Below are 144,179 nucleotides of genomic sequence, written 5' to 3'. Positions count from 1 at the left end.
ATCATCATCTACCATCTGTGCAGCCAAGTGTGATGGCACATATCCAACCTTCGAATAAATATTCAGATCAACGAGCTCAACAAAAAAATTAGCCCATTTGCTTGTCCAATCATTTTGCTGATCGATTTATTCAACAATCCGTTCACCATCTTCTATTCTGACACACTCTCCTTTCCAATCATCGAACCGCAATAGTGATACTTCTTGATCTGGATCCAAAACAATATCCTCCCAAATTTCTCCATCCATTCCTTTACCGCCTTCTCTCCCATTTTATGTATAACTTGTGGATCAATCTTTGTAAACTCAACCTCCCATTTCACAACTGTGTCTTTCTCATTGTTATGTATGCTACCTTCAATTAATTTTGCCTTCGATGGAAAGAAATTGATCGTCAGTTCAAAGGTTCGAGTGGCAGCATCCCCTCTGTCAGTGGCGGTCAGTGTGAGAAAGAGCAGACGAGGCCCTAATTACATTCAAAATTGGATCGGAGAGAGGAACATTACCTATTCAAAGTTGGATCTGGCGGCTCCATCTCAATTATGCCCACGAGCTCCTCTCACAATCTATCAATTCAACCAGTGACAATAGAGTAAACGAGCTGAGATCTACGGGTCCGAGAGGGAAACAGGACTAGGGTTCGAATTCACACACCATTTATGCCGCCACCACCGAAAACGCAAGATCCGCCACCGCTGAGAATGAGGGCTCCGCCGCGGCCGCCACCGAGAACGCATGATCCGCCGCCGCCGGAGAAGAGTGGGAGTGGGGACATGGTCGGGCGGCCGGGCACGGTCACTTGTTTTGACCCGATGCAGTGTTAATTAAGTTGGACCCACATGTCCTAACATAAATGGGCTTGGTTGACGACCAATTTAACACCATTTAACACCCACGTGGCCCTGGGCTTTTTACATGCTCAAATCTATCGCACTGCAGCTATTCGGTCAAACAACGTCGCACTCCTTTCAATTCACACGAAATACGTCGCACATGATCTATAAGCCTAATGAACAGAGGAGTCTAAAAATAATCCGGAGTTGAAATAATTGCATTCTCAAATTAAGATTTTTTGTCCCAGCATACAGCATCATCAATATCTGAAGATTTAGTTGGCCTGCCTTACGGTGTGATGAACTGATGATTGCCTCTTTTCTTTCTTTCTTTTTTGGATCCAAAAATGCTAAACGTATAAAGAGTTATACAAAGTTACACGCTAACTAGGGTTTTTTCTTTCTAACTAACCTTCCCCCTGATTTTTAAGTGGTGAGACCCTCATCCCTTTAATCTCCAATAAAAAATGTATGTATAGCACGTTGGCCACGACCGGCACCGACCTTAGAAGCCCCGGCTTCAGGGAACAACGAAATTCCACGCGACCGTGGAAGCGTGAATCCAGTCCGTTAGATGGTGCCGATATGCGATCATACACCGTCGGATGCTACCGCTACTTCTTTTTAAGTACGGGTCCAGGCCCGATCCAACCTCCGTCTTCAACCCCCCGCCCCTCCCCTCGCCTTGCTCCTCCTCCCCTGTTTCCCAAAACCCAAGATCAAAGAAGAGAGAGAGAGAGAGAGAGAGAGCTTGAACCGTCCCAACCAAGATCGAAGGTAGAGAGAGATCGCCCAACCCGCCCGTCGTCAAGCTATGGCTGAGCAGCCGGTTGCTCCCCCCGGCCCCCCGCCCTACCTCCGCCGACTGGTCCTGATCCAGTTCGGTCATCCATGCCGCGCGCAGTATTACTGCGTGCACTGCCCCCGAGCGGTGTGCACGCACTGCTGCCGCGATCACACACGCAGCCACCACCCCCAGCTGACGGAGATGGAGTCCGGCTTCCCCCACGTGCGTCCTGCAATCTTCTTTTGTCTCTTTTCTTGCAAGAACCGTCTCTGTTGGCCTGTTCTTGCTTCTTGGCGTGTCTTGACCGTACTTGCTTCACCCGCCTTCTGCAGGTCAGGAACATGGCGGGAGGTTACGGTTATTGCGTCGAGTACGAGGAGGTGAATGGCCGGGGGTATGTGATCACTGGGATCAGGCATCTCCCGTGGGGCGTCACCAGCAAGTACCTTCCCCTCCGCAGACGCGACCCGGCCTTCGTCGGCCCTCCCATCGGGGATCATCAGTGCGAAAATCTGGCATGCCGTGACGCACTCACCCCAAGCCGTTTCCGCTACTGCGCGTACGCCTGCAGGGTGGGCAATCTCAACCTCTGCGCTTTGGAGTGGGGTGGTAACTAGCTATTGATCTGCGGTTTAGGGAAACTGGGGAAGACCTTATTGGCGTTTTCTTTCTCGCAGCTGGCCGCAGTGCCGCTCGGCAACAACGCGAGGCCGAGGGCCGTGCGTGCGCGACTGGCGGCGCAGGCCATGGTTTTGTACGACTTCGATCAAGCACACGAGCAGGATTGCTTTTGCACTTTCTGCTTCTCATTCTTCAGCTCGCACTACTGCGAGAGTCACGTGGAAAGCCATCACGGTGGCAACGCCCTCGCGCGCATCATCAGCGTACACTCCACTGCCGGCCGGATGCTCGTCCCGGCGCAGCAGCTCCCCCCGGAGATCATCGCAGGACTGGAGGTTTGCTTCTTAGCCTTTGAGCTCTACCCGAATCCGTGCAATGCCGTTCCCTCGTTGATCTTTAATTAATTGTGTCCTGTTTGTCAGCGCTTCAACATTATCGATGATGCTGAGGGAGTTGTCGAAGGCATCCAGGTTCGAGCACACGCGTTGGAGCATGCGCATGCCGGAGCAGGGGCAGGGGTGTGCGCGTACGCGCACTGCTTGGAGCACATCGGCGAGGAGGCCGTGTGGTGCTCTCTGTCTTGCAAGGTACACTGACAATGCTCATCTCTTCTCTTCTTTTTCGCACGCACGCACGCACGCATGCATGAGCTTTAATCTTTTTTTCTCGTGTTTGTGTTGTTTTGCAGGCTCGCGCATTGAACTGGTGGGTCGGGTTCAGAATTTTTGATTGCGCTCAAAGAAAAGACAAGAGGAAAGGAGGTCAGGAAGTCACAGGCTGAGTCAAAGTCAATGATGCTGACGGATGGAATCGTCCAATCCAGTGTTGAAATTCTTTTTTGTATTTAGGAATTAGTAACTTCGTGTAAGGGGAATTTTACCATCAGCACCTTACGGAAGTTATAGTTTGCAAAAGGTTATATTTGGGGTTCTTTTTTGGTAATTTCTGCGTCGTCTGGAATCTCGATCCCCTGCCGATGGGTTCAAATTCGCCGGCGTCGGTTTAGTGTGCAGGCCAGCGGATCCACAAGCCACGATAGGGTGGATCCGGCTGCGGCGGTGGCGGCGGATCAATGTCCGGGCCACCGGATGGGGTCGTGGTCGGCGGCGGCGGCGGCGTTTAGGGTAGCAACCCTGCCGATGCTCGTGGCCGGATTTGGTTCCTGCGGGAGGGCGGGGCATCGCGTTCCTGCTGTGACTCCGCCCCTCCCATGGGGTTCTCAGGTAAGAACGCGTTCTTCATCCACTAATTGCCTTCCGCAGCCTCTGGGTGCTGCACCGCCGTTTAGATCCGCCGCCTCCCCATGTTTCGAAGGTCGAATTTACAGGGCAAGACGTCTCACTGCTGTTGTTGTTGTTGACAGAATTAGGGATTTCATGTTTCTGTATTATACAGGATGATGATAGATGATGATGAGGTTGTCATGTTTCACGTTGACGTCTGCTTCAAATTCGGGACTGGTAGATGCTAGTTTGGTTGAGTCTCTACATCTCAAGTGTCTCGGTATCTGCACTGTCGGCACAGATGCAACTGACTGCCGATCTGCCGCCACTGATTTGAGACAGCAAGATTTCTGTCATGTGCTTACTGCTCTTGTGTAGAGATTTCATGTTTCTCTCCTATATAGGATGACAATAAAGTTGTGATGATGTTCCTTATCACTGTGTGATTCATGTTCAGGACTAGATGCTAGATTGATTTAGGTCTCTACGCTTTGGATGTCTAATCTGCACTGTGGCGTACAAGTGCCATTGCTATGTTGTTTTAGAGGAAATGGTACACACGCAACGGATTGCCATTACCAATTTCCGTTTTGCAATATAAATAACATTTCAGTCATGTGATGCGTATTTGCACAATCTTAATGTCAGCCTAAACGATCTCAAGGCCACATTTTAGATGCAAAGTATGATATGCAATTTATTTTGTGTGAACGCTGTCTTTTCTGAATCCGAGATTTTTGATCCTTGATAATGGCCATCAACCACTGGCCACCTCAGAATTCTCTTTAGTCACAAACTCTGCTTGCAGTTGCCTGAATTCTCCCATATCCCTGAACAACTTTGCATGATGTATTGACGGCGTGCACAGGTGCTACATTAGACACACTGGGATCTGCAATACTGGGAGCAATAGGCCCAGTGCCTAAGAATAGGGCGTCGAGATGCCAGGTTTGCAAAAGTGAGTCTTTCCCCCCTCTCATACTGGGAGCAATAGGCCCAGTGCAGAAAGTCAAACTTCATATGATAGGATACATAGGAATTTCTACCCAGTAGCAAAGACTACAGTGCAGCAAGTCCATCTTCATCTGGTAGGGTACCTAAGAATTTCTGCCCAGGAAGCAAAGATTACTAGTGCAGGAAGAATTACAAGAAAGAAGGTTCTACTACTGATTAAACTTTAGCTTTATTTCTCCTCGAGTTAATCACATTGTATTGTTCTATGTTCTTGCTGCAGGGACCATGGTTTGCACAAGTTGGTTTTCATGAGTGGTATTGTACCAGAGGGCACAGATGTCGGCTATTATGCTTTGCCATGTAGTTACATGGCGATTTATGGTGTCAGAAGGCCTGTCTATACTTTCCATATATCCCTTTGAGTGAACCCCTTTCACTAAGCTATAGTTTCTGGATTCTCACTACTGCTTGTCTTTGATTATTTATTTCAGAATGCGTTATCTTGTCTTCTGTACCAAAAGGAACTTAGTGTTGCCAGTATTGTTGAAGTAGGCAACAGAGAGAAGGTTGTTTGGCATACAACAACAATGCAATAGCTGCTGGAAGAATTGATGGAGTTGATTTGATGTACCAAATGTTTAGACGGTCGATACGTATTGCTACAGCTCCCCAGGGTGCATTTGGTGGATGTGCATTGTGCAAGTAAGTGCCCATCCATCGGCCTTGTATGTTCAATGGCTGACACATGTGCTCTTGTTCATTATCTTTCCAGTACAACATATGTAGAACTAATCCACATGTGCTCATGTAAAACTATCCTCGACAAACAAAGGAAATTAGGAAAAATTGATATCAAATTTTCTGTTATGGACTGCTGGAGTTATGGAGTGCTAATATATCTGGACATCAACTCTTGAGTTCCTTCATTAATTTGCTGTTTCCTACCAGCAAGGCAGTTACATAGTGTTTTCATTAGAGTCTAAGTCCCACTACATCTGATCTAGGATTTAGAATACTCAATTGTTATTTAACTATGCTGTACATTTGGTCCAAAGATGCTCCAACAAGTCTTTCCGTCTTTGGCTTTTGCAGGCTCCATGAATTTGGCAAAAAGGAATTTAGTCAACAAACTGTGCTGCTTTATGACCAAGTAAGTTCATCAATCACATAGACTCTAGTTTATCATTTTTGTAGTGCTGATATTCACATGCTTTCATGATATGCCTGTATTGAGTTGTCATGCTGTTTTTTAGCTGCTGCAATCTTATTTTGTGATAAACTGTCACATGTATGTTGCTATTTGTTCAGTGTGGGAGGGAATATCACGTTGAATGCCTGAAAGAACACAACATGGCTGATTTAACAGTGATCTTCCTAGCCCGAGATAATTTAACAGTGATCTTCCTAGCCCGAGATATGCTGAAAACTTTAATCATAAATGAAGAAGTATATTAATGGTTGACTGGTGCATGCATTGCCTGAGGGGGCATGGTATTATTCCACCGAATGTGTGAAGATTTGCGAGGCACTGAAAGCCCTAGTCAGTTGTGGAGCAGAACCTGTTCCTACCGTGGATGTTGTTGATCTCATAAAGAATAAGCGTGCGGAGAAAGGTTTGAAATGATGATGGTGACCTTGAAGTTAGATGGAGAGTTTTGAGGGACAAAAGTTCAGAAGGTAGTAAGTTGGTGCTCTCCAAGGTAGGTGCTATTTTCCATGTAAGTTCCCTTGGCTTCTTCATTCTTGATGTTAAGTAATGACAGAAACAGTTGTCTGAGGGTTGGCCCGTTGATTGTGTAACCAGATTCATCCAAGTTATGAGTGGTATTGGCTCTGAAGGTTGGCATTTATGCAGGAATCATTTGATCTATTATCCAAGCTACGACCGGGCGAGTCCTTATTCCAGCCATGGTCTATGGGTATGATTGATGGATTAATGTCGATCTTTTTTACATGTATCATACTTGAACCGAAGCTCTGCGCATGAGACAGCTAAGTCATATGTTTACCTTTCCAGGACAAGCGTAAGGAATCAAGATTAATAAGGGCTGTACTGAAGAATATGGTAATAAAATTTCCATTACTTTGATGGACTGTCCCTGTTGGACTCTGATGATAGATGTAGTAGTGTGTTATATCTGTAGCTAGTTTTGATAGATGTTGTAGTGTTTTCTCTTCAGACTGGATGGACAGTGCAAGTCTAGAAGTCATCTCTGGGTTGAAGCGTAGAGTAATTAAATTCCCATTGCTTTGATATGATGGACTCTGATAATGATTGAACATTTGCATCTGCAGATCATCTCAGGGCTCCAGAATTTCGACCGGAGTAATATTGCATCTGTTGTCACGGCTGCAGATAAGGTATGGATACCTTGTGTGGTGCATTTATTTTCCATGCTCTGTTTTTTACAGTTTAGCTCTTGCAGAGGGATGAAATGGTGTATAAGTTATAATCTCTTCTGAGATTTTGATGGATAAAGAACTGTTAGCCTATGAACTTTGTTTGGGGTAAACCGTAAACTTGATAGCCTTGCAGACCTCTTTTTTGATGTCTGAAACCCACTGAGCAACATAATGATGTTGAGTTTTCTGGTGGTGTACTCTGGAGTAATAAGGCCACCTTAGGTCACTGCTGATCTTGTCAATCGAAAAGCCTGCAAGCAGACAGCAGGGTTAGATTAGTACCTAAGCTTCGTTGTTTATCCGATCAGAAGAATCAGAACCACTACAGAGGTGTTTGTTTCAGAGATTTTCGCCCGTCAACTGTTTACGCCGTAAAGGGGAAACGTTACTAGCGTTTGTTAACTCGACATCGTAAACACATCCCTCTGTAAACAGGTCCGGCCCAGTTATCGCTTGATACCGCCCAAGCCCCACCGGTAAGGTCGCGGTACCAAGCCCAAGCCATCCTCCTGCCCCACGAGCCCTCTCCTCCCGCACAGCCCCCTTTGCCTCGTCCGTCGCCGCCTCCAAAATCCCCTTCGAGTCCGACGTCAATGCCTCCCAAATCCCCTTCGAGCTCCCCTCCGCCTCCCTTGCAACAACTACCTTCGCCGACATCCATGGCTCCCTGACGAACTGAACGAGTTCCCTGTGGAGATCAAGAGAGCCGGCAGCGCTTATGATCAGGAAGGCTGCGGCGCTTGAGATCGGTGGCGGCCGGCAGCGCACATGGTCGAGATGGCCGGTGTGGCACAAGATCCGAGCGGTCGGGGGCTGGATTTGGGGACGACCCGAAGGTTAACATGGCTCAGAGAATTCAATGCGATACATGCATTGAATTCTCTGAGCCATGTTAACCTTCGGGTAAACTTTTTCTCCATAAGATGCTCCGTTCAGCAAAAGAAAATTGCATTTTGAACCAACTGCCGGGTTGTTTTGATGCAGCAAGACCGTGGTTTTTGCTGGTCTCTTCTGTCTCATAGGGAGCGAAGCTGCCAAGTTACCCTTGGTCGCAATGAGCAGGGATAACCATGGCTTGGTGAGTCTGATTTCTGTTGCCATATAGTCAACCTAGTGCTACCTTTATACTACTGTTCATAGAGAAAGAAGGGGGAAAACCCTAGAGTAGTGAATCAACTAAGCTGTGATCCAATTGTGCAGGGGTACTTCGATGGGCTGTTTGCGTGCATCGAGCGGCTGTTGTCGTCGCTGAAGGTGAAGCACTTTGTGCTGCCGGAGACGGACGAGGCGGCATTGATCTGTATGCAGTGGTTCGGGTTCCGCAAGGTAACATACGACAAGGTTGGTGCCGCTAAATTTTGACCCGTGAATGCAATGAAGAGAGTGACACCGGTTGCTAATGTGAAGAATGAAACGTTGTGGTGTTGTTGCAGCTGCTGGAGCACCTCAAGGGCGGGTGCACGACGGTGTTGCATGGAACGTCAACCCAGCACAAGCTGGTCCCGGTGGTAGAGGCTGGGGCGCGGGGTCTGAGGAGGAGGAAGCGCCGGCGCCAGCACCCTCGGACTGAGGAGCTAGTGTTTTCCTTTTGGAGAGGATGGATTGATGGTGTAATGTAGAGACAGGGGTGTGTTCTGTCTCTGGGGGTTGTGTGTTTGTTAGGCAGGCATATGAAGAAGCAGGAGAGATTCATGTGAGGCCGGAATGAGATGGTGATTCAGAACGCCGCTTCTGCTGGTGATGTATGTGTATCATCTTTCTTTCGTTCAGAGTTCTCTGGGGGGTAGATGTGATGATGGTGTGCTGTTGTTGTGCTATTAACCAGCTTCTTACTTCCATGTTTTTTTTTGAGGGCAATGCCTCTCGTTGCTTTTATTTTAATGTCAACAGAGATACATCATTGATTACAAAAGGCAATAAGAAAGCAGGTGAATTGCTATCCCATCAAACTTAAGATTGAGAATTACAATTAAGTGAAGCTCAATATGCAACCAGTTGCGTATTGATGAAACTCCACGTTTAATTATTTAGTTTACTTCTGTTTATTAACACGCAATATTAAAATATTGTTAACATGGCAAGGGATGCAACACAAATTAAACTACCTATCTAGGCATTTTTAATGAGGTCGGAAACGACATATAACATCTCCGATCTGACTCCATACGTTAAATTCCAATTCTGTCCAGATTTGTCTTAATAACATTTTATGTTTGTTACACGGCAAAACAAAGTGGTTCACGTGGTTCTACTCGTCGTTCTGGTCCATTAATATATATGGCTCATCTCCAACGGAGCTACAGTTAAATAACTACGACCTAAACCGTTTTTAACACGTCGATATGCAAACCGATGTAAAACAGCACAGCTAACAGACTTAAACATGCATGAGAGTTGGAAAATGTTATTCTAAGCGAAATTCTAGCCAAGTTACATATCTAACTTGTCGCAATCCGACGCACGGATTAAAAATCTACGGGCGTTTGAAAATAAGCACTTTTTCTAAAATTAAATAAACCCGAAAAACCTAAAAAAATCTAACCGGTCGAATTTGCGTACGGGCTAAAACAGGAGCATGGGCGCAATATAGTTAAACACCGCACGAGCACTAGATAGCAGGGGGGCTGGAGCTCACCTTGGGCCCATATGAGCTGGGCCGACTCGGTGGAGAGGCCACCAGCCGACTTGGGCGAGTGGGCTTGGCTCGGGGCGTTGGGCGCGGCTGGGCCAAGCGGGAGGCCAACCTGGCGTAGCCGCTGGGCCAAGGCGCTCGCTCGGTCGAGGCCCACGGGTGTAGGAGGCGAGGGAGCGGGCGCTGCGTTGTCGTCACTGTCATGCCTCTGCACGAGGCAGAGTGCCGGCGGCGCTGGAGGTCGGGCTGGCGGCTGGAGGCGATGCCGGCGGGGCTCTAGGGCGGTGGAGGCCGACGGGATCCAGCCGGCGGGACTACGGCCAGTGGCCGGCGCGAAGGGAGGCGATTTTGGGTGAGGAGAGGCTGGACCGCGGCTCCGGCGAGGGGAACCAGCGGGACCGGGGCTCCGGCGAGGATCTGGCCTCGAGGCTGCCGGATCTGGCCTCGGGACGGCAGTAGGCGGCGGGGACGCTGTGCGGGGTGGCGCTGCTCCAACAGCGGCCAACTCCGGCGGCGGCGGGGTATGGCAGCGGGGCTGGAGCGCGAGGCAGCAGCTCGGGCAGGAGCTGTGGGGGTTCAGCGGCTTGAACTACGGGAGCCGGCGGCGGCTCGATCCGGGCCCTAGAGGGTCGGATCTGGGCCCTGGCGGGCTACACGCTGGTGGGAGGAGAGAGAGAGGGGCAGTGGGTTTGGGGGCGGCGCGGATTTCAAGGCAGGGAGGGAGAGACTAAAATGGCAGGGGAGAGATGTCTATTTATAGAGAACAGGCTAGGGTTAGCTATTTGCTCCGTTTTCGGGTCGTTAGACCGCGATCCGACGGCTCCGATCTAAGAGTGTTGGCTCGGTGGGCTGGTTGGTCCGTGTAGAGTGGGTGTTGGGCTAAGACGAGAGGGAAATGGTGTGACCCAGCGACAGAGATTTAAAACACCAAAAACGTCCGACAATAAACGATGACGGTGTCGCTACGGTCCACCGTTTGGGTTTCAAACACACTCCGATTGCAATAAAATTTGGCAGGCGGCCTACCTACATTAAAATAAGACCGCACGCCAATTATCGACCCAATCTGAGAATATTTTATACACACATTTAAAACCAATATTTTATCGATGCCGCGGGTGCGTGCGTGTGTGGTTGGGCTCAAAATGGTCAACGACAAAAACGGAGAGAACCGACAGCTAATAACGGATGCAAGTTTTGAAAATTAGCGGCAACGGAGTGTCAATGCAATGCAGATGAAGCGAATGATGCGATGATGAATGCGACAGACAATCCAATCGCACGACAGCAACGGAATAAAAGGGGAATCTTCTGAAGCGTCGGTCTCGGGCTGTCACCACTCTCCTACACTACAAGAGGATCTCGACCCGAGATCCAAGAATGAAAGGGGAAGAGGAAGAGGAAGAGAAAGAGGCAGAGGTAAAACTTAGTCGCTTCTTTGACAAACGAGTGAAAACAACGAATCTTGATGGTTGCAAAGAGATGAAGAATGACATGCGAAACAAGCAAGAATTCAATCGAAATTTCGGCAGCAGTTCGCTAGGAAAAGAGACAAAATTCGATACAATGGAAAGATCTTGAGAAGATTCACAACAAACTAACTAAATTGAATAAGCAAGGAGAGAACATCATCTTGATATATCAGGATGAAAGATTGAAGAGAGCAACATCATCACAACTGTGGAACAAAAGAATAGAAACTAGATCAATGAAGAGAATAGAACGGAGAAGAAAAATGACAACTACTATAGCAATTGAATTTGGCAAGCATCCTTGCAAGAAGAGTTAAACGTAGTTGTTGGCAAACCAACAACGGAACAAACAAGCTTGTAGTGGACTTATGAAAATCATGTCAACAATTATGAGGTGACAACCAGCCACTAACAGAACAAGGATTGATTGGATGCCACAAGAAAGGCAAAACTTCTTACACCAAGTAGATATATTGAGAACTTGGATCAACAATAATCACCATAATAGCTGCAATCCTTAGGAAAAGCTTTAGGTGAAATCTAAACCAAGGTAGCTCAATGAAGAAACCATGGGTTTGAAAATATCTCATGATCATAGAATTGGTGGGCTTACATATTAATTCTTGCAACACATTCTCTTCGAGACTCCTCCACTAACAAGAATGCTATAATACCACCTCAAAGGATAAAGGAGGGAGAATTGCACTTGGAATGCAAAACACAGGATATTTGAGCCTCTCCAACAAGAATGTTGAAGAACACTTCGAGAAAGAATTGAAACCTTGATGAATCACCATGAAGAACCACTTGGAGAACACCGAGACGAAAGGATAAAATAAATATTAAAGGCCTTGCAAAGATTTAGATGAAGCATCACGAAGAGATACTTGAGAAAAACTTGAACTCCGGAAAAGAAAAGATGAAGAACTTGAGAAAAATAATTGATATCATGAGCCACTCCGGAAGACGAATTGAAATCACTATGAAACAAGAATAAGAATTATGTTATGCTTATCCTTCATCAAGTTAAATTGATGACAAGCAAAGGATTTAGCATACCACTTATTCTTCTTGAAAGGATTGAGGAGAGATATGAGCACAAACTTGAAGAAGTCTTGAAGGAGACACCGGTAAGAATTGGAAGTGAATGCGAATACATGAGAATGAAGAGATCATGAGCTACCTGAGAGACAAACTTGAATAAGGCACGAGAATAATTGCGATACGAACGAAGAGACAAAATTGAGAAGAATTTGAGAACGAAAGATGAAAGCTAAGAACGAAGAAATCTTCTGAAATGATGGCCTTCGAAGGATGGAGAAATGGACACAACACTGAAAGCATCGGATAGATATAGAGAATTTCTCACGATTGACAACAATTGAGAAGATAACACGAAGCTAGATGACACTCTTTAAAAGAATGGAGGAAGATTTAAGAGAATCACTTCTTCAGTCTTCCAAGCTGAGAATGATGAGAAGGGACAACACCAAAATAACTAAGACACTCCGGAATAATTGAAGAATGAAAGGTTGAGCCAGAGATGAGAATTAATTTTGAAGAAATCTTGGAGAAGGAATATGACTGATGAAATTCATACTTACGCCGTAATTGAAAAGAATTAGAGATCTTCGCGAACAGATCAGAAGAGCCAGATAAGATCCTGGGAGAAACCTGTGGGTTATGGGCCCACTCAAAAGAAACCACCATTGAAAATATTGCTTAGAAAGAGAGATATTGCACCGGTATAAAGAAAACTTGATGATGTGAGACCATCGAAATAATTGAAAGGATTGAAAACAAGAAACTTCTGAGATATCTTGAGTACTCCAGGTAGAAAAGAGAGAGATGAATAATAAGAGGGGCTTGAATGCGAATTTTCAACATGGTAAGGAACTTAAAGGATGAAAAGGATATGATGAACATGGATAGCTTGAATTGAATTCACCGGAGAAGAAAACAAGAATGAAGAAATGATGAACTTGAACTCCTGAGAATCTTTACAATGAATCACCGGTTACGAAACAGAAGAAGAAAATAGCGGAAGCAACAATGAATTGAAATGCACTTGGATGATAATCTAATCACCGAAGAAAAAGGGCGGAAGGGCAGGGAAAACTAAGACAACTTGGGACAGATGAGATGAACTCCTTAAGGAATGAGAGATTGACTAGCAAATATTGGGGAAGATTGAATTCACTAGAAGAGAAGCACACCGGTTGAAAAAAATTTGATATGATGACTCCAGTTGAAAAGAATTGACAAGACAATTTGATTGAGAAAAAGAGTTTGCACTCTCATATAAAGTATGAGAACACCTCTTGGAATAATCAATTCACCACCTGACGTCGAAGCAACTCGAATTACCATACTCTAACAAAACAAAGTATGAGGCTTACGAAACAAGCCGGAACAAATTCATGACAAAGATTTCGTCCGATATTTTCGTGGATAGATTCGCACGGGCTCTATCCTACAGTAGCCATTATGTACAAGGCAGTGCAGATGACATACGAAGCGTCCTCGAGTCGTAGCAAGCCACAAGGACTCTTTAAGACACAACAAGAATCGCTGTAAGATGACCGTGAACAAACGAATCCACTAGATGTTGAACCCCCAACCTCACATCATGCATCTGTTGGAAGATTGTCCTATAAGTAACTACTTGAATTCCCACCTAAGAACTTCCGAAATTTTCTGGTCATGCAATCTGGTCCATGGATACAAGGAGTAAAATCCATCAATCAACTCCTAGCAATAACAGTATCCGTCCAGTGTATCACATCCGTCAACACATAACCAGAGATCTCGGAAACTCATTGTGACAGCCCGAGACCGACGCTCCAGAAGATTCCCCCTTTATTTCATTGTCGCCGTGTTGTAAGTTTGTCTGTCGCATTCATCATCGCATCACGCGCATCATTCGCATTGCATCGGCACTCCGTTGCCGCTAGTTTTCAAAACCTTCATCCGTTATTAGTTGACGGTTCTCTCCGTTCTCGTCGTTGCCCGTTTTGAGCCCGACTACACTCGCACGCGCCCGCGGCATCGTCAAAACCTTGTTTTTCAAAGTGCGTTGAAAATATTCTCGGATTGGGTTGAAACTTGGCGTGCGGTCTTATTTAGTTGTAGGTAGGCCGCTTGCCAATTTTCGTCGCAATCGGAGTCCGTTTGGTACCCAACTATCGACTGTAGCGGCATCTTATTTGGTTATCGTCGAACGTTTTTCGGTGTTTAAAAATACGTTGCCGAGTGCCCGTTTTCCCTCTCATCTCCGGCTAGCCACTCTACATAGCCCCACCTAGCCATTCCCGCGTCCGTGGTCGTCCGATCGCGATCCCGTGGTAAAAAACGGAGCCGGATTCGGATAACCCTAGCCCCTTTGTCTATAAATAGGCAGCTAACCCTAATCTCTCCTCGTTTCCCGTGCCCAAACCCTAGCAGCCGCCAACCTCAGCCGACAGCCTCCTCCCACCTCTAGCCAAGCCCGCCCGGGCCCGAGAGAGGCTCGCCCGAGCCCATCTGGACCCGGGTCAGCCGCCGCCAGCCTTTGCCCGAGCTCCCATGGTGTGCCGTCTCGCCTCCTGTGCTCCTCCCGCGCGCAGCCGCACCCAACAGTCCCCGCTGGCCGCCGGATCCCGCCCCCCAGAGCAGCCTCCGGCCAGATCCCGCCGCCGCGCTGGACGCACGCTTGCCAGGCTCCCTCGAGCTGCAACCGTGCCAGGAACCGCCGCCTCTACCTCAACCCCGCCACCGAGGCCCGTCTCCGCCTCGGGAACGGGCAGATCCCGGAGATCGTGGGCCAGATCCGTCGTGCCATTGCCCCTCGCCCCTCGTCGTCGTCCATGGCGAGCGCCATCGCCGATGGCACGTGCCTCCACCTCTGTAGCGAGCGAGACGAGGAGGATGCAACCCCGAGCCCCGTTGACCAGCAGCGAGGCTGGCCCGTCTGTAGCGCCCAACCGGCCTCCTCCCGTGGGCCGCACGCCTCTCGGCCCAACAGCCCGACCCGGCCTTAGCCCAGCCTCGCCCAACCGTCGAGGCCCAACAACAGCGCCCCCCAGCCGGTCTCTCTCTCCTCTCCAGACCCTCCTGGACCGAAGCCCACGAAGGTGAGGCCCCAGCCCCTCTATATTTCGTCTTGGAGTCTGATAGTTATCTTGCGCCACCATATTCGGCCTGGTAGTTATTTTTTTATTTAGGATTTCGGATATATTAATTTCAGGAAATTAGGATATTTTCAAACGCCCATAGATAATTAACCGTGCATCGAATCGCGATGTATTATATATGTAACTCGTGTAGAATTTCGCGTAGATTATGATTTTAGAACTTGCATGTATGTTTGAAATAGTTTGACCCGCCGTTTGCCTAGATTTGCGTGTTGTCCTAATATGTTTGATTTTTTTGCTTGTGTCCGGATTGTTCAAACCCCATAGATAAAATGTTCATGTTGTTCGGGACCCTTTGTCATGTATTTTAGAGTAGTTGCTTGCATTTTTGCATGTAGGTTCCGTCGCTTGTTTGCTATGTTGTGTTTAGGACATATTCTCGCATATATGTGTGTCATTAGTTTTATTTTGCAACCCCACATATTATATATGTTTTGGGGGTAGAAAAATCCATAGGATTTAACTGTGCATTTAGTTTTGTCTTTTGAGTAAGTTAGTGTGCATGATATTTTGCATGTTGCCCTCTTGCTTATTTTGTGGGATTTATTCCGTGCGTGATATGAATTAGCTTTGAACTATAGATATGCTCTTGGATGTGTAGGCTAGCCCCTGATATTTTTGGTTGCCTTAAAATCCATGTTTAGGTGTTGTTTGCTTGTTGTCAACTTACTAGAAAATTAGTGCTGATTTGGAGATGCTGAAATATTTCTAAGTCTGAATTCTGTATTATTTTGTTGCTGTCTTTCCATGAGTTTTGCTAGTGATACAGTTCCTTTGGGGTTTGTGCCATGGAGTTAGTTGTAGTCCTTCAGATTCTCTAGCATGCTGTAAATTTTCATGCCATTCGGTGCCCTGTAGCATATAGTTTTGTTGCTGTCAATATGCCTTCAGATCGAAAACTGCACTGTCAACAGTGTTATTTTCACTAATTCTGAAACTGTGTGTGAGATGCCATTTTGTGAGTTCTTTTCCTAGTGATCCATGCTGCCATGCTAGATGTTATTAGTAGTATGTTGTATTGCATCTTGTCCCCTACTGCCTCATGTCTTGTTTGAGCTTTTTAGAATTATGTAGCTTGTTGTTTTAGGATGTAGAAAATGTCATGTTGTTGTTTTGGGCAGATTGTAGCTATTTCTTGTTTAGCTTATAGTTGTTGAACCGTTGCTCCGTTTTGATCGTGTCCTATATGAAAATTGCTTAGAATCTCGTGTAGGTTCATATTACCTTGCCGTCTGTATGTTTTGGAATGCTTGTGACTGTCATTGCACACATATTGCATTCATGCCATCATATCTGTGTTGATGCTTGTTTCCGGTTTTCTTCGTCTCGATAGAGTTCCGCAAGCGTGTCGGATTGTGAGGACTCGTTCGACTACGTCGTTTTGTCTGCTTCACGGAGTCATTCTTCTTCCAAGCGGGATCCCAGGCAAGATGACCATTTCCCCAGATATCATTACTATCATTGCCATGCTAGTTTTATCGTTTCTATCGTTATGTCTCACTGCCTACCACATGTTAAATATCAGCCTCCCAACATTGCCATGAAAACCTTCAACCTGTTCACAACCTAGGAAACCACTGATTGGCTATGTTACCGCTTGCTTAACTATGTGTTAGCGTTGCTAGTTGGAGGTGCAGTTGCTTCCATGTGATAAGATGGGTTCCTTGTTATATCACCCTATTAATTGCTATTTAATTTAATGCACCTATATACTTGGTAAAAGGTGGAAGGCTCGGCCTTTCTAGCCTGGTGTTTTGTTCCACCTTTCCCGCCTTAGTTTTCGGCTACCGGTGTTATGTTCAATAAATGAGCGCTCCTAACATGCTTGGGGTTGTTATGGGGACCCACTAGGTTCTCGTTTTAGGATAAAGCTCGTTTGGAAAGGCCCAACATTGGTACTATATTTTCCCAACATAATAATTCTGTTAATACTGAAAAACATAGGGAGTTAGCGCTACCCGAGGAGTAATTCAACATAATACAGGGAGGGCCAGTGCTGGTCCAAAACAGAGTCATGTGCGGGGCTAACCCGGGGCAACTCGGGTGATTTCTATCAGGCCACTATACGCTGTGCTCATCCGATTGTGCCCTGAGAACGAGATACGCGGCTTCTATCGGGATTGTCGGCACGTCGGGCGGCCTTTATGGACTTGTTTTACCTTTCTCGAGCGTCTTGTGCGAGGGATTCCGAGGATGCTTTGAGCTAACTCGAGGTTGAGGTTTTCCAATAGGAACCCGAGGATATCACGGGTTTCCCTGATCGAGGTCATTCAGTCGCAGCGTGTGGTAGTTTGTGATGGACTAGTTGGAGCACCCCTGCAGGGTTAAATCTTTCGGAAAGCCGTGCCCGCGGTTATGTGGCCACGTGGAAATTTTGTTTAACATCCGGTTCTAGATAACTTGAAGTTGATTTAATTAAAACTTGCCAACTGAGTGCGTACTAATGATTGTCTCTTTCGTGAGCTCCTTCTCCGATCGAGGACACGGTGGGGTTATGTCTGACGTAAGTAGGTGTCCAGGATCATTCATTTGATCATCAATAGTTCATGTCCGTTATGCGTAGATCATCCCCCTCTTTATTCTTGTACTCGTAAGTTAGCCACCAAATAAATGATTAGTCGCTTGCTGCAACCTCACCACTTAACCATACGTCACCCAGTAAGCTTGGCTACTCTTGATACCTTTGGAAATGAGATTGCTGAGTCCCGTGTGGCTCAGAGATTACTACAACACCAGTTGCATGTACAGGTAAAGGATATTAAGACGTGAGCGCGATGATTGTTCATTTGGAGTTTCTTCTTCTTCCTCTTCGTCGATCTAGGATGGGTTCCAGGCCGACATCCTGGGATAGCAAGGATGGACGTTGTTCTTTTCTCATTTGTTTTCGTCCGTAGTAGGAACCTGTTCTTCTTCGTGATATTTATGTATTGTACTGACGTGACTCTGTTGTAGCTTGTGGCGAGTGTAAGCCAATGACATATACTCTTCTCTTCAGTACATGTACTTGTAACGATATCCATTCTTGCGAAACGACGAGATGCGCTTCTATCCCCGTCGAGGCCCTCGAGCCAAAATAAGGATACGATCGCATCTTGGGCGTTACACTCATCTATCTCAGATCCTCGTAATCACAATGATATGAAGTATGACAATACCCCGAACTCTCTGCACCAGTACTGGGGATGCCGGGGTTATCTCGCCACTACCAGCATTGAAACAATTTCGAAGATCCTTCGTCCTGAGATACTGATACGTCTCCAACGTATCTATAATTTTTGATGGTTTCATGCTATTATCTTGTCAAACTTCGGATGTTTTGCATGCCTTTTATTTATTTTTTGGGACTAACTTATTAACTCAGTGCCAAGTGCCACTTCCTGTTTTTTCCCATGTTTTTGACCCCTTCCAGAGGAGATTTTGAAACGGAGTCCAAACGGAAGAAAATCCCCGAAAAGATTTTTTCTGGAACGGAAGAAGATCGGGGAGCTTGGGAGCCAAGGCAGGGGAGCCCCAGGGGCCCCACAAGCCCCCACCCCGTGACCAGGGGGGAGGCCGTGCCATCCAGGCTTGTGGGCCCCCTGAGCGTCCCCTGACCTATGGGTTGCGCCTATATATTCCCTAAAAATCCGAAAAAAATTGGGTGATCATCGAAAGTACTTTTCCGCCGCTGCAAGCTTCTATCTCCGCAAGATCCCATCTGGGGCACGTTCTGGTGCCCTGTCGGAGGGGGGATTCGGACACGGAGGGCTTCTCCATCAACACCATGACCTCTCCGATGATGCGTGAGTAGTTCACCATAGACCTACGGGTCCATAGCTAGTAACTAGATGGCTTCTTCTCTCTCTTGGATCTTCAATACAAAGTTCTCCATGATCTTCATGGAGATCTATACGATGTAATCTTCTTTTGCGGTGTGTTTGTCGAGATCCGATGAATTGTGGATTTATGATCAGATTATCTATGAATCTTATTTGAGTTTCTTCTGATCTCTCTTTTGCATGATTTCATATCCTTGTAATTCTCTTCGAGTTGTGGGTTTTGTCTTGCCAACTAGATCTATGATTCTTGCAATGGGATAAGTGCTTGGTTTTGGGTTCATACCGTGCGGTGACCTCACCCAGTGACAGAAGGGGTAGCGAGGCACGCATCGTGTTGTTGCCATCAAGGGTAAAAAGATGGGGTTTTCATCATTGGTTTGAGATTACCCCTCTACATCATGTCATCTTGCTTAAAGCGTTACCCTGTTTGTCATGAACTCAATACACTAGATGCATGCTGGATAGCGGTCGATGTGTGGAGTAATAGTAGTAGATGCAGAAAGTATCGGTCTAGTTGTCTCGGACGTGATGCCTATATGTATGATCATTGCCTTAGATATCGTCATGACTTTGTGCGGTTCTATCAATTGCTCGACAGTAATTTGTTTACCCACCGTAATACTTGCTATTTTGAGAGAAGCCTCTAGTGAACACGATGGTCCCCAGGGTCTACTCCACACCATATTTTCAGCCTAACACTTTTTACTTCGTTGCTCTTTCCGCCTTCAGATCTCACTTTGCAAACAATCTTGAAGGGATTGACAACCCCTTTGAAGCGTTGGGTGCAAGCTTGTTTGTGTTTGCGTAGGTACATTGGACTTGACGAGGCCCTCCTTCTGGATCGATACCTTGGTTCTCAAACAGAGGGAAATACTTACTGCTCCTGTGCTGCATCACCCTTTCCTCTTCAAGGGAAAAACCGACGCAAACCAGAGAAGTAACAAGAAGAATTCCTACGCGCGAGGGAAGGACTTTTGTTGCCGCAGCAGAAGAATTTCTGGCGCCGTTGCTGGGGAGGAAGATCAAGTCAAGAACTCATCCAAGTAGGTGTCGCAAAATCATCTCTTGCATTTACTTTGTTTGCGAGTTGCCTCTCGTTTTCCTCTCCCCCACTTCACCAATTTGCCTTTTTCGTTCGCCTTTTCATTCGCCCTTTTTGTTCGCCCCTTTTTCTCGCCTGCTTTTTGTTTGCTTGTGTGCTTGCTTGCTTGCTGAAGTCACCATGAACGAAAACACCAAACTTTGTGACTTCTCGAATACTAATAATAATGATTTTATTAGTACTCCGATTGCACCCGCCACTAGTGCGGAGTCATAGGAAATCAATGCCGCTTTGCTGAATCTTGTTATGAAAGAGCAATTCTCTGGCCTTCCTAGTGAATATGCCGAATCCCATATCAATACCTTCATTGAGCTTTGCGATATGCAAAAGAAAAAATATGTGGATAATGACGTGATTAAATTAAAGCTTTTTATTTTCTTATTGCGAGATCGCGCAAAAACTTGGTTTTCTTCTTTGCCCAAAAATAGTATCGATTCTTGGGATAAGTGCAAAGATGCTTATATATCCAACTATTTTCCGCCGGCTATGATCATCTCTCTCCGTAATGATATCATGAATTTGAAGCAACTTGATCATGAACATGTTGCACAAGCTTGGGAGAGACTGAAATTAATGACTAGAAATTGTCCCGCTCATGGCTTGAGTCTTTGGATGATTATTCAAATCTCTTACACTGGCTTGAATTTCGCTTCTAGAAATATCTTGGACTCCGCATCAGGTGGAACGTTCATGGAAATCACGTTAGGAGAAGCCACAAGGCTCTTAGAGAACATCATGATGAACTACTCTCAGTGGCACACTAAAAGGTCACCTACTAGTAAGAAGGTACACGCTATAGAAGAAATTAACTCGTTGAGTGCTAAGATGGATGAGTTAATGAATTTGGTTGCTAGTAGAAGTGCTCCTTTGGATCCTAATTATATGCCTTTGTCTTCTTTGATTGAGAGCAGCAACGCTAGCTTGGACGTTAATTTTGTTGGTAGGAATAACTTTGGCAACAACAACGCTTTTAGAGGAAACTATGTTCCTAGGTCTTTTCCTAGTAACTCCTCTAATAACTTTGGCAACTCCTACAACAATACCCATGGAAATTAAAATAGATTACCCTATGATCTAGAGAGTAATATCAAAGAGTTCATCAACTCTCAAAAGATTTTCAATGCGTCCATAGAGGAAAAACTACTCAAAATTGACGATTTGGCTAAGAGCGTTGATAGGATTTCTTGTGATGTTGATGCTTTGAAAGTTAGATGTGCTCCTCCCAAAATCAACATGGATGAAACTTTGAAAGCTATGCGTGTTTCCATGATTGAGAGCCAAGAAAGAATCGCCCAAATTCGTGCTAGACATGAATGGCTTAAAAAGGCATGTTCCCGTGATGAGAATCACGAGGATCTTAAAGTGCTTGGTGTGACTCCCATTGAATCTTTGTTTTCTTGTGTCAAACCTAATGATTATGGGGCTGGATATGAATCCACTTTGGTTGAAAAGTGCCCCAAGGATTCGGAGTCCATCTATCTTGATGCTAAAAGCATTAAAAGTGGAGTAGAAGACGTTAAAACTTTGAATAGTAATCGTGGATTTCAAGGAATTAATCATGATAGTTTCTCCTTGATTGAATGCATTTCTTTGATGCAATGCATGTTGAACTCTCCACACGCTTATAGCCAAAACAAAGCCTTTACCGATCATATCGTCAAAGCTATGATAAAATCTCTTGAAGAGAAACTTGAATTGGAAGTCTCTATCCCTAGAAAGCTTCATGATGAGTGGGAACCTACCATCAAAATCAAAATAAAAAATTATGAGTGCAATGCTTTGTGTGATTTGGGTGCTAGTGTTTCTGCGATTCCAAAGTCTTTATGTGATATTCTGGGTTTTAATGAGATTGAAGAGTGTTCTCTTAATTTGCATCTTGCTGATTCTACTATCAAGAAACCCATGGGAAGGATAAATGATGTTCTTATTATTGCAAATAGGAACTATGTACCCGTGGATTTCATTGTGCTTGACATTGATTGCAATCCTACATGCCCTATTATTCTTGGTAGACCTTTCCTAAGGACTATTGGTGCTATTATCGATATGAAGGAAGGGAATATTAGATTTCAATTTCCTTTAAGGAAGTGCATGGAACACTTTCCTAGAAAGAAAATAAGATTGCCTTATGAATCCATGATGAGGGCTACTTATGGTTTGAGCAGCAAAGACGACGATACGTCATTCTATCGCTCCTATGCCTAGCTAAGGGCGTTAAACAATAGCGCTTGTTGGGAGGCAACCTAATGAATTTATCTTTTTCTTTCTTTTTTGTTGCGTCCACACTTTCATAATTCTGTTGTGATTGTGTTTTTTGTGTTTCTTTTTGTGTTTGAGCCAAGCAAAACCTTTATGACTAGTCTTGGTAATGGTTGTTTGATCCTGCTGGAAAAAGACAGAACCTTTTTGCTCACGAGATGATTTTTCATTTTTATTCAGAAAGAGATTTTGAGTTAATTATTTTTGATGCTGATTGATATGCTTTTTCCCCAGACCTCGTAATTGTTCAGATTTTTGGAGGTACCATAAGTATACGAAGTATACAGATTGCTACAGACTGGTCTGTTTTTGACAGATTCTGTTTTTGTTGAGTTGGTTGCTTGTTTTGATGAAACTATGGTTAGTATCGGGGGGTACTAGCCATGGAAAAGTGAGAATACAGTAGCCCATCATCAATATTGATGGAATTCAAGTTTGCTACAGTACCAAAAGAAGTGGTAGTTTGTTTTCTTGTACTAATGTTATCACAAGTTTCTGTTTAAGTTTTGTGTTGTGAAGTTTTCAAGTTTTGGGTGACGTTCTCATGGACAAAGAGATAAGGAGCGGAAAGAGCTCAAGCTTGGGGATGCCCAAGGCATCCCAAGCCAAATTCAAGGACACCAAAAAGCCTAAGCTTGGGGATGCCCCGGGAAGGCATCCCCTCTTTCGTCTTCAATCCATCGGTAACATTACTTGGAGCTATATTTTTATTCACCACATGATATGTGTTTTGCTTGGAGCGTCTTGTATCTTAGGAGTCTTTTCTTTCTGTTGTGTCACAATCATCCTTGTTGCACACCTTTTTGAGAGAGAGAGACATGCACTCATCGTGATTTTGCTAGAATGCTCATAGTGCTTCACTTATATCTTTTGAGCTAGATACTTTTGCTCTAGTGCTTCACCTATATCTTTTGAGCTAGATACTTTTGCTCTGGTGCTTCACTTATATACTTTGAGCTAGATAGCTTTTGCTCTTGTGCTTCACTTATATCTTTAGAGCATGGCGGTGCATGATTTGGTAGTTGGCTTATGCTATGAAAGTAGTCCTAAATGTGCTAGGTACCCAAAGAGGATGCAAAAACCTCCATCTTCATGTGCATTGAATAGAAAGAGAAGTTTTGATTCCTCTCAATTAGTTTTGAGACGTGGATTTGGTAATATTGAGAGTTATGTTAGTAGGGTGTTGTGAATCTAGAGATACTTGTGTTGGAGTTAGTGATTCCCGTAGCATGCACGTATGGTGAACCGCTATGTTAGGAAGTCGGAGCATAATTGATCTATTGATTGTCATCCTTTGTGTTGAGGTCGGGATCGCGCGATGGTTTACACCTACCAACCCTTCCCCCTCGGAGTATGTGTTTAGCACTTTGTTTCGATTACTAATAAAAACTTTAGCAATAAGGATATGACTTCTTCATGACTAATGTGAGCCCATGATATAGATGGACTTTCACCTTCCACCATTGCTAGCCTCTCTAGTGCCGCGCAATTCTCGCCGGTGCACAAATCCACCAAATTCCTTCCTCAAACAGCCACCATACCTACCTACTATGGCATTTTCATAGCCATTCCGAGATATATTGCCATGCAACTCCCACCGTTCCGTCTCATGACTTGTGTCGTCACTCTCATATTGCGATTGCATGATCATACTAGATCGTTGCACATCCCGGTACACTGCCGGAGGCATTTCCTATGGAGTCATCATCATTGTGATCTTTGAGCTTTGAGTAACTAAAAGTGTGATGATCATCATTATTAGAGCATTGTCCCATGTGAGGAAAAAAGAGAGGCCAAAGAGCCCAAAAAAAAGAGAAAAGAAAAAAGAGGCCTAAGAGCCAAAAAAAAAGAAATGAGATAAAAAGAGAGAAGGGACAATGCTACTATCTTTTTCCACACTTGTGCTTCATGTTAGCACCATGTCCTGCATGATTGAGAGCTTCTTGCTTTGTCACTACCATATGCTAGTGGGAATCTTCGTTTTATAACTTGGCTTGTATATTCCAATGATGGGCTTCCTCAAAATTGCCCTAGGTCTTCGTGAGCAAGTGCTACTACAACAAAAGACCTTCCAATGGCGCCAGAAATAGGCACGTCGACGGGAGAATACTTGGCTTGATCCTTCTGCTGCGGCTACGCCTTAAGGGACTTCCTAGGCAAGTATGCAAAGGATTTCCCCCGTGGCCTTGGAGCCTTGCGTTGGTGTTCCCTCGAAGCGGAAAGGGTGATGTAGCGTAGCGGTGGTAAGTACTTCCCTCAGTTTGAGAACCAAGGTATCAATCCAGTGGAGGAGTATCTCAAGATCTTGCACAAACACAAAAACTTGCTCCCAACGCTATGAAGGGGTTGTCAATCCCTTATAGATTGTTTGCCAAGTGAGAACTGAAAGCAACAAAGTAACAAAGCAAAGTAAAAGCGGAGGTGTAAACGATGGATGTGAATAGACCCGGGGGCTGTAGTGTTTACTAGTGGCTTCTCTCATGAAAGCAAGTAGATGGTGGGTGAACAAATTACTGTCGAGCAATTGATAGAACCGCGCAAAGTCGTGACGATATCTATGCAATGATTATTTCTATATGCATCACGTCCGAAACAAGTAGACCGATACTTTCTGCATCTACTACTATTACTCCACACGTCGACCGCTATCTGATACGTCTCCAACGTATCTACTTTTCCAAACTCTTTTGCCCTTGTTTTGGACTATAATTTGCATCATTTGAATGGAACTAACCTAGACTGACGCTGTTTTCAGCAGAATTGCCTTGGTGTTATTTTTGTGCAGAAATCAAAGTTCTCCAAACGTCCTGAAAATTTACGGGAAGCAGTTTTGGAAAACATCAAAAATATCTGCGCCAAGTTCCACCTCAGGGGATGGGCCAGTGGGCCACAAGCCCCTGCTCCGCCACCACCCCCCTGGTGGCGGTGGGCAGGCTTGTGGGGCCCACAGGCACCTGCCGCACCCAACTCCAGCTCTATAAGTTGTCTTTTGTCCCAGAAAAAATAAAAAGAGAAGTTTTCATCGCGTTTTCGATATGGAGGCGCCGCCACCACCTGTTCTTCATCTGGAGGGCAGATCTGGAGTCCGTCTTGGGCTCCGGAGAGGGGAAATCATCGCCATCATCATCATCAACCTTCTTCCCTCTCCAATTCCATGAAGCTCTTCGTCGTTCGTGAGTAATCTATTCGTAGGCTCGCTGGGCAGTGATGAGTAGGATGAGATCTATCATGTAATCGAGTTAGTTTTGATGGGGATTGATCCCTAGTATCCACTGTGTTATGAGATTTGATGTTGCTACTACTTTGCCATGCTTAATGCTTGTCACTAGGGCCCGAGTGCCATGATTTCAGATCTGAAATTATTATGTTGCCACCAATATATGTGTGTTTTAGATCCGATCTTGCAAGTTGTAGTTACCTACTATGTGTTATGATTCGGCAACCCCGGAGTGACAATAACCGGAACCACTCCCGGTGATGATCATAGTTTGAGGAGTTCATGTGTTCACCAAGTGCTAATGCGTTGGTCCGGTTCTTTATTAAAAGGACAACCTTAATATCCCGTAGTTTCCTTTTGGACCCCGCTGCCACGGGAGGGATGGACAATAGATGTCATGCAAGTTCTTTTCCCTAAGCACGTATGACGACACACAGAATGCATGCCTGCATCACATTGACGAACGGGAGCTAGCCACATATCTCTCCGTGTTATAGCTATTGCATGATGAATATCATCCAAACAAATCACCGACCCATTGCCTACGAGTTTGTCCTACTGCTGCTGTTACTTCTCTTGCTCTGCTGCTGCTACTACCGTTGCTACTTCTGTTACTTGTCTTGCTCTGCTGCTACTACTACTGTTGCTACTGCTGTTACTTGTCTTGCTCTGCTGCTGCTACTACTGTCACTTGCTACTGTTGCTACTTGTTACTGCTGTCACTACTGCTGTTCCTTGCCACTGCTATTGCTCGTTACACTGCCGTTACTCGCTACTTTGCTGTTACTACTATGCTTGCAGATACTAATCTTTCAGGTGTGGTTGAATCTGACAAATTCAGCTACTAATACTTGAGAGTATACTCTCACCTCCCGACTGGTAAACCAACAAATTGGGTCGAATACTCTACCCTCGAAAACGGCTGCGAACCCACGCGCTGGTGGGCCATCAACAACATTCTTCCAGTCTCATTGCCGGGGAGTGCTATCAGCATTCTTCTGGTGCCGTTGTAGGAAAAGGTTTGTTGTTATAAGCATTCGTCTAGCTAACGCCAGTGATTGAAGGATCAGCCCTTTTCTGGAGCCATTGCCAGGGAAGCACAGCTGACGTTAGCATTTTTCTAGCGCCGTTGCCGGGGAGGTATTGTTATATTCTCTAATTTACTTGGGATTTATATCTGCTGATCACTATGAAGAATCTGAATGATCCGAAGACCAAAGTCTTGCCCTCAACTACGAGGGGAGGTAAGGAATTGCCATCTAGCTCTGCACTTGATTCACCTTCAGTTATGAGTAAGTTTGCGACTTCACCTCCTGCTAGAAATTTTGATTCGTCGCCTGTGCTTGATGATGCTTGTGATACTACTGCTAGAGATGCCATGCTTGATACTATGCCTGATGATGCTATGCTTGATACTATGCTTGATACTGCTAGAGATGCTATGCTTGATACTGCTTTGCCTGATGATGCTAGAGATGCTATTTTGCCTGATGATGCTATGCTTGATACTGCTAGAGATGCTCCTTTGCCTATTCCACTAGGAGTGTTCCTTGATGCTCATATTGCTAGAGTAACTGCAAATGCTCGTGATGCTTCTGAAACTACCGATGCTATTGAGATAGAACCTGCTTTTGCTCCTGCTAGATCTAGCTCTCCTAGATATGAATTGCATGATATACCTGAGGGTTACGTTATGGAGGCAGAGATAGCTGAGGATTTTCTTGCGTGTAAGGATGCCTATGACGCTGAGAAATTAATTCTCAAGTGGAAGGAAACATCTCGAGAAGTTAGGATGAAAAATGATTCGAAGTTTGCCACTTCGCCTATCTTTGTCACCGATAAGAATTATGAATTCTCTGTCGACCCTGAGATAATCTCTCTAGTCGAATCTGATCCTTTTCACGGTTATGAGTCTGAGACGGTCATAGCCCATCTTGCCAAACTACCCGAAATAGCCAACCTTTTCACTAATGTGGAGAAGATCCGCCACTACTATATCCTTAAGCTATTTCCTTTCTCTCTAAAGGATGATGCTAAAGCCTGGTTCACCTCTCTTGCTCCTGGATGTGTGCGTAGTCTCCAGGAGATGGTCTATTACTTCTATGAGAAATATTTCCCTGCCCATAAGAAGCAAGCTGCCTTGCAGGAAATATACAACTTTGCTCAACTCCAAGAAGAGAGTCTTCCACAAGCTTGGGGGAGGCTCATCCAGCTACATAATGCTTTGCCTGATCACCCTCTTAAGAAGAACGAGATACTTGATATCCTCTATAACGGACTTACCGATGCCTCTAGAGACCACCTAGATAGTTGTGCCGGTTGTGTTTTTAGGGAACGAACTGTAGAACAAGCTGAGACCCTACTGAATAACCTCTTGATCAACGATAATGCTTGGACTATTCCCGAACCACCTCCTAAGACAACTCTGAAGAAAAGAGGTATTCTATTCCTCAGTCCTGAAGATATGCAAGAAGCCAAGAAATCTATGCAAGAGAAAGGCATTAGAGCTGAAGATGTCAAAAATCTACCACCTATCGAAGAGATCCACGGTCTCGATAACCCGATACAGGTAGTAGAAGTGAATTCTCTGCATAGGTTTGATGAGAGTGATATTCCTTTTGATAAACCTGCTAGCCTATGCTTTGATGAATTTGACAACTTTGTTGCCAAACAACAGAGTTTCAATGATTATGTTAGCAGACATTTGGAACAAAGTACTCGTATGCTTAGCCATTTAAGTGCTTGTGTAGACAGAAATGTCAATGCTCTGAAGCTTCTGAGTAAACATGCCTCTATGATTACTACTCAGGTAGAACAAGTACTTAAAGCTCAGAATGACCTGCTCAATGAATTAAATGACAACTCTGTCAGAGTCATTACTAGAGGAGGCAAAATGACTCAGGAACCTTTGTATCCCGAAGGTTATCCTAAGAGAATTGATCAAGATTCTCAAGGAATCAATGCTGATACACCTAGTCATCCTAAGGAGAAGAAGAAGGATGATAGAAACTTGCACGCCAGTTCACCAAATACTATCACACCTGAAGAACCTAATGATATTTCTGCGTGTGATGCAGAAACACAATCAGGTGATGAACATGAACCTGGTGACAATGTGGACAGTGATGTTCATAATAATGGTCAACCTAGCCATGATGAGAATGTGGAGATTGAACCTACGGTTAATCCTGATAATCCACAACCTAAGAGATACGACAAGAATGACTTTACTGCTAGGAAGCATGGTAAAGAAAGAGAGCCATGGGTTCAGAGACCTATGCCCTTTCCTCCTAAGCCATCCAAGAAAAAGGATGATGAGGATTTTGAGCGCTTCGTTGAGATGATAAGACCCGTCTTTCTACAGATGCGGTTAACTGATATGCTCAAGATGTCTCCGTATGCCAAGTACATGAACGATATCGTGACTAATAAACGGAAGATACCAGATCTTGAGATCTCCACCATGCTTGCCAATTACACTTTCAAAGGTGGAACTCCTAAGAAACTTGGTGATCCCAGAGTGCCCACTATACATTGCTCCATTAAAGGAAACTACGTAAGAACTGCCTTATGTGACCTTGGAGCCGGTGTTAGTGTTATGCCGCTCTCTCTTTATCGTAGACTTGAGTTGGATAAGTTGACACCCACTGAAATTTCTCTGCAAATGGCCGACAAATCAACTGCTTTCCCTATCGGCATTTGCGAGGATGTGCCTGTTGTGGTTGCTAACACCACTATTTTAACAGACTTTGTTATCTTGGATATTCCTGAGGACGATGCGACGGCTATCATCCTTGGAAGACCCTTTTTAAACACTGCATGGGCTGTTATAGATTGCAACAAAGGCAATGTCACTTTCCACGTCAACGGTAATGAGCACACATTGCACTTTTCGAAGAAACGATATCCAGTACATTGCATCAATGCTATTGAAAAGACTTCATCGATTCTTATTGGGAGCTTTGAATGCCCTATTCCTCGTGTCAAGATGAAGTATGATTTGCTTGTCGGGGAGATCCATATCCCCATTGAGGTGACTTAGTGGCTATTCGAAAATTCTCCGTTCTCTCTTGCAATTCGAGAAGGTTTTGTCATAAGGACTTGATCGATCCCATTGACGGATTTCTTTCGATGACCATGAGACGGATGAATCAAAGAGTCACATACCTCTGTTTTGAGCTTTCCTTTTCTGTTGCTTAGAAGAAAAATGATAGAATTAGTTTAGCTTTTCCTGTTTTCTGTTCTAGCGTCCCGGAGAAAAATACCTCGAAAATAAAATTTCTCCGATGGTCCTGAAAATTTAGTATGATTTTTTCTGGAATTTTTGAATTTTTTTGGGCCTGAGAGCTGGTCACAGGGCCTGACCAGTGGGCCACAAGCCCCTCCACCGCCACATACCCCCTTGTGACAGCCCGATGCCGATGTTCCAGAAGATTCCCCTCTCTTTCCGCTTTCGTGGTGTGGTTATTTTTATTTGTCGCATCATCATCGCATCATGCGCATCATCTGCATTGCATCGGCATCTCTGTTGCCGCCAGTTTTCAAACTTGCATCCGCTGTTAGTTACCGGTTCTTGTCGTTGTCCGTTCTGAGCCCGACCGCTCACGCACGCGCTCGCCGCACCGTCGTAACCCTATTTTCAAAGTGTGCGTAAAACTTTCTCTGATCGAGGTGAAACTTGGCACACGGTCGTGATTAGATATAGCTAGGCCGCGTGTCGAATTTCGTCGCGATCGGAGTCCGTCTGGTACCCGAACGGTCGACCGTAGCGGCACCGTATTCGGTCTATCGTCAGACGTTTTTATTGGTGTTTTAAATTACGTTGTCGGGTGCCCATTTCCCTCTCGTCTTAGCCCATCTACACATCCCATTAGTGCCACCTAGCCACATCCTCCGTTCGTGGTCGTCGGTTCGCGATCGGACGGACGAGGTCCACCCACCATAGCCCAACCCTATATAAGCACCACCCCATGGACAGTCCTCTCTCACTCCACTAGGGTTCCCCCTAGTCATTTTTGCAGCCACCCCCCTAGAAAAATCCCACCTGCTAGCTCCACCTCCTCTCTCCCCGAAATCCAATCTCAGGTCAGATCTGGACCATTGGATATCCATCCAAAGGCCCTGATTTGCCCAAAAACCCCACCTACCGGACACGTCCGTGGCCAACTCGGACATGTCCGGGTGACCGCAGTGCAGCGAGCCATCCAAGCCGGCTCCCTCCTCCTCCCGAGCTCCTCCCATGGCAGCCCCGTGCTCCACCTCCTCGCCTTCCCGGGGGCAGCCGGCCGAAGCTCTCATCGGCGCCGGCCAGAGCTCGCCGGATTGAGCAGCTCGGTCGCAGGAGCCCCGGATCCCCACGTGCGCCGCGGCTCCCACCGGTGCTCGCCATGTGCTGCCGCCCGTCCGCGTGCCACCGGCGACCGCCGCCGCGGCCCGCCCGATGCGGCCCCGTCCGGCCACGGCCCCGTGCCAGCTTCACCGTCCCGGGCCTCGTCGCCGGCGTGCTAGTGCTCCTCGTAGCCGCTCGTCTGGATCGAGACGAGGATCTGCCGCCCCGTTGACCACGGTCGGGGCACAACCGTTCGTCGAGGCTGCCTCGCCCTGGCCAGCGCCTCGCCCAGGGCCGAGGAGCACCCCAGGCCCAGTGCGCCAGCGAGGCCCATCGCCCCCAAGCCGGCCTGGCCAGCCTCTCCACCATCCGACCCAAGTGGCTTCCCCCCAAGGTGAGCTATTCCTCGCCCTAGGCGAGAGTCGCTAAATTGCGCCCATGGTTTCGGCCCGTTAACTATATAGGAATTTTTTTGGAATTTAATAAATTTCAGAAATATGACGATATTAAAACGCCCATAACTTTTTAACCGTAATTCGGATCGCGATGAATTAGATATGGATTTCACGTAGTTTTGCGCGTAGAATACATTGGTGCAACTTGCACATTTGTTTGACACCGTTTAGCGTGCCGAATGCAGAGTTTTACGTGCTGTTACAATAGGTTGCGTCCCGTGTTATTTTTTTCGCGCGTGTCCGGGTTGCCCGAATGTCGTAATAGAAATGTCCATGTTTTAGGGACCATTTTTCCATGAATTTTAGAGCGGTCATTGGTATTTTAGCGTGTAGGGTTTGCCGGTAGTTTATTTTCCCGTATATAGGTGATTATCTCGCATTTACGTGTGGCAATAATTTTGTTGCGCAACCCCACATATTTTATATGTTTTCGGGGTAGAAAAATCCCATGGATTTTTCTGTGCAATTAGTTTTAGCTTTTGAGTAAGTTAGTTCGCACGATATTTTGCCCTGATGCCCTTTTGTTTAATTCGTAGGATTTATTCCGTGCTTCGTTTGACGGAGTTGTCAACTAGAGAGTTGTTCTTCGGTGTTTAAACTAGCCCATGGTATTTTTGGTTGCAATAGAAATGCATGTTTAGGTGTGGTTTGATTGCTCTCAAGTTGCTAGAAATAGTGCTGATTTGGGGGTGCTGAAATATTTCCAAGTCTGGAATCTGTTATATTGTGTTGCTGTCTTGTCTTGCTTGTATCTTTTGATCTGTAGCTCTTTTGAGGTTTGTCCAATGGAGTTAGTTGTAGCCATTGTGTTTCTCTAGGATGCTGTAAATTTTCATGCCATTTGGAGTCCTTTAGCTATAGGTTTTGCTGCTGTCAATATTGCTTCGGATCGAAAACTGCACTTTCATGAGGTGTACTTTTCACTAAGTCTGAAATAGTGAGTGGGATGCCTTTTTGTGACTTCTTTCCCTAGTGATCCATGATGCCATGCTAGTTGTTGTTAGTTGTTTGTAGTAGTGCTTCTTGCCCTCTTCCATGCCATGCCTTGCTTGAGCATATCGGAGTTGTGTAGCCGTAGTTGTGGGGCGTAGAAAATGCTATGTGGCTGATTTTGGCAGATTGTAGTGATTTCTTGTTTTGCTCGTAGTTGTTGAACCGTAGCTCCGATTTGATCGTGTCCTACATGAAACTTGCTTAGAATCTCGTGTAGTTCATTCTCTCTTGCTGGTTGTGTGTTTTGAAGTGCTCGTGACCATCGTTGCACACATATTGCATTCATGCCATCATATCTTGCGGTGCTTGTATCTTTTGAACCGTAGCTCCGTTGGAGATGATCTCTATGTGTAAATTGCTTGTCTCGACGCGTAGAATCACGTGAACCTATTTGTTTTGCTGTTTAACAACTAATTAAATGTGTTAATTCAGTTCTGGACAGAATTGTAAATTAACATGTGAGGTCGTCTCGGAGACGCTATATGTCATTTCCGACCTCATTTAAAATGTCTAGATAGGTAGTTTAATTTCTGCTTCACCTCTTGCATGTTTGACAACATTAATGTTGCCGTGTAAATAACCGGGAGTGAACTAAATAATTCATATGTGGAGTTTCGTCAATATGCAACTCGTTGCATATTGAACTTCACTTAATGTGTAGTGTTTGATTGTGTGAATTGTCATGTTGTGACTTGCATGTAATCAGCTGCTCATGCATCATATGTGTTGTGCATCGTGTGGTGAATTCCGTGTGTTGATTTGTGTTTCCGGTTTGCTTCGTCTCGATAGAGTTCCGCAGCCTGCCGGATTGCGAGGACCCGTTCGACTACGTCGGTTCGTCTGCTTCACGGAGGCATTCTTCTTCCAAGCGGGATCTGAGGCAAGATGATCATTTCCCCAGATACCATTACTATCATTGCCATGCTAGTTTTATCGCTTCTATCGATTATGTCTCGTTGCCTACCACATGTTAAATATCAGCCTCTCAACAATGCCATGAAACCTTCAACCTGTTCAACCTAGCAAACCACTGATTGGCTATGTTACTGCTTGCTTAACCCTGTTGATAGCGTTGCTAGTTCCAGGTGCAGTTGCTTCCATGTGATAACATGGGTTCCTTGTCATATCACCATATTAATGCTATTTAATTTAATGCACCTATATACTTGGTAAAAGGTGGAAGGCTCGGCCTTTCTAGCCTGGTGTTTTGTTCCACCTTTTCCCCCCTTAGTTTCCGGCTACCGGTGTTATGTTCCATAATTGAGCGCTCCTAACACGATCGGGGTTGTTATTGGGACCCCCTTGATAATTCGTTTTAGATTAAAGCTGGTCTGGCAAGGCCCAACATTGGTACTACATTTGCCCAACATAATAATTCTGTTAAATTGAAATGCATAGGGAGTTAGCGCTACCCGAGGAGTAATTATACATAATACAGGGGGGGCCAGTGCTATTGGTGCTGGTCCAAAACTAGAGCCGTTTGCGGGGCCAACCTAGGGCAACTCGGGAGATTTCTATCAGGCCACCGTACGCTGTGCTTATCCGTCGTTTCCTGAGAACGAGATACGCGGCTCCTATCGGGATCGTCGACACGCCGGGCGGCCTTGCTGGATTAGTTTTACCTTTGATGAGATATCTTGTGCATCGGGATTCCGGTGATGCTTTGGGAAATCTCAGAGTTGAGGTTTTCCACTAGGGAATCCGACGAGATCGCGAGCTTCGTGATTGAGGATTTCTATGCGGCTTGTGGTAATTTGTGATGGACTAGTTGGAGCACCCCTGCAGGTTTAAATCTTTTTGGAAAGCCGTGCCCGCGGTTATGTGGCAACGTGGAAACTTTGTTTAACACTGGTTCTAGATAACTTGAAGTTAACTTAATTAAAATATGCCAACTGTGTGCGTAACCGTGACTGTGTCTTTCGTGAGTTCTTTCTCCGATCGAGGACACGGTGGGGTTATGTCTGACGTAGGTAGGTGTTCAGGATCATTCTTTTGATCATCAGTAGTTCACGTCCGCTATGCGTAGATCTTCCCCCTCTTATTTCTTGTACTCGTAAGTTTAGCCACCAAATATATGCTTAGCCGCTGCTGCAACCTCACCACTTAACCATACCTCACCCATTAAGCTTTGCTAGTCTTACTACAACACCAGTTGCAGGTACAGGTAAAGGTTACTCGACGCGAGCGCGTTGATTGTTCATTTGGAGTTGCTTCTTCTTCTTCTTCTTCATCATCATCGATCTAGGATGGGTTCCAGGCCGGCAGCCTGGGATAGCAAGGATGGACGTCGTTCTTATTTTTCTCGTTTGTTTTCGTCCGTAGTCGGACCCTGCTCTTACTCTTGATGAATATGTAATGTACTGATGTGACTCTGATGTAGCTTGTGGCGAGTGTAAGCCAACTCTGTATATATATCTCTTCTTTTCAATACATGTACTTGTAACAATATCCATTCTTGCGACACGACGAGATGCCCCTGGTGGCGGGGTGCAAGCTTGTGGGGCCCACAGGAACCCCCTCCACTTATTCCAGCTCTCAGCCTCTTCTTCCACCTCCAGAAAAAATTGTTTCGCAGCTCACACCCGTGTTCTTGCTCATTTGGCTGTGATTTTCGATCTCCTTGCTCAAAGCACCATTCTCCGAACTGTTTTACGGAAATTACTCCTTGGTAAGTGACTCCTCCATTGGTCCAACTGGTTTTTGCTCTAGTGCTTTATCCTTCGCGAATTCTTGCTACCTTGGTAACCCTGTTCTTGAGCTAGGAAAGTTGATTTTAGCTGGTCCCAAGTAGTTTTAGCGCGTGATACGGTCTCTAGGCACTAGTAGGAAGAGTTGCTACAAGGTATAGTTGGTCCTCATTCACTTTTCTCTTGAACTTCAAAAATTTCAGCATAAGGAAATTATGTTCAGGAGGAAGTTTCATGGTGGTTCCTCAAGTAAGAAGTGTCCTCGTCTCTCCTTTCGGGAGCCCGAACCTCTTCAACTAAGGGATGCACCGGTGCAACGATGTGAATGGCCTTCCGATGAGTTCATGATCGAAGCAGGCTTCAAGGATGAGTTTGATGCACTTGTACGCAATGCCGGGTTAGAAGAATTCCTCTCAGATAAATGTGAACAATATGCTATGCTCACTACCTCTTTCGTGCGTAGATTTAAATTTTTAGTTGGGCATGAATCATCCATACTGTTTGATTTTTGCGATAAATCCTATGCCATGGGTGTGGAGGATTTCAATAGGATTTGCAAGATACCCGATGGAGGTAGTGTTATTGATCCTCCTAAGTCTTCAGTCAGAGACTTTGTCTCCAGTATAACTATTGGAGAAACCAGTATTATCACGCAAGCCACCATAGGAAGCATCCATTTCCCTGCCTTGCACTACCTTGCCCTCTTCAGAGGTAGGTGCATTAACGGCAAGGGTGCACATTGTCACCTATGCCCTTCTGACCTCAGTATCCTTAAGAGTGCACATTGTAACAGGTGACATGAGCTTCAATATGGGAGCTATTATAGCAAGGAGGCTGAATAAAAATGCCAGTGAGGGGGATTTCTTTGGTGGAGTTTATGCTACATGCTTAGCAAATTTTCTTAGGGTATCCATCCGTCCAGAAGACCCTCCTCTCCGTACAGCCTACCTTGATCGTGTCGCTCTAACACACTACCAGTTCCTTGAGAGAGATCATGGATCTCTCCTATACCACTTGATATTTAACCGGCAACGTGTTTTCCATATTACCCTTCCTGCTCCTGCTTTCTTTGACTTTCAGGTTAAACGAAGATACTACATAACCATAGGAGAGGTAGAGGAGTATGAGAGGGAGGCGACTGCTTCTCGACTTCGTCAGGCAGCTATTCAGGCAGTGGCTGCAGCACTCCCGTATAACACCCATTATGAGTTTGGGTTTCGCCAGGATCATCCATGGGAGTAGACCAAGCTAGGCCAAAAGCCTAAGCTTGGGGGAGTACATGTTCTCACCGACTTTACATTCATGCTTATGCTTTCACTTTGTTAGCCGGTGTTTACACTTTGCCACTGTATTATCCATGCTAGTTTCTTTTTGTTTTCTTGTTTTCTTGTTTTGTGTCAAGGTAGAAGATATTGGTTACAATGCTTAGTGGTTCTTACATGCTTACCTATTTAGCTTTCAAAGAGCCATATTACTTTGTCTTCTCCTTTGTGTTTGCCTGCAGATTCAGCTTAGTCCAATGCGCTTATTATCGTTTTCATCCTTTGTGTTGGTATGAACTCTATCTATTTTTTTTTTGTAAATATGACTATCTTGTCGACCCAGATTTAGCTTTGTTGTGAGAGAACCATGTTTGCAATGACAACTTAGAGATCATAGTTTCTGATGCCATGCTTATTTAGCTGAGAGCTTATAATGGTTTGTCTTGATTGCCAACATAGATTTTGAGATGACTATGGTGTAGTATGATAGGATGGTATTCTCCTTTGAATGTTTCAAGTGGCTTGACTTGGCGCATGTTCATGCATGTAGTTGAAATAAAATCAACATAGCCTCTATGATGTTCGTGTTCATGGTGATTTATATCCTGTTCATGCTTGCATTTAATGTTAGTCAAACTCATTGCATCTTGATGACTGTTGTCGCTCTCTAGTTGGTCGCTTCCCAGTCTTTTGCTAGCCTTCACTTGTAGTAAGCGGGAATACTGCTTGTGCATCCACTTCCATAAACCCAAAAGTTTTTCCATGAGAGTCCACCATACCTACCTATTTGCGGTATCTACCCGCCGTTGCAAGTAAATTTGCATGTGCCACTCTCTAAACCTTCAAGAAATAAATCTGTTTTGCATGCCCGAACCGCTCATGTGGTGACATAGGGCTATTGGTATCTTCCATTCTAGGAGTGTTATCCTCAACATGTGTTTATTCAAAGTCCTTCACGAGAAAGGGGCCGGTATTTGGGATGCCCAGCTCCATGCTTAAATCGAAAACATAACTGTAAAACAAGACTCCCCCGGATTGATGTTAGTATGGACGGTACCCGAGGATTCGGCTAGCCGTTGAGTGTGATTGATTGGTGGTGGGGGAGTTAAAACTTTACTTTTCTGTTTGGGAACGGCCTATAGCATGAGTAGCATGGAAGATATTGAGAACTCTTGGTCATTGCGTTGACAATGAAAGCATGCCACCCAAAATTATTATATCTGTTTTCAAAGCTTGAGCTCTGGCACCTCTGCAAATCAATGCTTCCCTCTGCGAAGGGCCTGTCTATTAATTTTCCTGTTGAGTCATCCTCCTCTTATATAAGCACCAATTAGAGAGCACCTCTGTCATTTCTATGCTTTGCTTTTGATTGATATTTAGTATGACTATGACTGGATCTTCGTTGCTATGAATTACAATGTTTAGTCATCCCTTGATCTTTGAAAGTGCTCTGCATTTATGTTTTGCGGTCTCAGAAGGAGCTAGCGAGATACCACCTATTCATATTGCTTCATGCTTGTTTTGATTGAATTGTTGGTATTTGAAACTCATTATTATTTGCTCGTTAGCTGATTATGCCATTGATATTAGTTTACCGTGAGACCTTTGTGTCATTTGCTTCTGTGGTTAACTTGTGATCTTGCTGAAATTCTGGTTATGAGTTAGACATAGTTGCAACAACAAGATCAAACGGAGTTTGTCAAAGTTTTTCTTTCTCTCTCAGTTTGTCAACTGAGTTGCTTGAGGACAAGCAAGGTTTTAAGCTTGGGGGATTTGATACGTCTCGAACGTATCTACTTTTCCAAACTCTTTTGCCCTTGTTTTGGACTATAATTTGCATGATTTGAATGGAACTAACCTAGACTGACGCTGTTTTCAGCAGAATTGCCTTGGTGTTATTTTTGTGCAGAAATCAAAGTTCTCCAAACGTCCTGAATATTTACGGGGAGCAGTTTTGGAAAATATCAAAAATATCTGCGCCAAGTTCCACCTCAGGGGGTGGGCCAGTGGGCCACAAGCCCCTGCTCCGCCACCACCCCCTGGTGGCGGTGGGCAGGCTTGTGGGGCCCACAGGCACCTGCCGCCCCCAACTCCAGCTCTATCTGTTGTCTTCCGTCCCAGAAAAAATAAAAAGAGAAGTTTTCGTCGCTTTTTCGATACGGAGGCGCCGCCACCTCCTGTTCTTCATCTGGAGGGCAGATCTGGAGTCCGTCTTGGGCTCCAGAGAGGGGAAATCGTCGCCATCGTCATCATCAACCTTCTTCCCTCTCCAATTCCATGAAGCTCTTCGTTGTTCGTGAGTAATCTATTCGTAGGCTCGCTGGGCAGTGATGAGTAGGATGAGATCTATCATGTAATCGAGTTAGTTTTGATGGGGATTGATCCCTAGTATCCACTATGTTCTGAGGTTTGATATTGCTACTACTTTGCCATGCTTAATGCTTGTCACTAGGGCACGAGTGCCATGATTTCAGATCTGAAATTATTATGTTGCCACCAATATATGTGTGTTTTAGATCCGATCTTGCAAGTTGTAGTTACCTACTATGTGTTATCATCCGGCAACCCCGGAGTGACAATAACAGGAACCACTCCCGGTGATGATCATAGTTTGAGGAGGTCATGTGTTCACCAAGTGCTAATGCGTTGGTCCGGTTCTTTCTTAAAAGGAGAACCTTAATATCCGTTTCCTTTTGGACCCCGTTGCCACGGGAGGGATGGACAATAGATGTCATGCAAGTTCTTTTGCCTAAGCACGTATGACGACACACATAATGCATGCCTACATCACATTGACGAACGGGAGCTAGCCACATATCTCTCCGTGTTATAGCTGTTGCATGATGAATATCATCCAAACAAATCACCGACCCATTGCCTACGAGTTTGTCCTACTGCTGCTGTTACTTCTCTTGCTCTGCTGCTGCTACTATTGTTGCTACTGCTGTTACTTGTCTTGCTCTGCTGCTGCTTCTACTGTTGCTACTTCTGTTACTTGTCTTGCTCTGCTGCTGCTACTACTGTCACTTGCTACTGTTGCTACTTGCTACTGCTGTCACTACTGTTGTTCCTTGCCACTGCTATTGCTCGTTACACTGCCGTTACTCGCTACTTTGCTGTTACTACTATGCTTGCAGATACTAATCTTTCAGGTGTGGTTGAATCTGACAAATTCAGCTACTAATACTTGAGAGTATACTCTCACCTCCCGACTGGTAAACCAACAAATTGGGTCGAATACTCTACCCTCGAAAACGGTTGCGAACCCACGCGCTGGTGGGCCATCAACAACATTCTTCCAGTCTCATTGCCGGGGAGTGCTATCAGCATTCTTCTGGTGCCGTTGCAGGAAAAGGTTTGTTGTTATAAGCATTCGTCTAGCTAACGCCACAGATTGCAGGATCAGCCCTTTTCTGGAGCCATTTCCAGGGAAGCACAGCTGACGTCAGCATTTTTCTAGAGCCGTTTCGGGGAGGTATTGCTATATTCTCTAATTTACTTGGGATTTATATCTGCTGATCACTATGAAGAATCTGAATGATCCGAAGACCAAAGTCTTGCCCTCAACTACGAGGGGAGGTAAGGAATTGCCATCTAGCTCTGCACTTGATTCACCTTCAGTTATGAGTAAGTTTGCGACTTCACCTCCTGCTAGAAATTTTGATTCGTCGCCTGTGCTTGATGATGCTTGTGATACTACTGCTAGAGATGCCATGCTTGATACTATGCCTGATGATGCTATGCTTGATACTATGCTTGATACAGCTAGAGATGCTATGCTTGATACTGCTTTGCCTGATGATGCTAGAGATGCTATTTTGCCTGATGATGCTATGCTTGATACTGCTAGAGATGCTCCTTTGCCTGTTCCACTAGGAGTGTTCCTTGATGCTCATATTGCTAGAGTAACTGCAAATGCTCGTGATGCTTCTGAAACTACCGATGCTATTGAGATAGAACCTGCTTTTGCTCCTGCTAGATCTAGCTCTCCTAGATATGAATTGCATGATATACCTGAGGGTTACGTTATGGAGGCAGAGATAGCTGAGGATTTTCTTGCGTGTAAGGATGCCTATGACGCTGAGAAATTAATTCTCAAGTGGAAGGAAAAATCTCGGGAAGTTAGGATGAAATATGATCCGAAGTTTGCCACTTCGCCTATCTTTGTCACCGATAAGGATTATGAATTCTCTGTCGACCCTGAGATAATCTCCCTAGTCGAATCTGATCCTTTTCACGGTTATGAGTCTGAGACGGTCATAGCCCATCTTGCCAAACTATCCGAAATAGCCAACCTTTTCACTAATGAGGAGAAGATCCGCCACTACTATATCCTTAAGTTGTTTCCTTTCTCTCTAAAGGATGATGCTAAAGCCTGGTTCACCTCTCTTGCTCCTGGATGTTAGGATGATGCTAAAGCCTGGTTCACTTGTCTTGCTCTGCTGCTGCTACTACTGTTGCTACTGCTGTTACTTGTCTTGCTCTGCTGCTGCTACTACTGTTGCTTGCTACTGTTGCTACTTGCTACTGCTGTCACTACTGCTGTTCCTTGTGTTGGGTAACGTAGCATAAATTCAAAATTTTCCTACGCAAATTCAGATCTTCCTATGGAGAGACCAGAAACGAGAGAGGGGTAAGAGCATCTTCATACCTTTGAAGATCACTAAGCGGAAGCGTTGCTAGAACGCGGCTGATGGAGTCGTACTCGCAGCGATTCCGATCTAGTGCCGAACTACGGCACCTCCGCGCTCAACACACATGCAGCCCAGTGACGTCTCCCGCACCTTGATCCAGCAAGGAGGTGGGAGAGGTTGGGGAAGAACTCCAGCAGCATGACGGCGTGGTGTCGATGGAGAGACGAGGTCTCCCGGCAGGGCTTCGCCAAGCACCGGCAGAGAGGAGGAGGAAGAAGGGCAGGGCTGCGCCGAGGGAGAGGGAGAAGTCTGTCTCCCAAGGGCCAAAACCCCTCTCTATTTATAGGAGGAGGCGGAGGGGCTGCGCCACCCCTAGGGTTCCCTCCCTAGGTGGTGCGGCAGCCACCACATGGGAAAGGAGGCGGCGGCTAGGGTGGGGAGGGGTGGCGCACCACCTGGTGGGCCTTAGGCCCACCTGGCTTAGGGTTTGCCCCCCCTTTTCTCTCCCCCACGCATTGGGCTGAGTGGGGAGGCGCACCAGCCCACCTAGGGGCTGGTTCCCTTCCCCACTTGGCCCACCTTACCTCCCGGGGTCGTTTCCCCCTTTCGGTGGACCCCCGGGGCCACCTCCGGTGGTCCCGGTACGTTACCGGTGATGCCCGAAACACTTCCGGTATCCGAAACCATCCGTCCTATATATCAATATTTACCTCCGAACCATTCGGGAGCTCCTCGTGACGTCCGGGATCTCATCCGGGACTCCTAAGAACTTTCGGTAACCTCGTATAACAATTCCCTATAACCCTAGCGTCATCGAACCTTAAGTGTGTAGACCCTACGGGTTCGGGAGAAAAGCAGACATGACTGCGACGCCTCTCCGGACAATAACCATCAGCGGGGTCTGGATACCCATGGTGGCTCCCGCTTGCTCCACGATGATCTCATCGGATGAACCACGATGTCAAGGATTCAATCAATCCCGTATACGATTCCCTTTGTCTGTCGGTATAGAACTTGCCCGAGATTCGATCGTCGGTATACCAATACCTTGTTCAATCTCGTTACCGGTAAGTCTCTTTACTCGTTCTATAGCACATCATCGTGTGACTAACTCCTTAGTCACATTGAGCTCATGATGATGTTCTACCGAGTGGGCCCAGAGATACCTCTCCGTCACACGGAGTGACAAATCCCGATCTCAATTCGTACCAACCCAACAGACACTTTCGGAGGTACCCGTAGTGCACCTTTATAGTCACCCAGTTACGTTGTGACGTTTGATACACCCAAAGCACTCCTACGGTATTCGGGAGTTGCACAATCTCACAGTCGAAGGAAAAGATACTTGACATTAGAAAAGCTTTAGCATACGAACAATACGATCTAGTGCTATGCTTAGGATTGGGTCTTGTCCATCACATCATTCTCCTAATGATGTGATCCCATTATCAATTACATCTAATGCCCAGGATCAGGAAACCATGATCATCTATTGACTAACGAGCTAGCCAACTAGAGGCTTGCTAGGGACACTTTGTGATCTATTTATTCACACATGTATTACTGTTTCCTGTTAATACAATTATAGCATGAACAATAGACGATTATCATGAACAAGGAAATATGCTAATAACCATTTTATTATTGCCTCTAGGGCATATTTCCAACAGTCTCCCACCTGCACTAGAGTCAATAATCTAGTTACATTGTGATGTATCGAACACCCATAGCATTATGGTGTTGATCATGTTTTGCTCGTGGAAGAGGTTTAGTCAACGGGTCTGCAATATTCAGATCCGTGTGTACTTTACAAATATCTTTCACTCCACTCTGGACATGGTCCTGGATGGAGTTGTAGCGGCGTTTGATGTGCTTCGTCTTCCGGTGAAACCTAGGCTCCTTGGCTATGGCAATGGCCCGAGTGTTATCACAGAAGAGTGTCATTGGACCCGTCGCGCTTGGAACCACTCCAAGGTCGGTGATGAGCTCCTTCATCCAAATTCCTTCATGAGCTGCTTCTGAAGCAGCTATGTACTCCGCTTCACATGTAGATGCTGCCACGACTTCTTGCTTGCAGCTGCACCAGCTCACTGCCCCACCATTCAACACATATACGTATCCGGTCTGTGACTTAGAGTCATCCGGATCTGTGTCGAAGCTAGCGTCCACGTAATCCTTTACGACGAGCTCTTCGTCACCTTCATAAACGAGAAACATTTCCTTACTCCTTTTCAGGTACTTAAGGATATTCTTGACCGCTGTCCAGTGTTCCATACCGGGATCACTTTGGTACCTCCCTACCAAGCTTATGGCAAGGTTTATATCAGGTCTGGTACACAACATGGCACACATTAGAGAGCCTACGACTGAAGCGTAGGGGACAATACTCATCTTCTCTCTATCTGCTGCCGTGGTCGGCGACTGAGTCTTACTCAATTTCATACCTTGCAAAACTGGCAAGAACCCTTTCTTTGAGTTTTCCATATTGAACTTCTTCAATATCTTGTCAAGGTATGTGCTTTGCGAAAGACCTATGAGGCGTCTTGATCTATCTCTATAGATCTTGATGCCTAATATGTATGCAGCTTCTCCAAGGTCCTTCATTGAAAAACTTTTGTTCAAATAGGCCTTTATGCTCTCCAACATCTCTATATTATTCCCCATCAATAATATGTCATCCACATACAGTATGAGGAAAGCTACAGAGCTCCCACTCACTTTCTTGTACAGACAGGCTTCTCCGTAAACCTGCATGAACCCAAACGCTTTAATCACCTCATTAAAGCAAATGTTCCAACTCCGATATGCTTGCACCAGCCCATAGATGGAGCGCTGGAGCTTGCACACTTTGTTAGCACTCTTAGGGTCGACAAAACCTTCTGGTTGCATCATATACAGCTCTTCCTTAAGCTTCCCGTTAAGGAACGCTGTTTTGACGTCCATTTGCCAAATTTCATAATCATAAAAGGCGGCAATTGCTAACATGATTCGGACTGATTTCAGCTTCGCTACGGGAGAGAAAGTCTCTTCGTAGTCAACTCCTTGAATTTGTCGAAAACCCTTTGCGACAAGTCGAGCTTTGTAAACGGTTACATTACCGTTTGCATCAGTCTTCTTCTTGAAGATCCATTTATTTTCTATGGCTCGCCGGTCATCGGGCAAGTCCACCAAAGTCCATACTTTGTTCTCATACATGGATCCTATCTCGGATTTCATAGCCTCAAGCCATTTGTTGGAATCCGGGACCGCCATCGCTTCTTCATAGTTCGAAGGTTCACCGTTGTCTAACAACATGATTTCCATCACAGGGTTGCCGTACCACTCTGGTGCGGAGCGTACTGTAGCGACCCGACTCAAGACGAGTCAAGCCTCTGTGTTTCTGTGCCATCCCTGGATCAGTATGCTGGCACACACAGTACATCAATCTATATATCAAAGTGCAATCACATGTAAAATAGCGTAAAACTGATATATACCTTAAATATCTCAGCGGAAGCGGTCAAGGGAGTGGAGTCCCAATAAACACCAACGGCAAGTTGAGTGTAGACCGTAACCCTGAATCGTACTCTTACTCGTCGAAGAAAAATATCTGCAACATAAGACGTTGCAGCCGTGTAGGTCAGCATATTGAATATGCTGGCAAGTCACATAAGAGAGGGGTAAAATGTCATCTATACTATATGCATATATGGCAGGTGGGGTTGTAAGTTTTAGCGTAAAGCAAAATTTTCTCCTACAACAAGAGAGGGCTAAAAGCAAAATGTTACTACATTGTTGGTTGTTAACGAGATGGTTCCGCCAACCAGTTCTCGTACCCGAGTTGTCAATAATTACCCTCATCAAATATATTTAATGGTGTTGAGAAATCCAGATAACTTCAGTTCCTTTGGCTCAAGTTGTCCATGACCGTGGAGACGGCTAATCGATTAGGTTTGAGTACTCTGCAGAGTTTTGCACACGTTCCCCACAAGATTTGATCGCCTCCGAGTATGTCCTCGCACTTCAGGGTGTTTGAAGACCGGATGATCAAAACATGGTCTTTCAACGGGTCCCTCTGAATCCCTGTCGGTGCCCATCCATTCCTACCGTTCTTCTACATCTGCTAGCACCGCCTGTCCAGAGTCACCGCGTTGTCCAACCAAGCCAGAGCCCATAATGACTTGTGGCTGTGCAGGTAAGCCTTGGGTCTTGAAAATATCCATCCGTCTCTTTGAGCCTGGGTGAAGCTTTCCGCAGGATGTCATGGCCATCCCCACCATCCCGGGTCATACACTGGGTTCTCCAGGGAGCCGATCAACCGTCCTTCACCCAGAGTTGCATTGCGTCCGAGGTCTTGAAAATCTTGTCTTCACCGGTCTTGAATATTTAATCAACCTCGCATCTCTCGTGTTATGCACTCAACCGAATTCCCGTCTACTCAAGCATAGCAATATGAAATTTGTCGTCCCGGGCCAAGTATCGGGGTTATTGTGTGCCTACCACATGACACTACAATATATACTAAAATTTCCAAGTACCTAAGCAGCATGCAATTGGGCATAGGATGGTAGAACTACGATGCATAAAACATAGGTGATAGTATGATCAAAGTGACTTGCCTGGTGATGTTGACGAAGAAGAATTTCTCTAGAAAATAACTTGATAGACTACTCGTCACTCTCCGATGAAATCTATATAACAAACATATCATTCACATAAGCACTCATACTAGCAATCATTCTAGCAATCAAAACAAAGAAGAGAGTGAATAAGAATCCGAAAGAAACTTCACTAAAGTTAGGAGTCTTCTACTACATCAAACACTAAATGGTTTTTGTCCAACAGAAAATAATAACAAGGAACTAAGATATAAATCTAACTAAGATAAAATAGAGTATTTTTCACAGAACTATTTGAAAGTATTTCCAAACGGGATTTGAAACAGTGCAGAAACCAATTGCAAGTTACTAAGGAACTAGAATTGATTTCATGAAAACAAATAAAAATAAAATCAACACTTGTTGCAAAACTACGGTTAACTAACATAAACAAAACAATAATCTTTCTGAAATAATAAAGAAAAATATTTTAAAACAAAAATAGAAAAGGAATTGGCCGAAATCCTAAAGGAGGTGAAACAGAAATTGAAACAGTGAGCTAAAATACTCGAACAAATCTGAAATTTTTAACACTGATAAATAAGATCACTAGTGATTAGTACCAAAGGGAATCAAATTAAAAGCTATTCTTAAATGCTGGAATAGGCAAAACAAGGTTTAAACTAAATCTGATCTAACTCAAATTTGAAAATTTCAAACATAGACAAATTGTATGTTTTTAAAAACTACAGGAAATTTGTGAGCTACTGGAAGAAGAATCAACATCATTGGACTTATGGATCAAAAGTTATGGGCTAAACAAGATTGGAACTTTTCTGTTTTTGAACTAAATCTGAAAAATAGAACAAACAGGGAATCCATGTGGCGGCTTCTGATTGGCTGATGGGTGTGCGTGGCATAGGCTAAACAGCGGATGGCCGCTAAATAAGAAAACCCTTTCGGTTTAAAATTACTAACAGGGAACCGGTATGGTTTTATAACTAAAAACGAAGGGGTAAGTTACTCTAATCTACACCATTGAAAATAGATCTAAGGGTAAAACAAAAAAACAAAACAAGTAAAAAAAGAAAGGAAAGAGGGGGCCTTACCGTGGCTGAACGCAGCAGTGGTGGAGCCTTCTCCGGCGAGGTGGGGTGGCGAAGGAGGGGGGCCGAAGGGGTGGGGGATCCGGCGGAGGAGGGGTGGGGTGGGGCTCCTGGGGGGGAGGCGAGAGGGAGATGGAGAGGGTGCACGAGGGGGGGGGGGGGGTGAGGCGACGGGGGAAGCTGCTGGCGGTATGGGCTCCTGGCAGGAGTTTCGTGGGGATGGGGAGGGGGCCGACGGGAGGGGTGGTGGAGGAGGGCCGAAGTGGTGGAGGTGGTGCAACGAGGTAGGGGAGGGCTGCAGGGGCGAGGGGGAGATGCAGGGGCGATGGGGAGGTGGCCGACGAGTTCTCTGGTGGTCAACTCCGGCGAGGTGGCGCGCGAGCTAGAGGCGAGGAGAGGCGGTGGTTTCAACGGGAATGGAACGAGGAGGCCTTGGGGGTTCTTATAGAGGCGACGGGAGGTGCTGGGAAGGAAAGAGCTTCGCGAATCCCGGAGGTGGGGATTCCTCTGTCCATGGGAGGGAAGTTTCTGTGACGTGAGGGAGAGGGAGAGGAGGAAGAAGATCTCCTGTTGGGCCAAAATAGGAAAGTTATTAATGGGCCAGCAGGAGTTTCCTAATAAAAGGGATTCCTTCCTATTTTTAAAACTAGGAAACTAAAACGATAAAAGTGAATTCAAATCAATTCGGAATAAAGAGTTTCTTTATACTAAAATTATCAGAAAAGTAAAATATAAATGATGGGCATTTTTCCACGGCAAAAATAAAAACTTCAGAAAAAATTATTTTCACAAAATTGCCTAAAAGATTTATTTTCTTTTGCAAATAATTTTCAAATGACCCTCTAAGTTTTAGGGTTCAAATAACTTTCAAAATGCCCGTGGGTTTGAGGGTCATGTTCCTCCTCTCTAGAATGTATTTCCCGGCATTTCTTGCACGAAGAAAACGAATGGAAATGCAAAAGAATTCAAATGCAAATATCTCCGTTCAAATTATTTATAGTTGAAGAAGTCATGTCATCTTCTCTCTTTGCTTTTAAAATATTGAATTTGAATTCACCGGAGAAGGGGAAAGTCATTTTATTCCCTCTCATTCAAAAGTTTTTGAAAAGTTTCAAATTTCACACAAGTTTCAATCACTCAAGCAAACAAACAAACAGTCAATCTAATAATTATATTAACATTCCAAAATTTATAATTTTGGGATGTTACAAACTACCACACTTAAAATGAATCTCGTCCTCGAGATTCGAAGAGGCTAGAAAGAAAGGTTAGGGTTTGGGGGTCTTCTAACAAATCCAATCTCCGGCAAGGTGGGATGCTACCACACTTGAAATGAGAGATACTGGTCCCTCAAAATGCTTTAACGATTCCTCTGGGGTTTTTGGCAACTGACATCGCACAGTCTTCATATTAAATCCTTTGGTGATGCTCTCCCATTGATATAAGCTTCTTCCGTCACTGGGTCTTCTTAAGTGACAGTCTCGTGATCTATTCTAACTAACCTATCGATGATTCTCATGGTGGTCTACCATTTGTGGCTATCCTGCAGAGAGAGGGGTCTTGGTTTCATTCTCACCGTAAAATTTCCTACGCGTGACAACAGGTGCCATGTACATGGGCTTTTCTTATACCACTCTAAGGCTTAAACAAAAGCTTCAAAGAACGTCGTCTCTCTATATGGGTAAGTCTCTCAGGGTTACCATTCCGAATAGCAAGATAAATGATAAGAGTAAGTTGTCATGGTGATCAATCCATTCCACACCCAAATCATTTCTCTGTATAAGGTTTGGAAAATCTCGCATTCTAACACTTGGGCATCCTCACAAGCGTTGCAGAATTTCTCTTGTCCACGAACGAAGTTCGAATAATCCATTGGTTCTGCAAGCTGAACAAAACATCTATCGTATCTTCACAACTCTCAGGTTTTCATATGCTCCTAAGAAAACGTTTGCTGATCCATCATAGCTTCTTCCATAAAATCATATTCATTTCACAATCAATCCTTTATTACATCCTTAATTTATCCTCAAAAACTCCAATTCAAAAGTACTCTATTACAAATGCTGCCATCCACATTGTTCGGTATGGTCGAGCATTTCTGCCAACTTTATTCATCTGCCTCTCTTGGAGGTACTTTAGTTCCACTGGAACTTTCCGATGTGCTCCTTGAAATCATCCATCTTTTGCTTCATCATGGTGGTCATGAGCTTCATCTCCATCATTTCCGCACGTACCTCACTCAGGTATTCCTGGGTATGACAAAGTCTTGCTTCAAGTATTTCTCCGATCTGATGTATGGCTTCCATGGCAGCTTCACGAACAGCATCAAAGAAGGTTGCTCGTGGTACATGTGAAATGAAAAAGTATTGCCCCATAGCCTTTGCACAAACTCCTTTCACATGGTGGAGGTGTACTTCCACGTACCAAAGTTCCACTCCATTTTCCATGAATGGGTAGCCTTTGTAGACTGCATCTCCTTCAATATGAATGTGCTTCATCATGTCCTTCAGGATTTTCGGGTAATCATGATCACTGGTCAGGGTCATGATCGTTTCTGGGCCCTTGAGGAATGACTCGTAGAGAGTTGCCATCTGCAGGTGTCAGTAAATAGGTACTCAGAGGAATGTATATGTCTCATTGGTTATGGTACATTCCTACTCAGTGGATCCTGTGGGTTTACCGATTACTACCACACTTAAATGAACTATACTCATGCCTGCATAGACCATATTTTCTCATATCCTCATAATTGTTCACAGATCTTTGTTCGAAGAGAAACAACGCATACAGTTTCAACATAGACAATCATGAGACAATAAATTCCATTTATTCATGATGTTATTACAATCTCAGGGACTTCTGTTACAAAAATTTCACTCCATGATCTTACGAAAAACAAGAGTGCTTCGGATTACACTTATTGCCATGGTCAAAACTTAACTACTCCATTCTAGCTTTCTTCCTTTGTGGACAATCGCTGGCAAAATGTCCTGCTTCCTTGCAACAAAAGCAAATGATTTCTGACAAGTCTCGAGGCGTCTTAGTGTTTGCTTTTGCTCCTTGGGTTCCCGACTTCCTTCCTGAGCACATGTATTTGTGGTGGTCGAATTTCATACACTTGTAACATCTCACATGACTCAGGTCTATGTCTGCAGAGATTTGGTTCTTCCGAGGGTACTTGTTCTTCTTTCCGGACTCCTTTATTTTGGGCAGTTCTTATATTTCAAGTGGATCAAACTCCACTTCTTCCGTCGGGAAGTTTCCCAGATACTCTTGGCTTCTCTTCGTGCAGTCCTGTGAATAATGTCCTTCTCCACATGAGTAGCATGCATTGGAGAAAAGTCTGGTCAGACCTTGTCCATCAGGGTCTTCAATATTTTCGTTCGTCACCGGTTCTTCTAGAATCTTCTCCTTGAGGGTTTCCTTCACTGCATCTTTCTGCTATTTGACAACTTGTTGCACCTTGGGGTAAATGTGACACTGAGCTGGGTAGTGGGTGGTTCCCTCACAAAGGAAACAAGTCACCTGACTACTTGGGCACTCCTCAGCTGGGTGATTTTCATCACAATGAGTGCATCCATCCTTGTGTTCTTCCTGGGTGTGTCCTATTTCTCCACAGATCTTGCATGCACAAGTCTTCTCCTTCGGATTATCATAGCCCTTCTGAATGAGACGGGATCTTAACAGAGTCTTCTTGAATTCTTCCCAACTTTCTGCTCCACTAAATCCTTGTATGGCATGGTGCATTTTCCACCAGATAGCAGCACTTTGGGTAAAGTACTGGAGAGCGTGTTCCACTTCATACTTCCTTGAGATCAAGTTGCTCCCGAAGTGGTTCTCCATGTTCTGAATCCATATCTCAGCTTCCAGCTGGGTCATTGGTCCAGAGACTACAAGTCCAGCTTCATACTCCATCTGGTAGGGTTGAGGTTTTGGGGATGAGACGGGTAAGAGAGGGAGGGAGATACACACAATACAAACAATATTTTTGAGAATAGGTTTTTATTTGTGGCCGTCGGAAACACACACCAATGACGGCTCACAATTCATCGTATCTAACGTGGGTACATAAAAGGGGTTTGGACTTCTAATGGTCATATAATTATTCAGACACTTCAGGGTCTTTGAGTTCTTCGGGTCTTGGGAGTCTTCAATGGGTGTAGCTTCAATTCTTCAATTGCATGGTGATATCCTCTTTACTTTGACGTGGGAGTCGATTGATCCTTCATGTGGTCAAAAGGGAAAGGGCATTGTCTAACTATTTGAGCTGAGAGAGAACGTTTTATGAAAATCAGAAAAGATGAGAAGTGAAAGGTGTTCTCGAAAATAAGATTTTTTTTGAGAGATCCTATCCTAAGAAATTTCCAGTTTCTAGGGGTCACGTCCTACAGTCAACATGTGCTCTGAATACCATTTCTGTAGCGACCCGACTTAAGACGAGTCAAGCCTCTGTGTTTCTGTGCCATCCCTGGATCAGTATGCTGGCACACACAGTACATCAATGTATATATCAAAGTGCAATCACATGTAAAATAGCGTAAAACTGATATATATGCCTTAAATATCTCAGCGGAAGCGGTCAAGGGAGTGGCGTCCCAATAAACACCAACGGCAAGTTGAGTGTAGACCGTAACCCTGAATCGTACTCTTACTCGTCGAAGAAAAATATCTGCAACATAAGACGTTGCAGCCGTGTAGGTCAGCATATTGAATATGCCGGCAAGTCACATAAGAGAGGGGTAAAATGTCATCTATACTATATGCATATATGGCAGGTGGGGTTGTAAGTTTTAGCGTAAAGCAAAATTTTCTCCTACAACAAGAGAGGGCTAAAAGAAAAATGTTACTACATTGTTGGTTGTTAACGAGATGGTTCCGCCAACCAGTTCTCGTACCCGAGTTGTCAACAATTACCCTCATCAAATATATTTAATGGTGTTGAGAAATCCAGATAACTTCAGTTCCTTTGACTCAAGTTGTCCATGACCGTGGACACGACTAATCGATTAGGTTTGAGTACTCTGGAGAGTTTTGCACACGTTCCCCACAAGATTTGATCGCCTTCGAGTATGTCCTCGCACTTCAGTGTGTTTGAAGACCGGATGATCAAAACATGGTCTTTCAACGGGTCCCTCTGAATCCCTGTCGGTTGCCATCCATTCCTACCGTTCTTCTACATCTGCTAGCACCGCCTGTCCAGAGTCGCCGCGTTGTCCAACCAAGCCAGAGCCCATAATGACTTGTGGCTGTGCAGGTAAGCCTTGGGTCTTGAAAATATCCGTCCGTCTCTTTGAGCCTGGGTGAAGCTTTCCGCAGGATGTCATGGCCGTCCCTAGCATCCCGGGTCATCCACTGGGTTCTCCAGGGAGCCGATCAACCGTCCTTCACCCAGAGTTGCATTGCGTTCGAGGTCTTGAAAATCTTGTCTTAACCGGTCTTGAATATTTAATCAACCTCGCATCACTCGTGTTATGCACTCAACCGAATTCCCGTCTACTCAAGGATAGCAATATGAAATTTGTCATCCCGGGCCAAGTATCGGGGTTATTGTGTGCCTACCACATGACACTACAATCTATACTAAAATTTCCAAGTACCTAAGCAGCATGCAATTAGGCATAGGATGGTAGAACTACGATGCATAAAACATAGGTGATAGTATGATCAAAGTGACTTGCCTGGTGATGTTGACGAAGAAGAATTTCTCGAGAAAATAACTTGATAGACTACTCGTCACTCTCCTATGAAATCTATATAACAAACATATCATTCACATAAGCACTCATACTAGCAATCATTCTAGCAATCAAAACAAAGAAGAGAGTGAATAAGAATCCGAAAGAAACTTCACTAAAGTTAGGAGTCTTCTACTACATCAAACACTAAATGGTTTTTGTCCAACAGAAAATAATAACAAGGAACTAAGATATAAATCTAACTAAGATAAAATAGAGTATTTTTCACAGAACTATTTGAAAGTATTTCCAAACGGGATTTGAAACAGTGCGGAAACCAATTGCAAGTTACTAAGGAACTAGAATTGATTTCATGAAAACAAATAAAAATAAAATCAACACTTGTTGCAAAACTACTGTTAACTAACATAAACAAAACAATAATCTTTCTGAAATAATAAAGAAAAATATTTTAAAACAAAAATAGAAAAGGAATTAGCCGAAATCCTAAAGGAGGTGAAACGGAAATTGTTTCACAAGAAACAGTGAGCTAAGATACTCAAACAAATGTGAAATTTTTACCACTGATAAATAACATCACTAGTGATCAGTATCAAAAGGAATCAAATTAAAAGATATTTTTAAACTGCTGGAATAGGCAAAACAAGGTTTAAACTAAATCTGATCTAACTCAAATTTGAAAATTTCAAACATAGACAAATTATATGTTTTTAAATACTACAGGAAATTTGTGAGCTACTGGAAAAAGAATCAACATCATTGGACTTATGGATCAAAAGTTATGGGCTAAACAAGATTGGAACTTTTCTGTTTTTGAACTAAATATGAAAAATAGAACAAACAGGGAATCCATGTGGCGGCTTCTGATTGGCTGATGGGTGTGTGTGGCATAGGCTAAACAGCGGATGGCCGCTAAATAAGAAAACCCTTTTGGTTTAAAATTACTAACAGGGAACCGGTATGGTTTTATAACTAAAAACGAAGGGGTAAGTTACTCTAATCTACACCGTTGAAAATAGATCTAAGGGTAAAACAAAAAAACAAGTAAAAAAAAAGAAAGGAAAGAGGGGGCCTTACCGTGGCTGAACGCAGCAGTGGTGGAGCCTTCTCCTGGCGAGGTGGGGTGGCGAAGGAGGGGGGGCGAAGGGGTGGGGGATCCGGCGGAGGAGGGGTGGGGTGGGGCTCCTGGGGGGAGGCGAGGGGGTGCAGGGGTGGGGCGATGGGGGAAGCTGCTGGCGGTATGGGCTCCTGGCAGGAGTTTCGTGGGGATGCGGAGGGGGCCGACGGGAGGGGTGGTGGAGGAGGGCCGAAGTGGTGGAGGTGGCGCAGCGAGGTAGGGGAGGGCTGCAGGGGCGAGGGGGAGATGCAGGGGCGATGGGGAGGTGGCCGGCGAGTTCTCTGGTGGTCAACTCCGGCGAGGTGGCGCGCGAGCTAGAGGCGAGGCGAGGCGGCGGTTTCAACGGGAATGGAACGAGGAGGCCTTGGGGGTTCTTATAGAGGCGACGGGAGGTGCTGGGAAGGAAAGAGCTTCGCGAATCCCGGAGGTGGGGATTCCTCTGTCCGTGGGAGGGATGTTTCTGTGACGTGAGGGAGAGGCAGAGGAGGAAGAAGATCTCCTGTTGGGCCAAAATAGGGAAGTTCTTAATGGGCCAGCATGAGTTTCCTAATAAAAGGGATTCCTTTCCTATTTTTAAAACTAGGAAACTAAAACGATAAAAGGGAATTCAAATCAATTCGGAATAAAGAGTTTCTATATACTAAAATTATCAGAAAAATCAAATATAAATGATGGGCATTTTTCCACGGCAAAAATAAAAACTTCATAAAAAATTATTTTCACAAAATTGAATAAAAGATTTATTTTCTTTTGCAAATTATTTTCAAATGACCCTCTAAGTTTTAGGGTTCAAATAACTTTCAAAATGCCCGTGGGTTTGAGGGTCATGTTCCTCCTCTCTAGAATGTATTTCCCGGCATTTCTTCCACGAAGGAAACGAATGGAAATGCAAAAGAATTCAAATGCAAATATCTCCGTTCAAATTATTTATAGTTGAAGAAGTCATGTCATCTTCTCTCTTTGCTTTTAAAAGATTGAATTTGAATTCACCGGAGAAGGGGAAAGTCATTTTATTCCCTCTCATTCAAAACTTTTTGAAAAGTTTCAAATTTCACACAAGTTTCAATCACTCAAGCAAACAAACATACAATCAATCTAATAATTATATTAACATTCCAAAATTTATAATTTTGGGATGTTACACGTACCCTTGTGGACCTTCGCGGTTCAGCAGTAACTTGATCCGAAGCTTCATGATCATCATCATTAACTTCCTCTTCAGTCGAGGTAGGCGCCACAGGAACAACTTCGCGCGCTGCGCTACTATCCTGTTCGAGAGGGGGTGTAATTACCTCATCAAGTTCTACCTTCCTCCCACTTACTTATTTGGAGGGAAACTCTTTCTCTAGAAAGGATCCCTTCTTGGCAATAAAGGTTTTACCTTCGGATCTAAGATAGAAGGTATACCCAATAGTTTCCTTAGGGTATCCTATGAATACGCATTTCTCCGCTTTGGGTTCGAGCTTTTCTGGTTGAAGTTTCTTCATATAAGCATCGCAGCCTCAAACTTTAAGAAACGACAACTTAGGTTTCTTGCCAAACGATAGTTCATACGGTGTCGTCTCAACAGATTTAGACGGTGCCCTATTTAAAGTGAATGTTGCACTTTCTAATGCGTATCCCCAAAATGATCGCGGTAAGTCGGTAAGAGACATCATAGATCGTACCATATCTAATAAAGTGCGATTACGATGTTCAGACACTCCGTTGCGTTGCGGTGTGCCAGGCGGCGTCAGTTGTGAAACGATTCCACACTTCCTTAGGTGTGTGCCAAACTCGTGACTCAAATATTCTCCTACACGATCAGATCGTAGACACTTAATTTTTCTGTCACGTTGATTCTCGACCTCACTCTGAAATTCCTTGAACTTTTCAAATGTCTCAGATTTGTGCTTCATCAAGTAGATATACCCATACCTACTCAAATCATCGGTGAGAGTGAGAACATAACGATAGCCACCGTGAGCTTCAATGTTCATTGGACCACACACATCAGTATGTATTATTTCCAATAAGTCGGTTGCTCTCTCCATTATTCCTGAGAATGGAGTCTTAGTCATCTTGCCCATGAGGCATGGTTCGCATGTGTCAAATGATTCAAAGTCAAGAGACTCTAATAGTCCATCAGTATGGAGCTTCTTCATGCGCTTAACGCCGATATGACCAAGGCGGCAGTGTCACAAGAATGCGGGACTATCATTACCAACTTTACATCTTTTGGTACTCACACTAGGAATATGTGTAACATCATGATCGAGATTCATCAAGAATAAACCATTCACCAGCGGAGCATGACCATAAAACATATCACTCATATAAATTGAACAACCATTATTCTCTGACTTAAATGAGTAGCCGTCTCGCATTAAGCAAGACCCTGATACAATGTTCATGCTTAAAGCTGGTACTAAATAACAATTATTAAGGTTTAAAACTAATCCTGACGGTAGATGTAGAGGTAGCGTGCCGACGGCGATCACATCGACGTTTGAACCATTCCCGACGCGCATCGTCACCTCGTCCTTGGCCAGTCTCCTCTTATTCCGCAGTTCCTGCTTTGAGTTGCAAATGTGAGCAACAACACCGGTATCAAATACCCAGGAGCTACTACAAGCGCTGGTAAGGTACACATCAATAACATGTATATCATATATACCTTTAACGTTGCCGGCCTTCTTGTCCGCTAAGTATTTGGGGCAGTTTCGCTTCCAGTGGCCCTTTCCCTTGCAATAGAATCACTCGGTCTCAGGCTTTGGTCCATTCTTTTTCTTCTTCCCGGCATCTGGCTTACCGGGCACAGCAACAACTTTGTCGTCTTTCTTGAAGTTCTTCTTACCCTTGCCCTTGTTGAAACTAGTGGTCTTGTTGACCATCAACACTTGATGCTCTTTCTTGATTTCTACTTCTGCAGACTTGAGCATCGAGTACAACTCGGGAATGGTCTTCTCCATCTCATGCATGTTGTAGTTAAGCACAAAGCCTTTGTAGCTTGGTGGGAGAGACTGGAGGATTCTGTCAATTATAGCATCATCCGGAAGTTCGACTCCAAGTGAAGTCAGACGACCGTGTAACCCAGACATTTTGAGTATGTGCTCACTGACAGAACTGTTCTCCTCCATCTTATAGCTAAAGAACTTGTCGGAGACTTCATATCTCTCGACACGGGCATGAGCTTGAAAAACTAGCTTCAGCTCTTGGAACATCTCATATGCTCCGTGTTGCTCAAAACGCCTTTGGAGCCCCGTTTCTAAACTGTATAACATGCCACACCTAACCAGAGAGTAGTCATCACTCCGCGTTTGCCAGACGTTCAGAATGTCCTGGGCTGCTGCGGGAGCGGGAGGGTCACCTAGCGGCGCATCAAGGACATAAGCCTTTTTAGCTGCTTCAAGGATGAGCTTCAAGTTGCGAACCCAGTCCGCATAGTTGCTACCATCATCTTTCAGCTTGTTTTTCTCTAGGAATGCGTTGAAATTGAGGTTGACGTTGGCCATCTACAATATTTATAAAGACAAACCTTTTAGACTAAGTTCATGACAATTAAGTTCATTTAATCAAATTAAGTATGAACTCCCACTTAAATCGACATCTCTCTAGTCATCTAAGTGATACATGATCCATGTTGACTAACCCGGGTCCGATCATCACGTGAGACGGACTAGTCACCATGGTGAGCAACTTCATGCTGATCGTATTCAACCATACGACTCATGTTCGACCTTTCGGTCTCTTGTATTCGAGGTCATGTTTGTACATGCTAAGCTCGTCGAGTCAACCTAGGTGTTTCGCATGTGTAAATCTGGCTTACACCCGTTGTATGCGAACGTTAGAATCTATCACACCCGATCATCACGTGGTGCTTCGAGACAATGAACCTTCGCAACGGTACACACTTAGGGGAATACGTTCTCGAAATTTTAAGAGGGATCATCTTATGATGCTACCGTCGTTCTAAGCAATAAGATGTAAAACATGATAGACATCACAATGCAATCATATAGTGACATGATATGGCCATTATCATCTTCGTCCTTTCGATCTCCATCTTCAGGCATCGCATGATCATCATCGTCACCGGCGTGACACCATGATCTCCATCATCGTGTCTCTGTGAAGTCGTCACACCAACTACTACTATCACTACTATTATAGCTAACCGTTAGCAATGAAGTAAAAGTAGTAAGCACATGGCGTTGCATCTCATACAATAAATTAAGACAACTCCTATGGCTCCTGCCGGTTTTCATACTCATCGACATGCAAGTCGTGAAACCTATTACAATAACATGATCATCTCATACATCATACATGCAACATCACAACTTTGGCCATATCACATCACATGTCAAACCCTGCAAAAACAAGTTAGACGTCCTCTAATTGTTGTTGCAAGTTTTACGTGGCTGATTTGGGTTTCTAGCAAGAACGCCTTCTTACCTACATGACAGCCACAACGATGATATGCCAAAGCTATTTACCCTTCATAAGGACCCTTTTCATCAAATCCAATCCGACTAGAGTAGGAGAGACACACACCTGCTAGCCACCTTTATGCACGGTGTGCATGTCTGTTGGTGGAACCAGTCTCACGTAAGTGTACATGTAAAGTCGGTCCGGGCCACTTCATCCCACAATACCGCCGGAAAAGAATAAGACTAGTAGCGGCAAGCAAATTGACAAATCATCGCCCACAACTTTTGTGTTCTACTCGTGCATAGAATCTACGCATAGAAAACCTGGCTCGGATGCCACTGTTGGGTAACGTAGCATAAATTCAAAATTTTCCTACGCATATTCTGATCTTCCTATGGAGAGACCAGCAACGAGAGAGGGTTAATAGCATCTTCATACCTTTGAAGATTGCTAAGCGGAAGCGTTGCTAGAACGCGGCTGATGGAGTCGTACTCGCAGCGATTCCGATCTAGTGCCGAACTACGGCACCTCCACGTTCAACACACGTGCAGCCCGGTGACATCTCCCGCACCTTGATCCAGCAAGGAGGAGGGAGAGGTTGGGGAATAACTCCAGCAGCACGACGGCGTGGTGTCGACGAAAGACGAGGTCTCCCGGCAGGGCTTCGCCAAGCACCGACAGAGAGGAGGAGGAAGAAGGGCAGGGCTGCGCCGAGGGAGAGGGAGAAGTCTGTCTCCCAACGGCCAAAACCCCTCTCTATTTATAGGAGGAGGGGGAGGGGCTGCGCCACCCCTAGGGTTCCCTCCCTAGGTGGTGCGGCAGCCACCAGATGGGAAAGGAGGCGGCGGCTAGGGTGGGGAGGGGGTGGCGCACCACCTGGTGGGCCTTAGGCCCACCTGGCTTAGGGTTTGCCCCCCCCTTTTCTCTCCCCCACGCATTGGGCTGAGTGGGGAGGCGCACCAGCCCACCTAGGGGCTGGTTCCCTCCCCCACTTGGCCCACCTTACCTCCCGGGGTCGTTGCCCCCTTTCGGTGGACCCCCGGGGCCACCTCCGGTGGTCCCGGTACGTTACCGGTGATGCCTGAAACACTTCCGGTATCCGAAACCATCCGTCCTATATATCAATCTTTACCTCCGGACCATTCTGGAGCTCATCGTGACGTCCGGGATCTCATCCGGGACTCCGAACAACTTTCGGTAACCTCGTATAACAATTCCCTATAACCCTAGCGTCATCGAACCTTAAGTGTGTAGACCCTACGGGTTCGGGAGACAGGCAGACATGACCGAGACGCCTCTCGGGCCAATAACTATCAGCGGGGTCTGGATACCCATGGTGGCTCCCACTTGCTCCATGATGATCTCATCAGATGAACCACGATGTCAAGGATTCAATCAATCCCGTATACGATTCCCTTTGTCTGTCGGTATAGAACTTGCCCGAGATTCGATCGTCGGTATACCAATACCTTGTTCAATCTTGTTACCGGTAAGTCTCTTTACTCGTTCCGTAGCACGTCATCGTGTGACTAACTCCTTAGTCACATTGAGCTCATGATGATGTTCTACCGAGTGGGCCCAGAGATACCTCTCCGTCACACGGAGTGACAAATCCCGATCTCGATTCGTACCAACCCAACAGACACTTTCGGAGGTACCCGTAGTGCACCTTTATAGTCACCCAGTTACGTTGTGACGTTTGATACACCCAAAGCACTCCTACGGTATCCGGGAGTTGCACAATCTCACGGTCGAAGGAAAAGATACTTGACATTAGAAAAGCTTTAGCATACGAACAATACGATCTAGTGCTATGCTTAGGATTGGGTCTTGTCCATCACATCATTCTCCTAATGATGTGATCCCGTTATCAATGACATCTAATGCCCATGATCAGGAAACCATGATCATCTATTGACTAACGAGCTAGCCAACTAGAGGCTTGCTAGGGACACTTTGTGATATATTTATTCACACATGTATTACTGTTTCCTGTTAATACAGTTATAGCATGAACAATAGACGATTATCATGAACAAGGAAATATGAGAATAACCATTTTATTATTGCCTCTAGGGCATATTTCCAACACCTTGCCACTGCTATTGCTCGTTACACTGTCGTTACTTGCTACTTTGCTGTTACTACTGTGCTTGCACATACTAATCTTTCAGGTGTGGTTGAATCTGACAAATTCAGCTGCTAATACTTGAGAGTATACTCTCACCTCCCGACTGGTAAACCAACAAATTGGGGCGAATACTCTACCCTTGAAAACTGCTGCGAACCCACGCGCTGGTGGGCCATCAACAACATTCTTCCAGTCTCATTGCCGGGGAGTGCTATCAGCATTCTTCTGGTGCCATTGCAGGAAAAGGTTTGTTGTTATAAGCATTCGTCTAGCTAACGCCAGAGATTGCAGGATCAACCCTTTTCTAGAGCCATTGCCAGGGAAGCATAGCTGACGTCACTATCCAGCATGCATCTAGTGTATTAAGTCCATAAGAACAGAGTAACACCTTAAGCAAGATGACATGATGTAGAGGGATAATCTCAAACCAATGATAAAAACCCCATATTTTTACCCTTGATGGCAACTACTTGATGTGTTCCTTGCTGCCCCTACTGTCACTGGGAAAGGTCACCACATGGTAGAGCCCAAAACCAAGCACTTCTCCCATTGCAAGAATCATAGATCTAGTTGGCCAAACAAAACCCAAGACTTGGAGAGACTTACAAGGATATCAAATCATGCATATAAGAAATCAGCAAAGACTCAAATATATATCATAGATAATCTGATCACAAATCCACAATTCATCGGATCTCGACAAACACACCGCCAAAGAAGATTACATCGGATAGATCTCCATGAAGATCATGGAGAACTTTGTATTGAAGATCCAAGAGAGAGAAGAAACCATCTAGCTACTAACTACGGACCCGTAGGTCTAAAGTGAACTACTCACGAGTCATTGGAGGGGCGATGATGATGATGAAGAAGTCCTCCAACTCCAAAGTCCCCTCCGGCAGGGTGCCGGGAAGGGTCTCCAGATGAGATCTCGCCGAAACAGAAGCTTGCGGCGGCGGAAAAGTATTTTCGAGGCTCCCCTGATTTTTTGCGGAATATTTGGGAATTTATAGGCAAAAGACCTAGGTCAGGGGCGGCCAGGGAGGCCACAAGCCTGCCCACCGCCGCCTCCCCCTGGGGGCGGAGTGGGGGCTTGTGGGCTCCCTGGAGCTCACCTGGCTTGGCCCAAAAGTCCCCTGGTCTTCTTCCATTCGGGAAAAAATCATTTCGGGGTTTTTCTTCCATTTGGACTCCGTTCCAAAATCAGATCTGAAAAGAGTCAAAAACACGGAAAAAACAGGAACTGGCACTTGGCACTGAATTAATAAGTTAGTCCCAAAAAAGATATAAAAGGTACATAAAACAACCAAAGAAGACAAGATAACAGCGTGAAACCATCAAAAATTATAGATACGTTTGAGACGTATCAGCAAGCAAGTTGGATGCACACCCACTAGTTTTCCTCTTGAGCTTTCACATACTTATAGCTCTAGTGCATCTCTTGTATGTCAATCCCTACTCATTCACATTGATATCTATTAATGGGCATCTTCATAGCCTTTTGATACGCCGAGTCAATGTGACCATCTCCTCCTTTTTTGTCTCACAACCACCACCACACTCTATTCCACCTATAGTGCTATATCCATGGCTCACGCTCATGTATTGCGTGATAGTTATAAAAAGTTTGAGAAAGTAAGAGTGCGAAAACAATTACTTGGCCAATACCGGGGTTGTGCATGATTTACATTACTTGTGCGAGGATGATGGAGCATAGCCAGACTATATGATTTTGTAGGGATAACTTTCCTTGGCCTTGTTATTTTGAAAGTTCATGATTACTTTGCCAGTTTGCTTGAAGTATTATTGTTTTCATGTCAATAGCAAACTATTGTTTTAAATCTTACGGATCTGAACGTTCATGCCACGTGAAAGAAGTTGCAAAGGACAACTATGCTAGGTAGCATTCCACATCAAAAATTCATTCTTTTTCACTTCCCTACTCGAGGACGGGCCGGAGTTAAGCTTGGGGGGGTGCTTGATACGTCTCCAACGTATCTATAATTTTTTATGGTTTCATGCTATTATCTTGTCAAACTTTGGATGTTTTGCATGCCTTTTATTTATTTATTTGGACTAACTTATTAACTCGGTGCCAAGTGCCAGTTCCTGTTTTTTCCATGTTTTGACCCCTTTCAGAGGAGATTTTGAAACGGAGTCCAAACGGAAGAAAATCCCCGAAAAGATTTTTTCTGGAATGGAAGAAGATCGGAGGACTTGGGAGCCAAGACAGAAGAGCCCCAGGGGCCCCACAAGCCCCCACCCCGCATCTAGGAGGGTCGCACCATCCAGGCTTGTGGGCCCCCTGGAGGTCTCCTGACCTAGATCTTGCGCCTATATATTCCCAAATATTCCCAAAAAATCAAGAGACGATCGCAATTACTTTTCTGCCGCCGCAAGCTTCTGCCTCCGCAAGATCCCATCTGGTGCACGTCCTGGTGCTCTACCGGAGGGGGGATTTGGATACGGAGGGCTTCTTCATCAACACCATGACGTCTCCGATGATGCGTGAGTAGTTCACCATACACCTACGGGTCCATAGCTAGTAACTAGATGGCTTCTTCTCTCTCTTGGATCTTCAATACAAAGTTCTCCATGATCTTCATGGAGATCTATCCGATGTAATCTTCTTTTGTAGTGTGTTTGTTGAGATCCGATGAATTATGGATTTATAATCAGATTATCTATGAATCTTATTTGAGTTTCTTCTGATCTCTCTTATGCATGATTTCATATCCTTGTAATTCTCTTCGAGTTGTGGGTTTTGTTTGGCCAACTAGATCTACGATTCTTGCAATGGGAGAAGTGCTTAGTTTTGGGTTCATACCGTGCGGTGACCTCACGCAGTGACAGAAGGGGTAGCGAGGCACGTATCATGTTGTTGCCACCAAGGGTAAAAAGATGGGGTTTTCATCATTGGTTTAAGATTATCCCTTTACATCATGTCATCTTGCTTAAAGCGTTACTCTGTTTGTCATGAACTCAATACACTAGATGCACGCTGGATAGCGGTCGATGTGTGGAGTAATAGAAGTAGATGCTGAAAGTATCGGTCTACTTGTCTCGGACGTGATGCCTATATGCTAGATCATTGCCTTAGATATCGTCATGACTTTGCGCGGTTCTATCAGTTGCTCGACAGTAATTTGTTCACCCACCGTAACACTTGCTATTTTGAGAGAAGCCTCTTGTGAACACTATGGCCCCCAGGGTCTACTCCACACCATATTTTTAGCCTTACACTTTTTGCTTCGTTGCACTTTCCGCCTCCACATCTCACTTTGCAAACAATCTTGAAGGGATTGACAACCCCTTTGAAGCGTTGGGTGCAAGCTTGTTTGTGTTTGCGCATGTACTTTGGACTTGACTAGGCCCTCCTTCTGGATCGATACCTTGGTTCTCAAACTGAGGGAAATACTTACTGCTCATGTGCTGCATCAACCTTTCCTCTTCAAGGGAAAAACCGACGCAAACCAGAGAAGTAACAAGAAGAATTCCTACGCGCCAGGGAAGGACTATTATTGCCGCAGCAGATACTAAGAAATTTGAATGATAACGATGTGGTGAAGAATCCCCTGGAGCTCAACTCCCCGGAATAAAATCAACACAACAGGAGGCACCAAGTCAGAACTCCGTCACATCGACATCATATAGATTCCAAAATATCCGCGTGATGCTAATTTTTTTGAGTGAGAAGAGGAGCAGAATTAAAATTATTACGTCAAGATTCCTACCAGAGCATAGAAGAGGAGAAAAAGAATCCTACTCTCTGATATATAACTAGACTCAAAGTAGTTTTTCACTAGACTCGACTCGGCCATGTTCGATCAATCAAGGGGGCTCCTAGGTCGGAACCTGGCTCTAATACCAACTTGTAACACCCAAGATGCGTTCCTATCCTTATTTTGACGCGAGGGCCTCGACAGGGATAGAAACACATCTCGTCGTTTCGCAAGAATGGATATCGTTACAAGTACATGTACTGAAAAGAAGAGTATAAAGAGTTGTCTTACACTCGCCACAAGCTACATCAGAGTCACATCGGTACAATACATACATTCATCATGAAGAAGAGCAGGATCCGTCTACGGACGAAAACAAACGTTTAAAAGAACGACGTGCAACCTCGCTATCCCAGGCTGTCGACCTGGAACCCATCCTAGATCGATGATGAAGAAGAAGAAACTCCAAATGAACAATCAACGTGCTCGCGTCAAGTAACCCTTTACCTATACCTGCAACTGGTGTTATAGTAACCTGTGAGCCACAGGAGACTCGGCAATCTCATTTCCAAAGGTATCAAGACTGGCAAAGCTTAATGGGTGAGGTAAGGTTAAGTGGTGAGGCTGCATAAAGCGGCTAAGCCTTTACTGAGGTGGCTAGCTTACGAGTACAAGAATAAAAGAGGGGGAAGATCTACGCTTAGCGGACGTTGTTAGCGATATTATCCGCTCTATGACCCGCCCTGTTGGGCCGGGTCAGGTTCATGGCGACTCAACGTTCGTGATTCAAGATGGGCTTAGACCTAGGACACAAAAGGCGTGAGGTGATCTTCATCAAAGAGTCGGCTCAGCCCATGAGCACAGATGGCGACTCAAGGCCCAAGAAGAGGAAGACTCGCCGGGAAATTTCGTTGCTTGAGAGACACGACAGTTTAGAGATATATCGGGTCACGGTTTATGATGTGGCTTGGACTCTTGTAAACCTAGGGGCTCGACCTGTATATAAAGGCGAGTCTCTAGGGTTGATAGACTTAAGTTACAATCCATCGAGAGCTAGGTCAGGCAAGTTATGCACCCTTGTAATCGATTCCACCATCAATATACACGAAGCATGACGTAGGCTTTTACCTCCATCGGAGGGGCCGAACCTGGGTAAAGCCGAGTCTCGCTTTCACTCAACCCCTTTGAGTCGCCACCAAGGTGCGATGGCTCCATCTCTAAGTCCTTTCATGAGGACATCTGCCGTGAAAAAACCACAACAGCTGGCGCCCACCGTGGGGCTAGCGCACAGTGGAGTTGAGTTCTCAAAGGGATCCCTTCTGGGGTTTGGAAGCTACACGGTCGGCCTCAGGACTAAGAGCCGCCACGGAAAGTACTACGTCGACAACTCTCAGTGGGGGCCTGACACCAATTCAATCGAGTCTGGGTACAGGGTCCCCTTCGGCAAGATCCACGTCTTCATTGGCAAGTTTGGGGTTCCCGTACCTAAGCCGGACACCTTCACCAACATCCACGTCTTCTTCGAGCCGACCCGGTTTGCCCAACCCGTCAAACTTCAGGTCAGGACACACCACGCTTTCATTGGTTTTACACAGGGGATAGACCTGCCGGATGAGCCGGTGATCCAGGAGAACACCCGTGTCAACTCGGACGATGAGTCATCCATTGGTGACACGAATTCAATCTACCCTCTCCACGAAAAGTGACTTGGGGGGTTGCCCGAGGCGTCGATTTCCGAGGATTTCCAAGAACCCCATCGCCAGGTTGCCATCTACATGGCAGGAGCGGCGGCGGCTCAGCCGACCGCAGCGGGCAACAATGGAGCCAGCGGATCACGGAAGACTCCGGCTCAATCCATGGCGGATCTAGTAGGAGAGATGTCTAAACTCACGGCGGTTGCCGTGACCGCAAAAAACCAGGAAGAGGTCAACGTCGAATTGGCAAAGCTGAGGGAAGAGATGGCCAAGATCCAGCGCGAGATTGAAGTCGAGGCCACCAGGATGGCGGGCCAACAAGCCCAGATCGCCGCGGAGACAGAAGGACTAAGTGTTCAGGGATGGCAGATTGAACGACAACAACACACTTCTGATGCGGTCCACCAGAGGAGGCATCACAATCGTCTATCGGCCGATCTAAACCCTACTCGGCTCTTCAACAGCCCACATACCCCTGGGATGGAACCTAACCAGCCATGGCGAGTCACGCATCAGGTCGACCCAGCTCAGCCACCGCCCAATCTACAATCGCCTCAGCCGACGCCGGCCCAGCCACCACGCTTCCAAACGCCGCATGGTCACTTTTCTAACCCCGTTGACAATGTGTTGGCTGCGACCCGCAACCTAGAGTCACTTCCCATCCATGGAAACTCTCTAGATGAGGTGGAGGCAAGGAATGCCATCGAGATGTTGAAAACGACGGTGGTCCAACAGGCGCAGTACTCTTATAGTCGCGATCAGCTGCACTCTACGCCTCACACAAGTCATACCAAGAGTCGCCATGACGACCCGCCCGTAGTATCCAGCAGCGAACGGCGTCGACACTCGCATACCAATCTTCCTGGGCTGCCAGACACGCGTGCCTAGGACCTCGTGGATGCAGCACGAGCCTCCCGTCTGACGGAGGTAGCAGCCGCGGCGGGTCAAGGCTATCCCGCTTATGTGCCGCCTTCCCTCGTGCACGACGAGTCAGGAGGCAGGAACATAGGGATACACTGTTGTCACCCGCCCTCCACAATGAGCGTCTTCCAAAGGACTTTAAGGGTCCGCGGAAGGTTCCCAACTACATGCTCGACCTTGAGCCAGGAGCATGGGTTGAGAGTTACGAGCTTGCGATGGACATGCTCGATGTTAACGATGCGGTGTGTGCCAAGTACTTTACAGTGATGCTCGAAGGGACGACACACACTTGGCTAAAAATCTGCCGCCCAACACCATCAACACCTGGGCCGAGTTGAAGGAGCGTTTTTTCAAGAACTTCAGAGGAACCTGCAAGCGCCCAATGACTATTGTCGACTTGCAACACTGTGTCCAACGTCCAGACGAGTCGGCCCATCATTGGACACGGCGGGTTGCAGAGGTAATCCATTCATCGGATGGTATCACGGCGGCTCAGGCCGTGCTGATCTTGGAGAAAAACTATCACTACCAACCCTTGGTGTTGAAGCTTAGGCGACTAAAGCGGAAGGTGAAGGATATGGGCGAGTTGATGGACACACTAACCAGATACGCCGAGTCAGACGATACCAAAGATCCCGCGGAGGACGATGATAAAATCAGCAGTGCCAGGAGAGAAGAATCATCCAAAGGCCAATCTCAGGCCCAGGGACGAAATAACTACAACTCTGCGGGCCAAGGAAAGAAAAGACAACAGGAAGGTGCCACTGATTTCGTCGCCAATACTAACATCGGGACCGGGAATCAGCGTCAGAAGAAAAGGGGATTCAACGGGAAAAAGCCACGCAACTATCAGGAGATGCTCAAGGGCCCTGCCCACAACATACCACAACGGAAGGTCCAGCCACTCATTCTTGCGAAGAATGCTATGTGATGCAGGAGTTTTGTGCCGAGGCACTCAAGAACAACCAAGGAGGGGGTAGTGGTGGACACCTGGACCAATTTGGACCGGGCGGCTCACACAGGAGTCCGTTTGGCGGTTTTCCCAACCTTGGTCCTCAGGGTAGGTCACACTCCAACGCGGCGCAGTATCCGGTCCAGAATATTCAGCAATATAGTGCGCATGGCGGTTTTCAACAGCAGCTTCACCACGGCGGCTCTCAGCAGCAGAATGACAACAACGGTTTCCAGAACAACCCCAAGCAGTTGAATAGTGGGCAGTATCACGTGTTTATTACCAATACTTGCAAAAGGGATAAGAAGGTTAAGCATAGAACCCACAGCATAATTGAGCCGACGCTTCCCAGGTATCTCAACTAGTCTTAGCAGCTTGTTATCTGGAGTAGAGAGGACCACCCTGTTGACATAGATTTTGACCAAGATAAAATAGAGTGCATATACCATATGAAAATTTAGACAAATGCAATATGCAAAAGTCCATTTAATCATGGTACAAATCAAGGAGCATGTTATATTACCTCAAGTCTGTTCTTGATTCGACCATCGCGGTACAAACCAAGGAGCATGTTATATTACCTCAAATTTGTCCTTGATTCGGCCATCGCGGTACAAATCAAGGAGCATGTTGCATCCATCCCAAATTATTGTCTTTGGTTCGGCCATCGCGGTACGAGCCAAGGAACATGCATGGTTATTTTACATGTCGCATACTCTTGGTCTTAATGATCTTCTTCTTGGTTCGGCCCCTTTAGCGATACAAGCCAAGATGAACATAAATCTCGTTCCTTGATTTGGTCCCTATACGTGGATACTAGTCAAGAGAACGTCATAAGGACGAAAACTTCATCAAAATTTCCATAGTTTGGTCATCATAAAACATGTTATGATCAGGTTAGAGTGAAATTATAAATACCCTAAACAGAAGACATAATAAAATTCTTGTTCGGTTACGCTACAGACATTATGTGTTACGCTAGTTATAATACGTGTAAGAATATACGAAAACAACCCTTCACTTGGTTACGCTACGCGCAAGTATTATCCTAATGCTACGTGGTGTTAGTAGTAATACAAGCAAGGCAAAAGTTAACTAAAAAATATATTTATGCTACACACGCAAAGGTCAAAATCATGCACGATGTATTATAAAATATGATACATCATAAAAACCAGTCTTACTTGGTTACGCTGCACGCAGACACGATATTAATGTTACGCGGCGTAGTAGTAATACAAGCAAGATAAAACTAAATGAAATATTCATGTCATACATTTGAACCAAAGTCATATAAATTGGTCCAATACTATAAGAGCCTAAACTATTAGCGTCACCAAAATCACATGTCATAAACCAATCTCACTTGGTTACGCTACACACGGACACGATATGAGTGTTAGGTGATGTTAGTTGTAATACAAATGAGATAAACCTAAGCAAAATATTTGGGAAAAATTCTGGTCAAATTTATATAAAACATATTTATAAAATGCTCCAATGCTATACGAGCCTAAACTGTTAGAATCATCACAAATGTGTATCCCAAACTCGCTTTACTTGGGTTATACTACACATGGGCGCCAATCAAATGACACTACATGGAGTTACATGTGTATCCCAAACTCGCTTTAATACCATGTAAGGTACAAATAGAAAAAATATAAATGTTATATGAGCCATGCTATATTAAAACTTCTCCATACACCTTCACTTGGTTATGCTACACGCGGTCATTGTCTTAGTGCTACGTGGTGTTAGTAATAATACCAGTAAGGCTGAACTCAAATAAAATATGTTCACGCCACATACACATAGGTACGTAAAATTCGTGCAAAACATATCATCAAGCATATTTCATGTAGCCTATGTAGGATTTAAACAAACAAAAATATCATGCGCGGACTCAACTTGGGTGAGGCTACTCATAGGTGTCATATTATTGCACCATGTGGTTAGTTTTGATACCGTGTGAAGTCAAAAGAAACAAATAGGACACATATCACATGCACCATAAAAAGCATCAAGATTGTGTCAGAAAGCCATAATCCGTTACGCTACATTCGGACACCACATCAGTGTTACACAATGATAGTAGCAACGTGATGATGCAAAACTTATTAAAATTGGCACGTCACATACATTCATGCTACCAAAACCAAATATATCACATATGATCCCCACAGACAATATATGCACATCCTATTTGCTGAATGTAGGATAAAATCATGCCTAGCAAAAATAAATTTCATGCTGCATATAAATGAGGTTGAGCACAACTAAATTTGTTGTATGCTTGGAAAACATATTCCAAAACATGACACATGAAATCATGAAAGAGTATTCACATAAGAGCAAACTTCAAAGTTCGCCAAGCAGGAGTTCATCGACGACCGTGAGGACGATTTTCTTGTAGCATATTGTAATAGGAATGTGTTGCAATCATATGTAATAGATATGTGTTGCAATCATATGTAATATACATGTTGGAATTCTTAATCAGGGGTTTTCTCTCCGGAGATGTAATTAACAGAATTTTTATATAAATATAAGAGTTCTAGAAATATACCTGCAATGTTTGATCTTCATTTTATTTTATGCATTGTATGCACTATATTTATTCACTCTGTATCAATGACGTGGACGCGTACGTGTTCTAAACGCCCGCCATTTTCCCGTCATCTGATTCTCGCACGCCCGATGGGACATATTTCTCCCCTCATCTTTGAATTCCAACATAGGATTGCAACATGTCAATTTCTAATCTACATGAAATGTATAAATATCATGTACACAAAATATACTCGAAGGAAACTAATATATAGTTTTCTTTATTCGATGGTATGGAGGGTCAGGTGCCGCATTCAGTGAAACTCCATGTCGGAGACATTTGTCTTGATGTGCCAGATGGTCCATGTGCGACTTCAACAAATCAGCATCTGGGTACTATGACTGCATCACCAACTGAGCATGACCCATGCGTAGAAGTCTCTACACTCAAGTTTGAGGGAGGTATGCGAGTAGAGAAAAAGGGAAAACAGAAGATAATAGACCAACTCCACTATGAGCAATCTATGAATGGGGGCAATGCCATGTTTATATTGCTCTCCTCATCGTTTGTGGATAGGAGGACATCAGAGGTTCAGAATAAAGTTCAAGTTGATGTTCCAGAGCCTATTCTTACGGTGGCGGATAAATCCAGTGATGAATACTCTGAGACGGTTCTCAAGTTTCCCTTTGAATGCAAGGAAGTTTACCCCAATTCCCATGGTTATGAAACACGTCATGTGAACCCAGAATTAGAATTATCATACCCCGTGTCGTCATCATCCATTGTATGTGATTCCTCTAAAGCTTTGTTTGAGTCGGTATGTCATCAACATCGGCAAAGAAATGTTCACCATGTCAAGCTTCGCAATATTAGGGTGGGCAAAGTCCGCGTCCAGTTTCCCAGGAGTGTGGACAAAAATCATCCAGACCGCCTTTTTCATATCAGCAAGGGTGGTATAAGAATCCATACTACGGTGACTAGCAACCCTTCAACAGTTGTTGCCTCCATACGGTTCATCTGGAAAAAGTATCATAATCATGCCAAGTGGCGTGTTGTCGGCCTTGACTGTGAATACACTAGATATGTCAATAGAAAAGAGCGTAAGAAGCTTCCAATTGAGCAACAAGTTGCACTCTCAAATCAAGAGCCACAACGGGCCACTGTCTTACAACTTTGTCTAGGCAAACATTGCCTAATTTACCAGCTATACCAAGCCCATGGTCGGAGTTTTATTCCTCCACTTCTCCGCAGCTTCCTTGAAAATGACAGAATCGAATTTGCGGGTGCCGCCATTGGCAACGACATAAAAAAACTCAAGTTCTATAACTTGGGTATTAGAAAACCTATTGATGTGCAGGGGCTGGGTATCAAGGTTCCTAATCAAAAGGAAGGTGACTTGGTTTCATTGGAAAAGCTAGCAAAGAAGGTGACAAAAATAAGTCTTAACAAGGAAAAAATCATCACTCTCGGTCAGTGGGAGAAGTCAAACCTGGACCATGACCAGATCAAGTATGCATGCCTAGATGCCTATGCGAGCTTCGAGGTTTATAGGCGTCATTCCGACCTAACTGGTTATCTTAGAACACATTGAAATGTTTTTTCTTGAGTGGAATATGTAGTTGGTTATCTTAGAGCACGTTGAAATGTCCGTTCCTAAATGAAATATGTAAGAGAAGGCTGTTGAGTCTGTATCAAAGAAAAATGTGTACTCGACCATGCTTCTTTATGTTATGGTTATGCCTACTTCATTAGGTGTATTTTTAAAATCTGAATAAAAATGACATATATTTTGCATTAATGCCTGCAATATAAATGTTGCTACATTATGTGCACTTCAAAATAAATATGATAAAAAAAGAATATCACCCAAACATAGTTGTGCAAGGCCTTGCCGTGCGAGATGATGCCGCACCGGTGAAACAAGACCAAAGAAAGTACCGGCCTGAAATACTTCCACAAATAGAAGCCGAGGTCGACAAACTCATAGCCACATGGTTCATTAGAGAAGTGACATGTCCCACATGGGTCTCTAGTATTGTACCCGTTAAAAAAGAAAACTGGTCAAAAACGCATATATGTGTAGATTTCAGAGATATGAATAAAGCATGTCCCAAAGATGATTTTCCAATACCTATATCGGAAATACTAGTCGATGCCACTATGGGGCATGAAATATTTTCTTTTATGGATGGTTATTCTGGCTATAATCAAATTAAAATGGCGCCCGAAGGTAAAGAGTTAACAACATTCCGCACACCTAAAGGCATATACTGTTATAAGGTAATGCCTTTCGGATTAAAAAATGTCGGGGCGCCATATCAGCGAGCGATGAACATCGTCTTAGACGGTTTGTTATAGGTGATTGTAGAATGTTATATAGACGACATAGTTGTGAAATCAAAGCATGAACGAGACCACTTGAAACACCTTGAAATGGTTTTTGAGGGTCTCAGACAACACAATCTGAAAATGAACCCCATGAAATGCGCCTTCGGAGTTTCCTCTGGAAAATTTCTCGGCTTTGTGGTTACAAAGTACGGTATTAGATCGACCCAAGTAAAATAAAGGCGATTGTCAATATGCCACCACCCGAAAACTTACACAAACTAAAAAGTTTCCAAGGCCACCTAGCATATATTAGGAGGTTTATTTCAAATTTGTCAGGGAGGTGCAAACCTTTCTCACAACTCATGAAAAAAGGAGTCCCTTTTGAATGGGATAAAGCATGCCAAAATGCATTCTTAGAAATTAAGAAATATTTGATAAATCCTCCTGTCCTAGGCATACCCGTTAAAGATCATCCACTAGTTCTCTATACGGTCCCTATGCCGGCTTCACTAGGGGCACTCCTAGCACAAAATAATGACGTGGGAAAGGAAAGGTCCCTGTATTATCTTAGTCACACCTTTGTAGGGGTTGAGTGCAACTATCCAGGCATGGAGAAGATATGTCTCGCATTGGTGTTCGCCGCACAAAAATTGCGATACTACATGTTAGAACACATTATACATTTATTTTCAAGAGCAGACCCACTCAGATATATATTGAGTAAAATGGTACTATCAGGGAGATTAGCTAAATAGGCAATGTTTTTGTCACAGTTTCACATCACGTACATACCATAAAGGGCCATAAAAGGCCAAGCTTTAGCTAACTTTCTAGCAGCGCATCCAATACCAGATGATTTTCCCGTAGACGATAACTTGCCAGATGAGGACGTCTTCAGCACGACGGTTACCAAATCAACATGGATAATGTACTTCGATGGCGCTTGCCAACAATCTGGGGCACGTGCCGGAGTTGTTTTCGTTACGCCTAACGAAGGGGTGATCCCATATTCATTTACCCCGACGTTGGCATTATCAAATAATTCAGCTGAATATGAAGCTCTCATCGTCGGGCTTGAGATAGCCTTAAACATGGGATTCAATATGGTCACCATTTATGGGAACTCACAACTAGTGGTTAATCAATTGAAGGGGACCTATATGGTAAAGAAACACGAATTGCTGCCATATTTCGAAAGGGCAAAAGAGCTCATAGATATGTTTGCAGATCTAAATATTCAACACATAGTTAGAAATCAAAATGAAAAGGCTGACGCCTTAGCTGGTTTAGCTCCTAGTATGTCACTAAACTCACATGAAATGATGAACGTACGTATGGAGGAGTGAAGAGTACTGCTAATATTTATGGAAGAAGAAGAATTGATAATATCTTCTCCGATGACAACCGACATTTGTGAAATTGAGATAGGGGATTGGCGAGCTTCATTTCAGGAATATCTACTTTACGGATACCTACCCCTCGATGCTAGCGAAAGATCTAGAATCCCTAAAAGATCAATCCATTACACATGCATCAACGACGTACTTTATAGGCGTTCCAATAATGGCATATTATTGTGTTGTCTTGCAGGAAATGAAATTATGGAGGCCTTCAATGAGGTGCATGTCGAAATATGTGGCTCACACCAATCAGCTCCTAAATTGCACTATCAATTAAGGCGTCTAAGTTACTATTGGCCCACAATGTTGGAAGACGCCACAAAATTTGCAAAGAGATGTCATGAATGCCAAGTGCAAGCTGACTTTATACATCTACCGCACAAATCACTCCATGCGACAAATATGTCTTGGCCTTTTTAAATGTGGGGGGTGGATATAGTTGGGCCCATTCATCCGCCATCGTCCAAAGGGCACAAATTCATTTTAGCAGCGACAGACTATTTCTCCAAGTGGGCTAAACTTACACCACTAAAGGAAGGCAAAGTGGAGAATATGGAACATTTTATAAGAACACAACTCATATATCGCTTTGGCGTTCCTTCTCGGATTATGTCTGATAACGGAACTCCTTTTAAAAACAAACAAGTAGAGAAATTATGCTCAAAGTTTAAGATAGACAATCATTATTCCACGACATATAATCCAGCCGCCAATGGACAAGCAGACGCTTTCAACAAAACTCTCTGCAAGCTACTAAAGAAGGTTGTGTAAAAAAAATGTGAATGGCACTAGAAACTCCTCGAAGCCTTGTGGGCTTATAGAATCAAAACACGCACGCCGACAGGAATGACACCTTATTCCCTAGTATTTGGAGGTGAAACAGTGCTACCTTTGGAGGTACAGATCACGTCATTGAGAGTCGCTACACATGAAAATTTGTCTGAAGAAAAATCAGTATAATTACGTCTCGACGAACTGGAGAGACTAGAAGGAAGATGACTACAAGCTTTGCAAAATCTTGAGGCATACCAAGCTAGGATGTCGCGAGCATTCGACAAACGTGTCAACCAAAAGTCGTTCAAGCAAGGAGATCTAGTGCTTGCGGTCATCCATCCTATGGATATCACGAGACGGATGAAAGGAAAATTTGAACTCAAATGGGAAGGTCCCTTGGTTTGTAAAAGTGGTTTATTCTAACGACGCATATAGAATTATATCACCAGATGGCGAATACTCGCCGGCGCCGGTAAACAGGAAATTCCTTAAGCGTTACTATACACACATAAAAGAAAACCACTCCAACAACTTATGAGTATAAACTGTGATACAAAAAATAAGATAAAACACATTTACTCCATACCCTCATGAGTATAAACTGGGGCACCCAAACTGCTACTCCAATAAACTTACGAGTATAAACTGTGATGCACCCAAAAGAAAATACTCCATATCCTCACGAGTATACCGAGGCACATAAAATGTTACTCCAATAAACTTACAAGTATAAACTGTGATGCACCCAAAAGAAAATACTCCAAACCTTCACGAGTCTAAACTGAGGTACAAATAAAATTATACTCCATACCCTCATGAGTACAAACTGGGGTACCCAAACTGTTACTCCAATAAATTTACGAGTCTAAACTGCGGCATAGGAAAATTTACTCCAACGACTTACGAGTATAAACTGTGATGAAAAAAATACTTCAAAATCTTGCGAGTATAAACTGTGATGCAAAAGGAAAAATTACTCCAATCAACTTACGAGTCTAAATTGTGATAAAAAATTACTCCATACCCTCATGAGTATAAACGGGGGCACATAAATGTTACTCCAACAAACTTACGAGTCTAAACTGTGATAGGAAAAAAACTCCACACCCATACGAGTATAAACTGGGGCACTCGAAGAAAATATACTCCATATCCTCATGAGTATAAACTGGGATACCAAAATAATATACTCCATGTTCCCACGAGTATAAGCGTGGGCACATAAAATATTAGTTCAATAAACTTACGAGTATAAAATGTCATATAACAAAAACAAATACTCCATACCCTCATGAGTTTAAACTGGGGTACCAAAAAAATATACTCCATGTTTCCACGAGTATAAACGGGGGCACATAAAATGTTACTCCAATACAGTTATGACTATAGACTGTGATGTAAACAAATGATACTCCAATACACTTATGACTATAAACTGTGATGTAAACAAATGATACTCCAATAACTTACGAGTTTAAACTGTGATGCAAAAAAGAAAAACAAATGTACTCCATACACCACGAGTCTAAACTAGGGCACTCAAGAAAAATATACTTCAATAACTTACGAGTCTAAACTGTGATGCGAAAAGAAAAACAAATGTACTCCAGATCCCATGAGTCTAAACTGGGGCACTCAAAAAAATATACTCCAAAATCTTACGAGCATAAACTGTGATGCAAAAAAGGAAATACTTCAACAACTTACGAGTATAAACTGTGATGCACAAAACAACAAATATCACTCTAGTAAACTTACGAGTCTAAACTGTGATAGAAAAACATACTCCATACCCTCACAAGTCTAAACTGAGTCACTCAAAGAAAATATACTCCAACGACTTATGAGTATAAACTGTGATGCAAAAGAAAATATTACTCCAACGAGTTACGAGTATAAATTGTGATGCAAAAAAAATATTATGAACATGCTAGGCTCGTCAAGTTTAACCCAAGTGTTCCATGTGTGCAACTGTTTTGCACCCGTTGTATGTGAACGTTGAGTCTATCACACCCGATCATCATGTGGTGTCTCGAAATGACGAACTGTCGCAACGGTGCACAGTCAGGAAGAACACAATTTTATCTTGAAATTTTAGCGAGGGATCACCTTATAATGCTACCGTCGCTCTAAGCAAGATAAGGTGCATAAAAGGATTAACATCACTTGCAATTCATAAGTGACATGATATGGCCATGATCTTGTGCTTCTTGATCTCCATCACCAAAGCACCGGCATGATCTTCTTGTCACCGGCGCCACACCATGATCTCCATCATTCGTCCGCCATCGAGGTTGTCGTGCTATCTATGCTATTACTACTAAAGATACAACCTAGCAATATAGTAAACGCATCTGCAAACACAAATGTTAGTTTAAAGACAACCCTATGGCTCCTCCCGGTTGCCGTAGGATCGACGTGCAAGTCGATATTGACTATTACAACATGATCATCTCATACATCCAATATATCACATCATGTCTTTGGCCATATCACATCACAAGCATACCCTGCAAAAACAAGTTAGACATCCTCTAATTTGTTGTTGCATGTTTTACGTGGCTGCTATGGGTATCTAGTATGATCACATCTTACTTACACGAAAACCACAACGGAGATGTGCAAATTGCTATTTAACCTCTTTCCAAGGACCGCCTCGGTCAAATCCAATTCAACTAAAGTTGAAGAAACTAACACCCGTCAGTCATCTTTATGCAACGAGTTGCATGTTGGTCGATGAAACCAGTCTCTCGTAAGCGTACGAGTAATGTCGGTCCGGGCCGCTTCAATCCAACAATACCGCCGAATCGAGAAAAGACTAAGGAGGGCAGCAAATTGAACATCAACGCTCACAAAAACATTTTCGTTCTACTCGAGATAACATCTACGCATGAACCTAGCTCATGATACCACTGTTGGGGAACGTTGCATGGCAAACAAAAAAATTCCTACGCACACGAAGACTTATCATGGTGATGTTCATCTACGAGAGGGAGATCGGATCCACATACCCTTGTAGATCGCTAAGCGGGAAGCGTTAAGAAACGCGGTTGATGTAGTGGTACAGCTTCGTGATTCAAATCACCGTTGTCCCACGGTCCATCCCGATCTAGCACCGAACGGACGGCACCTCCGCGTTCAACACACATACAGCTCGATGACGATCTCCACTTTCTTGATCTAGCAAGAGAGACGGGGAAGTAGATGAGTTCTCCGGCAGTGTGACGGCGCGCCGGTGATGGTGATGATCTATTCCCGCAGGGCTACGCCCGAACTCCGCAGAAATCTAATCTAGAGAAAGAACTACGTGGTATAGGTTTGAGTTGCACGTGGCAAAGTTGTGTCTCAAAAGCCCTAAAACCACCAATATATATAGGAGGACGGGAGGGGCTAGCCTTGTGGCTCAAGGGATCCCCAAGGGCGTCAGCCGACAGGAGGAGGTGGACTCCCACCCCAATTCGGTTTGGGGAAGGAGTCCACTCCTTCCTTCCCACCTCCCTCTTTCCTTTTTTTTTTCTTTCCTTTGGTTTTTTCTTCTTGTGGCGCCATATCCCACTTGGTCTGGCCTCACCATCCCACTAAGGGCTGGTGCGCCACCCTAGTGCTATTGGGCTAACTCCTGGGTGGGTGGGCCCGTCCCGGTGAATACCCGAAACCCATTCGTCACTCCCGGTACAGTGCCGGTAATGCCCGAAATCTTTCCAATGACCAAATGAAACCACCCTATATATGAATCTTCATTTCCAGACCATTCTGAAAACCCTCGTGACGTCCTTGATCTCATCCGGGACTCCGAACAACTTTCGGTCACCAACACAAATAACTCAACTATACTAAAACGTCACCGAACCTTATGTGTGCAGACCCTGTGGGTTCGAGAACTATGCAGACATGGTCCGAGACACTCCTCGGTCAATAGCCAATAGCGGTACCTGGATGTCCATATTGGATCCTACATATTCTACGAAGATCTTATCGGTTGAACCTCTGTGCCAAGGATTCATATAATCCCGTATAGCATTCCCTTTGTCCTTCGGTATGTTACTTGCCCGAGATTTGATCGTCGGTATCTCTATACCTTATTTCAATCTCGTTACTGATAAGTCTCTTTACTCGTTCCGTAATACAAGATGCCGTGACTAACACTTGAGTCACATTGCTTGCAAGGCTTGTATGTGATGTTGTATTACCGAGTGGGCCCCGAGATACCTCTCCGTCACACGGAGTGACAAATCCCAGTCTTGATCCATGCTAACTCAATGGACACTTTCGGAGATACCTGTAGAGCACCTTTATAGTCACCCAGTAACGTTATGACGTTTGATACACACAAGGTATTCCTCCGGTGTCAGTGATTTACATGGTCTAATGGTCATAGGAATGAATAATTGACACGCAGAAAACAATAGCAACAAAATAACACGATCACATGCTACGTTTATAATTTGGGGTCTTGTCCATCACATATTTCTCCTAATGATGTGATCCAGTTATCAAGTAACAACACTTGCATATGGTCAGAAAACCTTAACCATCCTTGATCAACTGGCTAGCCAACTAGAGGCTTACGAGGGACATTGTTTTGTCTATATATCCACACATGTATCATTGCTTTCATTCAATACAATTATAGCATGGATAATAAACAATTATCTTGAAACAGGAAATATAATAATAACTATTTTATCATTGCCTCTAGGGCATATTTCCAACATGGTCATGTTCCAAACGGGGTGATCATTATTCTGTTGAAGGAGTTTTGGCCGGGTCTATACAACTCAAGGCTAGGCAAGGACTCGGAACTGCGGGTTTTGGCGATGAGCTGGGAGCACTACAAATATGCCACGATCGAGTAGTATGGGACGATCGGTAAGGACGTGATCACCAAATTCTTGGTAAGTTCTCTTCAGAAGCATGGGTCTGAAGTTTCATTCATAGTTTATCATCCAATCACTTAACTCATGGCTTGTTCCACTCTAGTTGTATGCATGACTGTGGCAATACTATAGAGTTCTTGTGGAGGACAAGGACACTGTCGACGTGGTCTAGGTGCACTAGTAGAAAACAGGGATTTCGTCCTAGCCTCGATCTAGAAGTAGTCCTGGGCGACTTAAGAACCGGGACTAATTCTTGCATCAGTCCCGGTTCGAGCGGCGAGGACTCCAGTCGGGCCTCGGTGGGCACCGGTACCAGCCATGAACTAGGACTAAAGAGCCTGGCTCCTGGCGCAACCCCTTTAGTCCCGGCTCGTGTGTGGAACCTGGACTAAAGGCCAGTCTTCAGTCCCGATTTTAGACACCAACCGGGATTAAAAGAATCCATATATATATGTCATGCCCACTCACTCCTCTGTTTTTTGGCCGGCCAGCATGTGGGAGGTGTGTCTTAGTGTGTTCTCAATTCCTAGGCACATGAGGTGTTCGATGAAATGTCCGAACCACACTTAAGCTTTCTCTCCTCTCCAAGCTCGACCACCAAGATCCATTTCCCGCAAGATTTGTCTAGGTTTGGCGGTGCACCAACTATCCAAGTATTCTAGGAAGGTTAGCAACTTCATCCTCATCTCTCACTACTAGTTTATTTCATTTAAAATGCTTTAGAAGTAGTGTGGCATGCGGGTTTTAGTGGAGGAGTGTATGTGTGAGGTTATTTGATTTAGATGCACAATTTGAGCTCAAATTAACTTTGTAGTTGGCACATGTGTAGGGTGCCATCCCATCTCCGTGCCCGTCGTCCTCACCCCCGTCAATCGACCGTACCGATCTCATTGCCGGCCCACCGTGGTGAGCCTCTTGTTCTTAATTATATTTTTTAGGAAAAATATCTGATTAGTTTTAATTAGATGTTGTAGAGAGATGTATGTTGTTCTATGAGAACTATATGTATGAACTTTATGTATTTATTTTTTCAGTAATAACATTTGATCAATAATGTACGTTGGTTTTAAGATGATGAGCTTGTATTAATTTAGTCACATCTCTATTGATGATGTTGTGTAATGGTTTTTATATACTTAATTATATAATGCACGCAAACGAACCGACAATGGATGTACGGTGACCGACGCACATCCGACTACACTGATGGCCTACATAATTGTAAAGCCCCAGATGTAACCCTTGCCATATTTGGAAACCTTTCTTATTTGGATCATGATTTCAATGCTATAAGACTTATCATTTCAAGTGGTAATTTCATGTCATCACCTTTGCATCATGCCATTCATTGCATTCATGTCATTTCCTTTGTGTTGTTATTGTTGTTTGATCCATGATGAGTGCAAGTGTGTTGTGATGATGTGGTGAATCCCAAGCTATGAATCAAACTATGATTGTTTTCAAACTAGGTTTCAAATAACCCCTTCTCCATTATTCATTTGAGCTCATGTTTAACTTGCTCAAAACCTGTTTTAAAAATGTTGATATTTTAGTGTGTTACCTTGTGATTGAGGGGCATTGACTTGGGGTTTAAAACTTTAGTTAAAGGGGGTTTTATTTACAAAACAGCATATTAAATTCTGTTTGAATTTAATTTAGTTGCTCCAAAAATCTGTTTTATATTTTATTTAAATAGGGCATAATTTCCCTATGCCCTAGGTATTTTTATTTTGTTTTCTTCAAACCCCTGTATGCATGTGTGAATTTGGTTTGAGGTTTGTATTTCAAAAAAAATGAAACCCTTTTATTTAGACAGAGAGGCCAGGTGGGCTGGCTCCCTCCTTCCCCTCGCCCATCTCCTTTTTTTCCAAGCGCGCAGCCCATCCCCCGTCCGTCTCCTTCCTCGCGCAACGTCACTGTGTACGACCGAAGACCAGCCACTGATCTTCCTCCCCCATGATCTTGCGGCTCCAAGCACGCCTCCCGAGACCATTTCAGCAGCCAGGCCCCCTCCCCGGAACCCTAGGTCTCCGTTTTCCTCCTCCTCTCCTCTCTGGCGCCGTCGGGGGCGTTCCCGAGCACAGCCACCGCCATGGCCGGCTCCCATTGATCTTGTCACCGGCAGATCGGCGCCCCGTCTTCTACCCCAACCGTATCAAGAGCACGCGGTGGACGCGGGGGTTCCATTCCCGACAAGATCAAGCGACGGGAGCGGCTACATCAAAGGCCTCGATGACCTCCTCTACTTCCTCTACGGCGGCCCCTTCTACAGCATCTCGTCGTGGGCACCTCTTCCTCCACGACGAGCTCCTCTCCTCTCAACGCTAGGTGAGCTAAGCCCCTGCTCTCCTCCTCTTCCCCTCCCCGTTAGACGCGTCCGAGCCGTGAGCTCAAGGCCTGCCGGAGTTGCACCGGCAGGTTGTGCAACTGCTATTGTTGCTCGTTGTTGCTAGTTGCATGGGCGTACTCCCTTGCATGGGCGATATCATTGCCTTAGATATCATCATGACTTTGCGCGGTTCTATCAATTGCTCGACAGTAATTTGTTCACCCACCATAATACTTGCTATTTTGAGAGAAGCCTCTAGTGGACACTATGGCCCCCAGGGTCTACTCCACACCATATTTTCAGCCTTGCACTTTTTACTTCGTTGCACTTTCCGCCTCCAGATCTCACTTTGCAAACAATCTTGAAGGGATTGACAACCCCTTTGAAGCGTTGGGTGCAAGCTTGTTTGTGTTTGAGCAGGTACTTTGGACTTGACTAGGCCCTCCTTCTGGATCGATACCTTGGTTCTCAAACTGAGGGAAATATTTACTGCTCCTGTGCTGCATCAACCTTTCCTCTTCAAGGGAAAAATCGACGCAAACCAGAGAAGTAACAAGAAGAATTCCTACGCGCCAGGGAAGGACTTTTGTTGCCGCAGCAGATACTAAGAAATTTGAATGATAACGATGTGGTGAAGAATCCCCTGGAGCTCAACTCCCCAGAATAAAATCAACACAACAGGAGGCACCAAGTCAGAACTCCGTCACATCGACATCATATAGATTCCAAAATATCCGCGTGATGCTAATTTTTTTGAGTGAGAAGAGGAGTAGAATTAAAATTATTACGTCAAGATTCCTACCAGAGCATAGAAGAGGATAAAAAGAATCCTACTCTCCGATATATAACTAGACTCAAAGTAGTTTTTCACTAGCCTCGACTCGGCCATGTTCGATCAATCAAGGGGGCTCCTAGGTCGGAACCTGGCTCTGATACCAACTTGTAACGCCCAAGATGTGTTCCTATCCTTATTTTGACGTGAGGGCTTCGACAGGGATAGAAACACATCTTGTCGTTTCGCAAGAATGGATATCGTTGCAAGTACATGTACTAAAAAGATGAGTATAAAGAGTTGGCTTACACTCGCCACAAGCTACATCAGAGTCACATCGGTACAATACATACATTCATAATGAAGAAGAGCAGGATCCGTCTACGGACGAAAACAAACATTAAAAAGAATGACGTGCATCCTCGCTATCCCAGGCTGCCGACCTGGAACCCATCCTAGATCGATGATGAAGAAGAAGAAACTCTAAATGAACAATCAACGTGCTCGCGTCAAGTAACCCTTTACCTATACCTACAACTGGTGTTGTAGTAATCTGTGAGCCACATGAGAATCAGCAATCTCATTTCCAAAGGTATCAAGACTGGCAAAGCTTAATGGGTGAGGTAAGGTTAAGTGGTGAGGCTGCATCAAGCGGCTAAGCCTTTATTGAGGTGGCTAACTTACGAGTACAAGAAAAAAAGAGGGGGAAGATCTACGCTTAGCGGACGTTGTTGGGGATATTACCCGCTCTATGACCCGCCCTGTTGGGCCGGGTCAGGTTCATGGCGACTTAGCGTTCGTGATTCAAGATGGGCCTAGACCCAGGACACAAAAGGCGTGAGGTGATCTTCATCAAAGAGTCAGCTCAGCCCATGAGCACATATGGCGACTCAAGCCCATGAAGAGGAAGACTCGCCGGGAAATTTCGTTGCTTGAGAGACACGACAGTTTAGAGATATATCAGGTCACGGTTTATGATGTGGCCTGGACTCTTGTAAACCTAGGGGCTCGACCTGTATATAAAGGCGAGTCTCTAGGGTTGATAGTCTAAAGTTACAATCCATCGAGATCTAGGTCAGGCGAGTTATGCACCCTTGTAATCGATTCCACCATCAATATACACGAAGCAGGACGTAGGCTTTTACCTCCATCGGAGGGGCTGAACCTGGGTAAGCCCGAGTCTCGCTTTCGCTCAACCCCTTTGAGTCGCCACCAAGGTGCGATGGCTCCATCTCTAAGTCCTTTCATGAGGACATCTGTCGTGAAAAAACCACAACATCTGGCGCCCACCGTGGGGCTAGCGCACGGTGGAGTTGAGTTCTCAAAGGGATCCCTTCTGGGGTTTGGAAGCTACACGGTCGGCCTCATGACTAGGAGCCGCCACGGAAAGTACTACGTCTACAACTCTCAGTGAGGGCCTGACACCAATTCAATCGAGTCTGGGTATAGGGTCCCCTTCGGCAAGATCCACGTATTCATTGGCAAGTTTGGGGTTCCCGTACCTGAGCCGGACACCTTCACCGACATCGTCGAGCCGGCCCGGTTTGCCCAACCCGTCAAACGTCACGTCAGGACACACCACGCTTTCATTGGTTTTACGCAGGGGATCGACCTGCCGGATGAGTCGGTGATCCAGGAGAACACCCCTGTCAACTCAGACGATGAGTCGTCCATTGGTGACACGAATTCAATCTACCCTCTCCACGAAGGGCGGCTTGGGGGGTTGCCCGAGGCGGCGATTTCCGAGGATTTCCAAGAACCCCATCGCCAGGTTGCCATCTACATGGCAGGAGCGGCGGCGGCTCAACCGACCGCATCGGGCAACAATGGAGCCAGCGGATCAGGGAAGACTCCGGTTCAATCCATGGCGGTTCTAGTAGGAGAGATGTCTAAACTCACGGTGGTTGTCGTGACCGCGGAAAACCAGGAAGAGGTCAACGCCGAATTGGCAAAGTTGAGGGAAGAGATGGCCAAGATCCAGCGTGAGATTGAAGTCGAGGCCACCAAGATGGCGGGCCAACAAGCCCAGATCGCCGCAGAGACAGAACGACTAAGTGTTCATGGATGGCGGATTGAGCGACAACAACACACTTCTGATGCGGTCCACCAGAGGAGGCATCACAATCGTCTACCGGCCGATCTAAACCCTACTTGACTCTTCGACAGCCCACATACCCCTGGGATGGAACCTAACCAGCCATGGCGAGTCACGCATCAGGTCGACCCAGCTCAGCCACCGCCCAATCTACAATCGCCTCAGCCGACACCGGCCCTGCCACCACGCTTCTAGACGCCGCATGGTCACTTTTCTAACCCCGTTGACAATGTGTTGGCTGCGACCCGCAACCTAGAGTCTCTTCCCATCCATGGAAACTCTCTAGATGAGGTGGAGGCAAGGAATGCCATCGAGATGTTGAAAACGGTGGTGGTCCAACAGGCGCGGTACTCTTATAGTCGTGACCAGCTGCACTCTACGCCTCACGCAAGTCATACCAGGAGTCGCCATGACGACCCGCCTGTAGTATCTAGCAGCGAACGGCGTCGACACTCGCATACCAACCTGCCTGGGCTGCCAGACATGCGTGCCTAGGACCTCGTGGATGCAACACGAGCCTCCTGTCTCACGGAGGTAGCAGCCGCGACAGGTCAAGGCTATCCGGCTTATGTGCCGCCTTCCCCCGTGCACGGCGAGTCAGGAGGCAGGAACATAGGGATACCCTGTTGTCACCCGCCCTCCGCAATGAGTGTATGCCCAAGGACTTTAAGGGTCTGCGGAAGGTTCCCAACTACACGCTGGACCTTGAGCCAGGAGCATGGGTTGAGAGTTACGAGCTTGCGATGGACATGCTCGATGTTAATGATGCGGTGTGTGCCAAGTACTTTACAGTGATGCTCGAAGGGACGACACACACTTGGCTGAAGAATCTGCCGCCCAACTCCATCAACACCTGGGCCGAGTTGAAGGAGCGTTTTGTCAAGAACATCAGAGGAACCTGCAAGCGCCCAATGACTATTGTCGACTTGCAACACTGTGTCCAACGTCCAGACGAGTCGGCCCATCATTGGACACGGCGGGTTGCAGAGGTAATCCATTCATCGGATGGTATCACGGCGGCTCAGGCCGTGTTGATCTTGTAGAAAAACTATCACTACCAACCCTTGGTGTTGAAGCTTAGGCAACTCAAGCGGAAGGTGAAGGAGATGTGCGAGTTGATGGACACACTAACCAGATACGCCGAGTTAGACGATACCAAAGATCCCGGGGAGGACGATGATAAAATCAGGCCAGGAGAGAAGAATCATCCAAAGGCCAATCTCAGGCCCAGGGATGAAATAACTACAACTCCGCGGGCCAAGGAAAGAAAAGACAATAGGAAGGTGCCACTGATTTCGTCGCCAATACTAACATCGGGACCGGGAATCAGCGTCAGAAGAAAAGGGGATTCAACGGGAAAAAGCCACGCAACTATCAGGAGATGCTCAAGGGCCCCTGCCCACAACATACCACAGCGGAAGGTCCAGCCACTCATTCTTGCGAAGAATGCTATGTGATGCAGGAGTTTTGTGCCGAGGCACTCAAGAACAACCAAGGTGGGGTAGTGGTGGACACCTGGACCAATTTGGACCGGGCGGCTCACACAGGAGTCCATTTGGCGGTTTTCCCAACCTTGGTCCTCAGGGCGGGTCACACTCCAACGCGGGGCAGTATCCGGTCCAGAATAGCCAGCAATATAATGTGCATGGCGGTTTTCAACAGCAGCTTCACCAGGGAGACTCTGAGCAGCAGAATGACAACAACGGTTTCCACAACAACCCCAAGCAGTTGAATAGCGGGCAGTATCACGTGTTTATTACCAATACATGCAAAAGGGATAAGAAGGTTAAGCATAGAACCCTCAGCATAATTGAGCCGACGCTTCCCAGGTATCTCAACTAGTCTAAGCAGCTTGTTATCTGGAGTAGAGAGGACCACCCTGTTGACATAGATTTTGACCAAGATAAAATAGAGTGCATATACCATATGAAAATTTAGATAAATGCAATAGGCAAAAGTCCATTTAATCACGGTACAAATCAAGGAGCATGTTATATTACCTCAAGTCTGTTCTTGATTCGGCCATCGCGGTACAAACCAAGGAGCATGTTATATTACCTCAAATTTGTCCTTGATTCGACCATCGCGGTACAAATCAAGGAGCATGTTGCATCCATCCCAAATTATTGTCTTTGGTTCGGCCATCGTGGTACGAGCCAAGGAACATGCATGGTTATTTTACATGTCGCATACTCTTGGTCTTAATGATCTTCTTCTTGGTTCGGTCCCTTTAGCGATACAAGCCAAGATGAACATAAATCTCGTTCCTTGATTTGGTCCCTATACGTAGATACTAGTCAAGAGAACGTCATAAGGACGAAAACTTCATCAAAATTTCCATAGTTTGGTCATCATAAAAAATGTTATGATCAGGTTAGAATGAAATTATAAATATGGTAAACAGAAGACATAATAAAATTCTTGTTCGGTTACGCTACGGACATTATGTGTCACGCTAGTTGTAATATGGGTAAGAATATATGAAAACAAACCTTCACTTGGTTACGCTACGCGCAAGTATTATCCTAATGCTACGCGGTGTTAGTAGTAATACAAGCAAGGCAAAAGTTAACTAAAAAATATATTGACGCTACACACGCAAAGATCAAAATCATGCAGGATGTATTATAAAACATGATACATCATAAAAACCAGTCTTACTTGGTTACGCTGCACGCAGACACGATATTAATGTTACGCGGCGTAGTAGTAATACAAGCAAGATAAAACTAAATGAAATATTCATGTCATACATTTGAACCAAAGTCATATAAATTGGTCCAATACTATAAGAGCCCAAACTATTAGCATCACCAAAATCACATGTCATAAACCAATCTCACTTGGTTACGCTACACACGGACACGATATGAGTGTTACGTGATGTTAGTTGTAATACAAGTGAGATAAACCTAAGCAAAATATTTGGGAAAAAATTCTGGTCAAATTTATATAAAAGATATTTATAAAATGCTCCAATGCTATACGAGCCTAAACTGTTAGAATCATCACAAATGCGTATCTCAAACTCGCTTTAGTTGGGTTATACTACACATGGGCGCCAATCAAATGACGCTACATGGAGTTAGTTTTAATACCATGTAAGGTACAAATAGAAAAAAAAGATAAATGTTATATGACCCATGCCATATTAAAATTTCTCCATACATCTTCATTTGGTTATGCTACACGCGGACATTGTCTTAGTGCTACGTGGTGTTAGTAATAATACAAGTAAGGCTGAACTTAAATAAAATATGTTCACGCCACATACACATAGGTACGCAAAATTCGTGCAAAACATATCATCAAGCATATTTCATGTAGCCTATGTAGGCTTTAAACAAACAAAAATATCATACGCGGACTCCACTTGGGTCAGGCTACTCATAGGTGTCATATTATTGCACCATGTGGTTAGTTTTGATACTGTGTGAAGTCAAAAGAAAAAATAGGACACATATCACATGCACAATAAAAAGCATCAAGATTGTGTCAGAAAGGCATAATCCGTTACGCTACATTCGGACACCACATCCGTGTTACACAATGATAGTAGTAACGTGATCATGCAAAACTTATTAAAATTGGCACGTCACATACATTCATGCTACCAAAACAAAATATATCACATATGATCCCCACAGACAATATATGCACATCCTATGTGTTGAATGTAGGATAAAATCATGCCTAGCAAAAATCAATTTTATGCTGCATATAAATGAGGTTGAGCACAACTAAATTTGTTGTATGCTTGGAAAACATATTTCAAAACATGACACATGAAATCATGAAAGAGTATTCACATAAGAGCAAACTTCAAAGTTCGCCAAGCAGGAGTTCATCGACGACCGTGAGGATGATTTTCTTGTAGCATATTGTAATAGGAATGTGTTGCAATCATATGTAATAGATATGTGTTGCAATCATATGTAATATACATGTTGGAATTCTTAATCAGGGGTTTTCTCTCCGAAGATGTAATTAACGGAATTTTTATATAAATATAAGAGTTCTAGAAATATACCTGCAATGTTTGATCTTCATTTTATTTTATGCATTGTATGCACTATATTTATTCACCGTGTATCAATGACGTGGACGCGTGTTTTAAACGCCCGCCATTTTCCTGTCATCTGATTCTGGCACGCCCGGTGGGACATATTTCTCCCCTCATCTTTGAATTCCAACATAGGATTGCAACATGTCAATTTCTAATGTACATGAAATGTATAAATATCGTGTATGCAAAATATAGTCGAAGGAAACTAATATATAGTTTTTCTTTATTCGAAGGTATGGAGGGTCAGGTGCCGCATTCAGTGAAACTCCGTATCGGAGACATTTGGCTTGATGTGCCAGATGGTCCATGTGCGACTTCAACAAATCACCATCTGGGTACTATGACTGCATCACCAACTGAGCATGACCCATGCGTAGAAGTCTCTACACTCAAGTTTGAGGGAGGTATGCGAGTAGAGAAAAAGGGAAAACATAAGATAATAGACCAACTCCACTATGAGCAACCTATGAATGGGGCAATGCCATGGTTATATTGCCCTCCTCATCGTTTGTGGATAGGAGGACATCAGAGGTTCAGAATAAAGTTCAAGTTGATGTTCCAGAGCCTATTCTTACGGTGGCGGATAAATCCAGGGATGAATACTCTGAGACGGTTCTCAAGTTTCCCTTTGAATGCAAGGAAGTTTACCCCAATTCCCATGGTTATGAAACACGTCATGTGAACCCAGAATTAGAATTATCATACCCCGTGTCGTCATCACCCATTGTATGTCAATCCTCTAAAGCTTTGTGTGAGTCGGTATGTCATCAACATCGGCAAAGAAATGTTCACCATGTCAAGCTTCGCAATATTAGGGTCGGCAAAGTCCGTGTCCAGTTTCCCAGGAGTGTGGACAACAATCATCCAGACCGCCTTTTTCATATCAGCAAGGGTGGTATAAGAATCCATACTACGGTGACTAGCAACCCTTCAACAGTTGTTGCCTCCATACGGTTCATTTGGAAAAAGTATCATAATCATGCCAAGTGGCGTGTTGTCGTCCTTGACTTGAATACACTAGATATGTCAATAGCAAAGAGCGTAAAAAGCTTCCAATTGAGCAACAAGTTGCACTCTCAAATCAAGAGCCACAATGGGCCACTGTCTTACAACTTTGTCTAAGCAAACATTGCCTAATTTACCAGCTATACCACGCCCATGGTCGGAGTTTTATTCCTCAACTTCTCCACAGCTTCCTTGAAAATGACATAATCGAATTTGCGGGTGCCGCCATTGGCAACAACATAAAAAAAACTCAAGTTCTATAACTTGGGTATTAGAAAACCTATTGATGTGCAGGGGCTGGGTATCAAGGTTCCTAATCAAAAAGAAGGTGACTTGGTTTCATTGGAAAAGCTAGCAAAGAAGGTGACAAAAATAAGTCTTATCAAGGACAAAATCATCACTCTCGGTTAGTGGGAGAAGTCAAACCTGGACCATGACCAGATCAAGTATGCATGCCTAGATGCCTATGCGAGCTTCGAGGTTTATAGGCGACATTCCTACATAATTGGTTATCTTAGAACACATTGAAATGTTTTTTCTTGAGTGGAATATGTAGTTGGTTATATTAGAGCTAATTGAAATGTCCGTTCCTAAATGAAGTATGTAAGAGAAGGCTGTTGAGTCTGTATCAAAGAAAAAATGTGTACTCGACCATTGCTTCTTTATGTTATGGTTATGCCTATTTCACTAGGTGTATTTTTAAAATCTGAACAAAAATGACATATATTTTGCATTAATGCCTTCAATATAAATGTTGCTACATTATGTGCACTTCAAAATAAATATGATAAACAAAAGAATATCACCCAAACATAGTTGTGCATGGCCTTGGCGTGCGAGATGATGCCGCACCGGTGAAACAAGACCAAAGAAAGTACCGGCTTTAAATACTTCCACAAATAGAAGCCGAGGTCGACAAACTCATAGCCACATGGTTCATTAGAGAAGTGACATGTCCCACATGGGTCTCTAGTATTGTACCCGTTAAAAAGAAAACTGGGCAAACACACATATATGTGTAGATTTCAAAGATATGAATAAAGCATGTCCCAAAGATGATTTTCCAATACCTATATCGGAAATACTAGTCGATGCCACTATGAGGCATGAAATGTTTTCTTTTATGGATGGTTATTCTGGCTATAATCAAATTAAAATGGCGCCCGAAGATGAAGAGTTAACAGCATTCCGCACACCTAAAGGCATATACTGTTATAAGGTAATGCCTTTCGGATTAAAAAATGTCGGGGCGACATATCAGCGAGCGATGAAGATCGTCTTAGACGGTTTGTTATAGGTGATTGTAGAATGTTATATAAACAACATAGTTGTGAAATCAAAGCATGAACGAGGCCACTTGAAACACCTTGAAATGGTTTTCGAGGGTCTCAGACAACACAAACTGAAAATGAACCCCATGAAATGCGCCTTCGGAGTTTTCTCTGGAAAATTTCTCGGCTTTGTGGTTACAAAGAACGGTATTAGATCGACCCAAGTAAAATAAAGGCGATTGTCAATATGCCACCACCCAAAAACTTACACGAACTAAAAAGTTTCCAAGGCCACCTAGCATATATTAGGAGGTTTATTTCAAATTTGTGAGGGAGGTGCAAACCTTTCTCACGACTCATGAAAAAAGGAGTCCCTTTTAAATGGGATCAAGCATGCCAAAATGCATTCTTAGAAATTAAGAAATATTTGATAAATCCTCCTGTCCTAGGCATACCCGTTAAAGCTCATCCACTAGTTCTCTATACGGTTCCTATGCCGGCTTCACTAGGGGCACTCCTAGCACAAAATAATGACGCGGGAAAGGAAAGGTCCTTGTATGATCTTAGTCGCACTTTTGTAGGGGTTGAGTGCAACTATCCAGACATGGAGAAGATATGTCTCGCATTGGTGTTCGCCGCACAAAAATTGCGATACTACATGTTAGAACACATTATACATTTATTCTCAAGAGTAGACCCAGTCAGATATATATTGAGTAAAATGGTACTACCAGGGAGATTAGCTAAATAGGCAATGTTTTTGTCACAGTTTGACATCACGTACATACCATAAAGGGCCATAAAAGGCCAAGCTTTAGCTAACTTTCTAGCAGCGCATCCTTTTCCCGTAGACGATGACTTGCCAGATGAGGACGTCTTCAGCACGACGGTTACCAAATCAACATGGATAATGTACTTTGATGGCGCTTGCCAACAATCTGGGGCAGGTACCGGAGTTGTTTTCGTTACGCCTAACGAAAGGGTGATCCCATATTCATTTACCCTGACGTCGGCATTATCAAATAATTCAGCTGAATATGAAGCTCTCATCGTCGGGCTTGAGATAGCCTTAAACATGGGATTCAATATGCTCACCATTTATGGGGACTCACAACTAGTGGTTAATCAATTGAAGGGGACCTATATGGTAAAGAAACACAAATTGCTGTCATATTTCGAAAGGGCAAAAGAGCTCATAGCTATGTTCGCAGACTTAAATATTCAGCACATAGTTAGAAATCAAAATGAAAAGGCTGACGCCTTAGCTGGTTTAGCTCCTAGTATGTCACTAAACTCACATGAAATGATGAACGTACGTATGGAGGAGTGAAGAGTACTGCTAATATTTATGAAAGAAGAAGAATTGATAATATCTTCTGCAATGGCAACCGACATTTGCGAAATTGAGATAGGGGATTGGCGAGCTTCATTTCAGGAATATCTACTTTACAGATACCTACCCCTCGATGCTAGCGAAAGATCTAGAATCCGCAAAAGATCAATCCATTACACATGCATCAACGACGTACTTTATAGGCATTCCCATAATGGCATACTATTGTGTTGTCTTGCAGGAAATGAAATTTTGGAGGCCTTAAATGAGGTGGATGTCGAAATATGTGGATCAAAATTGCACTATCAATTAAGGCGTGTAAGTTACTATTGGCCCACAATGTTTGAAGACGCCATAAAATTTGCAAAGAGATGGCATGAATGCCAAGTGCATGCTGACTTTATACATCTACCGTGCAAATCACTCCATGCGACAAATATGTCTTGGCCTTTTTAAATGTGGGGGTGGATATAGTTGGGCCGATTCATCTGCCATCATCCAAAGGGCACAAGCAGCGACAGACTATTTCTCCATGTGGGTTGAACTTACACCACTAAAGGAAGGCAAAGCGGAGAATATGGAACATTTTATAAGAACACAATTCATATATCGCTTTGGCGTTCATTCTCGGATTATGTCTGATAACGGAACTCCTTTTAAAAACAAACAAGTAGAGAAATTATGCTCAAAGTTTAAGATAGACCATCATTATTCCACGACATATAATCCAGCCGCCAATGGACAAGGAGAAGCTTTCAACAAAACTCTCCGCAAGCTACTAAAGAAGGTTGTGTAAAAAAAAGTGTGAATGGCACTAGAAACTCCTCGAAGCCTAGTGGGCTGATACAACCAAAACACGCACGTCGACAGGAATGACACCTTATTCCCTAGTATTTGGAGGTGAAACAGTGCTACCTTTGGAGGTACAGATCACGTCATTGAGAGTCGCTACACATGAAAATTTGTATGAAGAAAAATCAGTATAATTACATCTCGACAAACTGGAGAGACTAAAAGGAAGATGACTACAAGCTTTGCAAAATCTCGAGGCATACCAAGCTAGGATGTCGCGAGCATTCGACAAACGTGTCAAACAAAAGTCGTTCAAGCAAGGAGATCTAGTGCTTGCGTTCATCCGTCCTATGGATATCACGAGACGGATGAAAGGAAAATTTGAACTAAAATGGGAAGGTCCCTTCGTCGTAAAAGTGGTTTATTCTAGCGACGCATATAGAATTATATCACCAGATGGCGAATACTCGTCGGCGCCGGTAAACATGAAATTCCTTAAGCGTTACTATACACACATAAAAGAAAACCACTCCAACAACTTATGAGTATAAACTGTGATATAAAAAATAAGATAAAACACATTTACTCCATACCCTCATGAGTATAAACTGGGGCACCCAAACTGCTACTCCAATAAACTTACGAGTATAAACTGTGATGCACCCAAAAGAAAATACTCCATACCCTTACGAGTATACCGAGGCACATAAAATGTTACTCCAATAAACTTACAAGTATAAATTGTGATGCACCCAAAAGAAAATACTACAAACCTTCACGAGTCTAAACTGAGGCACACATAAAATTATACTCCATACCCTCATGAGTACAAACTGGGGCACCCAAACTGTCACTCCAATAAACATACGAGTCCAAACTGCGGCATAGGAAAAATTACTCCAACGACTTACGAGTATAAACTGTGATGAAAAAAAATACTCCAAAATCTTGCGAGTATAAACCGTGATGCAAAAGGAAAAATTACTCCAATCAACTTACGAGTCTAAATTGTGATAAAAAATTACTCCATACCCTCATGACTATAAACGGGGGAACATAAATGTTACTTCAACAAACTTACGAGTCTAAACTGTGATAGGAAAAAAAACTCCACACCCATACGAGTATAAACTGGGGCACCCGAAGAAAATATACTCCATATCCTCATGAGTATAAACTAGGACACCGAAAAAATATACTCCATGTCCCCACGAGTATAAGCGTGGGCACATAAAATATTATTTCAATAAACTTACGAGTATAAACTGTGATATAACAAAAACAAATACTCCATACCCTCATGAGTTTAAACTGGGGTCCCAAAAAAATATACTCCATGTTCCCACGAGTATAAACGGGGGCACATAAAATGTTACTCCAATACACTTATGAGTATAAACTGTGATGTAAACAAATGATACTCCAATACACTTATGACTATAAACTGTGATGTAAACAAATGATACTCCAATAACTTACGAGTTTAAACTGTGATGCAAAAAGAAAAACAAATGTACTCCATACCCCACGAGTCTAAACTGGGGTACTCAAGGAAAATATACTTCAATAACTTACGAGTCTAAACTATGATGCAAAAAGAAAAACAAATGTACTCCATACCCCATGAGTCTAAACTGGGACACTCAAAAAAATATACTCCAAAATCTTACGAGCATAAACTGTGATGCAAAAAAGGAAATACTCCAACAACTTACGAGTATAAACTATGATGCACAAAACAACAAATATCACTCTAGTAAACTTACGAGTCTAAACTGTGATAGAAAAAAAATACTCCATACCCTCACAAGTCTAAACTCAGTCACTCAAAGAAAATATACTCCAACGACTTACGAGTATAAACTATGATGCAAAAGAAAATATTACTCCAACGACTTACGAGTATAAACTATGATGCAAAAGAAAATATTACTCCAACGATTTACGAGTATAAACTGTGATGCAAAAGAAAATATTACTCCAACGACTTACGTGTATAAACTATGATGACAAAAAAATTACTACATACCCTCACAAGTATAAACTGGGGCACCCAAAGAAAAAAAATACTTCATACTCTCACGAGTCTAAACTGGGGCACCTCAAAATAAAAATACTCCACGCCCTCACGAGCGTAAACTGGGGCACCTCAAAATAAAAATACTCCACGCCCTCACGAGCGTAAACTGGGGCATAAAAAAAAAACAATCCACACCCTCACGAGTATAAACTGGGGCATTACTCCAACGTCCTACGAGTATAAACTGTGGCATCAAAAACAATAATGGCTCCAAATTCTCATGAGCTAAAATTGTGGTAAAAAAAGAGTGTACATACATATGTAAAATGTAAAAACGGAATAAAATAAATAAGGGTTCATACCATACACAACGATAGTGTAAATAAATAAGATGCTTTAACGACAAATCTGTTGAAGCTTGATATCCAGAGGTCACGAATAAGCAAATAAAGTACCCCTATGAAACGACACAAAGAAGAGAAGGAGAAGGATATGTGCCTTTGTTAGACTGTAAATTATGGCGGAAAGCCAATGACTTGTAACCGATTTTTAACGTCGAGTCCTTATCCAACGAAGGGACTAACAAACATAAAAAAGGCAACCATGGTTAGAAAATATCAGGCTGAATGTGTGAGCAAAACAGGTGTGTCGGCCGCACTAATATGAATATCTGGGACATACATGTGTGATGGAATATGTTGACGTATATTTTCCAGTTCTAAAATCGAATCTAAAAAATATTCGCTTCCAGACCTCGAGGGGCATCTGTTGACATAGATTTTGACCAAGATAAAATAGAGTGCATATACCATATGAAAATTTAGATAAATGCAAAAGGCAAAAATCCACTTAATCACGGTACAAATCAAGGAGCATGTTATATTACCTCAAGTCTATTCTTGATTCGGCCATCGCGGTACAAATCAAGGAGCATGTTATATTACCTCAACTCTGTCCTTGATTCGGCCATGGCGGCACGAATCAAGGATCATGTTGCATCCATCCCAAAATATTGTCTTTGGTTCGGCCACTGCGGTACGAGCCAAGGAAAATGCATGGTTATTTTACATGTCGCAGACTCTTGGTCTTAATGATCTTCTTCTTGGTTCGGTCCCTTTAGCGATACAAGCCAAGATGAACATAAATCTCGTTCCTTGATTTGGTCCCTATACGTGAATACAAGTCAAGAGAATATCATAAGGACGAAAACTTCATAAAAATTGCCATAGTTTGGTCACTATAAATAATGTTATGATCAGGTTAGAATGAAATTATGAATATGCTAAACTAAAGACATAATAAAATTCTTGTTCGCTTATGCTACGGACATTATGTGTCACGCTAGTTGTAATACGGGTAAGAATATACGAAAACAAACCTTCACTTGGTTACGCTACGCGCAAGTATTATCCTAATGCTACGCGGTGTTAGTAGTAATGCAAGCAAGGCAAAAGTTAACTAAAAAACATATTGACGCTACACACGCAAAGATCAAAATCATGCCGGATGTATTATAAAACATGATACATCATAAAAAATAGTCTTACTTGGTTACGCTGCACGCAGACACGATATTAATGTTACACGGCGTAGTAGTAATACAAGCAAGATAAAACTAAATGAAATATTCATGTCATACATTTGAACCAAAGTCATATAAATTGGTCCAATACTATAAGAGCCTAAACTATTAGCATCACCAAAATCACATGTCATAAACCAATCTCACTTGGTTACGCTACACATGGACACGGTATGAGTGTTACATGATGTTAGTTGTAATACAAGTGAGATAAACCTAATAAAAATATTTGGGCCACAAATTCTGGTCCAATTTATATAAAATATATTTATAAATGCTCCAATGTTATACGAGCCTAAACTGTTAGCATCATCACAAATGCGTATCAGAAACTCGCTTTACTTGGGTTATACTACACACGGACGCCAATCAAATGACGCTACGTGGAGTTAGTTTTAATAACATGTAAGGTTCAAATAGAAAAAATAGATAAATGTTATATGACCCATGCCATATTAAAATTTCTCCATACACCTTCACTTGGTTATGTTACACGCGGGCATTGTCTTAGTGCTACGTGGTGTTAGTAATAATACAAGTAAGGCTGAACTCAAATAAAATATGTTCATGCCACATACACAAAGGTAAGTAAAATTCATGCAAAACATATGATCAAGCATATTTCATGTAGCCTATGTAGGATTTAAACAAACAAAAATATCATAGGCGGACTCCACTTGGGTTAGGCTACACATATGTGTCATATTATTGCACCATGTGGTTAGTATTGATATCATGTGAAGTCCTAAGAAACAAATAGGACACATATCACATGCACCATAAAAAGTATCAAGACTGTGTCAGAAAGCTATAATCTGTTACGCTACATTCGGACACCACACCAGTGTTACCCAATGATAGTAGTAACGTGATGATGCAAATCTTATTAAAATTGGCATGTCACATACATTCATGCTACCAAAACCAAATATATCACATATGATCCCCACAAACAATATATGCACATCATATATGTTGAATGTAGGATAAAATCATGCCTAGCAAAAATCAAATTCATGCTCCATATAAATGAGGTTGAGCACAACTAAATTTGTTGTATGCTAGGAAAACATATTTCAAAACATGACACACGAAATCATGAAAGAGTATTCACATAAGAGCAAACTTCAAAGTTCGCCAAGCAGGAGTTCATCGACGACCGCGAGGACGATTTTCTTGTAGCATATTGTAATAGGAATGTGTTGCACTAATATGTAATAGACATGTTGGAATTCTTAATCAGGGGTTTTCTCCCCGGAGATGTAATTAACAGAATTTTTATATAAATATAAGAGTTCTGGAAATATGTACACCTTCAATGTTTGATCTTCATTTTATTTTATGCAATCTATGCGCTATATTTATTCACTCTGTATCAATGACATGGGCGCGTGTTCTAAACGTCCACCCTTTTCCCGTCATCTCTGCCCCGGGTTGATACTCCTGGCTTCTCAGCATTGGTTGTGGCACCACAGGTGTGGGGCTATACCCTCTCCAAAGTCCTCATGGACGGTGGCAGCAGTATCAACATCCTATACTATGACACTTTTCGAAGAATGAATTTCTCTAAAGGCGACTTGATGCCTTCCCCCACGATTTTCCACGGCATCGTTCTGAGTAAGTCGGCATATCATGTTGGGCGGATTCAACTCAATGTGGCTTTTGGCACCGAGTCTAACTACAAGAGCGAGTCTCTCACGTTCGAGGTGGTCAAGATCAAGAGCCCTTATCATGCGCTTTTTGGTCGGCCGGCTTACGCCCGCTTCATGGCCCGGTCGTGTTATGTCTACCTCAAGCTGAAAATGCCAGGCCCTAGAGGAACCATCATGATAAGTGGAGATCAGAAGATAGCTCAGGAGTGTGAAGAAGGAGATGCTGCCTATGCTGAGTCGGCTTGTGTTGCCGAGGAACTCAAGTTTCATTAGGCCAATGTTGACCCGGCGGACATGACACCGCTCAATAAGCCCATGATAGATTCAGAGTCGCCCCTTAAGTTTAAACCTACCGATGACACTAGCTGGTTCATTTCACGCTTGGCAACTCTTCCAAGCAATTCACTATTGGGACGGGTCTGGATCCCAAATAGGAAAGCGCGCTCATCGAATTCATCCATGAGAACCAGGACATCTTTGCATGGAAACCTTCTTACATGCCAGGTGTACCGAGAGAATTCGCTGAGCACCACCTTAATATAGATCCCAAGATGAAGCCAGTTCGGCAGTACCTCCGTCGTTTCAACGAGGAGAGGCGCAATGCAATTGGGGAAGAGGTAGCCCGACTCTTGGCTGCTGGGTTCATTATGGAGGTTTTTCACCCGGAGTGGTTGGCCAACCTGGTCTTGGTCCTCAATAAGAATGGCACCTTCCGCATGTGCATTTACTACACTGACCTTAACAAGGCATGCCGAAAAGACCCTTTCGCTCTCCCTCGTATCGATCAAGTCATTGATTCTATGGCGGGTTGCGAGCGGCTGTGTTTTTGGATGCATACTCAGGTTATCACCAGATCAAGATGGCTCTGGTGGATCAAGAGAAGACGGCTTTCATAAAGACCCTTTCACTCTACCTCTGGATGCGAAAGAAGGATTCTGCCCATTTTTGGATTTGATCATTGTTTCTGGTTTTCATACGAAGCTGTTGGTGATCCCTTCTGAACTTCATCTTGAGATGGATAAGGTAGAATCCATCTTTCCTTCTTGATTTCGCTTGATGCATGCAACAGAAGGTAGTTTTTTTGTGAGAAACCTAGCCTTCTCTTCAATTTTTTCCTGATCTCGAGGTGGCCACCCTTCAGGCTGAAGCTATAGAGAGCATCATCCAGAATATCCATTATTTGAGTGTAGTCCTTCTTCTCGTCGTTTTTGGATGCGTTGAAATACACCGCATGGGAGACTCCGGCAAAAGAACGATAAGGACGGCGCGCCCATTGTTGCGGGAAAAAGAAAACACCTCTAATTATTGTCTATATGAGCGAAAAGAAATGATTGAAATGTACAAAATGGTTGTACAGAAGTTCCTAGTAGTTTTATGCTCAAAGTTGCCGAGACTCAAGAAGGACTCGTGCATGTAGTATGGATCCGCCACATAGATTTGTGGGATTTGTTATCTCCTTATTACAAAGCTCATATGTAGCGCAAAAAGGCGGACAATTGTAAAATCGAGCCGCCCCGTGAGAAAGATCTCAAAGATATAATCAAACCGCACGAAGAACACCTCCGCGGGCAGTGTGTCAACGTAGCACTTCCCTTGAGGCACACGAACCGGGTATTGCGGATATCCTGGATCCTGCGAGGCAAGAAGTCTTATCTCAATCGAGAGCACATGGTCGTGCAGTCTCCTGAGTTTCCCTTATATGCCCTCCAACGGACCCGGCGATAGGATTGTCCCAAGACTTAATGCATATTCATCTGACAAGATTAGTTCTAACAAAGGCACCTTCCAAAATTCTTGTTCTTGATCATAGACAATGTGATCCTCTCCAACAGCTGGCAAGCTAGCAAAACATAATTGGCATAAAAGCAAGTTAAGAAAACTGAAAATTGTGTATTTAAGTCGTAAATTGCATGCATGACAACAGTGAAAAAATATATTTAAACCTCCAAATGGACCTTGTAATGGTGTATTTAAGCCTTAAATTGTATGCGGATCACTACCAAAACAAAAAGGACCTTGTCATCGATAGAGTTATGATAACCAATTACTATGAAAAAAAAGGAGGTAGGATAACCAATTGCCACTAGTAAACATTTCAGAAGCTCCTTGATAGGCTTAGCATTTCGCTTGATTAGTACTCAATGAATTTGGGGGACAAAATGAAGATCTCAATAAACTAGCTTATAATTGTTCTCTGCTACTATTTATTTTGCTATTTTGACTAAAATCTTCAATGCTAGACACTAACCTCTGACGGTGACTTTTTGCAGGCATGGCCTAGTGAGGCGTGTATGCTGAACTTTTGCTCCTTTTCCTTCTTTGTATCCTCATTACGTTTTTTTTCTATCAATGAAGCACCTACCTTCTCCACATCATTCAATCCATAATGGTGTGACCATTGGTATGCCTATGGTATCAAAAAGGTGTGATAGCACCCGGGTGCCCCCTTTACCCGATGCTATTGCTTCTAGCATGTTCCTTGTACGAGGGAACTTTTCAGCAATGAGTGAGTAGCCTCTGAAATAGTTATTACCACTGGCGATCCAAAGATAAAGGTATACTAGTCGTCCCTCAATTCTTGACAAAGTCTAGATTTGATCCCTCAACTCAAAAACCGGACGAGTTGCAGCCTTAACTCTTCAAACCAGACAAGTTTCGTCCCTTGATCTCAAAGAAGCGTATGCCGATGATGAAGTCTTGAGAACAACGGATGAAAATTGACCGATTTGAAGAGTTAAGGGTGTACCTTGTCCGGTTTCAAAGTTGAGGGACCAAATCGAGACTCTGTCAAGCGCTGAGGGATGAAATGTATGCTCAGTCACACCATGCTGTCTTCAATTACCTGTCAATGTCCAAAAAGGTTGAGGGACCAAACTATCTTTTTTGACTTTGATAGTCCATACTTTGGCCGAATAGAACACGGACGGTGGACATATTTCTCTTTTTCCGCCTGCTTTATTGCAGAACTGCAGATATTTCACCCCTAAAAAGACTAGCAAGCTCTCTAGAAGCTGGTGATTTCAGAAGGCCTCTTTATATTGGCTTATTTGATGTATGTGTCTTAGATTGGGGCTTTGTGTTACTTAGCTCTCTCAGTGGTACTCTGTTCGTCAAACAAGACTCATGGTTGGCACCATGTTTTTTTTCAAGCTGATTGAAATCCGAAGTTCCTTTTTGAAATCCATTGACCTTGCTGCGAGTTGTGGTTGATGCTTTAAAATTAGATAAAGATGACTTGTGGGTCATTTTCATGCCTTTTATGGTATCAGCATCAAATATGCTTGTTGTTTTTGCTGTTGGTAATTCTGTTAATTGATATTTTTATTGTTGGTAACTGTGTTATTATTTTGCTGTTGGAGCTGTCTCTGACGGGGCGGCAACAAGCAGCGGGAAGGCACTGCACGGAATGGAATAGGCGGCGGCAGGGGCGCCTGCTGGGTATGGGTGTTGGAAACAATTATGTCCAGAGAGGGAAAGGCGACCAGTAGCACGGTCGAATGGGTTGCTATGTGTGTGTGCTCAGTGTGCGTGTGCATGCGCGCCCTCCTCTACGCCACCATCAGGAGCAGCTATTCTTCTCTAATCCCTCACAAACATACTTCATTCTTTCTGGTCCAATGCACATACTTCACTCCTCGCCCAAGATGAAATTTGACATGTTAAGAAATTGAATGACGAGTCATTTAAAAATGTCCACAGTTGGTTGTCTCATAGATAGTTCAACTAAAATCGTGGACAACAAAGTATAAAAAATATACACGTGTAATGTGTGCAATTGGCCACTTCACCATCCAACCATGAATTGAAGCTGTTGGACATCACCATCCAAACGGAGCGTTGATGTTTAGAAGCACCAGCCCACTCAACAACCTTCAGATGAAAGGCGGAGAATTTAGAACATAACCCTTTAGCGTCGGAAAGAACGTATGTGGAACAAGAGTTTGTTTGAGCCGAAAGTGAGTAAGCTCGACTTCTTTGTGATGGAAAGTGTCGACCAACTTGCCATCCATGCCTACCTCAAGTAGCCAATCGTGAGATTTGACCAACACAACCAACTGGCCATCCCCGGGTACGACCAACACATCCAACCACAACTGCACGTCATATGGCACACTGATCTCTGCAGCATGCAATTCAATCCGGCGATTTAGGGCCCACACCTCCCTTTCATAGTCTTGCAACACCCATATATCAATAGTATTAACATAATCAAAGGCGGACATGCCGAGCATGTCATCTATCTCAAATAGGTCGGCGCAGTAAGTAACAACAGGAGCACGCATCTCTCGGAACGACTCAGATGTTGTGTTGAACACCACTATCATTGTGTTTTTGCCATCATTGTCCAATGGATACCAATGCAGGTTACCATGGAATAGCACATGAGGGTTTAATCCCATCAACGTAATGGTAATAGCATCTGGCCACACGATGCGCCTCGGCGGCTTCCCGGAGCCTAATTCCAAGACATGGCATGCAAATTTACTATTGGGTGCCGGCTCATCATCGTCCAGGTTACCTCTGTACGAGTAAAGAAGTAGTCTGTACTCACCAGTCAGGGGGTGAGGGTACATTCCTAGGACCGTCCATCGATGATCCATAGGCAGCAGGAGGCGAGCATATTGGCGACTTGCTGGATTGCATATGAAGAAATCGGTGTCCTCGACAGAGAAGATAAGGAGGCCATCGCAGGAGGCAACCGGTTGAAAGAAGGAGATGCAATCGCCAATGTTATCGTCACCGATGGTGGCATCCAGATAAAAGGAGATTTGTGCAATAAGTCGGGCGATGGGCTGGAGCTGGTCGGTGGCGGCCACCCCTGGCCGATGGTCGAAGCAACCGATGTCTAGGGACTTGCTGATGCCTTCTGTATATTTGTAGACGTTGTCGACGAGGGGGAGTGCGGGCTGGCGGAAATGGTGTGCGAGGAGAAAATCGGGGGTGGAGGTGACACTTCGCCAGGCGCGGCAGACGGCACGGCAACGGAGGAGGGCTTTGGGGGGGAGGCGGACGAGGATATCCCATATCAGGATCTCCTCCAGGAGGCCGCCGAGGGCTCCTGCCCTTTCGGCCTTGCCCATGGTGGCCGGCTGAGAGCTCTCGATCCGTCCACACGAGCGAAGCAGGAGTTGTGACGGCGGGGGAGGTAGCTAGCGTCTTCCTCTTTCGCAGCAGGAGTTGTGCGGTTATCAGACACGATCCAGCAAACCCGTTGGCTGCTGTATATATATATACCCCGTTTTCCTCTCCGACTCAAAGCTGGATAGGATCCGGACGCGACCGCCAAACTCCTTGCGAGGGGCCCGGTCACGTATGTGTTTCCAAACCGAATCAAACTTACCTTCTTTTGCTAGACACGAATCAAACTTGCCTGTGTCGTCGTGGTCCAAGGGATCGATGGATTAATCAACACTTGCAACGACCACGATATATGCGATCTACTCCGTCAAGGTACCTCCATCTATGTCAACGGCGGCTGTAGGCATGCATATATACGTCGTCGACGTAGAGGTGACCTTGGAGACCTGACCTCTCTTGCCAGTTAACATCGTTAGAGTTATGCCGCCTGCCCTGATGGGGCCGTTGGCACTAATTTGAAGTCATTTCCTTTAAAAAGAAAAAAGTCGATTAACTAAATGTGTCTTATCTAAACTTAAACATATACTCCCTCCGTTCTAAAATATAAGACCTTTTAGAGATTTCACTAGGAGACTACATACAGAGCAAAATAAGTGAATGTACACTCTAAAATATATCTATATACATCCGTATGTAGTTTATAGTGCAATCTTTAAAATGTCTTATATTTAGGAACGGAGGGAGTACAAATTATATAAAGATTTGGGACATAACTTTTCATAGATTATGATATCCAGTTTTTTTTAATGTTTTTTTTTAATAAATTTCAAAAAATAAATTGAAAAATATTTGTTTTTTAATATACTACTGAAATTGCTGAAATATTTTGACCGAAACGTAATATTTTAGTGTCTGCTGAAATTAATGAAATTCAGTGAATTTCAATGAAATCTCCCTGAAAATATTACTTCTAAAGCTACAACCTAGCAATATAGTATACGCATCTGCAAACACAAACGTTAGTATAAAGACAACCCTATGTCTCCTGTCGGTTGTCGTAGCATCGACGTGCAAGTCGATATTAACTATTACAACATGATCATCTCATACATCCAATATATCACATCATGTCTTTGGCCATATCACATCACAAGCATACCCTACAAAAACAAGTTAGACGTCCTCTAATTTGTTGTTGCATGTTTTACGTGGCTGCTATGGGTATCTAGTATGATCGCATCTTACTTACGCAAAAACCACAACGGAGATGTGCAAATTGCTATTTAACCTTTCTCTAAGGACCGCCTCGGTCAAATCCAATTCAACTAAAGTTGAAGAAACCGACACCCGTCAGTCATCTTTATGCAACGAGTTGCATGTTGGTCGATGAAACCAGTCTCTCGTAAGCGTACGAGTAATGTCGGTCCGGGCCGCTTCAATCCAACAATACCGCCGAATCGAAAAAAGACTAAGAAGGGCAGCAAATCAAACATCAACGCTCACAAAAACTTCGTCTTCTTCGTCTTCGTCATCGCGACATCGCCAACCACTTCGGGCTCTCGCCACCCATAGCCATGGCCGACGGTTCTTCCTCGAAGAAGTCCTCGGCGCAGAAGGCGTCCTCGTAGGGAGCCTGGTTGGGCAACGATGTCGACGAGGGGCACATTGAGGCGCTTCGTCACAATCGACTGCTGCCCCCGGCTTCCCAAGTGTTGGTGCGCCTCCCTGGCGCCGTGACCGCTCCCGCACCCGCCGCGGGAGAGGTCGTGGTCTTCGTCGAGCACTTCTACCGGGGCTTCGGGCTCCCGGCTAGCTCTTTTTTCGCCGAATGGCTCCATTTCTTAGGCGTGCAGCCGCATCATCTAGCGCCGAACGCCATACTACAGTTGGCTGCCTTCGTGGTCCTGTGCGAGGGCTTCGTGGGGATCGAGCCTCGCATCGATCTGTGGCGCATCATGTTCTTCTTCAAAAGCAATCCATCGCCATGGAGAAATCTGAGGTGGAGAAGCTCACAGGGCCACGCCCAATGACGCCGTGCGGGGCTGCTTTGGTGCATCACCGCTCGAAGTCCGGCTTCCCCGAGATGCCTCTGCAAGAATCCATAAAGCATTGGCAGAAGGGTTTCTTCTACGTGAAGAGCGCTGACCCGGCCCAGGACGCCCTCAACATGCCCCCGTTCGCCATCGCCCCGCCGACGCGGCGGAACTGGGATGCGAAGGCTCCCAAGCCAATTCCTGAGGTGGCGCTTATCTGTGGCCACCTCGACATTTTGGAGAAGAGCGGCCACCTTGGCCAGTGGTCTGCCAGATGGACGGCCGGCATGATCCATGCCGGCTATCCACCAAGAGGTTCACCCCCGGCGCTATAGCACGAAGGGTGAACCTGATCTCCATCGCCCGCATGGATGAGAGAGGGGAATGGATGTGGGAGATGTCCCCGTTCAACAGGGCTCATCCGCCTCCGATGGTAGGTGGCCTCTTTCTTCTCTGTTTTTGGTCTTGAAGCCGGTTGCGTTGCTGAGCCTTTGGTTGAATTCTTTTCCGTAGCTGTTCGAGACCCTGCAGGCGTCCCTCCGTCCGCCCGCTCCCGATGTGGAGGTGTCCGACGCCTCGGAGATTGAGGACGAAGGCGTGATGGAATCCCGCTCAGACTCCACCGCCGGCTCGGAGGATCCCCTGGAGTCGGAAGGGATAGAGCCGTCTGGTGAGTACGCACGGCCCGCCGTTGTAGACTGGATGAACGACGACGAGATAGCCTCATGCTGTTCTGGTGCAGCCTTCGAGGAGGACTATGATGAGGTGGAGGAGGTCACCAGCCCGCCACTGACGTGCGGCCGGCGTCAAAGGGGCGAAGCGACCGCTGCTGACGAGGCAGCCGGGAAGAAGGGCAAGGGTGCCACAACTTCGCGGTCGACTTCTAAGCGGCTGGCGCCGGGTCCTCCAGCCGGACACCGAGCAGGCGGCGTCAAGAGACGCCGCGGTGCTGGCCGGAGGCAGGTCCCTATGGTAGCGGCGTAAGATTTCCTCCTCTTTTCCTTTGTCCATCTTGTGACGAGCTTTGTTCCTTAGGATTTTTGCTTGACAGGGAAGCGGAGGATGCGAATGAAGACACCGCCTCCACAGCCGAGCGGGCTGGCTGGGCAGCAGCTGATGCTGCCTAGAGGGAGCTTGAGACGTAGTCCAAGCGCCAGTGGGACACGGCTGCGGGGAAGGCCGCCGTGGGCCAGCCTCGCCCCAGCCGGGTCAAGAGGCCGGTGGAGAAGCGTGCGAAGGCTAGACATGACCCCTCCGCACATGCTCGTGCGGAGGAGCCAACTAGCGAGGCCGCCTGCAGGCCAGCCCCAAGGGCTGAGGGGGCCCAGCCATCAGAACCGGAAGCCTCGGCGCCGGTGGACCTAGAGACGGTCCCTGACTCTCCCAGGGCCGAGGCGGAGCCCGACGCGCCGGAGCTAGACTTGGCTACGCCGGACACGACCCCTGATGCCCCGGGGGCGACCATGGATGCGCCGGACGCGGCCCATACGCCTCCCGCGGAGGAGGTAGCGCTGGTCGGGATGGCGCCCGAGCCGGCTGCCGAGCCGGCACCAGGAGCCGGTGCCATCGTCGTTCCCCAGCACGGCCCTGTTGCGCCAGGAGTCGAGGGCCGGCCTGGGAGACGGCCCATGAGGACATGGCGAGCGGCGAACCTGGCCCGCGTGCGACTGCCCGCCGGCACCATGCTTTGCGGCGTACCAGAGCTGGTGACGATGTTTTCCAGCAGCCGGTCCAAGGTGGAGCAGTCGGCCCACGTGGTATGCAACGACATGGAGCGCCTGGAGGCCCGCACCCAGGTAGGTGTTGCCTTTTTAGCTTTTTGTACTTTTTTCTCTTCCTTTGGCGTTAGTGGGGGCGCGACAACACACCCACTGGGTGTAGCCCCCGAGAATCACTGTTGGAAATATGCCCTAGAGGCAATAATAAATTAGTTATTATTATATTTCTTTGTTCATGATAATCGTTTATTATCCATGCTATAATTGTATTGATTGGAAACACAGTGCATGTGTGGATACATAGACAAAACACTGTCCCTAGTAAGCCTCTAGTTGACTAGCTCGTTGATCAAAGATGGTCAAGGTTTCCTGACCATAGGCAAGTGTTGTCACTTGATAATGGGATCACATCATTAGGAGAATCATGTGATGGACTAGACCCAAACTAATAGACGTAGCATGTTGATCGTGTCATTTTGTTGCTACTGTTTTCTGCGTGTCAAGTATTTGTTCCTATGACCATGAGATCATATAACTCACTAACACCGGAGGAATGCTTTGTGTGTATCAAACGTCGCAACGTAACTGGGTGACTATAAAGATGCTCTATAGGTATCTCCGAAGGTGTTCGTTGAGTTAGTATAGATCGAGACTGGGATTTGTCACTCCGTGTGACGGAGAGGTATCTCGGGGCCCACTTGGTAATACAACATCACACACAAGCCTTGCAAGCAATGTGACTTAGTGTAAGTTGCGGGATCTTGTATTACGGAACGAGTAAAGAGACTTGCCGGTAAACGAGATTGAAATAGGTATGCGGATACTAACGATCGAATCTCGGGCAAGTAACATACCGAAGGACAAAGGGAATGACATACGGGATTATATGAATCCTTGGCACTAAGGTTCAAACGATAAGATCTTCGTAGAATATGTAGGATCCAATATGGGCATCCAGGTCCCGCTATTGGATATTGACCGAGGAGTCTCTCGGGTCATGTCTACATAGTTCTCGAACCCGCAGGGTCTGCACACTTAAGGTTCGACGTTGTTTTATGCGTATTTGAGTTATATGGTTGGTTACCGAATGTTGTTCGGAGTCCCGGATGAGATCACGGACGTCACGAGGGTTTCCGGAATGGTCCAGAAACGAAGATTGATATATAGGATGACCTCATTTGGTTACCGGAAGGTTTTCGTGCATTACCGGAAAAGTTTCGGGCTCATCGGTAGTGTACCGGGAGTGCCGGGAGGGGTGCCGGGGACCATCGGGAGGGGTGTCACGCTCCAAGGGGGTCTCATGGGCTATGGGAAGAGATAAACCAGCCCCTAGTGGGCTGGAATAAGTTCCCACTAAGGCCCATAAGGTTTGAGAAGGAAAAAACACAAGGTGGAAAGAGTTTCCAAGTGGGAAGGTGGAATCCTACTCCAAGTAGGATTGGAGTAGGACTCCTCCACCTCCAATTTCGGCCAAACCTTTAGGTTTTGAGGCTGCCTCCTCCCCTCCCTCCCACCTATATATACGGAGGTTTTAGGGCTGATTTGAGACGACTTTTCCACGGCAGCCCGACCACATACCTCCACGGTTTTTCCTCTAGATCGTGTTTCTGCAGAGCTCGGGCGGAGCCCTGCTGAGACAAGGTCATCACCAACCTCCGGAGCGCCGTCACGCTGCCGGAGAACTCTTCTACCTCTCCGTCTCTCTTGCTGGATCAAGAAGGCCGAGATCATCGTCGAGCTGTACGTGTGTTGAACGCGGAGGTGCCGTCCGTTCGGTACTAGATCGTGGGACTGATCGCGGGATTGTTCGCGGGGCGGATCGAGGGACGTGAGGACGTTCCACTACATCAACCGCGTTCACTAATGCTTCTGTTGTACGATCTACAAGGGTACGTAGATCATTCATCCCCTCTCGTAGATGGACATCACCATGATAGGTCTTCGTGCGCGTAGGAAAATTTTTGTTTCCCATGCGACGTTCCCAACAGTGGTATCAGAGCTAGGTTCATGCGTAGATGTCTTCTCGAGTAGAACACAAAAGTTTTTGTGGGCGGTGATGTGCGTTTTGCTGCCCTCCTTAGTCTTTTCTTGATTCCGCGGTATTGTTGGATTGAAGCGGCTTGGACCGACATTACTCGTACGCTTACGAGAGACTGGTTTCATCGCTACGAGTAACCCCGTTGCTCAAAGATGACTGGCAAGTGTCGGTTTCTCCAACTTTAGTTGAATCGGATTTGACCGAGGAGGTCCTTGGATGAGGTTAAATAGCAACTCATATATCTCCGTTGTGGTGTTTGCGTAAGTAAGATGCGATCCTACTAGATACCCATGGTCACCACGTAAAACATGCAACAACAAAATTAGAGGACGTCTAACTTGTTTTTGCAGGGTATGCTTGTGATGTGATATGGCCAACGATGTGATGTGATATATTGGATGTATGAGATGATCATGTTGTAATAGATAATATCGACTTGCACGTCGATGGTACGGCAACCGGCAGGAGCCATAGGGTTGTCTTTATAACTAACGTTTGTGCTTGCAGATGCGTTTACTATTTTGCTAGGACGTAGCTTTAGTAGTAATAGCATGAGTAGCACGACAACCCCGATGGCGACACGTTGATGGAGATCATGGTGTGACGCCGGTGACAAGAAGATTGTGCCGGTGCTTTGGTGATGGAGATCAAGAAGCACGTGATGATGGCCATATCATGTCACTTATAAATTGCATGTGATGTTAATCCTTTTATGCATTTTATTTTGCTTAGAACGACGGTAGCATTATGAGGTGATCTCTCACTAAAATTTCAAGACGAAATTGTGTTCTCCCCGACTGTGCACCGTTGCTACAGTTCGTCGTTTCGAGACACCATGTGATGATCGGGTGTGATAGACTCAACATTCACATACAACGGGTGCAAAACAGTTGCGCACGCGGAACACTCGGGTTAAGCTTGACGAGCCTAGCATGTGCAGACATGGCCTCGGAACACATGAGACCGAAAGGTCGAGCATGAATCGTATAGTTGATATGATTAGCATAGAGATGCTTACCACTGAAACTATTCTCGACTCACGTGATGATCGGACTTGAGATAGTGGATTTGGATCATGTACCACTCAAATGACTAGAGAGATGTACTTTTTGAGTGGGAGTTCTTAAGTAATATGATTAATTGAACTAATTGTCATGAACATAGTCTAATGGTCTTTGCGAATTACGATGTAGCTTGCGCTATAGCTCTACTGTTTTATATGTTCCTAGAGAAAATTTAGTTGAAAGTTGATAGTAGCAAATTTTGCAGACTGAGTCTGTAAAACCGAGGATTGTCCTCGTTGCTGCACAGAAGGCTTATGTCCTTAATGCACCACTCGGTGTGCTGCACCTCGAGCGTCGTCTGTGGATGCTGTGAACATCCGACATACACGTTTCTAATGACTACACGATAGTTCAGTACAAAAATACTTAATGGCTTAGAAGCAAGGCGCCGAAAACGTTGTAAAACGTCACGGAACATAAGTGATGTTCTAAAGAGATGAAATTGTGATTTCATGCTTGTGCCCTTGTTAAGAGGTACGAGACCTCCGACAAGATTCTTTGTCCACAAAGCACGGGAGAAAAGGCTCAATCGTTGAGCATGTGCTCAGATTGTCTGAGTACGACAATCGCTTGAATCAAGTGGGAGTTAATCTTCCAGATGAGATAGTGATAGTTCTCCAAAGTCACTGCCACCAAGCTGTGAGAGCTTCGTGATGAACTATAACATATCAAGGATACATACAATGATCCTTGAGCGATTCGCGATGTTTGACACTGCGAAAGTAGAAATCAAGAAGGAGCATCAATAGTTGATGGTTTGTAAAACCACTAAGTTTCAAGAAAGGCAAGGGCTAGAAGGGATACTTCGTGAAACGGCAAAACAGTTGCTGCACTAATGAAGAGACCCAAGATTAAACCCAAACCCGAGACTAAGTGCTTCTGTAATGAGGGGAACAATCACTGAGGCGGAGCAACTCAAGATACTTGGTAGATAAGAAGGCTGGCAAAAGTCGAAAGAAGTGTATTTGATATACATGATGTTGATGTGTACTTTACTAGTACTCCTAGTAGCACGAGGGTATTGGATACCGGTTCGGTTGCTAAAGTGATTAGTGACGCGAAATGAAAGCTACGGCATAAACGGAGACTAGCTAAAGGCGAGGTGACGATACGTGTTGGAAGTGTTTCCAAGATTGATATGATCAAACGTCGCACGCTCCCTCTACCATCGGGATTGGTGTTAAACCTAAATAATTGTTATTTGGTGCTTGCGTTAAGCATGAACATGATTGGATCGTGTTTATTGCAATACGATTATTCATTTAAAGAGAATAATGGTTACTCTATTTTCTTGAATAATCACCTTCAATGGTTTATTGGATCTCGATCGTAGTGTTACACATGTTCATGATATTGGTGCCAAAAGATACGAGTTGATGATGATAGTACCACTTACTTGTGGCACTACCGCTTGAGTCATGTTAGTATAAATTGCATGAAGAGGCTCCATGCTGATGGATCTTTGTACTCACCTGATTTTGAATCACTAGTGACATGCGAATCATACCACATGAGCAAGGCCTTGTTTTCATTGAGATGAAATAAGATAGTAACTTGTTGGAAGTGATACATTTTGATGTATGCAGTCCAATGGGTGCTGAGGCACGCAGTGGATATCATTATGTTCTTACTTCACTGACGATTTGAGTAGATACAGGAGTATTTACTTAATGAATCACAAGTCTAAAATGTTGAAAAGTTCAATTCCGTTTCAGAGTGAAGTTCGTCGTAACAAGAGGATAAACTGTCTACGATATGATCATGGAAATGAATATCTGAGTTACGAGTTTTGGTACACAGTTAAGACAATGTGGAAATTGTTTCGCAGTTCATGCCACGTGGAACATCATAGTGTGATGATGTGTCTGAACGTCATAGCCACGCACTATTTGGTATGGTGCATACTATGATGTCTCTTATCGAATTACCACTATCGTTTATGGGTTATGCATTAGAGACAACCGCACTCACTTTAAATAGGGCACCGCGTATTTCCGTTGAGATGACACAGTATAGACTGAGGTTTAGAGAAATCTAAACTGTCGTTTCTTGAAAGTTTGGGGTTTCGACACTTATGTGAAAAAGTTTCAGTGTGATAAGCTCGAACCCAAATCGGATAAATGCATCTTCATAGGATATCCAAAACAGTTGGGTACATCTCCTATCTCAGATCCGAAAGCAAAGTGTTTGTTTCTAGAAACGGATCCTTTCTCGAGGAAAGGTTTCTCTCGAAAGAATTGAGTGGGAGGGTAGTAGAACTTGATGAGGTTATTGAACCATCACTTCAACCAGTGTGTAGCAGGGCGCAGGAAGTTGTTCATGTGGCGCCTACACCAATTGAAGTGGAAGCTGATGATGATGATCATTGAGCTTCGAATCAAGTTACTACAAACCTCGTAGGTCGACAAGGTCGCGTACTGCTGCAGAGTAGTACGGTAACCCTGTCTTGGAGGTCATGTTGTTGAGCAACAGTGAACCTACGAGTTATGGAGAAAGCAATGGTGGGCCCAGATTCCGACAAATGGCTAGAAGCCATGAAATCCGAGAGAGGATCCATGTGTGAAAACAAAGTGTAGACTTTGGTAGAACTACTTGATGGTCATAGTACTATTGAGTAAAAATGGATCTTTAAAAGAAGACAGACGATGATGGTGATAAGTCACTATTAAGAAAAGCTCGACTTGTCGCAAAAATGTTTTCGATAAGATCAAACAGTTGACTATGATGAGACTTTCTCACTCGTAGCGATGCTAAAAGTCTGTTAGAATTATGTTAGTTGTTGATGCATTATTTATGAAATATTGCACGTAGGATGTCAAAACATTGTTTTCTCGACGGTTTCCTTGAGCAAACATTGTATGTGATACAACCAGAAGGTTTTGTCGATCCTAAAGATACTAGCAAGTATGCAAGCTCCAGTGATCCTTCAATGGACTGGTGCAAGCATCTCGGAGTTGGAATATACACTTTGATGAGATGATCAAAGATTTTGGGTTTGTACAAGGTTTATGAGAAACTTGTATTTCCAAAGAAGTGAGTGGGAGCACTATAGAATTTCTGATAGGTATATGTGGTTGACATATTGTGGATCAGAAGTAATGTAGAATTTCTGTAAAGCATACTAGGTTGTTTGAAAGAAGTTTTCAAAGGAGTACCTGGATTACGCTACTTGAACGTTGAGCATCAAAGAACTATGGAGATAGATCGAAAGCGCTTAATAGAAGTTTCAACAAGATGCATGCCTTGACAAGTTTTTGAAAGAGTTCAAAATAGACCAGCAAAGAAGGAGTTCTTGGTTGCGTTGTGAGGTGTGAATTTGAGTAAGACTCAAAACCCGACCACGGCAGAATAAAGAGAATAGACGAAGGTCGTCTTCTATGCCTTAGCCGTAGAATCTAAAGTATGCCATGCTGTGTACCGCACCTGAAGTGTGCCTTGACTCAAAGTATGTTGAGAGGTACAGAGAGTGATCCATGATTGAATCACTAGCAGCGGTCGAAATTTATCCTTAGTAACTAATGGACTAAGGAATTTTTCTCGATTATGGAGGTGGTTAAAGAGTTCGTCGTAAAGGGTTACGTCGATGCAAGCTTTGACACTAATCCGAATAACTATGAGTAGTGAAACGGATTCGTACAGTAGAGTAGATATTTGGAGCATTTCCGAATAGCACGTAGTAGCAGCATCTATAAGATGACATAAAGATTTGTAAAGAACGCATGGATCTGAAAGTTCCAGAACCGTTGACTAAAACTTCTCTCACGAGCAAGACGTGATCAGACCCCATAACTATATGGGTGTTGGATTCGTTGGAATCACATGGTGATGTGAACTAGATTATTGACTCTAGTGCAAGTGGGAGACTGTTGGAAATATGCCCTAGAGGCAATAATAAATTAGTTATTATTATATTTCTTTGTTCATGATAATCGTTTATTATCCATGCTATAATTGTATTGATTGGAAACACAGTGCATGTGTGGATACATAGACAAAACACTGTCCCTAGTAAGCCTCTAGTTGACTAGCTCGTTGATCAAAGATGGTCAAGGTTTCCTGACCATAGGCAAGTGTTGTCACTTGATAATGGGATCACATCATTAGGAGAATCATGTGATGGACTAGACCCAAACTAATAGACGTAGCATGTTGATCGTGTCATTTTGTTGCTACTGTTTTCTGCGTGTCAAGTATTTGTTCCTATGACCATGAGATCATATAACTCACTAACACCGGAGGAATGCTTTGTGTGTATCAAACGTCGCAACGTAACTGGGTGACTATAATGATGCTCTATAGGTATCTCCGAAGGTGTTCGTTGAGTTAGTATAGATCGAGACTGGGATTTGTCACTCCGTGTGACGGAGAGGTATCTCGGGGCCCACTTGGTAATACAACATCACACACAAGCCTTGCAAGCAATGTGACTTAGTGTAAGTTGCGGGATCTTGTATTACGGAATGAGTAAAGAGACTTGCCGGTAAACGAGATTGAAATAGGTATGCGGATACTAACGATCGAATCTCGGGCAAGTAACATACCGAAGGACAAAGGGAATGACATACGGGATTATATGAATCCTTGGCACTGAGGTTCAAACGATAAGATCTTCGTAGAATATGTAGGATCCAATATGGGCATCCAGGTCCCGCTATTGGATATTGACCGAGGAGTCTCTCGGGTCATGTCTACATAGTTCTCGAACCCGCAGGGTCTGCACACTTAAGGTTCGACGTTGTTTTATGCGTATTTGAGTTATATGGTTGGTTACCGAATGTTGTTCGGAGTCCCGGATGAGATCACGGACGTCACGAGGGTTTCCGGAATGGTCCAGAAACGAAGATTGATATATAGGATGACCTCATTTGGTTACCGGAAGGTTTTCGTGCATTACCGGAAAAGTTTCGGGCTCATCGGTAGTGTACCGGGAGTGCCGGGAGGGGTGTCGGGGACCATCGGGAGGGGTGTCACGCTCCAAGGGGGTCTCATGGGCTATGGGAAGAGATAAACCAGCCCCTAGTGGGCTGGAATAAGTTCCCACTAAGGCCCATAAGGTTTGAGAAGGAAAAAACACAAGGTGGAAAGAGTTCCCAAGTGGGAAGGTGGAATCCTACTCCAAGTAGGATTGGAGTAGGACTCCTCCACCTCCAATTTCGGCCAAACCTTTAGTTTTTGAGGCTGCCTCCTCCCCTCCCTCCCACCTATATATACGGAGGTTTTAGGGCTGATTTGAGACGACTTTTCCACGGCAGCCCGACCACATACCTTCACGGTTTTTCCTCTAGATCGCGTTTCTGCAGAGCTCGGGCGGAGCCCTGCTGAGACAAGGTCATCACCAACCTCCAGAGCGCCGTCACGCTGCCGGAGAACTCTTCTACCTCTCCGTCTCTCTTGCTGGATCAAGAAGGCCGAGATCATCGTCGAGTTGTACGTGTGTTGAACGCGGAGGTGCCGTCCGTTCGGTACTAGATCGTGGGACTGATCGTGGGATTGTTCGCGGGGCGGATCGAGGGACGTGAGGACGTTCCACTACATCAACCGCGTTCACTAATGCTTCTGTTGTACGATCTACAAGGGTACGTAGATCACTCATCCCCTCTCATAGATGGACATCACCATGATAGGTCTTCGTGCGCGTAGGAAAATTTTTGTTTCCCATGCGACGTTCCCAACATCGGGCGGGTCGATTGTCGACCGGTCCGAATCTCTTGGAGGCCCTTTTCCCCGCATAGTTGTCTTAAGTGGGGGCGCGCTAGCTCACCCACTGGGTGTAGCCCCGAGAATCGGGCTGGTTAGGTCTTAACCAGGTCAAATCTTAATCATGTTCCCTTTTTCGCTCTTTTGCACGCGCTTTATGATGCTCAGGTACAGGCCTATAACGAGCTACGGACCCAGCACCTGAGGGCCGATAGCCGGATCGCCGAGCTTGAAGCCCGGCTGGGCGAGGCTGCCACGGAGCGGGACGCCCTGCGTAACGCCGGCAGCCGGCTCCAGGGGCAGTTGGACCTTCTTCAGGTGGAGAAGAAGGAGCTCGAGGCGGCCGGCCGGTTGCAGGAGATGGAGGCCTCCTACTCTGTGACGTGGATCGCCTCGCGTCGCTTCACCTCAAGGAGATGGACCTCAAGGACGCCGCCTTGAGGGAGAAGGAGGAGGCCCTCGTCCAGAAGCAGACGCAGCTGGCCAAGGCTTTGGAGTCTGCGGCGACTCTCCTGGAGGAAGTTGCCCGCCTTACTCATGCGATTAAGGTGCGGGGGCGCGAGGTCCTCGAGGTCTCCCATGAGACCGACGGCGCCTTCCATCGTGGGTCTCTCTTCCTTGTCTTTGTGTTTAATCTTTTTGGTCGTCTCCTCTTTTTGCTGTGTTCTTACGTCCTGGTTGCCGTCATTCCAGGTCTCTTCCCCAAGACCCAGATCACGGCCGACACCGCCGTCGAGGTGTGCCGTGAGGAGCGCCGCGCGGCCGGGCAGGAGGTAGACACTACCTCCGCCTGGAGTGTGGAGGAGATCGGGGTGGGCCTTCGGGCCCGCCTGCGCGCCCTAGGCGAGTCTGTGGCTCAGCTCCAGGTCGTAGGCTCGTCGATGGTGGCGGCCATGTGGCCGGAGGGCGTGGAGTCGGCGTCCATGAGCCGGCTCGCCCGCAGGCTTGCAGTGGGTGGAGAGCGCCTGGATGCCTGGCGTGCCTCTGCCGCGCGAGCAGGGGCTTACATGGCCCTACACTTGGCCAACTCCTAGTATCGGGACCTGAACTTGGGAAAGCTGGCCGCCCAGCGCGACGGCTCGGAGGCGGAGCTGCAAGGCATGAAGGAGGAGCTTCGTGTGAGGGCCAGCGCCGTGGCCGAGTACGCAGCCTAGGACGACTTTGTTTTGGAGCGGGGTGAAGATGGCGGTGTGATCGCTGAAGATCTGCACGGCCTTCAGCCCTATGACGCCGACGGCAGCTCCGACGAGGCGGCCCGGGCTACGAAATCTGCTGCCACCTCGAGCAGTGCGGTGTATGCCGACTCTGGTGTGGACGGAGCTGGGAGTCCTCGCGAGGAAGACGGCGCAACCGCCTCGGGAGCAGGCGGAGATGGTGATGCTACCACATCAGGAGCAGCGGCCGGGGCGACCGATGAGGCCGCAGCCCCGTAGCCGGTGTCCTTTTGTGTTTTGTTCTACCCCCGGAGGGATGTAATGAACGTGGGCCGTGGGCCAATGCTTTTGTGAATGTATATATTCAGCATTATATTCGTATGCCAAGCGTGTTGTCTTATGACCTTGTCTTTTGATTCCTGGTTGATTCCTTTTTCGAAGCCATCAAGACTTAAAGAACAAGGCATAAGCCAATCAGAGGCCGACTTGAATGAGATCGTATATATGATCGAGCCAGCCCGGGCCGGCGACCCTTTGTAGCCGAACTTTGCATGTATCCGACCTGACCTAGCGTCACCCCGCAAACCAGGCGACCGGAGCCAGCCCGCAGGCTCGTACGAGGTGACCAGGGATCAGCCGGTTACACTATGTGTTCATTTACAATAGGGAAGGCGTCCGAGCGGCTAGCGAGCCCCCGAGCATGTTAAAGCCAGCAAGGGCGTGCGCTGCGTAGCCTCCGAGCTTGATTAAGCCAGCAAGAGGTGTACGCGGTGTAGCCCCCGAGCTTAATGAAGCAAGTTAGAGGGCGTACACTGAGTGAAAACTCTCAATAAAAAGAAACATGAAGCATGCTCTTTTTATTGCATTTGTTGGATCCAAGTCTCCCTCCCTTAAAGAGAGAGGCTTGATCTTTTTGCTGTGGTAGTATCTCAGCTTCCGTTCATAGATGGCCATCCGGCTCAAGGCCAAGTCCCTTGCTTCTTTGAGGAGATCCACACCATCTTCTCTTGCCTCCTTCGCCTCTATTTCTGTGTATAGGGTGACCCGAGGCGAGTCGAACTCGACATCCCTGGGAATAATAGCCTCAGACCCATATACCAGAAAGAATGGAGTGAAGCCGGTCAACCGGTTGAGCGTGGTGCGGAGGCTCCATAGCACAGCCGGCAGTTCTTCAATCCAGCAGCCGGCTGGCCTGACCAGTGGTGCCACCAGCCTTGGCTTGATGCCGGCCAGAATCAGGCCGTTGGCCCTCTCTGCTTGGCCGTTTGACTGAGGATGTGCCACTGAAGCCAAGTCGATCCGGATGCCTACCTTGGAACAGTAGAGTGCCACAGCACCCTTGGCAAAATTGGTGCCATTGTCGGTGATAATGCTGTGGGGAACACCATATCGGACAGAGATGTCTCTGATGAACCTGACAGCAGTGGGCTCGTCAAGCTTTTTGATAGGTCTGGCTTCGATCCACTTGGTGAACTTGTCGACGGCCACCAAAAGATGTGTCATCCCTCCGTGAGCCGTCTTGAAGGGCCCTACTATGTCCAGTCCCCAGACGGTGAATGGCCATGATAGGGGAATGGTTTTGAGGGCCGAAGGTGGCATGTGGCTCTGTGTGCTGAAGCGCTGGCAGCCTTCGCACTTGTCAACCAGATCCACGGCCTCCTCGAGGGCCGTGGGCCAGTAGAATCCATGACGGAATGCTTTGGCCACCAGGGTTCTGGAGGTGGCGTGATGCCCACACTCCCCCTGGTGGATGTCTCTGAGGATCTCCTGCCCTTTTTCTGATTCGGCGCAGCGTTGGAACACGCCGGTCACGCTGCGTCGTACTAGTTCGCAATTGATGATGGAGTAGGCGACGGATCTGCGCTAGATCTGTCTCGCCTCCGCCTCGTTCTAAGGAAGTTCGCCGCAAAGAAGGAAGGCCAGAATAGATTGAGCCCATGATGGAGCCGACACAAGGGTCGCCTCCGCTTCGGCTTGACTGTTGGGGGCTTCTGCAGCCCCTGAGCTTGATGGTGTCTCTGGTGCTGTCACGACAGCCGGTTCACCGTCTACCTCCATGACGTCCACCCACTGGGAGGATTCGAGCCCGGACAGAGCCGGGGTTGTTGTTGTCGCCGGCGCCGCTATTGGAGTCGGTGGGACCAATGGAGCCGGTAAGGAACCGCAGCCAGCGTAGTTGGTGGAGCCGACGGCGCTTGCACCGTGGATTCAGTCGGTGCCGTATTTGGAGTCGGCGCCGTCAGCGCAGCCGGCGTGGGGTCCGCAGCCGGCGTAACTGATGGAGCCGACGACGCTTGCATCGTAGAGTCAGTCGGTACAAAGATCGATGCCGACTCGGGAGATGGCTTGATAGACGTCTTATGGAGTTGCTCGAGGGAGACGCCGGCTGGAATGGCCTGTCTCGTGGAGCCAATCTTCGCCAATGTATCGGCCACCTCATTTTCCGCCCTGGGAACGTGGTGAAACTCACAGCCCTCGAAAGGACCGCTGAGCTGCTGGATGAGGAAGCGGTAGCTCGCCATGTTGGCGTCCCTGGCGTCCCATCCGCCAGAGACCTGCTGCACCACTAAGTCTGAATCGCCGAAGCATATGAGCCGCCGGATGCCGATCTCCTTGGCAAGCCAGAGGCCATGAGCCAGTGCTTCATACTCGGCGACGTTGTTGGAGGCGGCGAAGTGGATCTGGAGAGCGTACTTGAGATGGTCCCCTTTTGGAGGTGTCAGGACGATGCCGGCTCCCAGTCCTGTCCTCATCTTCGAGCCGTCGAAGTGCATTCGCCAATGCGTGGAGTCTGGAGGCGGTGGCTCAAACTGGGTCTCGGCCTAGTCGACTAAGAAGTCGGCCACCACCTGTGATTTGATGGCGGTGCGAGGCTCGTATCGAATATCATGGTCCGCCATGGCGATGGACCATTTGGCAATCCTACCCATGGCATCACGGTTGCCCATGATCTCTGAAAGCGGAGCAGTGCTCACCACAGTGATGGCATTCTCTTGGAGGTATTGCTTCAATTTCTTTGTAGCAAGGTAAACACCATAACACATTTTTTGATAATGTGGATAGTTCTACTTAGAGGCGGACAAGACCTCGCTAAGGTAGTAGACAGGGCGCTGCACTGGCAGGGCCTTGCCTTACTCTTTACGCTGAACTACCAACACTATGCTAACCAGGCGAGTGGTCGCCGCGATGTATATGAGTATGGTTTCCCTTTTAGATGGGGCTGCCAAGATCGGCAGGCTCGAGATTACCCGCTTGAGGTCGCGGAAGGCTTCGTCCGCCTGGTCGTTCCACTCGAACTTCGTCGTCTTCTTCATGAGATGGTAGAGCGAAAGGGCCTTCTCGCCAAGCTGGCAGACGAACCGGCTGAGGGACGCCAAGCAGCCAGCGAATTTTTGGACGTCAAGGGTTCGAGCCGGCCGCACCATCCGCTCGATGGTGCGATCTTCTCCGGGTTCGCCTCAATGCCACGGGCGGACACGAAGAACCCCAAGAGCTTGCCGCCTGGAACCCCGAAGACACACTTCTCAGGGTTGAGCCGGATCTTGTATTTGCGCAGATTGGCGAACGTCTCCCGCAGGTCGTCGAGGAGGCTGAAGTGTTGTTTCGTCTTGACGACGATGTCATCCACATAGACGTGGATGTTTCTGCCAATCTGAGGCAGTAGGCACTGCTGCATGCAGCGTTAGAATGTCGCCTGCGTTCTTCAGACCGAACGTCATGGTGGTGTAGCAGTAGGCCCCGAAGGGCGTGATGAAGGAGGTCTTTAGGCGATCAGCTGGATCCAGCTTGATTTGATGGTAGCCTCAATAAGCATCCAGAAACCACAATAATTCACAGCTTGCAGTGCAGTCGATCACTTGATCTATCCTAGGCAACGCAAAAGGGTCTTTCGGACATGCCTTATTCAGGCTAGTGTAGTCAATACACATTCACCATGTGTTATTCTTGTTCAGCACCAGGACTGGGTTAGCCAGCCAGTCCGGGTGGAAAACCTCCATGATGAAGCCGGCTGCAAGGAGCCGAGTAATTTCTTCTCCGATCGTGCGTCGCTTCCCCTCGGCAAAGCGGCGCAGGGGTTGTTTCACCGGCTTCGCATCCGGTCGTATGTGAAGTTTGTGCTCGGCGTACTTCCTTGGAACGCCCGGCATGTCCTTGGGGGGCCATGCAAAGATGTCCCGATTCTCACGGAGGAAGTCGACGAGCTCGCCTTCCTATTTGGGGCTGAGGCCAGCCCCGATGGTGACACACTGCTTCGGGTTGGCAGGGTCGAGTGGGACCTGCTTGGTCTCTTTAGCCGGCTTGAAAGAGCCCTCGCCGGCCGATTGGGACGGAGGAGAAGGAATCGCCGGCTGCTCGGTAGCCTGGGCCACGAGCCGGTCGATCTGCCGCTTCTCCTCAGCAATCACCAAGGCGTCGGCGAGGCGGCTACTATCTTGGGCACACTCGAGCGACTTCTTGTAGTCGCCAACAACAGTGATGATGCCCTTGGGACCCGTCATCTTCATCTTCAGGTAGGCATAATGCGGAATAGCCATAAACTTGGCCAGAGCCGGTCTTCCCAGCAGCGCGTGATACAGGCTACTGAGATCCACTACCTCGAACCATATGGACTCACGGCGGAAGTGGGCTTTGTCACCGAAGAGGACGTCCAGCTGGATCTTGCTGATGGGCGAGCAGGACTGCCAGGTATGGTGCCGTGGAAGACAGTACTGGTTGGTAGGACGTCCGTCCCCTTGAGCCCGAGCTTGAGGAGAGTGTCGAGGTAGAGAATGTTGATGTTGTTGCCGCCGTCGACTAGCACCTGGGAGAATCGGCAGGTGAGCCTCTTGGAGGCGAAGGTGGGGTCGAGGATGAGTGCGTATGATCCCGAGTTGGGCATCACCGCGGGATGGTCCACCCGGCTCCATGTGATCGGTTTGTCGGACCAATGCATGTATTGGGGAACCGGGGGGACCATGGCGTTTACCTCGCGCCGCCTTTGGCGTAGGCTGTGCTTGTCGTCGCCTTCGCTGGTGAAGACGACGAACGCTCCGTCTTGATGAGGGTAGTCGTCTTGGTGGTGACCGTCGTCGCGAGGCAGCGGCGGCGGAGCCGGAGCGTGGTTGGGAGCCGGTGCACGAGGGGCCGCCTGCGCACCTGGAGGAGCCAGCAAGCCATCTCCTTGCGACAGCCGGCGCGCAAAGCTGCACTGTCGAAGGGTATGGGTAGATGGCTGCGCCCCAGAATGTATCTTATAGGGGGAGTCGAGCAGTTGCTCGAAGGACTGCTTGGGCAGCCAGTTGGTGTTGCTCCTGTTGGGACGCTTTCGTGGAGGGCCGGCTTGAGGAGCCGATGTTTCGCCCTCCACGCTGGCCACCAACTTGTTGTTGGAGCGGGGATCCATCTGATCCACCTTGCGCTTGTAGTTGTTTTGGCCGCCTCGGTTGTCCCCAGCCGGCTTGGGAGTAGCCGGCGTAGGCACAACCTTGTCCGAGGCGGTCAACTTGACACGCATCGCTGAGTCGGCCGTGGCGTATTTGTTCGCCTTGGCCATGAGCACCGCCAGAGAGGTGGGCTCGGTGCACATGAGCTTGTGCTTGAGGAGGGTGTCGTCTCGGCAACCGTCGATGAAGTACTGGATGGCTTGTACCTCATGCACCCCCTCACATGAATTATGGAGCTCAGTCCACCAGGTGACGTAGTCGCGGAGGGGTTCGTCGGCCTTCTGGATGCACATAGCCAGCTCGCGGGGCCGGCCAGGGCGCTTGTAGGTGCGAGTGAAGTTGTGGACGAACGCCTCTTCGAAGTCCACCCAAGAGTTGACACTGGCGCCCGGGAGGCTGTTAAGCCAAGTCCGGGCCGAGCCGGTCAACATGAGGGGCACGTAGCGGACTGCTACGCGCTTGTTGCCCCTGGCAATGCCGACGGCCGTGGTGTAGTAAATCAGCCAGTCCACTTGCTTGGTCGTGCCATTGTATTTTGGCGTGTCCCGAGGTAGGGTGAAACCTCGGGGAAACGGCTCCCCTCGGATCTGGGGGCCGAAGCATGCCGGACCGACGGGTCCGTCTTCCTCTAGGAGGGCTGACTAGGCCAGGACAATGAGACGCCGGCGGGCGTCCCGCTCATCCTGGGTGGCGTGAGCGCCAGCCCTGGTGGCGAGAGGGGAGGCGCCTCGTGAGCCAGAGACGTGAGTTCTTCGCGGGGGAAGAATCTCACACTCCGAATCGGCCTCGTCGCCTCCGCGACGCAAGCCCAGAGTGTGCTCGCTCTAGCGCTGAGAGCACCGATCTTGGCTTCCCTCTCCCCTCGGGCCAGAAGGGCGATGCGAGGAAGATCCTTCTGCATGGTGCTGACCGCTAGGGTTGCGACGTGCCCCTGAGTTGGGTCCCGGGGACACCGATTGAGCCTGACCGGGGTCAAGCCGAGCGTGTTGCTAGTTGGCAGCGTCAAGGAGATCCTTGACCCGCTTCTCCTGGAAGGCGCGTTCCTCGTCTTCTAGGCTTTCCATCTCCTCCATGGCTGCCTGCGCCGCTCGCATGTTGGCCGCAGGAGTCTCATAGGTGCGCAGATCGCCGCCTAGGACCTCGGCGATGAACCGGCCGCGGCTGCGGACCGATCCAAGCCGGCTAGGGGCCTCGGAAATCGGAGTAAGGCCGTATGCGGAGTTATACTCGCGCTGAGTAGCCTCAAACCGACATTTCGCCGAAGCTACGGCGATGCCCACCTCCAAGGTACGCTTGCGAGCCTCCTCCAGTGAGGCCCGAGCGTCCGCAGGGTTTGCGGAAGCGGTGACGGGTGTCTTCAGGCTGGCGATGGCGTCCCGAAGAGTATCGGCGGTGGCAGCAGCGGGCTCGCCAGCCCCTGCCGAGGCCTTGCCGGGAGCCGTGCTGGTGCCGGTGCCGATAACCATCACCTCCACGGTGTTGGAGACGACAGCGACGTGGTATGGGGTGAAGAACCCCACTGATGGCGGAGGGCCGTCGAAGATGAGGACGTTGCTGGGATATACGTCGTGGGCAGGCATCTCAGCGATAGAGAGCATGTTGAAGCTGGCACAGAGCGCCTCAACGTCGAAGTCCTCGCCGAAGTAGCGCGGGCCGTCGTTGAGACGAAGGTCGTTGAAGAGAATGCTGAGGTTCTCCATAGCAGCGACGACGACGCTAGGGAGTGCCTCGTCATCAGAATCTTCGTCCGAATCCGCATGGCGGGAGGGGACGTCGATCATCATGGGTGTTGCCTCGTCGAAAGCGGGCTCCACGGGCATGCAAACTGATCCGGACGCGATGCATCCGGTGGTGTAGGTGCGGGGCCCCGCCCAGCGCGTAAAGCCAGCCGATGCCATGATAGGCCCCATGGTGGGCGCCAAATGTCGGTGAATACTCACAACATATGCCATAGGTAGGCTAAAGTCGGTGAGAACCGAGGGGACAAAGGTGGACGCTAGGAACGAGGTTGGTACATGCATGGGACGCACGATGTACCCAGGTTCAGGGATCTCCGTAGAGATAATAGCCCTAATCCTGCCGGAGTGTTTGATGTATATGAACAGATTACAATGTTGCTCCTGGAGCTGTGTTGGGAGGAGGAAGAGGGGACAGCCGGCTCGTCTCTACCTCTCTCTCTTTGTGGTTGGTGAGTGCGTTGTGTTGTATGACTGGTGAATGATCGGCCCCCCTGCATGGAGAGCGACCGGGGGGTTTTATGGACGAACCCGCCGGCCTACAATATGGATAAAGGGTACAAGTGTGGGACCCGGCTGGCAGACTCGCCGGCTGGCCACGGGCCCACAAGAGTCTTGTCTTGTCGCTTGGGGGGCCCGCCGGCTGCATGGTCTCGATTGCCCATGGGACCTGCCGGCTGGCCAATGATTCTCTCGCGTAAGGTTGACGCCGAGCACGCGTTGTACGTCAAGCGTCGCCCCGCGAGATTCTTCATGGGCAGGTAGTACGGCCGCCTCCACTGTTCCCCACGCCCAGTGTAGTAATGGAGTGGGAGTGTGACGGTCCGACACTATGCTAGGTGATGGATCAGAGCCGGGGTAGGTCAGCGGCGTGGCAGCCGACACTCGTACATGTCGGGCGCCCCGATCCAGTACCTTTGCTGACGCGTAGCTACCTTTAATCGTGAGGTCTTATCCTAACCTACGATCTGATGTGACCTATGAAATTCGACCGGCTAGCCTGCTTGGCTAGCCGGCTTAAGCACGGCCGCCTCCTCCCCAGTCCGGCTAGCGGGACCAGCCCAGCTCAAAAGAGGAGGCCACCTTGACTCTAGTCGGCAGGGGTTGCCTGTCAGGCCAGAAGGATGGCCGCCTCGTCTTCTAGCCGGCAGGTGCTGCCTAGCCGGCCAGAAGACTTGGGCCTTGAGGATCTGCATATGTTCATGTCCATTGGGCCGGAAATGAAGGAACAGACTCGATGAGCCTACCCCGGGGTTATCCCCCCGACAACCATGGTGTGTATTTCTTTTAATGCCTAGGGTATTCATGTATGTGTGCATGTAGTGTGTGTATGCACTTGTATGTTATATGCACATGAGTGTGTGTATGTGTGTGGATGTGTGTGTGTGTGCACATGAGTGAGATGTGCACATATGTGGGTGTGAGTGTGTGTGTGGTGCATATGGTTGCACATGCACATGTGCAAGAGGGCCTAGCCCCTCATGTTGCACCTTTTGTGGTGTGTGTGTGTGTGTAAGCACATATGTGAGTGTAGGTGCTCATGCATGTGTGTGTGGGCATAGGTGCACATATGCACTTGTGCATGAGGGATAACCCCTCATGCTTGCCACTATGGTGTGATGTAGTGGTGTATGGGCTTGTGTGTGTGCATATGTAGACGTAGATGTTGTTACTTGTGCTATATCTACATGTGATAATGTTCCTATATGATCATATTGGATTCTAGGTTGTTTTTCGAGCTAGCTTTGTGCCTAGATGTTAAATGCAAGTACCCATGTATTATATATGATTTTGGGGTAGAATCATCCCACGACTCCATTGATGGAATCTGATTTCACTTTAGAGCAACTTCATAAAACTGTCATTTTCTGTCATGATGCCATGTTTAGTCCTTTGTATTATGTGGTGCCTTGACCCTATGAGGATGATTCCTTGATGTGGAAGTAGTGGGTGAACCCCTCTACCACATGGGGTCTTTGTTTTGTTCATGGGGATTTGTATGCACCTATTGTGCCTTGTCAAAGTTGACACTTGGCTGAAACTGACAGCTTTGTGAAAATCTGTGATTTTCACTAAGTCTGAGAATCTGCTGTTATTTTCTTCCCCTGTTGTCTTGGTTGCAAAATCTCATGTGCTGGGAATCAGCCCATGCAATAAACTAAATTTTGTGATCTTTTATGTTTGTCTAGCTCACTGTTAAATTTCATGCTCATTCACTTCCTGGAGATATGTTTTTGGAGGTGCCAAAATGCTTCACAGCATAAGCAGCTGGTGAAAATCTGAGATTTTCACTAAGTCCCAGAATCTTTAATTTTTTGTCCAAGTTAGTGCGTGCAGATCTGCGCATCTGTGACTCCTTTGTATTAACTTCTTGCACAGGGTTGTAGAGCTTTTGAATGGCTTTTGCCTCATATCCTGTTTGGCTCATTTGGGTGGCTGTAGGTACTTTAAATGTTGTGGATAAACTGCTGTGATGTTGTTAAAAACCGATTGCATGTTTTTGTTGATTTGAAGCTTGTGTGGGCATTGTTGATGGTGTGGTGTGTTTCCATTCACCACCGCACTTATATTTGATTGTCTAATCATGTGGCAACCTAGTAACACCAGCAGGCTTCCATTGGAGTGTGTTTGTGGTTAATTTGAACCGTAGGTCTCCATATCTTGTTTTGTAGTTTCCGGTTGATCCGTAGCTCCGTTCTCTACGTTCTTTATATGTTTTTGCATTGTTTTCTCATGATGCACATGATCATGCCATCATCATGCATGTCAAAATAACTTAATATGCAGTTATGTCCAGAATTCTATTAACTCAACTAAATGCATATGAAAGTGACTAGGATAGTGATGCATGCTTCCTTGTTCACTCATGCATCATATTGTTTGTTGCATCATGTTGTGTTGGTGTTCACTGGTAGTTATTTTATCTTGGGTAGATTCGGGATCGGAGAGCGAGTACGTGGATTCTGGAGAGTACATGCAGGAATATCAAGAGTTGTTCCAAGCTGAAGACATCACAGGCAACATGACCTCCATACCATATCTAGCTTTGTTATGCTTAGAATCACGTTTCTTTCGATACATGCTCGCTGCCTACCACTCGATATAAATGCCACATGTTATTTCCATGAAACCCAAACACCTTCCCCTCCTAGCTAATGTTGTTTGGCTAAGTAGGCTTGCTCAACCTCTAATGAATAGCTTGCTAGTTGCAGGTGCCAGCTGTCTCATGTGATAACTTGAGTATTTTTTATATCATTATATTAAAACTGTTATTTAATTAATGCACATATACACTTGGTAAAGGACGGAAGGCCTAGCCTTTTTCTGGGTGATTTGTTTCGTTGTTGCCGCCTTAGTTTCGGTTACCGGTGTTTGATTCCATAACTGATCGCTCCTAACACGTTCGGGGTTGTTATGGGGATCCCCTTGATAAATCATGTAGTGTTAAGGCTTGTCTGGCATGACCCAACATTGGTTTTAATCTGCTAATCACCTAATAATAAATTGCATAGGGAATAGCTACCCCGAGGATTTAATCAACAACCCGGGCCAATGCTTCTCATGAGTGTTGGTCCCACCTGAGAAATGTCCGGGGCCCCCCTGGTCACCCAGGGGTTTAGCCATCCCGACGTCTGGCTCATCCGTCGTGTCCTGAGACTGAGATACGTGGCTCTTATCGGGGTCGTCGACATGGTGGGAGGTCCTGCTAGATTTGTCTTACCTTAGCGATATATCTTGCGTATAGGAATCCCGGTGAAACTTTGGGTCTCCTCAAAGTTGAGGTTTTCCTCTAAGGAATCCGACGAGATCACGAGATTCGTGATAGAGGATTACTTTGCGGCCCATGGCAGTTTGTGATGGACTAGTTGGAGCACCCCTACAGGGTTTCATATTTCGGAAATTCGTGCCCGCGGTTATGTGGCAAACATGGATATTTTGTTAGCTTCCGGTTCTAGACAACTTAAAGTAACTCTAATAAAACTGCCAACTGCGTGTGTAACCGTGATTGTCTCCTTCGAAGACCTCTCTTCGATCGGGAACACGGTGGGGTTATTCTTGACGTAAGTAGGTGTTCAGGATCACTTAGTGATCATCTAGTCTTCGATCGCTCGCGTAGACACCATATAAACTACTCTGATCATCCTAAGTTAGCCACCATATATGCTTAGGTTGCTACAAACCTATACACTAAACCTTCCTCACCTAATAACTTGACTAGTTTCGGTACCAAGGTCATTAGATTGCTGAGTCCCCGTGACTCACAGATTACTTCAAACCCCAACAGGTTCAGGTGCGCCCGATGCAAGAGATCCTGATGGCAACGAGCTGAAGTGGGAGTACAATGAGGACTCTGACCGTTTGTATGTGAAATATCCGGAAGACTGAGGCCGTGGTCGTGATCGTGGGCTAGCATACGGGATGTGTTAGATCATTTGTTTTTCTATTTGAAGTCTATAGTTGGACTTGCTGCTACCCTGAATAATGTGTGTCTGTAAGCTATGATATATTCTTAACAGATGGCAAGTGTATGCCCTACTTGTTGATCTTTATTTATGTAATGTGATAATTATCCCATTTGCGAAACGCGTAGATACGCCCCTTTCCCCTTTGGAGGCCTTGCCCAAAATAAGGAAAGGGTCGTATCTTAGTCGTTACAAATTGGTAATCAGAGCCTTACGACCATAGGAGCCTTTGTGTGATCGAACTTGGCCGAGTCAAGTCTAGTAAAATGTTTTGAGTCTTAGTTATATCGGAGAGTAGGTTTCTTTTTCTCCTCTTCTATGCTTTGGTGAGGTTCTCGACTTAGGAAATCTTAACTTTACTCCTCTTCTCGCTCAAAATAAAATTTAGGATCACGCGGGTATTTTGAAATCTATATGATATTGATGTGACTGAGTTTTGTCTTGGTGCCTCCTGTTTGACTTGATTTCTTCCGGGGAGTTGAGCTCCAGGGGATTCTTGTGCACATCACCATCATTCAGATTTCTTAGTATCTCAGGTCGGAGGATGTTCGTAATTGCTTCAATACTAGTTGTGACGAGAGGAGTCCGGCTTCCCCAGTACTGGTGCAGAGAGTTTCGGATATATCGCCACACTTTGTATCATTGTGATCATGAGGATGTGTAGTAGATGAAGGTCCGAGATTCTGGTTATGTGTTGACGGATGTGATACACTGGACGGGTTAGTATAGGATTTCTGTGAAATATTACTCCTCGTATCCGTATACCAGATTACACGACCAGATATTTCGGGAATTCATAGGTGGGATATCAAGTAGTGACTTATAGGACAATCTTCCTACGGATGCATGATGTGAGGTTGGGATTCGACATTCAGTGGGTACGTTTATTCACGGTCGTCTCACAGCGGTTCTCGTTGTGTCTTAAGGAGTCCTTGTAGCTTGCTACGACTCGGGGATGCTTCGTAAGTCATGTGCAATGCCTTGCACAGGATGGCTACTGTAAATACGAGCCCGTGCGATCATATCCACGAAGATATCGGATGGAATCGCTGTCATACGTTTGTTCCGAGCAGTTCTAGCTCATACTTGGTTTGCAAGTGGTCTTTAATCAGAATTTTGTCGATAGTCTTTGAGGAAGCATTCTTACTATTTTGTTCGAGCGCAATTGTTAATATTCTTGTTTAGATATTCCTGCCTTTTGATTCAGCTTTACCTTCAATGTTATTCTATGGTCTAATGTGTTGTCCGTCCTCAGGATGGCTCCACCAATTCGTCAAAATCCGGATCACGAGGGTGCTGATGTTCCGCCACCACCCCCTCCGCCTCCTCCTCTGCCGCCGCTGCCTCCTGCAGAGGCTTGGCAAGCGGCGATGGCTGCAACAAATGCTAAAACCCAAATGTTAATCCAGCTGTTGCAAGAAAGGACAAATCAGCAGCAATTCAATTTCAACCATGGTGGTAATCAGTTTGCATCTCTGAGTCAATTCCTGGCAAACCAGTCGAAGACCTTCACGTCGTGTGATCAGCCGTTTGACACTGAGGACTCGATTCAGGACATGAACAAACACTTTGAGTGCAGCAATGTCCGTCCAGAGGACTTCGTCTAGTTTGCAACGTTTCAGCTCAAGGGGCAGGCAACAGTTGAAGGACTCCAGGGGTGGCAGATTGATCAGTTGGGATGAGTTCTGCAGAGATTTCAGGTCTCACTATATCCTGTCTAGCTTTGTGGAGGAGATGCGTGAGAAGTTCAGACGATTGAAGCAAGGTGGTTCCTCCGTGTACCAGTACAACGTCGAGTTCCACGAGCTGGCTCGATATGCCTTGCAGGACATTCCAGATCAGAAGAGCAAGATCTATCAGTTCAGAGGTGGTCTGAAAGAAGACTTGCATCTGGCCCTCGCGTTACACGATCATGATGAGTTTGATAAGTTCTATAACTTGGCTCTCAGGGCTGAGGCAGTTTTGCTCAGGGTGGAGAATTCGAAGAAGCGTTTCAGAGAGTCCAGTTCGTCGCACTCAACTCAGGTGCTTCCGAAGCAGCAGAAATACTGGGTGTCTCCTCCTCCTCCTCGGCAGACTCAGTAGTTCAAGCAATCAGGTGGTCGTGGTTCTTCCCACCCACCCAACCCAGCTTTTCAGCAGAGGTTTCAGCAGCAGAAGCAAGGGAATCCTTAGACGCAGTTCCGTCAGCCGGCAGATGTTACTTGTCACAAGTGTGGGCAGAAGGGTCACTATGCCAACAAGTGCACCTCTCAGTTGCGTCTTCTGCCTCCTCCTCCTCCAGGGAAGCCTCCAAGAAATGATATAGTGAAGTTCAACCCCAGGTCTGCGAGAGTCAATATGGTGAATGCAGCTGAAGCAGACAACTCCTCAGACGTAATTTTGGGTAATCTCCTCGTTAATGATATTCCTGCTAAGGTTTTGTTTGATTCTGGTGCTTCGCATTCGTTCCTCTCCATTCCATTTGCATCCAAGCATAATTTTGATGTAGAGGAGCTTCCTAGACCGTTGTCACTAGTATCTCCGGGCAAGTTCATGCATGCGAGTACTCGAGCCCCAGATGTCACTATCAAGATGGGTGATTATGCTTTTCTGGCTTCTCCTATTGTCCTTGGCAACTCTAATATTGATTTGATCCTTGGAATGGATTGGTTGGCTATGAACAAGGCGTCTATTGATTGTGAAACTAAAGAAGTTAAGCTAACTCATTCTTCGGAGGACGTGATTATCTTCGCAGCGCGTGATGACACGGTCCGTCTGTTTTCTTGAATGAGAAGGCTGAGATCTCTCCAATTTCGCAAGTCCCAGTGGTGTGTGAATATGAAGATGTTTTTCCGGAAGAACTGCCAGGAATGCCTCCGCACCGAGCAGTTGAGTTCGTAATTGAGCTTGAACCGGGTACTGAGCCTGTGTGCAAACAACCGTACAAACTGGGTCCAGAAGAGCTGAAGGAGCTGAAGAAACAACTTGATGAGCAGGAGCGTCTGGGTCTGATCAGACCAAGCTCATCTCCTTGTGGTTGTGGAGTTCTTTTCGTCAAGAAGAAGGATGGTACAGAATAACTCTGTGTCGGTTACCGCCCATTGAATAAGAAGACGATTAAAAACAAGTATCCACTTCCTAACATCAATGAGTTGTTTGAGAAATTGAAAGGGGCTAAGATCTTCTCGAAGCTTGATCTCAGGATGGGTTATCATCAGATTTGCATTCGTGAAGAGGACATTCCAAAGACTACTTTCAGGACAAGCTTTGGCGCGTATGAGTATACAGTGATGTCTTTCGGTCTGGCCAATGCTCCATCGACCTTCTGTCGGATGATGAATTATATCTTCTCCCCATTCAAGAATGAATTCATCTTGTTGTATCTTGATGATATTCTAGTCTTTTCGGTAACTGAGGAAGAGCATGAAGAACATCTCAGGCTTGTGCCTGATAAGCTAAGAGAGCATAAGTTCTATGCTAAGTTTTCCAAATGTGAATTCTGGTTGAAAGAAGTTGTCTACCTTGGGCACATCATCTCTGCCGAGGGCATCAAAGTTGATCCGTCGAAGGTGCAGGCCATTGTTGAGTGGGAGCCTCCGCAAAATGTGAAGCAGCTTCGAAGCTTTCTTGAGCTTGCAAGCTATTGTAGAAGATTTGTTGAGAATTTCTCCAAGATTTCTAAGCCTCTCTCAAGTCTTCTTCAGAAAGGTGTGAAGTATGTCTGGTCTCCAGAGTGTCAGTTGGCTTTCGACACACTCAAAGAGAAGCTCACTTCTACTCCAGTCTTGGTTCCTCCTGATGACTCCAAACCTTATCAAGTGTTCTGCGATGCATCTCTTCAAGGTCTTGGTGCAGTGTTGATGCAAGACAAGAAAGTGGTATCTTATACCTCGAGGCAGTTGAAGCCAAGTGAGAAGAATTACCCCACTAATGATCTTGAGTTGGCGGCAGTGGTACATGCTCTGATGACTTGGAGACACCTCTTGATGGAAAGAAAGGTTGAAGTGTTCACCAATCACAAGAGTCTCAAGTACATGTTCACCTAGCCTAACCTCAATCTTCGGCAAACTCGTTGGGTGGAAATGCTCCAAGATTTTAATCCGAGCATTGAGTACACTCCAGGCAAAGCTAATGTCGTGGCAGATGCTTTGAGCAGGAAGGCATAGTGCAACAGTCTCATTCTGAAACCTCTCTAGCCTGACCTTTGTGAATCTTTCAGAAAGCTCAACCTTTAGTTAGTACCTCAGGGATTTCTTGCTAATCTTCAGATTTCTCCTACCTTGGAAGACCAGGTCCGACAAGCTCAACTTCTTGATGCAATGGTGAAGAAAGTTAAGATTTGCTTGGCAAAGGGAGTTCCCAAATATAAGTGCTTCAGTGTTGATGTCAGAGATACATTATTCTTTGAGGATCGTCTTGTCATTCCGAAAGGAGATCTCAGAAAGGTTATCATGGAAGAAGATCATAACTCTCTTCTCTCCATACATCCAGGAAGTTCCAAGATGTATCAGGACTTGAAACAGACCTTCTGGTGGACTCGCATGAAGCGTGAAATTGCTCAGTTCGTAAATGAATGTGATGTATGTGGAAGGGTGAAAGCAGAACATCAACGTCCAGCAGGTCTTTTGCATCCATTGCCCATTCCTGAGTGGAAGTTCGACCATATTGAGATGGATTTCGTCACCGGGTTTCCGATGTCCAAGAAGGGTAACGATGCCATCTTCCTCGTCATCGACAAGTTGAGCAAAGTAGCTCATTTCCTTCCAGTCAAGGAGTCTATGTCGGCAGCTCAGCTTGCAGAGCTGTACACTTAGAGGATAGTCTCTTTGCATGGTGTTCCAATGCTGATTTCTTCAGATCGCAGAAGCATGTTTACTTCCAAGTTTTGGGACTCATTTCAGTCTGTCGTGGGTACTAAGATTCGATTCAGCACAGCCTTTCATCCTCACACTAGTGGGCAAGTTGAGACAGTCAATCAGGTCCTCGAGGATATGCTAAGAGCCTATGTCATTTCCTTTGGCATGAAGTGGGAAGACTGCGTACCTTTTGCTGAGTTTTCTTATAACAACACCTATCAGACAAGTTCAGGCAAAGCTCCGTTTGAGATTCTCTATGGCAGGAAGTGTCGTACCCCGCTCAACTGGACAGAGACTGGTGAGCTTCAGATTCTTGGGAATGACTTGAGTGAAGAAGCTGAAGAAATGTGTCGTGTCATTCAGGATAATCTCAAAGCAGCACACTCCCGTTAGAAGAGCTACTATGATAGCAAGCATCACCACATGTCTTATGAGCTCGATGACTTCGTCTATCTCAAGGTGTCTCCTATGAAGGGCACTCACTGTTTTGGCATCAAAGGCAAGCTTGCTCCTCGTTTTGTTGGGCCTTTCAGAATTGTTGGCAAGAGAGGCGACCTTTCTTATCAACTAGAGCTCCCTTCAAACTTCACAAATGTGCATGATGTGTTCCATGTCTCTCAGCTCCGGAGATGCTCCAAAACTCCCGAGCGCACAGTTGATCTTCAGGATATCGACCTTCAACCCGACCTATCCTATCGTGAGCATCCAGTTGGAGTTCTTGAGACAACTGAGCGCAAGACCCGCAATAAGTCAATCAAGTTTCTCAAGGTGCAGTGGTTACATCATTCCGATAAAGAGGCCACTTGGGAGCGCGAGGATCACCTCCGTTCCGAATTTCCAGAGTTCTTTCAGTCCTAGATCTCGGGTCGAGATCTTGTAGTGTGGGAGAGTTTGTAATGCCCCAGATGTAACCCTTGCCATATTTGGAAACCTTTCTTATTTGGATCATGATTTCAATGCTACAAGAGTTATCATTTCATGTGGTCATTTCATGTCATCACCTTTGCATCATGCCATTCATTGCATTCATGTCATTTCCTTTGTGTTGTTGTTGTTGTTTGATCCATGATGAGTGCAAGTGTGTTGTGATGATGTGGTGAATCCCAAGCTATGAATCAAACTATGGTTGTTTTCAAACTAGGTTTCAAATAACCCCTTCTCCATTATTCATTTGAGCTCCTGTTTAACTTGCTCAAAACCTGTTTTAAAAATGTTGATATTTTAGTGTGTTATCTTGTGATTGAGGGGCACTGACTTGGGGATTAAAACTTTAGTTAAAGGGGGTTTTATTTACAAAAACAACATATTAAATTATGTTTGAATTTAATTTAGTTGCTCCAAAATTTGTTTTATATTTTATTTAAATAGGGCATAATTCCCTTATGCCCTAGGTATTTTTATTTTGTTTTCTTCAAACCCCTGTATGCATGTGTGAATTTGGTTTGAGGTTTGTATTTAAAAAAATGAAACCCTTTTATTTAGACAAAGAGGCCAGGTGGGCTGGCTCCCTCCTTCCCGTGGCCCATCTCCTTTTTTTCCAAGCGCGCAGCCCATCCCCCGTCCGTCTCCTTCCTCGTGCAACGTCACTGTGTATGACCGAAGGCCAGCCATTGATCTTCCTCCCCCATGATCTTGCGGCTCCAAGCACACCTCCCGAGACCATTTAAGCAGCTAGACCCCCTCCCCGCAACCCTAGGTCTCCGTTTTCCTCCTCCTCTCCTCTCTGGCATCGTCGGGGGCGTTCCCGAGCAGAGCCACCGCCATGGTCGGCTCCTGTTGAGCTCGTCGCCGGCAGATCGGCGCCCCGTCTTCTACCCCGACCGGATCAGGAGCACGGATGGATGCAGGGGTTCCATTCCCGACAAGATCAAGTGACGGGAGCGGCTACATCGATGGCCTTGACGACCTCCTCTTCTTCCTCTACGACGGCCCCTTCTGCAGCACCTCGTCGTCGGCACCTCTTCCTCCACGGCGAGATCCTCTCCTCTCAACGCTAGGTGAGCTAAGCCCCTGCTCTCCTCCTCTTCCCCTCCCCGTTAGACGCGTCCGATCCGTGAGCTCGAGGCATGCCGGAGTTGCACCGTCAGGTTGTGCAGCTGCTGCTGTCGCTCGTTGTTGCTAGTTGCATGGGCATACTCCCTTTGTTCGTGGCCGACGCGTCCCTCTCGTAGTCGTAGAGTAGCGGAAGTAGACCTCGTTGACATGTATGTGCGTGTGTAGGACGACCCGCTCCGGTGAGCTCGTCGCCGGCGCCTCTCTGCAAAAGCAGAGCAAGGCCGCTCCTTTTCCTAGCTTACCTGGGTAGAGCTCCCCCTCTGGGATAGTAGCACGCGCCAGCTCAACTGGTTGGCCCTTGCGCGTAGAACGGCGTGACGTGGGTTCGAATCCCCGCAGAGCCCTTTTTATTTTTTTGTTTCGCTAGTAGCAGTACTTGGTAGAGCTAGCTTACCTGGGTTCCTTCCCCTTATATGTCCAGAGCAACGTGCTAGCGTAATGGTGTATGCTTGTGTGTTGCACCAGGGGTCCTGGGTTCGAGTCCAGGTGCTCCCCGTTTTATTTTTTTGTTCCCTTGTTATTTTTTTTGTCCTATTCCTTTTCTTGGGTAGCAAGATTGGATTTTTTTCCTTTTAGCTAGACCATGGTGTGTATTTATTTTAATGCCTAGGGTATTCATGTATGTGTGCATGTAGTGTGTGTATGCACTTGTATGTTATATGCACATGAGTGTGTGTATATGTGTGGATGTGTGTTGTGTGCACATGAGTGAGATGTGCACATATGTGGGTGTGAGTGTGTGTGTGGTGCATATGGTTGCACATTCACATGTGCAAGAGGGCCTAGCCCCTCATGTTGCACCTTTTGTGGTGTGTGTGTGTGTGTAAGCACATATGTGAGTGTAGGTGCTCATGCATGTGTGTGTGGGCATAGGTGCACATATGCACTTGTGCATGAGGGATAACCCCTCATGCTTGCCACTATGGTGTGATGTAGTGGTGTATGGGCTTGTGTGTGTGCATATGTAGATGTAGATGTTGTTACTTGTGCTATATCTACATGTGATAATGTTCCTATATGATCATATTGGATTCTAGGTTGTTTTTTGAGCTAGCTTTGTGCCTAGATGTTACATGCAAGTACCCATCTATTATATATGATTTTAGGGTAGAATCATCCCAAGAATCCATTGCTGGTATCAGATTTCACTTTAGAGAAACTTCATAAAACTTTCATTTTCTGTCATGATGCCATGTTTAGTGCTTTGTATTATGTGGTGCCTTGAACCTATGAGGATGAATCCTTGATGTGGCAGTAGTGGGTGAACCCCTCTACCACATGGGGTCTTTCTTTTGTTCATGGGGATTTGTATGCACCTATTGTGCCTTATCAAAGTTGACACTTGGCTAAAAGTGACAGCTTTGTGAAAATCTATGATTTTCACTAAGTCTGAGAATCTGCTGTTATTTTCTTCCCCTGTTGTCTTGGTTGCAAAAGCTCATGTCTTGGGAATCAGCCCATGCAACAAACTACAGTTTGTGAGCTTTTATGTTTGTCTAGCTCCCTGTTAAATTCATGCTCATTCACTTCCTGGAGATATCTTTTTGGAGGCTACCAAAATGCTTCACAACATAAGCAGCTGGTGAAAATCTGAGATTTTCACTCAGTCCCAAAATCTGTAATTTTTTGTCCAAGTTAGTGCCTCTAGATCTGCTCATGTGTGACTCCTTTGTATTAACTTCTTGCACAGTGTTGTAGAGCTTTTGAATGGCTTTTGCATCATATCCTATTTGGCTCATTTGGGTGGGTGTAGGTACTTTAAATGTTGTGGACAAACTTCTAAGATGCTGTTAAAAACAGATTGCATGTTTTTGTTGATTTGAAGCTTGTGTGGGCATTGTTGATGGTGTGGTCTGTTTACATGCACCACCCCACTTATATTTGATTGTTTGATCATGTGGCAACCTGGTAACACGAGGAGGGTGCCATTCGAGTGTGTTTGTGGTTGATTTGAACCGTAGGTCTCCATATCTTGTTTTGTAGTTTCCGGTTGATCTGTAGCTCCGTTCTCTATGTTCTTTATATGTTTTTGCATCGTTTCTGGTGATGCACATGATCATGCCATCATCATGCATGTCAAAATAACTTAATATGCAGTTATGTCCAGAATTCTATTAACTCAACTAAATGCATTTGAAAGTGACTAGAATAGTGATGCATGCTTCCTTCTTCACTCATGCATCATATTGTTTGTTGCATCATGTTGTCTTGGTGTTCATTGGCTGTTATTTTATCTTCGGTAGCTTCGGGATCGGAGAGCGAGTACGTGGATTCTGGAGAATGCGTGCAGGAAGATCAAGAGTTGTTCCAAGCTGAAGACATCACAGACAAGATGGTCGTCACCTTGATACCGTGTCTAGCTTTGTTATGCTTAGAATCACGTTTCTTTCGATACATGCTCGCTGCCTACCACTTGATATAAATGCCACATGTCATTGCCATGAAACCCAAACACCTTCCCCTCCTAGCTGATGTTGTTTCGCTAAGTAGGCTTGCTCAACCTCTAATGAATAGCTTGCTAGTTGCAGGTACCAGCTGTCTCATGTGATAACATGAGTATTTTTCATATCAGTATGTTAAACCTGTTATTTAATTAATGCACCTATACACTTGGTAAAGTACGGAAGGTCTAGCCTTTTGCCGGGTGATTTATTCTGTTGTTGCTGTCTTAGTTTCGGTTACCGGCGTTTGATTCCATAACTGATCGCTCCTAACACGTTCGGGGTTGTTATGGGGACCCCCTTGATAAATCGTGTAGTGTTAAGGCTTGTCTGGCAGGACCCAACATTGGTTTTAATCTGCTAATCACCTAATAATAATTTGCATAGGGAATAGCTACCTCGAGGATTTAATCAACAACCCGGACAATGCTCCTCATGAGTGTTGGTCCCACCTGAGCGATGTCCGGGGCCCCCCTGCTCACCCAGGGGTTTAGCCATCCCGACGTCTAGCTCATCCGTCGTGTCCTAAGACTAAGATGCGCTGCTCTTATCGAGGTCGTCGACACGACAGGAGGTCCTGCTAGATTTGTCTTACCTTAGCAATATATCTTGCGTATAGGAATCCTGGTGACACTTTGGGTCTCCTCAAAGTTGAGGTTTTCCTCTAAGGAATCCGACGAGATCATGAGATTTGTGATAGAGGATTACTTTGAGGCCCGTGGCAGTTTGTGATGGACTAGTTGGAGCACCCCTACAGCGTTTAATCTTTCAGAAAGTCGTGCCCGCGGTTATGTGGCAAACATGGATATTTTGTTAACTTCCGGTTCTAGGAAACTTAAAGTAACACTAATAAAACTGCCAACTGCGTGCGTAACCGTGACTGTCTCCTTTGAAGACCTCTCTTCGATCGGGAACACGGTGGGATTATATTTGACGTAAGTAGGTCTTCAAGATCACTTAGTGATCATCTAGTCTTCGATCGCTCGCGCAGACCACCATATAAACTACTCCTATCATCGTAAGTTAGCCACCAAATATGCTTAGGTTGCTGCAAACCTATACACTAAACCTTCCTCACCTAATAACTTGACTAGTTTCGGTACCAAGGTCATTAGATTGTTGAGTCCCCGTGGCTCACAGATTACTTCAAACCCCAACAGGTTCAGGTACGCCCGATGCAGGAGATCCTGATGGCAACGAGCTGAAGTGGGAGTACGATGAGGACTCTGACCGTTTGTATGTGAAATATCCGGTAGACTGAGGTCGTGGTCGTGATCGTGGGCTAGCATACGGGATGTGTTAGATCATCTACTTTTCTGTTTAAAGTCTGTAGTTGGACTTGCTGCTACCCTGAATAATGTGTGTTTGTAAGCTATGATATATTCTTAACAGATGGCAAGTGTATGCCCTACTTGTTGATCTTTATTTATGTAATGTGATGATTATCCCATTTGCGAAACGCGTAGATACGCCCCTTTCCCTTTTTATGTATTGTACATGTACTGTCTGTCGGAATAGGAAGGATTATTCTTCCTGGGAAACCCTTCACTTGCACCTGCTTGAGAAGGGTTTCATGCCACATTATTATGTTTGGACCAAGCACGGAGAAAGAGGGGTTATGATGGAATACAGTGATGAAGAAGAGGATGATGACAACTATTTTTATCCTATGTTCCCTGAATACGGGGATACTGCAACGAGGGAAGCTGAAGATCAAGATGCACCAGATGTCCCCGCTAATGATGATCTTTGTCGGTCATTGTTGATGCACAGAGAGATTGCGAAAGTGAAAGGGATCACAAAATAGGGTTGTACCCAAATTGCGAAGATGACAACACAATGCTCGGTACCACACTGGAATTGCTACAATATAAGCCAAAGAATGGTATATCTGACAAGGGATTTCAGAAGCTACTGAAAATGATGAAGAACAAGCTTCCAAAGGATAACGAATTGCCTGATAGTATGTACGAAGCAAAGAAGGTTCTCTACCCTCTAGGATTAGAGGTGCAGAAGATACATACATGCCCTAATGACTGCATCCTCTACAACGGTGATGCCCGGTATGCAGTGCATTGCGGTATAAGATCATACGGGATGACCCTGGTGATGTTGAGGGCCAGCTCCCTAGGAAGAGGGTTCCTGCCAAGATGATGTGGTATTCTCCTATTATACCATGGTTGAAATGTCTGTTTAGAAATAAAGAGCATGTCAAGTTGTTGCGATGGCACAGCGAAGGCCGTAAGAAAGATGGGATGTTGAGAGTACCCGTTGATGGGTCGCAGTGGAGAAAAATCGATAGAAAGTGGCGGGACTTTGCAGACGACGCAACGAACATATGGTTTGGTTTAAGTGCTGATGGCATCAATCCTTTTGCGGAGGAGAGTATCAATCATAGCACCTGGCCAATAAATCTATACATCTATAACCTTCCTCCTTGGATGTTCATGAAAGGGAGGTTCATTATGATGCTGGTGCTTTTCCAAGGCCCTAAGAAACCCAGCAACGACATTGATGTGTACCTAAGGCCATTAGTTGAAGAAATTTTATAGTCGTGGGATAAAAAAGGTGTACATGTATGGGATGAGCACAAACAACACGAATTTGACCTACGAGCAGTGTTGTTTGTAACCATCAATTATTGGCCTTCTCTTAGTAACCTTTCAGGACAGACAAACAAGGGATACCACGCATGCACACACTTTTAGATGAGACTCAAAGTATATATTTGGACAAACGTAAGAAGAATGTGTACCTAGGACATCGTTGATGTCTTCCGAGCAGGCATCACTTACGAAAGAAAGGCAAGCATTTCAAAGGTGAGGCAGATCACCGGAAGAAGCATGTCCTCCGTACATGTGATGTTATATTTGCTATGGTCAAGGATTTACAAGTAATCTTTGGAAGGGGTCCTGGCAGACAATCTGTTTTGAATGACGCTGAGGGACACACACCCATGTGCAATAAGAAATCTATATTTTGGGACCTACCTTATTGGGCAGACCTAGAGGTCTTCTCTGCAATCGACGTGATGTATGTGACGAAAATTGTTTGTGTGAACCTACTAGGCTTGTTGGGCGTGTATGGGAAGACAAAAGATACACCCGAGGCACGGGAGGACCAACAATGTATGAACGAAAAAGACGGCATGCATCCAAAACAGTATCAAGGTTGTGCGAGCTATGCTCTTACCAAAGCAGAGAAGGAAATCATTTTTGAATGAGTGCTCAGTATCAAGGTCACATCTGGTTTCTCATTGAATATAATGAGAATAATAAATATGTTACAGAAAAGATTCCAGAACATGAAGTCTCATGACTGACACGTGATTCTGACGCAACTGCTTTGAGTTGCATTGGGGGGCTTGTACCAGAAAATGTTCGATTAGCTATTGTGAAGCTATGTGCATTCGTAAATTCAATTTCTCAAAAGGTACTCGATCCAGAAATCCTACCAAGGTTAAAGAATCATTTGGTCAAATGTCTTGTCAGTTTCGAGTTGGTGTTCCCATCATCCTTTTTCAATATTATGACACACGTCCTAGTTCACCTAGTCGACAAGATTGCCATTCTCGGTCCTGTATTTCTACACAATATGTTCCCCTTTCAAAGCTTCATTGGAGTATTAAAGAAATATGTCCTTAACTGTGCTAGTCCACAATGAAGCATCTCCAAGGGCCATGAAACAATGGAGATCATTGGATTTTGTGTGTTGACTTTATTCCTGGCATTAAGCCGATTGGTGTCCAATCGCGGCATAAGGGGAGACCGAGTGGAAAAGGCATGACAAGACCAAACTCAATAATATGTAGGGACAAACATTCTTGGGTGCAAGCACACTATATAGTTCTACATAGTTCTACCTTGGAGACCCCGTATATCAGTGAACACAAGAATATTCTAAGCTCCAAACACCGGAGGAGTGTGACGAATGGATTACACGTGAACACATAGGGAATTTCGGCAGTTGGTTGCAAACACATCTCATGGGTAACAACATTGTTGGAGATTACATGTACTTGTTGGCCAGGACACCATCTTCGACTATAACGACTTTCAAAGGGTACGGGACAAATGGGAATACATTTAACACGATCGTCCAAGATAAAAAAGAGCACCAACCAAAACAGTGGTGTTCGCTTTGATGCAACAAACACCAATAGGCAAATGACACGTATTATGGTTACATAGAGGAGATATGGGAACTTGACTATGGAAAAAATTTGAAGGTCCCTTTGTTTTGGTGCAAATGGGTCAATTTGAAAGAAGGCAGGGTAAAGGAAGACCCGCGGTACGGAATGACAATAGTGGATCTCAATAATCTTCAGTACACGGACGTACCATTCGTCCTAACCAATGATGTGGCGCGGGTTTTCTAGGTGAAGGACATGTCTACCAAACCAAGAAAAAGAAAAGATAAGGAAGTGAATGCATCATACGATGAGCCAAAGCGCCACATAGTTCTTTCAGGAAAAAGAATCATCATGGGAGTGGAGGAGAAGACAGACATGTCAGAACATTATGAAAAGTTTCATGAAATTCCTCCCTTCAAAGTAAAGGCTAACCTAGGCATCATGTTAAACGGTGAAGATTATCCATGGTTACGGTGCAATAAGCAATAAGATTATCCAAGCTTTGATCTATACAATATCACTCAGTTACATGTCAAAAATGAAATTCCTTTGTAATAGATGAGTTTCCGTCCAAAACCCTGATACTCCAAAAGATATTGTCTAGATTGTAGTGTATTTCTGGGTGAAATTATGATACCATGCCAAGTTTCAACCTTTGCAGAGTTCATTTGTAGTGCTTTTCAATTTCAGGGTCATTTAGCTCAAAACATTCACTAAATACATGAAAAATAGAAAATGAAGTCAGAAAAGGGTTGAAAATTGATTACATGGCTTTGAATGGTGCATATTGAACGCACAAAAAGTATGGAGTTAAAATATGTTAAAAATGAAATTAAAAAAATGAAATCCATTTCTAATAGATGAGTTTTCGTTCGAAACCCTAATACTTCGGAAGAGATTGTCGAGTTTGTACACGAAGTGCATCCAGTTTTTGTTGTAACCCTCTTAACTTTTTAGCACATGCTATCTGGATGAAATTATGATACCATGTCAAGTTTCAACCTTTTTAGACTTCATTTGTAGAGCTTTTCAATCTGAGGGTCATTTAGCTCAAAAATTCATTAAATGCATGAAAAATAGAAAATACTAAACTAAATATAACATTCTTAGGTTAACAAAAAGTATTAGGTTAAACTAATTACTTAACAGAAAAGAAAATATAACATTGTTAGGTTAATACAAAGTATTTTATAATATTCTTCATTTGTAGTGCTTTTCAATTTCACGGTCATTTAGCTTAAAAACTCATCAAAATAATCAACTAAAAACTTTTATAAAACTCTAATAGAAAAAATAATCAAATAAAAATAATCAATTAAAATATTTTATATGATCAACTAAAACAAATCTATAATATTATTCAATAGCAAAAATAATCAACTAAAAAGCTTTTATAAACCTCTAGTTATGATCAAAGAAATATTAACTTCAAATTTATGCAACTAAAATTATCAAAGTGTATTTTGTTAAAAACTTTAATACCAAAAAGAATTTTCAACAGGTATTTTTTGTTAAAATCTTTAATAGGAAAAAATAACATACAAAAAGTTAAAAAAATGCGAGCCTACTAAGCCACCACGGCGAGCATACGACTAGAAACCCATATGCACATGGGCCAGGATGCAGGCCCGTGCTACAAGTTGGCCCAATGGCCTGTTCAGACAGGAGCTTAGCACAGAAGCCACACCGCCGCTAGTGGCCTTCCCTGGGCAAGGTGGGACTAAACTTCCACCCCACCTGAGCCGAGCCAACACCACCCCTTTAGTCCCGGTTGGTGGCACCAACCGGGACGCAAGTGTTCCTTTAGTCCCAGTTGGAGCCACCAACCGGGACTAACGGTGAAATTTCGCCAACTGAAAGGGCGGGAGCCCAAACCTTTAGTCCCGGTTTGTGGCTTGGACCGGGACTAAAGGGGAGCTTTAGTCCCGGATGGATCCACCAACCGGCACTAAATATTGGGGTATATAAGCAGCATATGGAAACGAAATCCCCAAACTTTGTTCTTCCTTCTCAGTTCTGCCCCGATGCCACGAGGCTGCCCCAATGCCCTGTCCCTCGCCGACACTCTCGCCACACCCTGCCCCGAGCCAATGCCCTCGGCGCACCATGCCCCTCCCCAACGCCATGGCCGACACCCTCACCACAACCTGTGATACGTCCATTTTGCATCATGCTTTCATATTGATATTTATCGCATTATGGGCTGTTATTACACATTTTGGTACAATACTTATGCCTTTTCTCTCTTATTTTATAAGGTTTACATAAAGAGGGACAAT

General features: G+C 45.4%; 1 protein-coding gene across 9 annotated transcripts; it reads left to right on the top strand.

The window, feature by feature from the left end:
* Positions 1-2,474: 2,474 nt before the first annotated feature.
* Positions 2,475-8,604, top strand: LOC123444874. Of its 9 annotated transcripts, none has more exons than XM_045121751.1 (10): positions 2,483-2,576; positions 2,664-2,828; positions 2,930-3,464; positions 4,333-5,120; positions 5,511-6,136; positions 6,223-6,337; positions 6,436-6,483; positions 6,714-6,779; positions 8,022-8,162; positions 8,255-8,604. In XM_045121751.1, the coding sequence occupies exons 6-10, from the start codon at positions 6,236-6,238 to the stop codon at positions 8,438-8,440; spliced, it is 543 nt and encodes a 180-aa protein (XP_044977686.1). In that variant the 5' UTR covers positions 2,483-2,576; positions 2,664-2,828; positions 2,930-3,464; positions 4,333-5,120; positions 5,511-6,136; positions 6,223-6,235; the 3' UTR covers positions 8,441-8,604. The 9 variants fall into 9 exon arrangements, with proteins under 9 accessions (XP_044977687.1, XP_044977686.1, XP_044977679.1 ...); XM_045121744.1 differs by having other exon boundaries at positions 3,637-5,120; XM_045121750.1 differs by having other exon boundaries at positions 3,605-5,120.
* Positions 8,605-144,179: the final 135,575 nt, after the last annotated feature.

The sequence above is a fragment of the Hordeum vulgare genome, chromosome 3H, assembly GCF_904849725.1.
Source record: "Hordeum vulgare subsp. vulgare chromosome 3H, MorexV3_pseudomolecules_assembly, whole genome shotgun sequence".
NCBI lineage: Eukaryota > Viridiplantae > Streptophyta > Magnoliopsida > Poales > Poaceae > Hordeum > Hordeum vulgare.
This window is presented reverse-complemented; position numbering and strand designations above follow the sequence as displayed.

Excerpts from the sequence above, each read along its gene's own strand:
- LOC123444874 (XM_045121751.1), top strand. The coding sequence starts at position 6,236 with ATGAGTGGTATTGGCTCTGAAGGTTGGCATTTATGCAGGAATCATTTG. Across the intron at positions 6,484-6,713 it reads GGGCTGTACTGAAGAATATG|ATCATCTCAGGGCTCCAGAA; the intron begins GTAATAAAATTT and ends TTGCATCTGCAG. Across the intron at positions 8,163-8,254 it reads GCAAGGTAACATACGACAAG|CTGCTGGAGCACCTCAAGGG; the intron begins GTTGGTGCCGCT and ends GTGTTGTTGCAG.